This window comes from Ostrea edulis, chromosome 8 (genome assembly GCF_947568905.1).
Source record: "Ostrea edulis chromosome 8, xbOstEdul1.1, whole genome shotgun sequence".
NCBI lineage: Eukaryota > Metazoa > Mollusca > Bivalvia > Ostreida > Ostreidae > Ostrea > Ostrea edulis.
Genome location: NC_079171.1, coordinates 6,688,589 through 6,831,579, shown reverse-complemented (window position 1 = coordinate 6,831,579; position 142,991 = coordinate 6,688,589). Strand labels below are relative to the sequence as shown.

The window sequence follows — 142,991 nt, the reverse complement described above, 5'->3', positions numbered from 1 at the left end:
TATTCAGTGTTTGTTATTTTCATTTCTTCTATATATATGTAATGATATTGATATAATTCAATTTGTTATATATTGAATATATATATTCAATTTGGCATAATTCGAAAATACCTTTTTATCAGGAGGTATTGAAATTTGAATTATACTCCTTCTTTCATGTAAATGGTATTTGGTGCACATGTAAACTGACAAATGAATGAATACTTAATGATTTTTTAAATCTCATTAGCTGACAAAGTAGTTGAATATATGCATATCTGTTTCATTACTTTTAAACTACTATAAATTTCAAATTGAACACAAATAATGTACGTTGACGATCACTAAAACCAAATGTTTGATGTAACTCCTTATTCGTTGACTACATACATCGTTCAAAACATAACTGGACTGAAATGTAAAACAAGGTGATATGCATGTTTAGGGTCAGTGTTGACAGGATAAGCGTTCATATGAAGATATTCTATTGTCCATGGTACCTAGGTTAATTGCATAAATGTTTCTTCAATAAAACGGGAACATATTCGGCGATTGATATCAAGCCATCTTATGAGTGAAGATATAGCTGATATCTAATCTCTATAATCTCTAATTAATTCAGCGAGGGACATTTTCAAAAACTGCCACTCATATCTAACATAAGAACTGTCAAAAAAACTAAATGGCGATGCAAATTCGTGAATGCCATTTATACAGTGTATTAAAACCATTTGTTTTTGATCAATAAAAACATCTGAAAGGTATCCTTATAAGAAAACAATTTTACATCGAGGTGGATGGGTTTTGAGGTTCGATAAAGGCAGGTGATGGTTCGTAAAATCCGATATGTCATAGAAACAGCCTCTAATAGGGCGTCAGTTGGATGTCTTACGTAATAACAGTTAAACACTTAATTAATATATGTATTGTGTGTAGTTTCAGGTCCGAGTCAGGATATGTCATTCATACCGAGGATCACTGGGTGTGCGTACTTTCCCGCCTGTACCCATGTTACAGACGTGTGTAAACTGTAATGCTTGAAATTTGATTCTCTCCCACAGTGTCGTTGAAATCACGACATTTTGACGAGATTTGGTTGTGTTCTGATTTGAATGTTTCTATACAACTGTCATAATCTGTCATAATATATCTCATTCTAGATCTTGATGGGATGAGGGAAATATCCTTGGGACCTATATCTGCCTTAATACATTGCATTATATTCAATATTTTTGAATATAAATATTTCTCGTGTACGAGATTAATATGTTGTAGAAAACTGTGTGTGTTTTCAAAGATGAAAACCTTCAAGAACATTCAATTTGTCAACGTGTACAATATTGAATGTAAGACTCGAAATCCACAGTCGTTCTGATTATAAACTTACTAGTATATTTCAATGCCACGAGCTAAAAATAACCCTTTTGTTAGACTGTAACAAAATTGAAAATTAATGTATCTTTCTATAAGTAAAATGGATATAATTTATAGTAAGGATGTAATTCATGCCCATGCTTTCGGAACACCAAAAACAGTGGGGGGAAATGTGTGTGGAGTTATATATTTCAACATTTGAACACCAAAGGAAATTAGATTGTCCCTGACGATTTAGGAAGTTAATGTATCTACTACAATCAAACAAAACAAAGCATGAATAGATAAACCCATGCATCCCCATCTTTTTCTTTTTATATATATATATGTTTTTTCTTATATCAACTGCTCTTTAAAAAAATATTAATTTTCATATGTGTCTCAGATGTCGGAAACTAATATCATATGCATAAAATCGCAGAGCGCGTCAAAAAGTTCCTGATTGGAAATACTTCATATGGTGAAAAGAACACAATTTACTTATAGAATTGAATCATCTTAACTGTATTCTTATTCATTAATAAGCTGCATATATTTTACAATTTTATAATGTAACTGTGGTAAGCAATGCATTATGTTCCGATTATCATGTTTGTACATTTGCGTATTTCTTTATGATATGGTTGAAATTATTACGATTCAATGATTCATGATGCAGGCGTATTTTGATATTGGGAGGTCTTCAAAGGTAAGAAACAACAATAAAATAGTGTAAGCTGATAATTATGGACATGGGGAAACGACTCTGACATAGGACTCGGATCAAGACAATGCCAAGTTAGAAATTTTACTTCACACCGTCAGAACAGGAATATATTCGTCAGAATTATAACTTCGTTTACCTGATGAAGATACAGGGTTCAAGGCTGATGTGAGGGACCAAACGATGAACCCTCTGGAGTATCCGCGGTTCCGTATCTGCCCTTATCTGCATTTTGTGTTTATGAGATTTATCACTGTTCATTGTCTTCACTTTTTCATGCAATTTATGCTTAATGTTTGACTAATAAAAGTGCACACACACATACTAATTTCTTCAGAGTTGTCAGATATGTTTCTTTTCAGTTGAACATGACAACTGTTTGAACCGATTATACATCTTAGATGAACTGTAGAAGTGTGTACTTTTACATTTTCATTTTAATGAATATTGGAAAACATACAAAATCAATTATTATACCTATTCAAGTTAATAGTCAATAGAAAATGAAGACATTCAATCCCCCAAAATGCTATTTGATTTTCGAACAAAAAACGAAAAACAGAAATTTGTCACCAAAACAAGCAATAATAGGAAATGCAGACAAACGCTCTCTAGATTTGCAATATTTTTTACCCTGTAGAGTGTAAAATCTTTCTTAGTGTGTCGTAATTCAAGGTGTTTAAACACAACGGTCTATTCATTATCGCTCGGGATGAAAATGTAATTCTGTCCATTTAAATTCTCAACGATTACACAACAGCAATGGATTGATTAACAGATAAGACACACGATGAGAAGGCATTCTGACATTGATGGGCATGAAATATGTAATAATGGCAAATTATCTCCTTGATTATCTCCTTAAGTTTTCAACACAAAATACTCCGTTTATATTTACAAACTAAATACTCCCCATGCCTTCATTACATCTATTTAAATGATTTTATGTACATCCCTAATTCTAATATATTGATCTCAACGAGACAGCCTTGTGCATTCAATTTGAAATTGGAGATAAAAGGGGAGTAACCAGTCAATTTTGCTTGTACATGTTCGAGATGTTTGAAGTGTCACTTGATAATTCTTCTCTTATGGGGATACGTCACTAAATTTAATGAATTATCAAAACTATTTACTTTGTCTGCTTGTGTATTTCATAGCAGTGATATACGGTAGCTGTGGAAACACGTGTTTTACCATGTAAAAATTAAATAAAAATGACATCCTTTCGATCAACTAAAAACGATCGCCCATTTTGCGTATCTTATTTAGTAAGAATATGATTGGGGGCCGGTGGGGATTTGTTGCATGTTAATTTATGAAATATACACAGCGAAATGTGAATTATTGAGGCGGCTCTGTAAAATAGAAACAGAGAAATTGATATTTTTTCTCTTGTAAAACATCCTGAGAGTAAACAATTCATCGGACAAAATGGTTGGAGTGGGGAGTATGACTGCACTCTATTACACATACTTGATGTTTAAAAACATTCCCATCTATATAGGGACATATCTTAAGCAACATGTCTGGAATTGTCTTTAGTTAATGTCTACGAATATTAAAGGGGAATAGATGCGATACAAAATTTGTTCCTGTCAGTATGTACACACGATGAGGGCTGCAAAGTTTAGGCCTATGCCCCGCGCCTATGATATTTGAGCAGGGAAGGATTTTCATCTTGGGACACTTACTATGACACGGGGCCTCAGTATCTGTCGTCTCATCCAAAGGATCATCCCATTTAGTCACCTCATATGATAACCATGGGATACTGACGACTTATTCCAACCAAGACTCCCACTTGATTTGATATATTGAGACAGGGTTTCTCATCTCTGGTCGGCGCGGGTTCCCGCTCGTCCTGGTAAGCCGAAAAGTTTCCCATTTTACTTGCGGGGGTCGGTGGTCTCTTCCAAGATACATTATATCTCGGTTTTCTCTTCCACAAATAAAAAACAATCATTCAATCAATATATTGAGGCGGATTTGTGAGAGAGAAAAAGCCCATAGAGAAGTTGATATGTTGAGGCGGATTCGTGAAATACAAGCACATAAAAGTCTATATATTTAGAAAGGTTTGTGAGATATTCAAACAGATATCATTATATATAGGGGCAGATCAGTGAAATAAATACATAGAGGAGTTGATATCTTTGGGGTGGATCTGTGAAAGAGTCAGTCAGATATGTTAATATACTGGGGCGGATCTGTGGGGTAATCACGCGAAAAAGTTGATATATTGCGCCAGATCTATGAAAAAATCATATATTTTAATATATTGTGAGGGATTTTTGAAACAGAAAATTTGATATATTGGGAAGAATATATGAAATAATATCAGTGTTGATGTGTGGCGGACTTGAGATATATTCATATAGTTCAGCTGTACCCGCCATATTCACTACCACTGTGAAATACAGGAATCAATCCCCGGGTAATGTACACTTATCTAAACCCGCATCCCCGCAATTACGCATTTTATTGCATATATCTGTTCTATTGCAAATACTGACTCGCAATCACACACGTTAACGTAGTTTCAATACACATCTGTTTTTACCACGCTATTTTCTTGCTACAACAAAAATGGTGAATTCATTATTTTCTTTTATTGTAACACAAACATGAACAGTAGTAAAGATAAATCCATTAAAGATATGCGTCAAGTGCGTTTGCACTACGGAAAACATCTAACACAGTTTTCATGTTGCTCTGTATTCACTTATTATTAATGTATCTATTAAGATGATTGCTTGACTTTTAGTTTAAATTAGCATTTGGAATGGGATAAAATATTCATCACGAATTACATCATGGATTTCGTCGTATAGACAGGGAATGTTCACTCCTCCTAGGCACATGATCCCACCGCTGATATATCCAGGGAAACTTGTAAGCCCTAAGAGCTATTTTAGGGAAAAACAGAATGCCAAAAAAGCGGAGTCAAATTCGTCAAAGGATAAGAGCTATGTATGAGGGAGAAATTCCTTAATTTTGAAATGAATTTCTAAATGTTATCACGTCGATTTAATATACGTCCGTATTTTCAAGCTAGTAACAAAGTACTTAACTACCGGGCTGTAGATATCATCGGGGACTAAGAGTCCACCTTACTCTTTCTTTCAACATTTTCTTCCTTAAACGTTTTTCTGTAACCTTAGATTTAATATATTGGAGTGCTTGTTTTTTAGAAGAAGTATAAACCTAGTAAATTTAACTCATCCTTTTTCAAAGTATCAAAAACCTGAACGGTTGGCGGCTCACGAACATTTGAGACTGAAAACATTTGTTTCTGCTAACTTTATTATAAAATCCAATCAATCATGTATTAAAGCTAAATGCAGATTTTGATTAATGTGACAATTTTTTTTTTATCCTGGACAACCTACCAATTCTCATATGGATCAATGAAAGATGGAGATAACGCACAGTGATCAATCGCATAACTCTTATAAGCAATACAAACTAGAGATATGAGCAAACACAGACTCCTAGATATACCAAAGGTGGGGTCAGGTGTCTAGGGTAAGTAACTATCCCCGCCGTGGGTCCTATATCTTGATCAGGTAAACTTAGCTATCGTGAAAAAAAACACAACAATAATGCACTAGAGATATAATGTACGAAGTTACCAATAGTCAAACTCATTGTGCCAAGTCCGGCCTAACAATCAGTATGGTATTCGTCAGACCAAATGATGAACAGATAGAATAAAAAAGGTGAATAAAACATAATTTCCATCTGATGTATAGATGCACTGGCTCTGACAAGATCTAGACCTACGAATACACTGTCTCAATGATAACAAATGCACCTGTCTGCATTAAGCTGTGAAATAAAAACCAGGTTCATCAACTATTGCATATCATAAATACAGTGTGTTTGACAATTTCCTCAGAAACTATATACAAAGTAAACGTAATAGTGATTTGCACTTTCAATAAGTTTGTGAGTCAAATGTCAAAACTTTATTGAAGGAATGTCCTATAACAGTTATATATTTAAAACTTATCCCTGATATATACATAAGTTTATCTTTAGACATCGGTGCCTGTAGTGTACTATGATTTTATTTTATATTCATTAAAAATGGCGCAGTGTTATCATCACAGTACCCCCATAAGTTACAAAACACCTCACTATAATTTACAAATAAAGGTTCGGAACGGGGTTAGTTTCAATACATAGGTTGGACATATTTCATAGGTGATTTTTGTTCAACCCCCTTCCCATGATACAAATCTTAGCATTTTGTGTCTGTAGTAGTGTTAAGAATTTGTTCATGTCACTAAAATTCGATGAAATATTAAACTTCAGAATTAGTATACCTCAGGTATACTGGATTTGGAGGCAGTCGACATGTTGGGTCAAATCCTAAATAATGTCCCGGTAGAGGTTGCTAATCAATCGTGTACCCATTCCACCCAAAACAGGATTGAAAACACCAATGACGTATAATGTTTATTAACGTTCAACCGAAGGATTTTGCTGTCCCATCACCTCTACTAGATTCGCTACCGGTTTTAAAATGTTAGTGTATGCCCTTATCATTGATATCGGCATGTTGCAAAATGAAAGGTGGAAATAGCAAACGGTGATCGGCATGTTGTTGAAGGTTAGAAATTGGAATATAACTTCTTAGAATTGAACCTTGTCTGACTTAGACGAAACTTTAATCATCATCCTTATTCATAAATCCATATCAGTTTTCGGATTTGAAAATACAAGAATTCACCACCGACTAGTTCAAAGAGGAACAACTCTTCGTCGGTGAAGGGTTTTGTTTACACTGATAAACATCAACCCGGAAGTATGTCTCGTATAGCATGTAAACACTTCTCCTTGTTGACCTAATGGGACCTTAGCATTTTGTACAACACTTTATTATAATTTGATAATGTTTGTATAATTCTACAATCTACAATGTATTAAAGAGGAGTGTTTACATCTTTCCTATGTACAAGGGTATGTTCACTTTCCTACTGGTACTTCAGCATAACAGTCGTTGCTTCTTTTTAGCATTAATGTTCATGATAACGAACACTGATCAATCTCATAATTCCTACAAGGAATACAAAATACAGAGTTGTGGAAACATTTAGAACAATGAAATTGGTCCTTTAGATGTTCAATCTTCACCATATTTTTTTCTTCATGAACAACGTGCAGGTTGTAACGTCTGCATCCATATTCATGTTTTTTCCTCCATATCCTGCATTGTGACAATGTACATGGGGAAACATTACACACTTTATTGTTCTTCAATTTGTGTTGAATTTGACACAAAATCAACCCACTTTTAAAAATAAATTAAAATGCATTGTGTTTGTGTTTCAGAATAAAAACATTGAAACTTTAGTTTATATAGGAATTTAAATAGCACACTTTGCTAAAGTATAATTAACCCAAAAATGTTATATCACAGACAGAAGACCAAAAGTAGTCATTACCAAATAGTAAAACTCCTGTCTATGTAAGCGACGTGGCCACTGGATATTCAGTTTAATGAAAAACAGTAAATAATTTGTAGAAGACGTGTGGTGGTCGGTGAAAAAGCTATCATTGGTTTATGTTAAATTAAATCGATGTTATGATTTTTTATTTTATATATATCGAAGTAGGAAAAAACACTTGTTACACTAACAAAGCATTCTATTTCTACTGATTACGTACTTCATGCTTTGTCAAGGGAAAGGAATGTTGCACAATTTTTCAAGATACAGCAATGGAATGCGTTCAAAACAGGCCATGGACTCCATGATTAGGTTGTTCTTTTCTACCCCATTTGAGAATTTTCCAATCTTATAGAGGCAGCACAGCTTAAGAAAAAGGTATGTTATCAGTGACTGAACTTCAAATACCGAATCTGATTAATTGAAAAAAAAATAGAATGCAAGTACGAACTTAGCGCCATGAAATTGCATTACTGCGTTTTAAAAATTCAAGCAGAAAAAAACAATCAGTTTGGAAATTTTGTGAAATCAAATATGACATACACATTATAAGTTAGTAGCAAACCGTATTATAAGGATATAAAGTGTATTAAACAAACGCACACTACCTCAAATTATTTTTTATCCCCACAACATAGTTTGCCATTAACGTGATGATATGGGTAACCATTGTGGTTTACGTGTCTGTTGTAATGTAAGTACTACAGGTTCAGGATAAATGATAATACAGTTTACCTTATCATCAATATGATAGTTTGCTTTTCATTCAGGAATTTGGTTGAATGAGTAACTTAATTTAACACAGAGAACATATAGACCGCCCCGATCAAAATGAGTATATCTGAGCGTATATAACTCGCGGATAATCCTTCACATTAATGTACATATGTAAACAAACATCTTAGACATTGTCAAAATTGTAATAACTTTGTGAGATGTCCCACATTTTGTCACCTGATAGAAAATATTCAAATGAAGAAGATGATTTCCCTAATGACATCCTGTACTTTAAACCCACTCGGTTATTTCGTGTTACTGCGCACGTCTTTGTGTACAGTTATGTGCCTTTTGATAAAAACATGTCACTACATTAATAATAGGACCCTATTTAGGAGGATATTAATATCTTATCACTACAGATTTGACTTTTTGAAAGAGGAAATTAGAACGTTGTAATGCTATACATAGTTCCTGTTTGTGACAAAAAATGATTAAAATCTAGAACCGCTTTGATTACCCATTTCTTGCAGATTTGTTTAATTAGTACTGTATATAAAATATAAATGGCTAAATAGAATTCGCATACTTTGGAATTACCCTGTAGTGTGTATTGAAAAGTACAAGCGATTTTCTGTGTATCTTAGTTGTAAGAAACCTGAACTTTAATATAATGCTACTTTCAGCATGTCGTAAATAGATGTACATTCAAATTTGCTGTATACTCTCTCTCTCTCTCTCTCTCTCTCTCTCTCTCTCTCTCTCTGCCTCCCCCCTCTCTCTCTATCTCTCTCTCCCTCTCTCTCTCTCTCTCTCTCTCTCTCTCTCTCTCTCTCTCTCTCTCTCTCTCTTGGTTGAAAGTAGAATAAAATTATGTCCTTTTATTTGTCCACGTATTTGTTGAAAAATAGCATATCTTTCAACATTGTCTTCCTTAATCGATTTTCTGTAATATTAGATTTCATATATTGGAGTATTTTTTTTTTTATAGAAGAAGTCTACATCTCGTATAATTATCTCATCTTTTTTCAAAGTATAAAAAACCTGAAAGGTTGGCGACTCACGGACATTCGAGACTGAAAACATTTGTTTCTGCTAACTTTATTATAAAATTCAATCAATCATGTATTAAATGCTAAATGCAGATTTTGATAAATGCGACAATTCTTTATCCTGGACGGCCTACCAATTCTCTTATGGGCCAATGAAAGATGGAGATAATGCACATTGATCAATCTGATAACTCCTATAAGCAATACAAACTAGATATATGAGCAAACACAGACTCCTATATATACCAAAGGCGGGGTCAGGTGTCTAGGGTAAGTAACCATCCCCTGTTCACCGGTTATACCCGCCATTAGCCGTATATCTTGATCAGGTAAACTTAGTTATTTGTAGTCAAACTCATTCTGCCAAGAACGGCCTAACAATCGGTGTGATATTTGTCAGACAGCATTTGACCCAATGATGAACAGATATAATAACAATAGTGAATAAAACATATAATTCCCATCTGATGTATCGATGAACTGGCTCTGACAAGATATAAACCTAGGACTACGCTGTCTGAATGATAACAAATGTACCAGTCTGCATTCAGCTGGAAAAAAAAACCCAAGGTTATCAAATATTGCATATGATAAATACAGTGTTTGACAATTTCCTCAGAAACTATATATAAATATGCATAATAGTGTTTGCGCTAATCAGTCTGTGAGTCAAATGTCAAGAATAATTGTAGGAATGTCCTATAACAGCTCTATATTTAAAACTTATCCCTGATATATACATACGTTTATCTTTAGACATCGGTGCCTGTAGTGTACTATGATTTTATTTTATATTCATTAAAAATGACGCGGTGTTATCATCACAGTACCCCTATAAGTTACACAGCACCTCACTATAATTTACAAATAAAGGTTCGGAACAGGGCTAATTTCAATGCATAGGTGGGTTACATTTCGTAGGGTTTTTTTCTTCTTCAACCTCATCCCCCTGATACAAACCTTAGCATTCTGTGTCTGTAAGAATTTGTTAATGTCACTAAAATTCGATGAAATCTTAAACTTCAGAACTAGTACACATCTGGTCTGATTTGGATGTAGTCGACAAAATATAGTTGGGTCAAATCCTCAATGATGTTCCGGTATAGGTTGCTAATCAATCGTGTACCCATTCCACCCAAAAAAGGATTGAAAACACCAATGACGTATAATGTTTATTAACGTTCAACCGAAGGATTTTGCTGCCCCATCACCTCTACTAGATCCGCCACCGGTTTTAAAATGTTAGTCTATGCCCGTATCATTCATATCGGCATGTTTCAAAAGGAAAAGTGAAGATAGCAAACAGTGATCAGCATGTTGTTGAAGGTTAGAAATTGGAATATAACTTCTTAGAACTGAACCTTGTCTGACTTAGACGAAACTTTAATCATCATCCTTATTCATAAATCCATAATAGTTTTCGGATTTGAAAATACAAGAATTCACCACCGACTAGTTCAAAGAGGAACAACTCTTCGTCTGTGCAGGGTTTTGTTTACACTGATGAACATCAACCCGGAAGTATGTCTCGTATAGCATGTTAACACTTCTCCTCGTTGACCTAATGGAACCTTAACATTTTGTACAACACTTTATTATAATTTGATAATGTTTGTATAATTCTACAATCTACAGTGTATTAAAGAGGAGTGTTTACATCTTTTTTATGTACAAGGGCATGTTCACTTTCCTACTGGTACTTCAGCATAACAGTCATTACTTCTTTTTAGCATTAATGTTCATGATAACGAACACTGATCAATTTCATAATTCCTACAAGGAATACAAAATACAGAGTTGTGGAAACATTTAGAACAATGAAATTAGTCCTTTTGATGTTTAATCTCTTCACCATATTTTTTTCTTCATGAACAACGTGCAGGTTGTAACGTCTGCATCCATACTCATGCTTTTTCCTCCATACCCTGCATTGTGACAATGTACATGGGGAAATATTACACACTTTATTGTTCTTCAATTTGTGTTGAATTTGACACAAAATCAACCCACTTTTAAAAATGAATCAAAATGCATTGTGTTTGTGTTTCGGAATACAAAAATTGAAACTTTAGTTTATATAGAAATTTAAATAGCACACTTTGCAAAAGTATAATTAACCCAAAATTGTTATATCACAGACAGAAGACCAAGAGTAGTCATTATCAAATAGTAAAACTACTGTCTATGTAAGCGATGTGGCCACTGGATATTCAGTTTAATGAAAAACAGTAAATAATTTGTAGAAGACGTGTGGTGGTCAGTGAAAAAGCTATAATTGGTTTATGTTAAATTGAATCGATGTTAGGATTTTATTTTATATATCGAGGTAGGAAAAACACTTGTTACACTAAAAAAGCATTGTATTTCTACTGATTACGTATTTCATACTTTGTCAAGGGAAAGGAATGTTGCACAATTTTTCAAGATACAGCAATGGAATGTGTTCAAAACAGGCCGTGGACTCCATGTTTAGGTTGTTCTTTTCTACCCCATTTGAGAATTTTCCAATCGTATAGAGGCAGCACAGCTTAAGAAAAAGGTATGTTATCAGTGACTGAACTTCAAATACCGAATCTGATTAATTGAAAAAAAAAAAAATAGAATGCAAGTACGAACTTAGCGCCTTGAAATTGCATGACTGCGTTTTAAAAATTCAAGCAGAAAAAACAATTAGTGTGGAAATTTGGTGAAATCAAAATATGACATAGAAATTATAAGTTAGTAGCAAACCGTATTATAAGTATATAAAGGGTATTAAACAAACGCACACTACCTCAAATTATTTTTTATCCCCACAACATAGTTTGCCATTAACGTGATGATATGGGTAACCATTGTGGTTTACCTGTCTGTTGTAATGTATTGACGACAGGTTCAGGATAAATGATAATACAGTTTACCTTATCGTCAATATGATAGTTTGTTTCTCATACAGGATTTGTGGTTGAATGAGTAACTGAATTTAACACAGAGAACATATAGACCGTCTCGATCAAAATGAGTATATCTTAGCGTAAATAACTCGCAGAAAATCCTTCACATCAATGTAAACAAACATCTTACATGTAATGACTTTTGTCAGATGACCTTCACCTGATAGAAGCTCTTTAAATGAAGAAGATAATTTTCTTAATGCCACCTTGTACTTTAAATCCACTCGGCTATTTCGTGTCACTTTGCACGCCTCTGTGTACGGTTGTGTGCCTTTTAATAAACACCTGCCACTACATAAATAATAGGACCCTAATTAGGAGGATATTAATGTCTTAGCACTGTAGCGTTGACTTTTTGAAAGAGGAAATAAGAATGTTGTGATGTTATACGCATTTCCTATTTTTGACCAAAAAAAAAAAAAACTGATTAAAGTTTATAATCACTTTGATTCCTATTTCTTGCAGATTTGTTTAATTAGTACTGTATATAAAATATCTAAATGGCTAGATAAAATTCGCATACTTTGGAATTATATTGTAGTGTGTGTTGAAAAATGGAAACGATTTTCTGTTAACCTTAGGTGTAAGAAACCTGAACTTTAATATAATGCTACTTTTCAGTATCAACATGTAAAACTTATACGGTACCAATTTTGATGCACCAGATGCGCATTTCGACAAATAATGTCTTTTCACTGATGCTCAACCGAAATGTTTGAAATCCGAAATAACAATGACGTTTTAGAGCTATTATAGCCAAAAACAGCCTGCCAAAACAGTGGAGTCGAATTCGTCTAAGGTTAAGAGCTATGCATGAGCGAGATAATCCTTAATTTTGAAATGAATTTCTAAATTTTATACAGCAATTAAATATACATCCGTATTTTCAAGCTAGTAACGAAGTACTTAACTACTGGGCTGTAGATACCCTCGGAGATTAACAGTCGTAAATAGATACACATTCAAATTTGCTACATACTCTCTCTCTCTCTCTCTCTCTCTCTCTCTCTCTCTCTCTCTCTCTCTCTCTCTCTCTCTGTAGTACAGGGAACACTATATGTATATTTATGTAGTACAGTGAACTCTATATGTATAGTGATGTAGTGCAGGGAACCCTATATGTATAGTGATGTAGTGCAGGGAACCCTATATGTATAGTGATGTAGTACAGTGAACTCTATATGTATAGTGATGTAGTGCAGGGAACCCTATATGTATAGTGATGTAGTGCAGGGAACCCTATATGTATAGTGATGTAGTGCAGGGTACACTATATGTATAGTGGTGTACTACAGGAAACCCCATATGTATAGTGATGCAGTGCAGGAGACATTATATGCATATTTAATTTATGTAGTACAGGGAACATTATATGTATATTGATGCAGTAAAGGGAACACTATATGTATATATATATAGTGATGTAGTACAGGGAACACGATATATGTATAGTGATGTAGTACAGGGAACACTATATATATATAGTGATGTAGTACAGGGAACATTATATGTATAGTGATGCAAAACAGGGAACACCATATATGTATAGTGATGTTGTACAGGTAACCCTATTTCGAAATAGTAATGCCATAATAACATAGGAAAGGGTCCTGACTACAGGACGGCGCAAAATTGGGTATTTGTATATATATATTATAACGGTGTAAATTATTTAAAATATATTCTTAAATGTAATTGATACTAAAGCGACAGTAACTATAAGATTAGTAAAAATAGGTAGTACTTTCACCAAATTGTAAATGTCAGGATTCCAAGGGATTATGATTTGGTTACAGAGTGAGGCCCTAATCATTAAACAATCGTTCGTAAGCCATGCAAAAATTAATCCAAACTCAGCTAAGAATTAAGATAGAAAAACTGATTATTTGAGCCAAAATACGAAATTACCCAGCTCAACAACAGCCCATAAGCGTTTACCACCTCCCCCAACCATGCCTACTCTAGGGAATTTCTGAGCATACATTGTTCCACATCACTTACGTTGTTGGAATCATCTGTAAACTACATCAATTAAAAAAAGGGAAGCAAATTGCGTAGGGACTGTTGATAAGTACTATGAAGTCAATAACTCTGCATAAATTGACACTTTTGAGGTCGTTGGTACCTATAAGTGTAATCATGATGTATTAAAAACCCGTGAACGGTTGTGGCCGTGATTATCATATCATTGCCTACCCTGAAACTCTTGGGTCCAATACTGTTTAGCAAATAAACCTTTCGAGATAACGTAGTTGTTGGCGACATTGCAAATTGAACCTCGTGGTCGGTTAAGGTCCGAACCCCTGGTCTATGCTGTGTCGATATTTTGGGTACAATCAGGTAGACCTGAACGTTATCCTGATACGCATGTGTATGATATGTATGGTTGGATGAATACAAAGGAACGTGACATAGTAGACTGATCTACAGAATTGGACGAATGAAGGGTAAACAAGCATTGGAATCGTTAGCATGATCTAACTATCTGGTACTCTTTGCTTCACCGACTCGGTAACCATGCCTATTTAAAGGTCAAGAAACCTATGATAAATATGTCCAGTGAATCACGAATGGCATTTTGGCAAAATAAATACAATCAAAAATATGTCATATATTTTGTCCTTGAGATATATACTGATAAAGCAAGGACAATGCTAAATATAGTATGCAGTTTAGGACATGACCATGACATGAATTTACAAATGGTGGATACCAAAATATGTATACAGAATTTGAGTATTGATATCGCCTGTGTTGTGCAAATGCTTTATGAAGGTGCAGCTCCCTATGGGCTTTGAATCTAACTCTTTTTGTCACCAGTTCAGCCGGACCGATGGGGTATGATCGAGCACCGGTAATGTTAAGTATATTATATAGTTTAGGACAGGACCAGAATATGTAAACAATGACTCGGTGCAAGTGTAAGATGGTGATCGTTTGTTCATATATATTATAGTAGAGTGAAACTAGAACTGGACACACATTTCTCCGAATCTTGCTTGAGAAACGTAGGAACTATTAAGGTGCTTTTATAATCGATCCTTGTTTGCGAACCCCTACCCCCTTATGAGGACAATCGTTACTTTTGGTCGAATAGCAACGTCCATACTAGGAATATTACATTTTCGCAACCATTTTCATGTAAATATAAGTACGCTTTATCTCTCCAACAAGTTCGTATTCCAAATCATCTTTACTAACTTTACGAAACACTGGTGCGGAAATGGTAACTACTGTAAAACAAATGACACACGTCGGAATGTTTGCGAGAAGCAGACGTGCTGAAAAGAAAAGAAAAGAAAAAAAGGTGCAGAGTCACAACATGCGCGACACATAAATACCTTGAAAAATAGCATGGAGACGACCGAGTCAAGATACATTAGCTACCATGGCCGCAGAAGTACTGTTGATCTTGTAAAGGAAATAGAAGCTCATAGCAACGTTAATTAGATCTAACCCGTGGTTTAAAATAAGGCGTATAGAGCTAGACTGAACGTTTTGTTCGAAGCCATGTTTAATATATACACGCATATTTAAAAAAATATGTTTTCATTAATTCAATTGTTGTTCCATGGTCATGAGAATTCTAAATAGTTCAAACAAATATAGTTTCTAACAATGTATTGCAAAACACGCACGAAGAATTAGGTTGACCCTCACCCCCCTCTTTGACAATGAACATTTTTTTCATTTTGTAGCGGAAATAAATTGAGACTGCCCCCTCCCCCATTTTTTTAACATTAGTTGTACATGAAAATAATATAAGCTTGAAATTTATTAATAACACATATTTTGCGAAGCCTACCTACCTCAAAATTTAGATTAGCTTCACCCCTTCATATTTCTACAGGAAGTTAGGTATATGAATAGCTTTTAATTGCAGTGTTTACAACAAAAAAAAACATTGACAGGTTTTTGAGCAGTGCTTCATTTAGTATCTAGACTACCCTGTATTTGAGTACTAATCCTCCCCCCCCAAAAAAAATCCTTAATTTTTCCGAATTTCTTATTACATCGTTATGTTTAAGCATGTTATTATTATATATTTTACATATATTCTAAAGATTATTGTAAAAGATATTGATAAAAAATGCATTGAATTAATTTTTTAATTGAAAATCGGAATGATCTTGCAAAATTCAGAATTTTCGAAAAGGGGGTAATTCAAAGCATATTGTCCCCCTTGGTATACATGGAACTTGCTTTGAAAATTATACACATTGTGCAGGACATCCTGATGGTGCTTCATGGAAAAAGAAACACATATTCATTGACTAGTTATTTTTGGCCACATCGTCCCGTATGTCCTTAAACCTAACCTTTTTTATAAATATAATATAATCATTAACTTTGCATGTACGTATTTTCAACTGATTAAGATGTCGTTTGCTCTTACCTTACTTCTTTATGTCCCTTAAATTCATGTCACCATGGAAATAGTTTTGGTTACATTGTTTACATTGTCTGCTGTTAACCTCGGATGAATTGAAAAACATGAACCGGTACGTATTTGGCGCTTGAAACAACACATTTTTCTTAAACTTTCACTCTGGTCGCACAAAAACAACGCAAATATATTCTAAGAAAACATTTTTAATACAATTCGTCTGTTTAATTTTCATACAGATGTTTTGATGCGTCAACTTGTAACTTTCATTAAATATGTGATGATGTAGCAAGGGAATTGTGAAAATAAGTCAGAATCAAAGAGGAATAACTCTTTAAAACAATCAGAATGGGGTATACTGATACTATGCATAATTCATTTTTTTCAATGATTGTTTTATGAAACATAAGGGGAATGAACTTAAAATATGTTTTGGAATTTGAAAAAAAATTATGATTGAGCATATAAAACTGCCATATACCCCTTGTTTTGTTTAATTATAGCAAATAATTTTCAGTGTGATGCGATATAAAAGTCATTATATACAAATATCACGATGGATTTACACTGTTTGCCAACATAAAGACAGGGATTATCTGTGGAGCTCGACCAGGTCAACGGGCTGTGTGGGTCATACTTTAAACGAGTTAACATGAATTAATGAAAATTAATGCTTTAAAAAAGAGAAATGTATAATTCTTATAATAAGGAAAAATAACTTGCTGATGAAAAAAAATAATTCTAGAGAAAACTTAACATAAAAAGTATGAGAAAATCACACTTGGTATATGATATAACACTCAATTGCACATGGAAAGTGAAAACAACGACCAGTGAAAATATCGTTATTATCTTACTGGATACATAATATGACAAACATGGACCCTGGACACCCGAGGGCTAAGGTAAGGTTCCTGGGAGGAGTAAGGATTCGCTGTTTATAGGTTACACCCGGTGTGAATCTTTTGACTGGTCGCACCCACCGAGGGTATTGATCAGATAATGAAAATCAATCTTTAGTTAAAATTCATATATTATGAGACACATCACTGTTCGCTATAATGATATTTTCATGTAAAGAATAACTTAATAATTCGTATAAAACACATCAGTTAACATTGTTACACAGACAACGACATCAAACCAAACAAAAACTCTTCAATTCTTTTAACTTATGAAATTAGTATGTCTGCCCTTGTTCTTATAGTCCCGAGGGGGTTTCTATGTCTAGCTCTTCTATCTTAAAATACGTCCACCGTAAGTGTTTCCCTCGGACATCCTAATGGATAGTTTAGAAATAAAGTTTCTCCATACGATTACGAACAAACAACTCTAGATAAATAATTGTAGTAAATAGCTGCACAATGTCAATGAAGAGTACACAGACCTAAGTCGTTAAAACAGGTAGTGACAGTTCCATCGCCAAACTCTCAGCATCAGAGGTGAATGTCACGAGTCCTCGGAGATGACTTTGAAACAGATACCCCATGTCATAGTAAGTGTGGCACGCTAAAGAACCATCACTGATCAATCACCGGTCTTGGTGAGGTCTCCATATGAGTGAAAAATTTTCTCTCTCGAGAAGATACAACCAATCAATCTTAATTAAAATTGATGCGATATATGATCAAAACGAAGCTCAGGACGAGTAGATTGGGGAACCAACGACTCAACCATTCGTTCGCCAAACGTTCCACACATACGGTGAAACATTCAATGTATGTGTGTTATATAATTCCACATATCTGCGAAAGAAGGTCAGGCCGTAATTTATCGGGAATTCGATTTCAAAAGTCTGAGGTTTTACTCCAATATTTACTGCTCAAACAAAAGAAAATTAGAACATAAGTTTGGGATGCTTCTCATTGAGAAATGTAAGCATTATCACCAATGTCTGAACAGTTCCCAACACATCGAATCGGTCGGCTATTTCAGTACATGCACTCTGTAGTTGATTTACCTTTTACGTTCATTTAGAAAGGGAGAAATTTCGGGCCAGAGTGGCAGGAATGGCCGATGTCTATCGTTCCTTTTTTTTTTTTTTTTTGTGCACATACCGGTATATCAGATATACAATGGTATTATATCAAGAGAAGAAAAAAAAAGAAACAAACAAAGCATATGAGCTGAAGGTGTGTGGGATTTGAGAAAGAAAGAAGAAGAGGAAGAGAGAGAAGTTAAGAAAACAGAAGGTCCCATCGATTCCATTGGGCATCAAACTTTTCCTTTTTACCATTTTTATACGAAATAAATTTTTGAGTTTCATAAAAAAAACTTTCAGTTGTGAAATTGCAGCACGCACACTCAATGACTTATCAATGTATCTTACTGTGTACACATATTATTTAAGCCATAAGACAATAGTGTTTTGTATCATACTATTATTTTCAATAAAACCAAGAATAAAAGATTCTTTTTGTAAACGGTATCTGTAAATCAAATTCTGCTAGGAATAATTGTAAACAATCACATTCCCACAGAATATGTTTTATCATTTCCTCTTCAGAATGACAATGATTGCAGTATTTTGAGTCTTTTTTTTAATAAAAATGAGTCTGTTGATAATATTCGGTTTATAGTTCTGTATGGAAAACATTGTATTTTGCTGTCTTTTGTCACTCTGAAGGGTATTTTATGAATCATTTTCAATTCTTTAGTATCAGCTTCCAATATTTCACTCCATTTTGTTTTGCCTGATGTGATTGAGGTATTTTGATTTATAATTTCATAAAAAGTTTTGATTTGTTGCATTTCAATACCGTATATATATATATTTGACATAATCAGTGGATTTGTGAGCTTTTTGATAGTTTTGTCACATCCACAATTTTCCACCGAAGCCTCAACAGCATGAATAATGCTATTATATTCTAAAAAATAATCTTTGTATTTCGATAAGTATTGTAAAACCAAGAAATGAACCATCTTCATTGATTATATCATTAAGTTGTCTGATGCCGCTGTCAAACATTTGTTTATCATAAAATGGTTTTCCACCAATATGAATATTTGGGTTATAAAATAGAGGTGCATTGGCAGCAACATCAGACTCTTTACTAAGGTTATGCAATGTAAGCCATGATTTAAATACATCTATCCAAAATTTATTTTTCAATGTTGTCAAGAATATTGTAATGTATTCAATTCCACAGTTCACTAATTTGCTTAAGCCCAACTTTGGAATCAAATATTTCATCCTTCTATTTCAAAACTATTTTAAGTATCTTAGCCAAAACATTTTCATAGATGTTATTAATGCCATTAGGTTTACCATTCTTAAACCGCCATCTTCATATTTTTAACAATGACCTCTTTTTTGACCCTATATATTTTATTATTCCATATAAACAAGAAAAATATCTTTTCTAATCCCTTACGGTAGAGTTCAGAAGGATTTGGGATTGACATTAAAATATGGTTTAATAATGACAAAACCAATGTCTTAATAACCGTTCCTTATTAATTTGCATCCAATTTAGGTTACATTTCTCTGATTCACATTGCAAGTTATCACACCTATTTCCAGAACATCATCTTCCGGTTTGAAAACGATGCATTGAAGATAAATTCGAAATTTTGATTAATTTAAACGACATGCTTCTGTCATTTCTTGTGGATATCGATGCCATATACGGTGCATTGTTTCAGTGGCCATAATAATAGCTTATGGCAATGGTGAGCGTTGTTGTTCCGTATATAGGATCAATTCGCTTAATCTTTATCAAAAAATACTTTACAGAGGCGAAAGCAATATAACCGTATTTATACGTTCAATGACATCATTATGAGAGTATACTATATTAACTACACACCAGAATGTCTATGAACGATTAAATGATAAGCATAGATATGAATAGGAGTTATGAGATTGATCACTGTTCGTTATCTTCGCCTTTCACTATTTAGAAATACTTAACGAGAAATCCTAGCGTATTTTTTTTGTAATTAATCTTCAAAGTACTTTTACGTAGAACCAGAGGGATATTTAATAAAGTAAGTTTGGATCATGCAACACAACATTATTCATTCTTTTTAAAGAAGCAGCTGAACATGATGTCAAACAGTTTAATTTCAACATCGTACGTTTTCAGAAAAAAAATGTGCAAACTAAAAGTTTTGAATTGTTTAGAATGTACACCACTCCTGTCATGTGTTATGCCACAATACTATTAAAGTATATCCTTCACTTAATTTAATATTTTAGAGAGGGATAAAGATATGGGATTGGTGGAATATTAACCGGATCTTCGGTTTTTAAGTTTTTTTTCGATATGTATTTTCTTCGGGGTGTCTTTCGACTTAACAATACATAAAACCCGAGTATAAAAACTCGCCTTGTAGAAAATGAATATGTTTGACGCTTCTAAATTTCAATTAATTCAAACTAAACTTCTCTGTACCTTTCATAAAAGTGCAATGGGATGCTCCCGGGTATCTACGATACGATCTCATTGTTTTACAGTCACACCACCACTGGAGTGCCTCTCTAACTCGGACCCCACAGGAAAATCATACTTCGGAACGCAGAATGTCGCCAACACTGGGGATGTGTGTCAGAGATGGCATATATATACTGGAATCGGTGACCAAGGTGATTACTGACGAAACCCGGATGACGGAAGCACCCCTTGGTGTTACACCGTGAACCCGAAAGTTTGTTGGTCCCAGTGTGATATCCCCCAGTGCTGATGTGAAGACTTCAAATATCCAGTTAACGTGAAGGACTTAAAAGATCTTTTGATTTTTGGTTTGAAAATTTCTTATATTTTCTTCTAGTTCTGTTGCATTGATTATGCTAACTTTTTTTTCTGAATCCGTGTGTTGTTTATCTCATTGAATTTTGAAGCATAATGTGTTGATATATCTACTTGGAAGTAGAACTGATTGCTGAATTGTATCAAAGTATTACATCCATCAAATTAAAGCTTTAGTGTTATTGCTGTTCCCTGAGTGACTACGTATGAGATTAATTGCGCTAGGCGTTGGCTAAATTATTCAACTGGTTAACTAATAAAGCATTGGGTCGTTTTTCGAATTCTAATGAGTGAAACGCGCAAAGTAGTCACCAATTCCAGGAGTCCCATATAAAAGATGGCGGATATCTCGCAAAGTCTCAGTGTGTGAGCTCACGAGAAAAAAAGGTGGTGCGTTAGGAAAGCCATTCACTACATATAAAGACATTTCTATTATTCCCGTCACCTTATAACAATAAAAATGAACATATTTAATGTTAAATTTTGAAGAAAAATGTTTCGAATAAAAATCAAGAATTTGTTTCAATCGCTATCTGTTGAGCGGCTTGCAGTCAATATTACGCATGTGTGACGTGTTGTCTGTTATCAAACTGATGACTGTTTGTACCATTTTCATTAGCTACTCATATCACGTGCTTTCCAATCCACATCTGCAAAGTCAGACTTTTCCTGATCAATGACTTTTACGTACTGTGATACCATGCTTTACGAAGAGTGTCAATTCACAACATCCTAACATTTCATAGTTTTATTCAAAAGTAGAACGGGTAATATAGTGATATAAGCATATATTTTTCAAACATATATTTCAGCATGAAGAAAAGTCAGTTGAACAACAAATCGTTTGTATACTAAGTCCTAAGATAATAACTGTTTATTTGACCCTGGAACAGATTTGATATGGGTCAACCTAAACAACCGTTAGTTGTATTAAGATATTCCTATACCGGTGTAATATTTCTTTATTATTTGACTTCATGTAAAACGTCTGTATGAATCGGGGAAAAGATGAACATTTCTTACACATGAAGACATGTCGGGGCTTCCTTTATGAAAATAACAGCCACATCGCTCACCAATTTATCATCATCCAGCTTGTTGTTCTTTAGCTATTGTATTTTTTACAATATATTTTCTGATCAATGGAATTGGACTCCAGATTGTGGCCCCAACCTAGCCATTATACAATGTATCAAGAAAGAAATTATGCTATAGAAGATGTTTCCCTATGTATACAACTTTGATTCCATATCGTGGTCCCACCTTACCTCCCGATGCACTACCTGGGGATGCTTGCATATTAATATCAGTATTCATGACCCTGCTGTTATTTAGAGGTGTTCCAATAGATTGCGATGTAAAACTTGATCCCCTTAGATTCCCTCACCTTACTCACTGGGACCATAATTCAAACATATTAGAATCTACGCTACCTTGGGATGTTTGTATATTGATATAAGTAGTCGACGCCCTCTTGTTCTTGAGGAGAATGTCTTATGTATCCCTTTTAAAACATTGATCCCCTATTGTGGTCCCACTCCACTCCGGGCTCATGGTTTGAACAAACTTCAGATTGCAATACCTGAGGACGATTGCCTTATCAATATGAGTATCCATAGTCCTGCTGTAAGATTTCTAAAGACATGTCCTATATATATTGGAAAATATGACCTCGCCCTACTCCCAGGGACCACAAATTCAACAATTTGGAATATGCACTACCTAGGAATGTTTGCATATCAAAATGACTAACCATAGCATCGGTTGTTATTGAGAGAAAAATACAATAACTCATCTTATTTTTCACCCTGGGCAATCTTGATCCCCTCTTGTTGTCCCATGAAGTATGATTTGAAGCTTGAATCCTCACTATTTCAAGATAATTCATATAAATTCAAACTTGTTCTGGCTGAATGACTCTTAAGGAGATTTTTGAATGACCCCTGTATGTTCGCCATTTCTTGATTATCTCCCCCTGGAGAGACCATATCCTTTCATTTCAACAAAATTAAATTTCCCGGACCTAAGAATGGTTTCTGTCAAATTTGATTAAAATTGGTCGATTAGTTCTGGATAAGAATATTTTCAAAAGATACCACATTATACTAGTTCTTGATTATCTCTATTTAAAAAAAGGGGTTGGCACTTCAATTGAACAAACATGAATCACCCTTACCCAAACATGGTTTGTGGCAAGTTTTGTTGAAATTAGCCCTGTTGTTTTGGATAAGAACTCAAAGTTCAAGCTTAAAGTTTACGGACATTAGGACAGACGCCGGACAAAATGTGATTAGAATATTCAGTTGGACTTTCAGATCAGGTAAGCTGATAAACGTGATGATAATAACATTGATAACAAAAAGATAGTAAAGAATACAACATAAACGACTGCACAGTTACTATTCAAATTAACACACACATAATTCATTTGTGACTCGGTATGTGTCATGAAAAATGAACCAAAATAATAAACAGATCTTATAGAAATTGAAATGAAAAATAAAAGCATCTCAAAACACAAAAAAATCATCTGAAAAGTAAGTAAATTAACATAGCAAACCATCATCTACAAATATACACAATTGTTATTGTTATTGAACATGGCTTATATTAAGGAGAAACAACACATTGTCATAATGACCGACTTCCTTTTGAAACTTGAATGGGAATATAAATATTTCTTTTAAATTGTTATCGTGTTGACTGTTGACAAAGAGAAGCATAAACTTGTCACACGTTGGAGATTTTTGTACCGCATGGAGATCACTGCCTCGGTGTGTATTGCAATCTCCCTGTGAATTTGGTGCATTCGGATTTCGCATTTCTGTGTAGCAGGTGTAGAAGAAAAAGCTCTGGATCAAATGATGCTTTTAATCTGTAACGAAATACGGTATAACTATAGATGAAAGGCGAATATAACTCCCTTAAGGGATACAGAATAATGAATTTAGTAAACATGGACCCCTGCATATAACAGAGGTGGAATCAGAGGTGGGCCAAGGAGCAGTAAGCATCTCCTGTAGAATATTTTATTATCGTTGGGTTAGGTTTATACGAACCGCCAGGTTATATTTGGTTTCCTTGTTAACTGTCTGTTATTCTGTTATTTTGGGTTTCATTTCCTCGTGGAATTCTTTCACTTTCTTATTAGGTATAGACGTATGTTTATAAATCGATCAGTTCATTGCTTAGGCTTGCGTTGGCGGCAATGAAATGCATAAATTGAGGCTCATCAAAGCGCAGTTATGTTATTTACCATCCCTCAATGGGAGAAACATAAAATAACAGAACACTATATATCGTGGATGTGGGTTATATTTCTTCGTTTGGCCGTTCTAATGACACTGCTTCACAGTGAATACAAAGACGATTTAAACATAATTGATACCAAAAACCATCTTCATCATAGATAACGTTTGACTAGTCACCACCCGTTATAACCGTGAACAGGAAACTACTTCGACCCAACATTGTCCAACTATTGAAGAAAGAAGAGACCTGTGTCTGATTACACGAGACGTGTGGTACCCTGGGGACTTCAATAGAAGTAATTGATGGAGAACATTTTAGAATTTTGTCAAAAGTTTGAAATGAAATTCCCTATTTTTAATTATCATGACGCTCAGGGTCATAGTGGTCAGGTTTCAATAGATATCGTGTCAGAATTCACTGTGACCCCCCCTATCTGACATCATTTCAGAATGACCAGTGACTTTACTTTCTAATACCAGATACTTAGAAAGAGAACATTCACAGCGTCTAAATTTTGTTTCCTCGTCCACTACGGTTTCGATAACAAAATATACTGAATTCAAATGCAGAGTGTCAGCCCTTTAAACTCCCATTTACGGAAGCTCTCACTGTGAGATAGGTTTCCTTATCATAAACAGCTTTGTTCACACAATGCATTATAATGCTGTGGTCTTATTAGCGAAGAGAAAACAATGTTAAATCCAATTTTGGTGTCACATAAATGCCTTTGTAATTGGGTACAGTATTCACTCTACATTTCTTAACAAACTTTGAACCGTTAAAAAGACACCACAGAGAAAATGGTGGAAATATATAAATTTTAATAGTGCCTCTTTAAACCCCAAAGGGCTCTAACACTTTGTAAAGCAGTATGACACATGTGTCTACATTAGAGGTTTCAGTTTCCTATTTTAATTACTGTTTGAGGAGATTTGTACACAGAATGGTATTTAAAATCAGAAAATCGTCATTTTCCTGAACCAAAAGTTATCCAAATTCCAAAAAGAAATAAAGTTTATTCTTATTTTTTATTGCTTATAAGAGTGATGAGATTTATCACTGTTCGTTATCTTCACCTTTCATACTATGTTTAATGATACCTGAATGTTTTATGAAAATCGAATGAATAATTTTTGTGACGGAATTTGTAAAGAAAAGAAAAAGAATAGAGGGAAAAGAATCATTTGAAGAACAGAAATGAGCTGAAGATGGAATGCCTTGATAATAACAATTATAGATATCATTGTAAATAATAATAACAACTATTATTATGATGCGGATCATAATCAAATGAAACTGAGTAAATAAAGTGTCCCAAACTTAAGTCTAGGGGAATCGAACCATACAACAGACGGGTTTTACACTAGAGGTTAACACTGTAAGTGATACACACATCATCAGCCACTCGTGTAATCCTTTAAAAGGGAAGACCATTAGAGATTAAAACTGTACGTGATACACACATCATCAGCCAATCGTGTAATCCTTTAGAAAGGGAAACCATTAGAGGTTAACATTGTAAGTGATACACACGCCATCAGTCACTCGTGTAATCCTTTAGAAAGGGAAAACATTAGTAGGAGCATTCCTAAACCTTAACACAATCAGGATTACATTTGCTTTGCGACTCGTAATAATAATACAGTAAAACATGATTACAAAGAACACGGTTATAATTAACACGCTTATAATGAATTTACGCTTATAGTAAAACATGGTTACATAGAACACGCTTATAATGAATTCACGGTTATAATTAACACCCTTATAATGAATTCACGCTCACAGTAAACACGGTTATAATTAACACATTGATAATGGATACACGTTTACATTAAAACATGGTTATAATGAATTCAAGCTGACAGTAAAACATGGTTACAGAGAACACGCTTACAATGAATTCACGCTTACATTAAAACACGGTTACAGTGAACACACTTATAATGAATTCACACTTACATTAAAACACGGTTACAGTGAACACACTTATAATGAATCCACACTTACATTAAAACACGGTTACAGAGAACACACTTATAATGAATACACGCTTACAATAATACACGGTTACAAAGAACATGCCTATAATATATTCATACTTTGAGTGACTTTCATTCTCTGCAGATCTAAAACATATGGAATTATTGGATATAGCAAACTACGTAATAAAGAATAAATAGTGTTTGTCCCTCAGTACTTTGCTATGCAGGTGTCATACATTCACGAAATTGAGCATTAATTTATTATTTAGTGTAATTTGCTTGCACACTGTCCGATATGTTTTTAGCGCTTCTGATTTTCATGCACATAGACACAACAACATTGATAAAGTGGCATTTTTTTTATCTATTAAGTTCTTCATATTCATACCTGTATCAATCTTGTCCTCTGGCGCTGTGTCAGGTGATACTAAAGAATAATAATTCAAACAAAAAAATTAATGTCAGTGGTCGATTTGCAAGATACCTACATAGCTGACAATTCTTTGTTATGTAAACAGGACTCGTGTAATGTATTTGTTGATATAGGTTGAATATACTAGTAAAAGTTTCATTTAAAGCAGATTTTTTTTTTCAATTTACAAGTTACGCAGCTGAGTTAAGGCGTTCCCCATAAATACCAGTGCTGTACATACATGTACGTTACCGCACTGGTACATTACACGACGTCACAGTGAAAATGTCAAAATATTTTTTTCGGTATTTACCAACTCTGTCAAACGATAAACAGCAATCGTGTAAAAGTCTCTGTCAAAACTGGTTACATTAATATCGTTGATATTGAAATAGTTTCAATTTCTTCCTTATATAACACACATGCTAAAGCAATATCCATATCATTTTGTGATCTTGATATCGCCCCTAATATGCACGTATAGTGACTTTCGCAATGGACTCATTTGCATAAATAGGGTTTCCGTACATAAAAAAATCATCATCGGCAGGGAACTCCGAGGTTTTTGAGTGAAATATGCTTGATTTATGTGATGTGAACTTCGGTGCAAAATAAAAGTTAGGATAGCAAGTTGTGTCTTCAACAGAAAACATGTTTTTCAGGCTAGATTCAACTTCGTATATACAAAATTCGCTGCACATTACATATTCAAATCAAAAAATTAGACATGTTACAAGTCTCAATAAACTTCCCACCATCACTTTTCAAATTAAGAAATTAATATGCTTCGAAGTTATATTAACTTCAAATTGCATTGATACATTGTGTCTGGGTATTGTGCAGATGGAATGATTGATATAAGAGTACCACAAACGGTACATAATACGCCCGTGAAATGCTTACATAGGGTGTTTTTCTTGTGCTATAAGTTGTATAACTTTGCTTCAGGTAGTATCAGCCATCATGAGGCTGTGATAAATTTTCATATGAACAAAGAGTCTTAGCTAAAAAAAAATCGAGATTTCTCAAAATGGACCAAGTTCAACAACCTGTATTTTTTTTCAAAAATGGAAGAAAATCAAAATCCTTCCCCAGATGCACATCTTCAAAACCCATACAAACACTCCACAAAATAAGATGACCCTCACTTGAAAACTGTGGGAGGAGTTGGACGGACAAATTATGTACCCTCCATAGCATATTAATTTCCAAATAGACTAAGTTCAACAACCTGTAATTTTCTTTAAAAAAATGTAGAATATCACAATCTATCCTACGTGCACCTCTTCAGTACCTATACAAACACTCCACAGATTATGAAGGTTCTCACTTGAAAACTGTGGAAGGGGTAGGGCGGACAACTTATGTACCCTCAATAGAATATTCATTTCCAAATAGACTAAGTTCAACAACCTGTAATTATCTCAAAATTGTAGAAAATCAAAATCCATCCCATATGCACATCTTCAATACCCATGCAAACACTCCACAAAATAAGAAGGTCCTCATTTGAAAACTGTGGGAGGAGTAGGGCGGACAACTTATGTACCCTCAATAGAATATTTATTTCCAAATAGACTAAGTTCAACAACCTGTAATTTTCTCAAAAAACTGTAGAAAACCAAAATCCATCCCACATGCACATCTTCAATACCCATACAAACACTCCACAAAATAAGAAGGATCTCACTTGAAAACTGTGGGTGGGAGGAGGGAAAACAATTTATCTACCCTCCATATAATAATAATTTCCAAATAAAGGGGCAAAACTCCTGGGAAAAAGGTTGAAATGAATCAAACTTACAGTATGATCTAGAGTGGCACACAAAGAAGCTACACTGCAAGTTTCAGCATGATATGTGACAGGGAAATGAAATTATAAAGAGAAAACCCCGAACGGACGGACGGGCGGATGTACTGACATCGCTGTACCATAATACGTCCCGTCTAAAGACGGGCGTATAAAAGACGGTATGATTTTATCTTGATATTTGATCACGTGATACACAGCTGATGTAGAGACTGTCGGTCTGATGGATGTATGGGAGGTCAATATTGTTTTTGTATAAAAGGGTTGTGTTTACAGAATTTGTCGAGATCAGTTTATTAATGTGTTTTTTTCCCTGACATATTTCTATGACTCTACTTAACACAACTGCGTAAATCTGAATGCAATGAAACAGTTTCTAGTGTTTGTCACATTTCATTTTGTTTTATACATATTTTCTTCAAAGCAATTTATAATGTAGACAAACACATGGAACGAGCCATGTTTACATGATAGACATTTGTGCCTGCTGCATCTCACCTGTAATTCATCAACTGACATTCAAATATTTGCTGATCATTGAAATCGCTTTAGTTAAATATTGTAAATTTTAAAAATATGGGGGTTGGAAGATTTTCATTTCATACCGTGTTCATGCCCCTTTAAAGTTTGCTGTGAATCCAACATTTTAAGAGATGGTAATCAATTTCATTAATGTCATAATAAACTCACCAGCTTTATACAAATTCTTTATGTCGCGTTTCATCTGTTTCATCTCTTGAAGAACCTGTAAATGTACGAGTTTTAGCATAAAAACATACGTCATTGTCAGGGATACAACAATTGTCAACTGTTTATTTAAGTTTGTCATTTCGTGATTTGAGTCGAAACTATCACTATATATGTTGAACACCTTGGATTTGTAGCGTTGTTAGAAAGGGGAATTCATTCCAGAATTTCCTCGTAACAAGGCGAACCACATTACCACTATTTTACTGAGACCAAATTAGTGCTTAACATCTCATATCTATTATAAAAAGTACATTTTTTTCGGTTGGTTGATATGTTCATCCTTTGTTCTGAATGCAGACTCGTTAATTGAACTATTTATGGTTGCCCATCTTTCTATTTTGTATTACTTACTTACTCTCTCACGCATAACTCTTATGTTTCAACGAATTTGACTCCACTTTTTTTGGCACACTGTTTTTGCCTATAATAGCTCTAAAACTTCATTGTTATTTCGGATTTCAAACATTTCGGTTGAGCATTACTGGAGAGACACAATTTGTCGAAATGCGTATCTGGTTCATCAAAATTGTTACCGTATAAGTTTTACATTATGACCCCTGTCTCGAGGCCTCTGCTGGTGGACTGTAAGTCCCCGAGGGTCTCTACAGCCCAGTAACTAATTACTTCATTACTAGCTTGAAAATACGGATGTATATTAAATTACTGTTATAAAATTTAGAAATTCATTTCAAAATTAAGGATTATCTCACTCACGCATAGCTCTTATCCTTGGACGAATTTGACTCCATTCTTGGCACACTGTTTTTGCTTATAATAGCTCTAAAACTTCATTGTTATTTCGGATTTCAAACATTTCGGTTGAGGATCACTGAAGAGACATAACTTGTCGAAATGCGCATCTGGTGCATCAAAATTGGTACCGTATAAATTTTACATTATATGAGTTATGAGAATGATCATTGTTGGTTATCTTCACCTTTTATCTATCTAAAACATCGGACGCGTTGCACACGTCCATGGAGTCATCCAACTTTTCTATAATTGTCAGCAGAGTAGTTTGCAATGAGAACAAAGATATCCCGAACGTTTGAGAACTGACCTTCGAGGTTTTTCCGTCAATGTTGACCGTGATCCTCTTTTGGTTCTTTATCTTCCGTTGGATGACCTGTTTACGAAAAGACTAATTATAGTACCAGCATTTAACACGTCAGTTTTATTTTCTACCACTCTTTATGTATTGGCTTTTTGTTTGTTTGCAGAAACCGGATTTTATCCGGAGTAATTCAAGGTTCCTGTGACACGGACACGATTTGAAAATTGTAGTTATGTTTTTTTTTAATAAATAGGGTATTTCTAATTGTCAGGGAAACTTCGAATTTCAGTTGCTGTGTTGCAAGTGAGATACAACACTCACGATTTTCTTATATGTAAAGAAGTATCGTGCCATTTTTCTTTACAAATAGAGATTGTTTAATAAAAAAAACATCATATCTGAACAAAATGAGATTTGAGAAATACTAGAAACTGCTTCATTGTGTTCAGAATTAACTTGTGATTTCAAAACATATCTGCTTAAAACGAATCCTCTACTAGTATATTTAAGCTATATAAGCATGACACGACCCTTACGTAAGTATAGGTGCATGGTCGTACTATCTTTCTACACTCATATTCCGACAATACTCACCGTTAGTTTGTCTTCGTCTGTTGTTTCCAGATCACTAAAAATAAAATGTATACAAACTATTCAGCATGTATGACGATGTATCACATTGTTAAGCAAGGTGATCATGTGTGAAATCGCTCACCTGAGTAAACTTAGCTATTATTTAAAGATGTTCACTATATACTTGTATGTAAAGCTTTGATCCCCTATTGTGGCCCATACTACCCCCAGGGATTATGATTTTGACAAACCTGAATCTGCGCTGTGTCAGGACGTTTTCATGTAGATTTGTACTTTCCTGGCCCAGTGATTATTGAGAAGAAAATTTTCAAATATGTTATCGATATACATGTATTAGTATGTAAAACTTTGATCCTTTATTCTAACCCCAACATAAGAATGTGGGCCATGGTTTTAACAAACATGAACCTGCACTATGTTACATAGCTTTCATGTGAATGTAAAGTTTTTTTGCGAAGTGATTCTTAAAAAGAAGATTTTTGTATATCTTCCCTATGTGTTTGATCCCCCATTGTGGCCCCAACCTACCCTTTGGTTCATTATTTTAACACACATGAATCTGCACTATGTCAGAGAACTTTTATGAAAATGTAAACTCTTTTCTGGACCTGTGGTTCTGGAACAAAAAAAAAACAGATTTTCAATTATTTCCCTTTGATCCCCTATAGTGACCCATCTCACCCCCGAGAGACATTTTAACAATGTTCAATATTTCATGTAAATTAAAGCTATTCTGGCCCAGTGATTCTTGAGAGGAAGATTTTCAAAGTCGTCAATATATTTTCACTATTTTGCCATTATCTCTGTTGAAAAAGACATGGCCATCAATGGACTTCATTTTCAAACAATGATTGATGTCAGCTTGCGCAAAACTGAAATTTACCCGATGTTATATTTATACAGACATTTCTGAAAATTACCCCGACGCCTTGAGGGCAGCCTGTCCCTCTGCTTCTCGTGTTGCCTTCAAATTCAAGTCATAGTTTGTGTCGTACAGGAAGACTGAAAAAGTAAAATTGTAAAATGCATGTGATGACTGTTCGTCATGTTCACCTCTCATGTGACTACCAATGTTTCGTTAAAAGACATCGCAGTGGTATTGATGTCGACAACATCACATGGATGGTAAATATAACGCACAATATACAAGTAATACAAAATTAATAGTGGAACAAACACGGACCCTAGGATATTGCAAAGGTGGGATCATGTGCCTAGAAAAGTAAACATTCGCTGTCGACCGGTTGAACATACCGTATTAAAGGTTTAAATGAATATCGATTTCCTCAGTAGCATTTATTAGTTAATTATTTTCGCACGACATACTTTGTGTACATGCATTTTAAAACATATAATCAACCTCTACTGCTATAGATTTACCTTATAAATCATATCTGATTAGTATGTATTTCTGTTATGATGGTGGTCTAACGTTAATGTTAGTTCAAATTCGGGTTAGAATAGGTCCTCAGTATCCCTTGCTTGTTGTAAGAGGCGACTAAGTGGGGCGGTCCTTCGGATGAGGCCGTGAAAACCGAGGTCCCGTGTCACGGCAAGTGTGGCACGATAAAGATCTCTCCCTGCTCAATGGCTCTAAACGCCGAGCATATGCCTAAATATGCAGCCCTTCACCGGCAGTGGTGACGTCGCCATATGAGTGAAATATTATCGAGAGGGACTTTAAACACTATTAAATCAATCAATCAAATTCATATGACCATGTGTTATACAGGGATACCAGATAATTCAATATATGTGGCTATTAAGTAAGTGTACCCTAGATATATATTATTAGGTGTCTATTAACTGTTTACCTCAAATATACCTAGTCTAATATATGTATACAATAGGCAACCACACTTCATTTTGCAAAAAACTCTATTTACATGTACAGTTGTGATACTTTATGTTAACGAGCTCAACGCGCAATGTTGATATACTGACCGACCTAATGTTAACATGTTGACCGATCTAATGTTAACATGATGGTAGATCTAAGATTAATGTGCTGACCGGACCAATGTTAACATGTTGACCGATCTAATGTTAATATGATGACCGATCTAAGATTGATGTGCTGACCAGACCAACTTTAATATATTGACCGGACTAAAGTTAATGTGGTGATCGATCTAATGGTAATGTGCTGACCGGACCAACCTAATTCATATATGATTATTCCTTCCTATCAATAGAATTATCTACGGCCATTCAGCTAATATTATTGACATCGTGAATTCAACGGTGATATAAAGCACTTTGGTTTGATTGCACTGACCTCTGACAAACATCGGACAATTGTTGAGATGATCGTCGTCGTCGTTATCGTATTCATCGAAATCTAAGTCACGGTAGGCATCTCGTTCATATTTCGATTTACAATCACATTCTTTAAATCCAGAACGTAAGAAGCAAACTGGGATCCAGAGGAGAAAGTGGACCAGACACACGGGCAACACTAACAGCTGGAAATGGATTGGGAAGATGCTCTTCACGCTGTACTCTTCCAAGAAGTCCGTTTGAAGAAGCGCCCAGTAGAACTTACTTTTCTCGTGAACTTCTTCAAAGGTGTGACTGAAAAACACGTTAATCGATATTAGTTTGAATTCTCCAAAAATATTTGATCTCAAACCACACGTAATATATTTAGGGTGTTCGAGTAAAACAGTGGTGATGTATTGATTTCTCTTCTCTGACCTACGATCCTCAATGCATAGATTGTATGCAAAACGGATGCTCAGATTTCCTTCCACTTCCAACTAAAACCAACATATTGACCTTATTAGAAACCCTAATATCTACTGTAAGGGAAGCATATTTACGCATATTTTATAAAATTCATTTATATCACCCTTTCCCCCTTTATCCTACTTGAATTATATCATCAAATCGTATCCTTTATTTATGTCATATGCACTTCTACGGCGAATTGTGACTGGTTAGCATGCAAGGGTTGAGTTTACATACTCCGGCTGGAGTTAGGCAAAAAAATACGACGTCACAATGTAGGACATTTCGACACGCTAGCATAAATAAAGTAAATGTAAACAACATGCTGCTCACAATTGTATCGCTATCACAAAATAAATATAAATGACCTCAGGGGCCTCATGGGCCTCAATAGTCGACCCGTCCATGATTTCCAACAAAATAGGTGATGTGGTATATAGAGCACCGTCTTATAACGTTTAATGTTGTCAGAATTTTAAGTGTATGGGTAATCAAAATGTACATGCATAAGTATTATTTTATTGAAAGTAGATATTAACGGCAAATTAACAACTCAACTTTATAACTTTATGACACACGGGATGATTTCAGCTTTTTTTTTTTGGTCAGTTTTTAAATCGAAGCAGACTACTTACAAACACGTTGATGGTGCAGGGTTTCCAACAATCTCGCATAATGTCAACATTTCGTAGATTATATGCTCGTTATAACATTATATTCACCATTGTGTTTATCTAGATATCTACAGAATTCAACGCCACAAACTAAAAACACAATACATCGGCTTGAGGAATGTTGCCTTAAACGATTCAAAAGTTGTGTGAGCATTCAAGATCAAAGGTCACTATTCATGGTTCTCAGCCATAGGCGCCTGGGTCAAGGATATTGTTCTATAACCTATATGTAAACAATGGAGGAAATTCGAACCACGAATAAATATTTCTCCCTCATCTATGGTGTCTCTTTATACATTGTTTCATGCTCCTGGTAGCTTAAATACACGTGTCATTATCACAGAACACTAATTTATCCACGTTTTAAAAAATGTCTTATCCCACTGAGAAAATCCTCTAATAACAGCTGTCTATCCGTTGTATATTTTTAATATTTTTTTTTCTGTCCAAAGTCAACTCATTCAAATCTCTAATCACGGAAGTGCGTAAACAGTACAAAACTCGAAACGGAATAAGGGATATCCGAATTAATCTCGAGTTCCGAAAGATGGCTATGGTTATGTAAACCCCAGAGGATTTCGAGAGTATTGGCGCTGTATTTGTTATATTGTAATGCAAATCATATTGGGTGACGTGAGTCCCCCCCCCCTTTTCAACAGTAGTAGTGAGTAGTGAATTTAATGAAAGGGATGTATGCTTTAATATCCTGAAATAGCAGTAAAATCTTCACACACGGATTACGAAAGTGAATATTAAAGAACTTATTTTATATATTGGGTGGGGGGGGGGGTGGCAACTTTCCCACTTTTTCTCCAACTACCTCCTCAGCTTTGACAATTGTGGTATGTGCCAGACAAATTACAAATTATGTTCTCACTTCCATTAAACATTAATTATCTTTCAGTAATGTATCCCCTATTTTCAAGAGGGGGAGGCAAGCAAGAAGAGTGTTGGTTTTTCTGTTTTACTTCCCGTCGAGAATGTTATACTCACATTGAGGCATCACCAGTTGTAGGTGAGTTAAACTGAAAAACCCGTGATTCTCACTTCTAAATGCCGAGTGTTTGGCAAAAGAATCGGAGCTCGAACTCACGACCTCCCGGTTACAAAGCGAAAGCTCAACCATTGAACTCTCACGACCGGTAGCAGCAGAAAGAATAAAAATCTTGACAAGCAAAGACAATAACAAGAGAGAAAGAAAGAAAGAAAGAAAAAAATACATCAAGAAAATTAATGGGGAATAATGCCTCAAATAAAAAAGAAGTTCGCAGTTTTTAATTTCTTATACTCCGTGAGGAGGGGGTGGGGAGGGGGGTGAGTAGAGGGTTTTACAACTATTTTAGAACTTGATTCTTATTCCACTGCTGCTGTGAAAAATAGGGGGGGGGGTCACACAATATATTTAATTGTATTATATACAAACCATAAATAATGGTCATTATAAAAAAAAAGGTGGAGGCAACCCCACCCCCCCTCGATTCTACGTGCCTGGTTTCTTTTAATCATCTCACCTAAACAACAATTGAGGGGAGGGAACGTATAAGACAGGTAGTGAAACTAATCTAAACTGAAAGAAAAAGATCCTAGTTGGGGGGGGGGGGTGGTAGGAACTGGCCCTTTACCCCCTCGTTCACTTCTGGGTACCTATTTTATTTTGTTGTCATTTCTTTTTATGTCGCATTGCTTTGGAATTCATAAAACCTGGATAGTTTAGGCTGTTGTTAGATAGAGCTCCAATACTCTCGACATCCTTTGGGGTTTACATAGCCTTTCGGAACTCGAGATTAATTCGGATATCCCTTATTCCGTTTCGAGTTTTGTACTATTTACGCACTTCCGTGATTAGAGATTTGAATGAGATGACTTTGGACAGAAAAAAAATATTAAAAATATACAATGGAGAGACAGCTGTTATTAGAGGATTTTAATTATTAAAGAAGAATCACTGGGAGTGAATGGGGCCCTGCAACTAGCTGGTAAGCAGTGTAAATAACTTTTAATCGACAAATATCTATCATGGGGTACGGAAAGGGGTAGATTGAGTTGCAAGCCTTGTTATATATTATGAATCAGTGGGATAAGACATTTTTAAAACGTGGATAAATTAGTGTTATGTGATAATGACACGTGTATTTAAGCTTCCAGGAACATGAAAAAATTTATAAAGAGACAATATAGATCAGGGAGAAATATTTATTCGTGGTTTGAATTTCCTCCATTGTTTACATATAGGTTATAGAACGGTATCCTTGACCCAGGCGCCTATGTTCTCAGCATATCAGCATGGTATATCACCGATTGGTACATCTCAAATATCAAAAGTCGACAACAAATGACAACGAGAGGCTAAGGGCCACATCGCTCACCTGAGTCATCGTGGCCCATATCTGAAGACTTTCCATATATATTCGCATGTAAGATCTTAGTCCATATTGTGGCTCCAACCTACCCCATAAGGCCATGATTTTCATAAACTTGAATCTGCACTATGTCAGGAAGATTTCATGTGAATGTCAACTTTTTTGGTCCATAGGTTCTTGAGAAAAAAGATGTTCGCTATAAATGTATGTAAAACTATCAGCCAGTATTGTGACCCCAACGTAACCCATACTTTGAACAAAATTGAATATGCACTATGTCAGGCAGCTTTGATGCAAATCTCAGCTCTTCTAGCTCATTGGTTCTTGAGAAGATTTTTAAAGATTGTTCCCTTATATGTCTATGTATGTAAAACTTTGATCCCCTAGTGTGGCCCCTATATAACCCCGGGGGACATGATTTGAGAAAACTAGTATCACCACTGTATCAGAAAGCTTTCATGCAAGTATTAGCTCTTCTAGCGCATTGGTTCTTCAGAATACGATTTTTAAAGATTGTTCCTATATATTTTTATGTAAAACTTTGATCCCTTATTGAGGCCCCAACCTAACCCTAGGAGACATGATTTCAGAAAACATGCATCAACACTATCAGAAAGCTTTCATGAAAATATCATCTCTTCTGGATCATTGGTTATTATATTTGTATGTAAAACTTTGATCCCCTTTGTGGCCCCATCCTTCCCACGAGGGCCTTAAATTGAACAAACTTGAATCTGCATTATGTCAAAACACTTTCATCTGAATATCCGTTTTTCTGGCTTAGTGTATGCAAATTTTGATTATCCCCTTGTGGCCGCATCCTACCCCCGGGGGCCATGCTTTCAACAAACTTAAATCTACAATATGTAAGGAAGATTGCATGTAAATAACAGGTTTTATGGCTCAGTAGTTCTTGAGAAAATTTATAAAGATGTTCCCTACATATTTGTATGCAAAATTTTGATTCCCCCTGTGGCCCCATCCTATCCCCCGGGGCCATGATTTGAACAAACTTGAATCTGCTCTTTGTCAGAAATCTTTAAAGTAAATATCAGCTTTTTAGATTTTTAAAGATTTTTCCTATATATTTGTACATAAAATGTTGATTCCCTATTGTGGCCCAATCCAACTCCCGGTGACCATGATTTAAAAACACAAAGTTGAATCTGCACTATATCAGGAAGCTGTCATATAAATCTCAGTTCTTCTTGCTCAATGGTTCTTGAAAAGAAGATTTTTAAAGTTTGTTTCCTATATATTGATATGCAAAACTTGGGGCATGCTTTGAACAAACCTAAATCTGCATTATACCAGGAAGCTTTCATGTAATTTTCAGCTCGTCTGGACCAGTAGTTCTTGAGAAGAAGATTTTAAATGACCCCACCCTATTTGTGCATGTTGGTGATTATTTCCCCTTTGAAAGGGAGATGACCCTGAACGCTCTTTACCGAAAGATGCTTTTGGCCAAGTTAGGCTGAAAATGGCCCAGTGGTTCTGGAGAAGTCAAAAATGTCAAAAGTGTACAGACAGACGGGCAGACGGACAAACAAACATACAGACAGACGGACATACGACGGACAACAGCCGATGAGAAAAGCTCACTTGAGTTTTCAGCTCGAATGAGCTAAAACAGTATTAACCCGGACAGAATTTCTAGCAGGTGTCGATACAGATTATTCTCTTGAAGTCGTCAAATCTGTCTCCGTTCTGTTGATAAATATGAAATATTTCCGCCAAAAATTCATCGCGTGTGTACATACATGATGCTAACTCGTTCCTTGTTTACTTATTTAAACAAAGCAAATGTAGCTTGGCACACACCTGTACATAGCAATACGAAATACGTATATTGTATATATCTCTACGTTGTAATGTGGTACATTCTTGTACGTAGCAATATGAAGTATATGAACTACTTCTTTAAATTGTTCTTTTGGAACATACCTGTACATATCAATAAGAAGTATATGATATAGCTCACTAAATTGTACTTTGGTACATGCATACCTGTATATGGTAATAAGAAGACTAAGAGAATAATTATGTAGTTTGACACAAACCTGTACATAGCGATAAGAAGATTTAAGAGGAGAATGATGGCGAACAAAGCGTACACAGCCTTTAGGTAGTGACCCAGAGCCAGTCCCAATTCTGACGGGCAGCGTTCCACCTTTCCACTACTGTACAGTGTTCTGTTGAACGTACACTCTGGTTCCTTCACTAAAAACATTGTAATCAGTTTTACTTTGGAAATACATCATACTGTACATGTTGAATTTCATGACATATACAGTTTCAAAGTATCACTGTAGAAAACCAATTCCTTTCAAGGTGTTTAATAATAATCATATGTATTAAAGGGACTGGATCAAGTTTTTTCGAATAGAAAAATACATTGTTCATTAAACATATAACACATTAGTAGAAAGTCAAACTTTTGACAATCTAAATACAAAGATAAGAGTAATATTTTAGTAACTATGTATTTTGTAAACAAAGTGTCCAGTATTTTCATGTTTACAAACAACAATTGAAGTGTTGATTGTGTAACTCAAATTATACGACACATTTTACCCAAAGAATACTTGTAAAGTGATAGCCATGATTAAGGTAGATCGATATATATACCTTTCGGACATTTCATGAAAATAAAATACCGTAATCTTTCTTTACAAAACAAATATTGAAGTATCTAAAATGAGCTTTTGTGATGACTCATCACTTTATTTTCTTGTGAAACTTTTAAACACATTTGACAAAAGTAGATTATGATAATTTAAAATGGCAAGCAAAACAGAGGGGTCGTGAATCAGTCCCTTTAGATACATCGGATGTTAGTGCACGAATTTAGTACATAGGCCTTGCTCCAGTGCTAACTCCCCAAATAAGATCCAAAATCCATTGCCAAACACTCTCTCCATCTCAGCGAAACTAAGTTCCGAGTCCTCGGAGTAGAGAATGGCGTAATATGACACACTGTAGCACACCGTAATCACTGTTGTTATCGCAAGGAATGCAAAAGTATCCACAAACTGAAAGATAAAAAAACAAACCATGTTGTCAGCATACTTATGAAGTAATAGCACCTCAGATAAGACTCACATTGGTTGGCTGTGTATTTTTAACGTCCCGCTCGAGATTGTTTTCCTCTCATATGTAGACGTCACCATTGTCAATGAAGAGCTGGGAAATGTAGGTATTTGTTTGGTGTTTATGGCCTTTGAGCAAGAATGAATCTTTATCGTGCCATATCTGTTGGTTTTTGATGATATCACAGAAATCAAGCTCCCGTGCCACAGCAAGTGTGGCACAATACAGATCCCTTTCAGCTCAAAGGCTGTAAGTATCGATCATTGGCCTAGGTTTGCAGCACTTCATCGACAATGGTGACGTCTCAATATGGATGAAACATCCACGAACGGGACGTTAAATAATATAAAAACAACAAAACAAACGAAAGTATACAAAGTATAATTGCTCACGATACATGAGAAAATGGCATCCTCAGTATGTATCATGCTATGTGTCTTCTTACATGAGTGATGCATTCATGAATGGAACGTAAAACAAGAAGGTTTTACAGAATATCCAGGAGAAGGTAGAATCAGGCGTTCTGGAAGTGTTATACTTTACCATTCGTTTGATCATCACAAGTTTCGCCCCGATAATCTCTGATATCATCAGTAAATTGAGGAACCTCGCACTCATCAGGATAAACGTCAAAACAAGGAGAGTCTTGCACGCGTTGTGGTTAGTACCACCTAATTTAGTCAGCATCCCGCAACAGTACACGATCAGTGTCAGCCAGTCTAATCGATTCCACCAGTCCCTGAGGTAAGATCCGATCTTTCCTCTCCTTATTGAAATGATAACCTGGAAGTATTAAACATATGCACTTAAACATCGTTTTTTATCCGAGAGGAATTGCAGAGATCACGTGAACCACATGTACGTAATTACTGATTTGTCTGCAAAGTTAGCTCGTCGTATCTAGTTAATCTTGAAATGTGTAACTTGCACACTGTACACGTTTTTATAAGTTTTCTATTTTGATGATGGTACAATTCCGCACAAGATGTCAAATGCATGTGAAATTGAAAACGCAAAACAGAACTTGCTACAATGTAGGGATCAGTTACCCTCAGATTTCTAAATCTAGAGAATAACAGGTTTACGGTTTATCCAAAATAAATGAAACACATGGATAATCCTAGGGATATATACTGTAGTAAAATATAAGCATGTGGGGGATGTTCATATTTTTGTCATTAATATGTTAAAATTCAACTTCCTTCACCTGCTTTGTTTCGTCGAGGAACAAACTTGCCATCCAGGCAATTATAAAACAATCCGTTCGACTTATTTCGTCGGTAAAATCAAAGAGCAACATGTAGGCTAGTGCATTCAAGATCACCAACCAACCAAACTGTAATAGCAAAACAGAAAAATTTAAAGCTGAAGTATACGTTTTGTGAATGATGTTTTTCGATATCAGGGGAAGTTCTCATATGTGCTATGTTTGCTATTGCTATATTGCTACTCAATATGAATTCAAACACAACCGACAAACCAAACTGTAGTAGCAAACTTGATATAAGATTTAAAAGTAAGTATACACTCCCCGAATGATGCCTTTCAACATCAAGTTTTCACATCTCATACGGTTTGCATTGCTATTTTGCTACTCACTGTGATTTTGGGTAAAAGGGGAGAGACGCCTTAAAATGTTCAAGTCCTTCACAGTGTATATTGTAAATTGTAATTGATAAAAAGTGGAATGTCACACAAATAATTTGGGCATATCCACATATAAATTTGTCATGGATATGAAAATTGTTCAATACTTCGCATGATTATTACGTTAGGTCATTGTATAATCGCTCTAAATGAATGAATAAATGAAATGTGAGATTAAATCATTAAAATCTTACTTATTACTTCTCGGTTACATTAATGAAAACCGTTCTCTTTTCTATTTCTTTTTCTTTTCATCTCTCTCTTCTCTGTTTTATCTGTCTTCTCTCTCTCTTTCTCTCTGCCAGTCTCTGTCTTTTTTCTATCTCCCCATTCTCTCTATTCCCCCTCTCTATGTTAAATATATTCTACCTCTATATGTCTTCTCTTTCTCCCCTTCTCTATGTATGTCTGTTTTTTCTATTTCCTCATTTTTGATCTCCCTTCTCTCTATTTTATTTCTTCTACCTCTGTCTGTCTCATCTCTCTCCTTCTCTCTGTTTGTCTCTTTGTTTCTCTTCTCATTCCTTCTCTCCCCTTTATATATTTTGTCTCCATTCCACTTCCCTTTGTCTTCTCTCTCTCCTGCCTGTCTCTTCCTTTCACTCCTTATTCTCTCTCTCCCCTCTATTTTGTCTATATTCCACATCTCTCTCTCTCTCTCTCTCTCTCTCTCTCTCTCTCTCTCTCTCTCTCTGTGGCATCTATCCCTCTTTATCTCTCTGTCTTTTTGTTTCTCTCCTCATTCTCTCTCTACCCTCTATCTATTTTGTCTATATTCTACCTCTCTGTCTTCTTTCTTGCCTTCTCTCTGTCTGTCTCTTTGTTTCTCTCTTAACTATCTCTCTCCCCTCTCTCCATGTTTTCTTTGTTACACCTTTCTCTGTCTTTTATCTCTCCTTTTCACTATCCGTATCTGTCTTTTCTCTCTCCTTCTCTCTGTCTGTCTCCGTCTTTTTCTATCACCTCATTCTTTCTCTCTCCCCTTCTCTATGTTATCTCTTTTCCACCTCTCTCTGCCTTCTCTCTCTCCTTATGTATGTCTCTTTCTTTCTCTCCTTATTATCTGTCTGCTCTTGCGATGCCTCCTGTCCCTCCCAATGCAGACTTCATTCACAGTTCCGTTCGTCATCTACAATCAATTTCCAAGTGAGATTCCATACATACCCCATTTAGAAGAACTTTCATGGCAGGAATCTGATACTGCTTGTAGAACCTACAAACATGAAATACACTGTACAACTGTTAAATATACCAGCCTTTAAATATAAGATATACCTATCACATATTCTACAAACACAATGTACACTGTACAACTGTTAGAAATACCAGCCTTTAAACATAAGATATGCCTGATACATACTCTACAAACATAATGTACACTTTACAAATGTTAAAAATACCATCCTTTAAACATAATATAGATCTGGTACATATTCTATCAACATAACGAACACGGTGGAACTGTTTATCATACCTATAAACTCGAGTTATACCTTTAAAATGATCAGTCTATAAACGTGAGATATACCTGTTAGATACTCAGTCTATATATTTATGAAAGATACCTGTTAAATATTTAGCTTATAAACGTAAGGTGTATTTGTTACATAAAGTATACTTATCAAACACTCCGCCTATAAATATGAAATATGCTTTTTGAACACTTTGCCTATAAACATAGAGTATACTTATCAAACACCCCGCATATAAACATAACATATACTTATTGAATACCCCGTCTCTGAAAATAAAATATACTTATTGAATACCCCATCTCTGAAAATAAAATATACTTATTGAATACCCCGTCTCTGAAAATAAAATATACTTATTGAATACTCCGTCTATACACATAAAATATATTTATCAAATAATCTGCACATTATAATTGTTTACCGCATTTCATTTTTTATATGTTGCTTTTTGTCACAAACGTAACGTTGTGTACAACAATAGCATGTTATCGCGCACCTGCTACCTCCAGGGGGTCATTTGAAATACCCTACTCATGGACGGCGAAGATAACGAACAATGGTCAGTCCCATCAATCCCACAAGGAATACAAAGTACAGAGTTGGGCAAACACGGATCCTGGAAATACCAGAGGCGTGATGAGAGTAAACATCCCCTGTCATAATATTTACCTACGGACCTGTTTGAGTAAATCATTTCTCGTTCTTATATGGTCGATAACCTACTTTATCTTTAGGTGTCTTCTTACGCAAGTTTAGATTTATATACACTTTGAAACATATAAGAACTTCATGGAAACAGAGATCAACGACCTAAAATATAATCGCCACTTCGCAAATTAAATGGTAGTACTAACTTTCTAATTTGCAAACAATATTTGTCATTAAGTTGGATTGTTTCATAGTAATGGTCAGGCCGTTCTTTATTATTATTATTGAATGATATATAGGGCTCCACGCGAGTGTGACTGGTTAACAGGGGATGCGTAATCCTCTTAGATAGACATCCGATCCCACACCTGGCGTGCTTGCCCTACTTTTAATTTTCTATTCTTTATAAATATAATAAGATTGATCACTGTTTATCATCTTCACGTTTTTGTAAAAATGACTGTAATTTACCATTGTACACTGCTCTAGTTGTACAATCTTAACGCGTGTAATGAAAATGAAAACATTTCATCCTTAAATGACAAAAACAAAATTATTATCGTTTCTGTAGTAACTGTATCAATGTTGACTCATTTTTACAGTTAATTTTTTTTTCTTAAAACACCGTCATTCAAGTGACTTCATTAACCACTTAAATTACACATGCCAATGTTAAATTGTTACCACTTAAATGGTCTATTCTCCATGGTGAACATCAATGGAGGCAACAAGAAGAAGTGGAACAATGCCAAGATGACGAACATCATGCCCTAAAATAGAAAGGAGTTTCAGAAATAGAGGTTGGAATAATTCGCCATTACCACATTATTAATGTAGGATTGTAGCTCTGTGAGGAAAATTGACATTTGTTTTACATGTACATAGGATTGAAGAGTTTTGCATCGCCATGTCACAATGGTGATATAAAAAGTGTTAGACATATTTTCCCACTAACATGTACAATCGTATTTTAAATATAGTGTAAACCCCAATACGAACTGAACATGCAGGTGGGTTTTTTTTGGCGTAGCCATATTAGGTAGCTAGTCAATACCTCGTTCATACTTAATGGTTTGGATATTGTTTAACGTCCCTATCGAGAGTCTTTCGTTCACATGGATACGTCATCATTGCCGAATTCAGGCCTTAGCTCGGCAGTTCTATGTTCTGTGCTTACGGCTTTTGAGTAGGGATGAATCTGTATCGTGCCACACATTCTGTGACACGGAGCATCTTGTTTTGCGGTGTTATCCGAAGGACCACCCCGTTCAGTCGCATCCCTTTAAATCTTTGGACACTGAGCATCTATTCTAACCCGGATCCTCGCGGGAATCCTTAAGAATTATACCTATTTATAATTTCAATATAATATGTACCGTATTATGTAGCTATCTCCTCATAAACACAAACTATCTATTTAAAACGTAATTCATATATATGTAGAATAACCCCTTGGGCGTTAATAATTAACCCTTGTACCTTACGAGAGTCTAATTTCCCCCGCCCAAATACTCCGTTTTTCTCTCCCACTTTAGCGGTGGACTATAACGGAGAGCTGTAAATTAAATGTATTACTCTAAACTTGTATTGATCGATCTGAACTGATTTCATTGAGCACATTTGTGGAGAAATGTTGATATTGAGAGCAAGTATCAAAACATAATCACCTTGCAAATAAACAGTGTTCGAAAATAATTTCCTAATCTTTGGGTTTTAAGATTGCATGAAGACAAAATTATAATAGAGAAATATGTCATGATTTTGTGTACATTAAAATATTAAGGGCAGTTGACTAACTGTATACATTTTACTTCGTGAAAACTCGTTTTCATTGTAAACTTTAAAATAGATCGGGTTCGAATAGATCCTCATTATCCCTTACTTGCTGAAATAGGCGACAACATGGGCGGTCCTTCGGATGAAACCGCAAAAATCGAGTCCCTGTGTCAAAACAAGAGTGGCATGAACAAGATCCAGCATGCTAAAAGGCCATTAGCGCTGACTTTAGGTCTAAGTTTCGAACCCCTTCACCGGCAATGGTGACGTTTTCATATGAACGAAAGATTCACGCGTGGGATATCAAACAATATACAACCAATCAACCAACCAACGAATTGGATACTCGCTCCCTATTGTGTGTACGTAGTGTATTTCAATGAAATATATCGTGGTAGTAAATGTCATCCCTTAAGTGATGCACTAATGTTAATGGGTTTTTTTTTTCCAGCTTATATCCAAAATGTGTGCCTTCTACATTTACTGTACACTTGAATAAAAACTTACCTTTTTAAAAGAGAGACTATCATGCTTGTACCACATCTGACTGATGACTTTTTTGACGATTTCGTCGTTTAGATAAGTGCTGTTTTCTGTCTTTATTGCGCTTGAAAGGTACCCATGATTCAACAGAAGTGTTCCCGCGTGATCAATCCGTCGTCCTGATATCTTCCCCTCTCTAGTTTTTCTCCTGTCGTCTGCGTCAGCCTCGTGAAGACAACTCGTTATTCGTAAGGCCTGTTGAGTGCACAATCTGTTGAAGAAATAAAAAATGGGTGCACAATCTGTTGAAGAAATAAAAAATAAGCCATACTTCTTGCCATATACTCAATATTTTCAAATTATTTACCTATTTCTACGTAGTTTGAATAAAATGCATAATATACATGTAGTGGTAAAAAGGTGAATATGATGAACAGTGATCACTCTCACAACTCCTATAATGAAAGGTGACGATAACGAACAGTGACCAATCCCATAACCCCTATCAACAATGCAAAATAGAGAGTTGGGCAAACATGGAGCACTGGGTATACCAGAGGTGGGATCAGGTGCGGAGGATGCGTAATCATCCCGTGTCAATAACGGCCTAACAATCGGTATGAAACATGTCAGATAGTATTTGACCTATATCATAGGTTGTGTTGGCAAACTGGATGATTTTAACGACCATGTCAAGTAAAGCGAATTAATGAGGACAATTGTAAGTAAAATAAAAGTAATATGAAATAAATTCGCAACTTCTGTTCTATTTTGCTCGTCCCGATCAGACACGTCCTCTAACCGTGCGACCCAGTAACAGGTGTCTGTTGGTGTCTCCCACATTCCAAATTCCACACCACATTGGTGATGTGGGCACAGTAGCTTATAACTCGCGGGTCCACTTTGCATTCACTGTACCACGATGATATAAAATAGTTTCAATACCTTTACGATATACATATACTACATTTGATTTGACTAATAAGTTTGTACATTGGACGAGGATTACATTACGGTACGTACATATTTGATAAAATAATTCTAATCGAATGCGTATCACCGTTTTTCAAAGTGAAGGGGTCAGTCGGAAAAAGGGTCCTAAGTTTCTAAAAAAAAAATTAAATCTTGACAAGGATAAAAGACCATCAACTGTGTTTGATGTAAACTCTCTCATTAAAATCTTAAGGAGGATTTGAGGGGCTTGTGACTTTTACTATAACAACATATCATTTTATCTCAGAACTAAAGTGTCTTAAATCGCTGTCTTGCAATGGAAAGCACCATAAAGGGTGACATTCAATGCTAACTTCAAGGTGCATACCCCCCCAAAGATCAACAAACCCAAAACGAACAGTTTATATACTCAATGATACCAGTTCACGGATAAATTTTCAAATCAATAGATGCAGTGATAGCAGCTTAATGCTTTTGCTTAGTCCCAAATCACATATTTGCATATGAGGACATATATATAAAACACTTACGCTTTCATCTGCAAGACCTTTTCCTTTTGCAGTTGACTCGTATTCCAGTCATCGGCCGCCTCTTGTAGAATGACACAGCCAATCAACAGGTGGGGAATTCTAACCTATTTAGATATGAAATTATATTCAGCACCCATTTCGAGTACGCAACTGTGTTCTACAATGCAAGTGTTTTTGAGCGATTGGAACTTCACTCATAATACTTTATGAAATAGTCCAAGCGCATGCATCGCGTTGATGGTTTGGCATATCGGTAAATTTGGACATAATTTGGTTGATTCTAGCAAGCATTAAGGCAACTAACGGCCTCACATGCAATTCATTATCTTTATTGATTTTTAGAAATACCTGCAGATAATTGGACTACGTTGTAATCTAAAGTCAATTCCAAGTCTTAATGCCCCCCTTTTATTTCAACCAGTGTCTAATAAGTATCATGTTGAATTCTTCCTCTTTTGTAAGGTTAACTACAGATAGATAAGTGAACAGCTATGTTGTTTTCTTACGCTATCAAATATCAAAGATTGTACCTTAAAATTAGGATTTAAATTCCACTCTGGAGAATTATTGTACCTGGCAGTAATCACTTAATGTGATGTTTCTACATGTGTATGATATTGTGATTTTTTGAGATCAAATTACCCTAAACGGATATGAAAACAAACTTTATACGTTCATTGTCGTTCATGTAAAAATTGTCAATGACATACAAAATGAAGTGAAAGGACATTGACGCATAACAACATGTTGACCGGTCACATCAACCATCAGCCTTATGTCTTGATCAGGTAAACAAAGCAATCCGTAGTAAAATTTAGCATTTAACGAACGTCCTAATAATTGGTATGAAACACGTTAGACACCATTAGACACATTGATAATTCGCACTTACATTTAAGATAAATTCCAATATTTAACAGCAGTATAAAACAATATGTGTTCTTGAAACACACAATGTCACACACTGTGCTCATACTGATGAACAATTAAAAAAACATAGATACATTAAATGACTGACGACACAGGACCTTGGGGTTGCGAAATTGACAATGTCTCTACATCCTTCTTTACTTTTCCTAAAGATGCATTTAGTTTAAATATGGTATCAGCAAAATTAAAGAAACTGTCTTTAAAATGATGAAGATATTCAATCCCCATGTGCATTTTGACTGTATCCTGTTACCAAAACCCCTACCCCTAGGATCAAGAATATTTAAGATAGGTCCAACAGCTCCTTCTAAATATCCATTCAGTTTCAACTTAGTATCACTAATATTATATATGATGTTACTAAAGGGTTAAACACACATTCTATACTAAATTTGGTCCCACCCTAGTGTCAGAAGCTCTCTCCCGGGGATCACGAAATTGTCACTTTTGGTAGAACCCGTCCTGTCCTACAAGACTATGCATTAAGATTTTCTTACATATATACAATGGTAGAGAAGAATGATCAACTGTTGACAGTTTTTACCTAGTCCCTAAGACCCCTCAAACGCAGAAGTTCTGGAAATTAAGATATGCATTTGCCTTGTCACAACAATGTTTCATGCAAAAGAATAGGATAGTTATTTGCGTGTATGAAGATGAAACTTAAACTGTTCAACGACACAAGACGAAAGACGCAGATAAATAGAAATAAACCATCGAAATGACCTAACAGGTTACTAGTTAAAGTAAACTCCAAAACCAATCTGAAGTGGAACATGAAATAAAGTTATGCTTACGCAGCCAGTTTCTATCAGCTGTTTAGCGCCATCATAATATCCCTTTCTCAGAAGTGCGAAGAAAATTAAACCGTAAAGGCCTGAAACTTTCACATCTAATCTTCCCTCTGGAAGAAAACATAGACTTTAAAGAAATTGTATGAAAGTATGAGGATTATGACAAAGTATCGTACACCGTTAGGGCTAACTCGGAATATCCTCATCTAACATATTACAATGTCAATTATGTCTGCAAGAAATGTCATCGAATTACGGAATAACGTATTATATAATAAAAATATTCAAAATTTGTTAACATTCTCGAATAGAAAAATAAAGAAACCTGAATTCAAATCCCACTCCGTGACATCCCCCTCATCATAATCTACAAGAAATATTGATTTTGTAATAATAATAAAAGCATAAAAGTGATAAAAACAACCAAAAATGTTCTTTCGCATTGATTCAGTTGTGATACATAAACACCATGTATAGGTAGGTACATAATATGGGCAATTGGCAACGGAGTCATACCGTTTCCCATAAAATTCCGTTATTAGTTCGCCATTAATATTCACGATCACGCTCGGGAACCTTTTATTCCTATCGAGTCGTCAACATGGCCGGTGAAGGGCTCAAAAATTGTGGCCTATGTTCTGCGGCAGGGTAGGGATCTTTATCGTATCACACCTGCTGTGACACAGGATCTCGGTTTTCTCTGGCCACATCCGACATACCACCCCTATAGAGTTAAGTAAGGGGTTCTGAGGATAAATTCTAATCCGGACCCCTGTAGTTATTTAAATATAAAAGAAATAAACATATATTTTGTTGTCAAAAGGTCAATGTTGCGAAAGTCTTTCAGCCTGTTTCACTATGACACAATATCTCGAACTGTTTTTAATACACGGAAATGTATTTGTTTAGCAAGGGGTGTTAGAGTATGACTGTCTATCTGTGCTAGAGTATATCTGTCTGTCTTCCTGTCTGTATGTGATAGAGTATAACCGTCTGTCTGTTTGTTGTAGAGTATAACTGTTTGTCTTTCTGCATGTCGGTGGTGGAGTCTGACTGTCGGTCTGTCTGTAGTAGAGTATGCCTGTTTGTATCCCTGTCTGTCTGTGGTAGAATATGTCTGTCGGTCTGTCTGTCTGTGGTAGATTATAACTGTTTGTCTTTATATCTGTCTATGGTAGAGTATGGTTGTCTTTCTGTATGTTTGCGGTAAAGTATGATTGTATGTCTGTCTATCAGGGACAAAGTATGACTATCCGTCTGTCTATCTTGCTGTCTGTGGTAGAGTGTGGATGTGTATCTGTGGTAGAGTATGGCTGTCTGTATATATGTCTCTCTGTGATAATATGGTTGTCTGTATATATATCTGGCTGCGGTAACATGACTGTCTGTGTATCTATCTGTCTGATGTAGTTTGGCTGTCTGTATATATGTCCGTTTGTGGTAGCGTGGCTGTCTGTATATCTGTCTGTCTGTGGTAGTGTGGTTATGTGTATATCTGTCTGTCTGTGGAAGTGTGGCTGTCTGTATATTTGTCTGTGATAGTGTTGCTGTCTGTATATCTGACAGTCTGTGGTAGTGTGGCTATCTGTATATATGTCTGTATGTGGTAGTGTGGCTGTCTGTATATCTGTATGTCTGTGGTAGTTTGGCTGTCTGTATATCTGTCTGACTGTGGTAGTGTGGATGTCTGTATATGTGTCTGTCTTTGGTAGTGTGGCTGTCTGTATATCTGTCAGTCTGTGGAAGTGTGGCTATCTGTATATATGTCTATCTGTGGTAGTGTGGGATCTGTAGATAAGCTTGTCTGTGGTAGTGTGACTGTCTGCTGCTTATCTGTGTGTCTGAGGTAGTGTGCCTGTCTGTATATCTGTCTGTCTGTGGTAGTGTGGCTGTCTGTATATCTGTCTGTCTGTGGTAGTGTGGCTGTCTGTATATCTGTCTGTCTGTGGTAGTGTGGCTATCTGTATATGTGCCTATCTGTGGTAGTGTGGCTGTCTGTATATATGTATGTCTGAGATAGTGTAGCTGTCTGTATATCTGTCTGTTTGTGGTAGTGTGGCTGTCTGTATATATGTCTGTCTGTGGTAGTGTGGCTGTCTGTATATATGTCTGTCTGTGGTAGTGTGGATGTCTGTATATATTTCTGTCTGTGGTAGTGTGGCTGTCTGTATATGTGTCTGTCTTTGGTAGCGTGGCTGTCTGTATGTATGTCTGTATGTGGTAGTGTGGATGTCTGTATATATTTCTGTCTGTGGTAGTGTGGCTGTCTGTATATGTGTCTGTCTTTGGTAGCGTGGCTGTCTGTATGTATGTCTGTATGTGGTAGTGTGGATGTCTGTATATATTTCTGTCTGTGGTAGTGTGGCTGTCTGTATATGTGTCTGTCTTTGGTAGTGTGGCTGTCTGTATATGTGTCTGTCTGTGGTAGTATGGCTGTCTGTATATATATATCTGTCTAAGGTAGAGTGGCTGTCTGTATATCTATCTGTCTGTGGCATTGTGGCTGTCTGTATAACTGTTTGTCTGTGGTAGTGTGGCTGTATGTATATGTGTCTGTCTATGGTAGTATGGCCTTCTGTATATCTGTCTATCTGATGTAGTGTGGCTGTCTGTATATTTGTCTGTCTGTGGTAGTGTGGTTGTCTGTATATATGTATGTATGTGGTAGTGTGGTTGTGTGTATATATGTCTGTCTGTGGAAGTGTGGCTGTCTGTATATTTGTCTGTGATAGTGTTGCTGTCTGTATATCTGACAGTCTGTGGTAGTGTGGCTATCTGTATATATGTCTGTATGTGGTAGTGTGGCTGTCTGTATATCTGTATGTCTGTGATAGTGTGGCTGTCTGTATATCCGTCTGACTGTGGTAGTGTGGCTGTCTGTATATGTGTCTGTATGTGGTAGTGTGGCTGTCTGTATATCTGTATGTCGGTGATAGTGTGGCTGTCTGTATATCCGTCTGACTGTGGTAGTGTGGATGTCTGTATATGTGTCTGTCTTTGGTAGTGTGGTTGTCTGTATATCTGTCAGTCTGTGGTAGTGTGGCTATCTCTATACATGTCTGTATGTGGTAGTGTGACTGTCTGTATATATTTATATCTGTGGTAGTGTGGGTATCTGTACATGCACTTGTCTGTGGTAGTGTGACTGTCTGCTGCTTATCTGTCTGTCTGAGGTAGTGTGGCTGTCTGTATATCTGTCTGTCTGAGGTAGTGTGGCTGTCTGTATATCTGTCTGTCTGTGGTAGTGTGTCTGTCTGTATATCTGACTGTCTGTGGTAGTGTGGCTATCTGTATATGTGCCTATCTGTGGTAGTGTGGCTGTCTGTATATATGTATGTCTGAGATAGTGTAGCTGTCTGTATATCTGTCTGTTTGTGGTAGTGTGGTTGTCTGTATATTTGTCTGTCTGTGGTAGTGTGGCTGTCTGTATATATGTCTGTCTGTGGTAGTGTGGCTGTCTGTATATGTGTCTGTCTTTGGTAGTGTAGCTGTCTGTATATGTGTCTGTCTGTGGTAGTGTGGATGTCTGTATATATATCTGTCTAAGGTAGAGTGGTTGTATGTATATCTATCTGTCTGTGGCATTGTGACTGTCTGTATAACTGTTTGTCTGTGGTAGTGTGGGTGTCTGTATATGTGTCTGTCTGTGGTAGTGTGGCTGTCTGTATATCTGTCGGTATGTGGTAGTGTGGCTGTCAGTATATTTGTATGTCTGTGGTAGTGTGGTTGTCTGTATATCTGTATGTCTGTGGTAGTGTGGTTGTCTGTATATGTGTATGTCTGTGGTACTGTGGCTGTCTGTATATGTGTCTGTCTGTGGTAGTGTAGCTGTATGTGTATGTCTGTTTAAGATAGTGTGGCTGTCTGTATATATGTCTTTCTGTGGTAGTGTGGCTGCCTGTATATCTTACAGTCTGTGGCATTGTGGCTGTCTATATAACTATCTGTCTATGGTAGTGTGACTGTCTCTATATGTGTCTGTCTGTTGTAGTGTGGTTGTTTGTATATATGTCTGTCTGTGGTAGTGTGGCTATCTGCATATATGTCTGTCTGTGGTAGTGTGACTGTCTGTATGTGTGTCTGTCTTTGGTAGTGTAGCTTTTTGTATATATGTATGTCTGCGGTAATGTGGTTGTATGTATATATGTCCATCTGTGATAGTGTGGTTGTCTGTATATCTGTCTGTCTGTGGTAGTATGGCTGTCTGTACATATATATGTATGTGGTAGTGTGGCTGTCTGTATGTGTGGCTGTCTTTGGTAGTGTGGTTGTCTGTATATCTATCGGTCTGTGGTAGTGTGGTTGTCTGTATATGTGCGTCTGTGGTAGTGTGGCTGTATGTATATCTGTGTATATCTGGTAGTGTGGCTGTCTGTATATATGTCTGTATGTGGTAGTGTGGCTGTCTGTATATATGTGTATATGTGGTAGTGTGGCTGTCTGTATATATGTCTGTCTGTGGTAGTGTGGCTGTCTGTATATCTGTCTGTCTGTGGTAGTGTGGCTGTCTGTATATCTGTATGTCTGTGGCAGTGTGGCTGTATGTATATCTGTATGTCTGTGGTAGTGTGGCTGTCTGTATATCTGTATGTCTGTGGTAGTGTGGCTGTCTGTATATCTGTATGTCTGTGGTAGTGTGGTTGCCTTTATAGCTGTCTGTCTGTGGTAGTGTGGCTGTCTGCATATGTGTCTGTCTGTGGTAGAGTACGGATATCTTCCGTTCTGCCTGGATATGGTAAATTATGGGTGTCTCTCTTTCTGTCTGCATGTTTTCCGTCTGAACTTTGATTTTGAATGTGCGTGTTCCTTTATGGCTATTTTTGTGGTGTAATATGACATACCCCCCCCCCCTATTATGAAAATATATTCCGTTGCCAAAAGGTCAATGTGCGAAAGGCTTTCAGTCCGTTAAATTTTGTCACAATATTTTTACCTGTACATATATATACTTGTTAAGCAAGGGTGGTAGAGTATGGCTGTCTGTCTTTCTGTCTCTTGTGGTAGAGTATGTATGTTTGACTTTCTGTTTGTTTGTGGTACAGTATGACTGTCTGTCTTCCTATCTCTCTGTGGTAGAGTATGTGTGTTTGTCTTTCAGTGGTAGAGTATGTATGTTTGACTTTCTGTTTGTTAGTGGTACAGTATGGCTGTCTGTCTTCCTATCTCTCTGTGGTAGAGTATGTGTGTTTGACTTTCTGCCTGTCGGTGGTACAGTATGATTGTCTGTCTTTCTATCTCTCTGTGGTAGAGTATGTGTGTTTGACTTTCTGCCTGTCGGTGGTACAATAAGACTGTCTGTCTTTCTATCTCTCCTGTGTAGATTATGTGTGTTTATCTTTATGTCTGTCTGTGGTACAGTATGGTTGTCCGTCTTTCTATCTCTTTGTGGTAGAGTATGTGTGTTTGTCTTTCTGTGGTAGAGTATGTGTGTTTGACTTTCTGTCTGCTTTTTTGTCCGTCAGTACTATGAGTATGACTGATATCCTGAACAGTTAAAAATTCTGACGTGTATCGAATAGTTTGCCCCAAAAATGTCACACTGGTATCGATATAATTGCCATCTATATTTGATAAACGCCAATTCTTTGTGCATCAATTTCGATAAAGGATTATACTAATATAAATTGAATTGTAATGAATAACTGAAGATAACGAATACTGATCAATGTCGTAAAAGATATCAAATGAAGAGCCCGATAAACGCGGGTCCCTTGACAACCAGAGGTGGGATCAGGTGCATATGATGAGTTAGCATCCCTTGTTGACAGGTTACAACCACCGTAAGCCTCAATTTACTTTGAAAACTTTGTTTTCTATACAACCCAAACAATTTGCAAATTTGTATTCCCTATCTATTCATAAATGATTGTACATGTAATTTTTTTAAGTTCTGCTATATATCTAAAACGGAAACTTGGAACATGTGTTCATTTTTTTAAGTAAGTAGTCAACAGAGTCATTCTATATATAATGTTAATGCATTAGGGTTGCTATTGTGTGGTATGAAAACAAAGAAAGGAGTAATTTCTAAGTTGGATACCTATTCCTTTCTTCTTCCATTTTGGTACGACATAAGCCGATTTAGTCTTTGATGCCAAATCTCTCCAAAGACCATTCTGGAACTCTTCAGTCATTTTCTAAGATAAGAAATAATTATGATCAAGCCCTAAATGACTTCCAATGAAATATTCAGTGATATTAGTATAGCTTTTATGCTTTTATGAAATGGAATAATTGTATGAAGAAAAAAAAACATTTTATACAAACTTGTTCACAGATAAATTCAATCGATCGATGGTTAAAAGAGCCTTTGATGAAATTTTTTGGTATTTTCCATTGCCCAGTTTTCATTAAATACATCGACAATGCGTTTGGGTAAATATGACTGTTGTCCCCCTGTACAGCAAAGGAAAGAAAAATGAGAAATCAATTAGGCGATAGTGTATAATGTAAACAAAATACACAATCGTAAACAAAATATACAGTTGTAAACAAAACAATGAACTGTAAACAAAATAATGATCTGTTAACAAAACATACAGCTGCAATTAAAACATGAGTTGTAAACAATGAGCTATAGACAACAAAATGAAATGTAAACAAAACATGTAGTTGTAAACGAAACAATGAGGTGTAAACAAAACATACGAATGTGAAAAACAACAGGTCCATCAGCCACTTCGCTCACCTGAGCAGCAGCTTGAGCAAACCTATCACTATACACGCAGCTTGGTTAAAACAAATCTTTTTCAATAATTGTCAAACTTAATTATCAAACTTGACTACAAATCCATCAACTACCAGATGCCCCTGGAGATAGATATGCTTTTTTATATCAACAATTTTCATCTAAGGATCCTCTGTGTCAACATTTGTTCCCCATACATTCGTATGTAAAACTTTGATTCCCTATTGTGGCTCCTTACTCATCTCAGGGGTTATACTTTTTACAAGCTTGAATCTGTACTTTGCTAGGAAACTTTGATGTAAATTTCAGTTCTTCTGACCCAGTGGTTCTTGAAAAGATACCTAAATACCCCACACTATATTTACATTTTGTGATAATCTACGCTTTTACGGAGACATGGTCTTTCATTTGGACAAATGTAAATTCCCTTTTTACAAAGACTATGTGTGCGAAGTTTAGTTGAAATTGATCACTTGATTCTAGAGAATAAGATGAAAATGTGAAAAGTCAACGGAGACGCCAACAGAAACGGATACGTTTTGATCAGAAAAGTTCCATTGTGGCTTCGGTTCAGGTGAGATAACCAGTTAACCGCAAACAAAATGAACAGCTGCAAAACAAAAACAAAACATTGTACACTTACGAAAATATCATGGCTTGTGTCGAAGGAACACGCATACATGTATACTGGAAGTAAAACAGAAACAGCAATGTTTCATGGTAAAACAGCAATGCATCATGGTATTATCATGTAGACATACTGCGATGTCCGTGAACATTCATCACAGAATCGATAATAATTCACCTCCAATCAACAAAGAGGAAATCAACGCAGCCACGTTTTCTAAATCGGCAGGTATATCCTCTAGTTGAGTGATTTCAGCATCGTCTTCCTCTTCGCGGTCTCTCCCTACGTCATAATCCTTCATGATCACATTGGTCACCTTCCATGGAGTTTTCAAATCAATTTTATGTTCCATCGTTTTCACACAATACACATCGTCTTCCATTGTCAATACATACACTTTCTTGGATTCTTTCTAAACATGAAATAAACGAATAATCACATATGAAATACCGTTACATCAGACTTTGGTCACAGACAACAAAAACGAAACACCGTTATATCAGAATTTGTTTTGTTTTAAGTAGGTCACAATTGATGTCCATACACCGGTGACAAATGCCACGAAGAGGACGAAAACAACATTCAAAGAAACATAACTTTCCAATCGTCATGATATCTCAATCAACCCTAAGTAAACACACATAAGTTCTGAATCAACCCTCAGTGAACAAACACGTAGAAGTTATCAACCAACACTCAGTAAACAAACACACATATGTTCTCAATCAACACCAAGTAAACAAACAAACAAAGGTTACCAATCAACACTCAGAAAACAAACACACAGGAGTTCTCAATCAACATTCAGTAATTAAACACACATACGATATCATTCAACACCCAGTAAACAAACATGCAGAAGTTCAGAATCAACACTCAGTAAACAAAGACACATACGTTATCAATAAACACTCAGTAAACAAACACGCAGAAGTTCACAATCAACACCAGGAAAAAAAAACCACAGAAGTTACCAATCAACACTCAATAAACAAACACACATAAGTTTTGAATCAATCTTCAGTAAACAAACATAAGTTTTCGATCAACACTTAGTTATAACCTTAAAGCAGATAACTGGAATTTTGTTCCCCGAGGCTCTGAAAAGGGCGTCGGTGTGAGTTACTCCGTTACGTAGTGATACAAAGGCGGGCAAGGGAATTTTTCCACTTAAATCTGCAAAACAAAGAAGTATTACTAACATTTGACGATATATATATATATATATATATATATATATATATATATATATATATATATATATATACAATATTGCTTAATGAAAAGTTACGATAACAAAGAGTGATCTATCTAATAACCCACATAAGCAATAAAAAAGAGTTGGGCAAACACGGACATCTGGACACAGCAGAGATGGAATCGGGTACATAGGAAAGGTACCGGGTAAGTAAGCACCCTTTGTCGACCGATCACACCCGCCGTGAGCCTTATATCCTGATCAGGTAAACCGTGTTATCCGTAATGAAAATCAGTGTGCCAAGAACGGCCTAACAATCAAAACCCATTTTAAACCGAAAGTTATTTCTTCAGTCAGTCTGTATTACTTATCCACACTTTCCTAAAACCTGTCTTCCTGTTATAAAATCCCAGTGTTTGGTTTTAATAATTGTACCCGGATGCATTGGCAGGGAATAATGGAGATTAAATGTCACGTGTTCCTCGTGTAACCTCTCTAATTCTATTATCACTTCTGGTAAACTAAACACGGAAGGATGGGTGGAACGATATTTCGTTTTGAAGTGTATGATGGAGAGTTTTATGCTTTATACACGTATAGGAAATTCTGTATACAGTTTCATGCATATATAATACTTACAGTTACACAGAGAACCATGTACATATATATACATCCGAACACTATACTTTATCAATTTACATTTGCTTATAGGAGTCAAGAGATCGATTACTGTTCCTTATCTTCACCGTTCGTGCATGCATAGATCACATTTTGTATATTCACACACCAACATGTGTAGGAAATACTATAAAACTTCATCTGCTTACAGATATAGATGTATTTAAGGCGAATACAACGAATAGAGATCAATATAATAACTCCTATAAGCAATAGAAACATATATGTGGGCAAACACGGACCCCTGGACACACCAGAGGTGGGGTAATATGCCGATGATGAGTAAGTATCCCCTGTTGACCAGTCAAACCCGCCAGAATACCTATATCTTGTTTACATATATGAAATAATGTAACCACACAAACATGCATGTGTAGAGTACTGTATACAGTAACACACATTGTAGAAACACTTTCTACAGTTAGAGACGGGTGTACACATAACACTATATACTTACACACAGACATGTATGTGTAGAATAACATATACAGTAGCATACATTGTAGAGATACTTTCTACAGTTAGAGACGGGTGTACATAGTACACTATACACTTACACACTGACATTCGTAGAAAATATAGCTGTTCATCTTCGTCCTCCCGCGTATCCCCGCGGACCAATTTCCTGACGCCCATATCTATCAAATTCTGGAGAAAGAAAAGCCATTTCAAAATATAATAGCGTCTTACACTGTTACAGACACACGTGTATAGACTTAGCTCCTTACACTATTACAGACACACGTGTATAGAGATAGCTCCTTACACTGTTACAGACACACGTGTATAGAGTTAGCTCCTTACACTGTTACAGACACACGTGTATAAAGTTAGCTGCTTACACTGTTACAGACACATGTGTGTAGAGTTAGCTACTTACACTGTTACAGACACACGTGTATAGAGTTAGCTGTTTACACTGTTACATATATACGTGTATAGAGTGTATAAAGTTTGCTGCTTACACTGTTACAGACACACGTGTATAGAGGTAGCTCCTTACACTGTTACAGATACACGTGTGTAGAGTTAGCTGCTCACACTGTTACATACCCACGTGTATAAAGTTAGCTGCTTACACTGTTACAGACACACATGTATAGGGTTAGCTGCTTACACTGTTACAGATACACGGTATAGAGTTAGGATAATGGCGTGGATTTGGTAGAATTAAGAAAACAATGAAAACACGGGGAAATTGTTTACTACTCTTAATTTCGTATCTTTATCTCATTTATGATATTGGTTGCTGTTCGTTATCTTTGCTGTTCGGTGATTATTCCGAAAAATTGTCAATACTTCCATTGATTTTTTAAGATATTAATATATATAGGACCCTAAACTCCATGTACAGATCTATACGTAATATATTCATCATCAACGAATAATCTTTAAACGTGTTATTTTCGTTGACATGGATATTTTTGTTTTAGATTTTCTAAGGCAGCTTGAATATTGACATTGCGTGTGATGTACGCTAATGAATGAAGTTATGAAAAGGTGAAGATAACGGAAGTTATCAATCTCCCACAGATTAATAAATTGTAAACAGTAGTATGTTTAACAACCTTTAATGGAAATGAACAAAATTGTGGCGTTTGCTGCTTCTTGATGTAATTTTAAAAAACACACAACTTTCCGAATGGAAAGTTGAAAATAAATGTAATGTTTAATATATCTGTTAGGTTTAATATACCTATGATGTGTAATATACCTATATACCTCTAATGTTTAATTTGAGTGTATTGTGCAATATACCTGTAATGTGTAATGAACTTGTAAAGCTCAATTTACCTGTAAAATTTAATATATATCTAATGTTTAATATATCTGTAACATCTAATCTACAGGTAGTGCTTAATGAAAGGTAAAGATAACGAACAGCGATCAATCTCATAACTCCTATAAGCAATACAAATAGATAGTTAGACAAACACGGGCCCCTGGATATACCAAAGGTGGGATCAGTTAACTAGGAGGAGTAAGCTTTCTCTGTCGACCGGTCACATCCGCCGTGAGTCCTATATCCTGATCAGGTAAACGGAGTTACTCGTAGTCAAAATCTGTGTGCCAAGAACGGCCTAACAATCGGTATGAAACACGTCAGACAAACATCTGACCCAATAATAGGTCGTATTGACGAGCTACATCGTTATGACGACCATATAGTTTGCGAAATGCTGACATCAATCGAGACTGTTGAAATCCCTGTGCCATCTACTTGTATGTCAGTAGCTTACCTAGATTTTGCATATCGAATCAGTTGAGATATATAAACACCATATGCAGGTGATAATGGAATATTGCTACATGAATACGGGAACTTCACAATGGAGAAGTGAAATCATCCCGTTTGTCATACAGTTGAGTTATCAGTTTGCCGTTAATGTCTACTTTCAATAAAATATCCAAGTATGAAACAGAAGTGAATGACTCTGTGGTGTCTTTTACTTCGAGCTGACATGGATATATCGAATTAACATATGAATGAAATATTTCATTGTTAATAGACAAAAGGTCGTCGATATATCTAAATGTCGAATTGAAGGCCACAGGAAGAGTTTAATTGACCTATCTTTTTAACTTACCTGTATTGTGCAAGTAGTGGTGTCTTTGTGGATGACGACCGCTTCGTCAACAAAAAGTACCTTCTCAACTGCAAGCTGACACGGCAAACGAGATTTACCTGTTATATAACCGAGATAAAAACCCATACATAAACTCGTCACCAATCGTCAAGGTATACACAGTTCCTCCTAACCAACAATATGGAGAATAATGTAATTCCACCGAAATCGCTATTTATGCATCTTTAACACGTATCCCAGTAAATCATCTAGCCCCTACATGATAAGGACTATTAAGGACCTATTGTTCCCTCTTATCGTGCATGTTCAGTAATTATACAATGCTACAGTTGTGATATTCAACCTGAATTCCCTACCTCCAATATACAAATTGGTCTCCATTGATGCATTAGATGTATCATCAAAGGATAACGTCATTACCATAGTGTATAAAGATAAAAAAGAAGGCACAGTCAATTCAAAAGCATGTATTTATGGACAATGTGGACAACTCTTCAATCCATGGGTTAAATATATGTATATACAAGTTTTGGTTTTTTTTAAATTTCAATTCTGTAGAAAGTAAATTCCCTATCATTACTTCTTGCATTACAAGTTATGCGATCTAACCACTGAGCTTACTGAGCTTACTGGGTCGCTATATGAAATATAGCAATAGTCCTACAATATAAAATTTCGGAATGCATACGAGAATTCTTCTTATAAAGAAGGAAAAGAAATACGTTTAGGATAAAAGGGTATTTATATCTTCATATATGTGCACACAATAAGTAAATTCCCCCAAATCAATTTTATTAATACGAACGTGCGAATTTCCTCACGTCCGCTAAAGGGTGAAACCTGTTCACAGTATTCTTGAATGATGCCGTGGTAACTTCTTCTGGTTTGTGTGCAACAATCAGATAAAGACTGTGCTGAACTTCTGGCGAGCACTTGGGGACATCTCTTTCATACCACAGTTCAACATCAATTTTTGCCTGTACAATTTTAAAAAGAGTGCAATTTCTACCATTATGATTTTAGTCTTAGAGGTAAAATTCTGAACAAATAGGCATGTAGCAACCCTATGGGAATATATATATATATATATATATATATATTTATTTATATATATACTGGTCAAATTTTTTCTCCCTTTTTCCATACGACTGTTAGGCCGTTCTCGTCACACTGATGTTGACTACGGATAACTCCGTTTACCCGATCAAAATATAGGGCTCACGGCGGGTGTAACCCGTCGACCAGGGATACTTTTTCATCCTTGGCATCTGTTCCACCTGTCATACATCCAGGGGTCCGTGTTTGCCCAATTCTTTGTTTTGCATTGTTCATCGGAGCTATGAGATTTATCACTGTTCGTTATCTTCACCATTTATATACATACACCATCGATCATGTTACATGTATTGACAGATCATAATACCAGAAGATGAAAATCGCCGAATGGACGTAAAAACACAAATAAACATATAGAGAATACAGACTAACATGACTGGTCTTGTCTTTCACTTCGACATATCCCTGGATATCTGAAAAAAGCATATGAAGAGTATCACATTATATCAAGCATTACATATAGTTGTATATTTATTCTACAAGTATAGACCCTAGAAAGTCTTAGCTACAATCATGTTTTGGACCTTCTTAATGAACGGATGATTACACTATATGTATGTCTACTCATCAAATGAAAAAAATCTCTACAATGAGCTTCTGAAATATATTTTGATACTTAAATGTGAAAACAAAATTTAGCTTTAAATCTTGAATCAATCTCTTCAAACCCCCAGGGATACTAAAGTGATATTTACAATTAATGTCCCATCATCCCAAAGAACTGTAATCCCGTGGGAATCCGGGTTAGAATAGGTCCTCACTCCCCACCCCCTCCTTGTCGTAAGAGGCGAGTACATGGGGTGGTCCTTCGGATGAGAATGCAAAAATCGAGGTCCCGTGTCACAGCCGGTGTGGCACGACAAATACCTTTTCCTGTTCAATGGCCATAAGCGCCGAGCATAGACCTACTTTTTGCACTCTTTTTACCGGCAATGGTGACGTTTCCATATGAGTGAAGTGTTATTGATGGAACGTGAAAAAATATCCAATCAATCAACCAAGTATACTTGTGCACCAGTTTTGAAAACGAATTGATAGTTACGAAGAAGCTAAAATAATTCAATTGCTAACGTATGACGCACGACGGTCGCTGGCCAATAGCAAATAAATCAATTATAGAAATAAATTCAACATTTAAAATACAAGAGGGCATGAAACCTGACACTTCACGCAAACATACGTTAGGGCATGAAACCCGACACTCCACGCAAGCATGATTACGTACGTAAGTGCTTCATGACAACTATTACAGCGTTATCAAAAATAAAATTGATTTCCTTAATGTATGTGCCATACCTTTTCCCAAGTCGGGCAGATGAGATGGATAATAAAAGAAGCGCTCATTGTTTTGGTCATTTTGAAAATCGGTAAATTTTCCCATGACTTGTTCATCCTGTAATTGACATGATTTTCATTTAATGAAATTCAGCACTTCTTGATAGAGGTAAATTGTCTAGCAATTTTCGTATAGATTATAACGTTGCTATAAATGTGAAAATATTTGGAATGTGACGTAGAACAGACAACCCAAAATTGAATTCATTGCGTGATACTTACCACGTCACCATCTCTGTTAACAACGACGATACACCTTGCCTCGTTTTTTCTGTAATGGCATATTTCTGTTATGGTGCCCTTCTTTCCTAAATGGATATTAATGTTAATTGCATGTTTCATACTTTATGCCGATACCTAATTGATCAATAGCATTCTGTGTCTACATTGAAATGTTCATCCAGTTCAACATTTACTTTATGCATCATACATGTTCTCTATACCTAGAATATTGTTAAATGAAAAGGTGATGGTAAAGAATAGTGGTCACTCTCATAAAATAAGAGTGGGGTAAAAACGGATCCCTGGACACACCAGGAGTAGTAAATACCCCCTGTTAATATATGAAGCTAGATATGACGCCGTACTGGTGGAGTAAAGACAGTGGATCCCAGGACATGCCAGAGGTGGAATCAAGAGGAGTAAACATCACCTGTCGATCTATCAATCTAGACATAGTAGATGTAACAGTTGACTAGGTATGCTAAAACCCCATATATCACACTGATTTACTCTTGAGTACCTGATCAAGATATAGGGCTCAGAATGGGTATGACGGGTTGACAGGGAATGATTGCTTTTTCCTAGGCATCTGATGTCATCTCTAGCATGTCCATTGGTTCGTGTTCGCCCTAGACTTAATTTCGTATCATTTAAGTGATTTGTGAGATTGATCACTGCTCGTTATGTTCATTTCTTCAGTTAGTCAATTATAACACCTAACCCTTTATCATATCTTGTTAGGTGTCATATTATGTCTGCTGTCATTTCCTATTTGTTGTAACTTCTTGTATATCCCCATACCTTGTCTATTGGTGTGTATCCCATGCTCGTTATCATAAGCAGTGTGTCATACGTCATTATTTCTACCATGTGTGTTGACGTACATATTGTGTAGTACGTCATTGTGTCTATCACGTTTGTAAACATACTTAGTGTGTAGTACGTCATTATATATCCTGTTTGTTGATATACGTAGTGTGTAGTACGTCATAATCTGTACTATGTTGACATATGTATTGTGTAATACGTCAGTATGTCCACTACGTTTGTTAAAGTACGTTATTAGTTCTAATATCTTTGTTGGCATGTGTCTTATTGTATATTCCAAAATGTACGCGAAAATATACATTGTGTGCTCAAGGTGGGTGTGACTGGTTGACAGGGGATCTCCTCCTAGGCACCTGGTTCCACCTCTGGTAAATCCAGGGGTCCGTGTTTACCCACCTCTTTATTTTGTCTTACTGATGCATGTAGGAGTGGTGAGATTTATCACTGTTCGTTATCTTCACCTTTCGTGTAGGATGTCGTTATAAGTTACCGTGTGCTTTATCTGTATTGCCTTCCAGTTCCTGGACCTTGGCGCCTGTGAACATTCCTAGAGCCGTTCTCACTTGTACTCCTGGGGTTGTGCGAGTGGTCTTTAGCTGTTCCCTAGTAAATGTATCGTTGAATTAGAATTATATACAACCATGACAACACACTCTGAGTGTGTGATTTACATAGAATACAGAGACGGCCATCTTTAGCTTCCGCATTAATGACCAGTATGTATTTATCCGCTTTGAAATGGTGCTATAGTTCGGAATACAATTCCTGGTCTGTGAACCTTTAAAAATATGCATGTGATCATCACTGTAATGAATTCATGAAAAGTAGTATGAAATTTAAACGAAATTCATAAATTGGCTTCCGTTAATGTTTTAAGTATAATTAAAAAAGAAATAGACAAATGCATTAATCATCTTTAAATGCATGTTGTTTACATTTATATCAGTACTTTTAACTTATCTATTTGCAAATTTGCCTCGTGCGTTAGTTACAATTGACTTGTAATAGATAGATTGCGTCATCGTTACATAATATCCTAGTAATACCTTTCTGCAGGCTCAGTGATTCGCTGGAATTTATGGTCGAGATGTTCATCTTTCGCAGACATGTAGCATGATGTACAGAGGTCATAGTTAGAACATTCGGTACACCTCCACCTCATTCCTTTGATCCTGTGGCCGCTTCCACATCCAGCGCACAAAACATCATGATACATCCCTGGAGAAATTTGTCTATGTCCATTAGTTGTTGATTGAAATGAATTATTGAATTATTGATCCGTCTTTACCCCACTCTCATTATATGTTTGAAGTGTTTTATTTCGTTAGCATGATATTTTACTTCTTCTTACTTTAAGAACATATAATATACTGTGGAATCAGGGGTCGACAGGGGATGCTTACTCCTCCTAGGCATCTGATCCCACCCCTGGTGTGTCGGGGGTCCGTGTTTGACCAGCTGTCTATTTAGTTTTGCTTGTAGGAGTTATGAGATTGATCATTGTTCGTTATATTCGCCTTTCATAGGGGGGGGGGGGGGTGTGCAATGTTCATAGATTGTATAGATTTGACAAATTTGTTGGAATGTACCCCCATGAATATGGCTTTTGCACTGTGCAAATTCACATATATTGTGTATTCCATTATATTTTCACGGGACAGGTGCATCCGCAGAGATTGAGCAGACACATCCCACCCACCACCCCCATCAGATTATTCTAAAGTGTATAATCTAAAAATGAAATGAGCACTAAATGAAAACTAAAGACACCCCGCGACATACACTTTAAGGTTCAATATTTACTATTAAGAAAGAGGAACACATGTATATTTCCCTACGATTCAATGAACAAATATGTAATAAGTAAGAATTCACGGTTTGTATTCATTTCCCGGCCATAATGAAGGCTGATATTATACTCCTGTTGGTGAGATTATACTAATATATAAATATTGCATGTAGTTGAAGGTAACATAGATAATTTTCACCCCCAAGAAAACCATTGTCAAACTCGCCTATGCCTCGGTTGACAATGGTTTCTCGACGGTAGAAAATGTCAGCTTCTTCATCGTCAACTTCCCTTATCTATGTAGCAATATTCCATTATCACCTGCATATGGTGTTTATATCTCTCAATTGATTCGATACACAAGATCTTGTTTTCTCTCTCTCTGATATTATATATTATTTACCTATCTGACTGTTGTCAAACAATAATATTTCTTTCGTATCTATTTCAACAATTTGCCCATTATCCAACTGCACGGTGACTAAACAATGCTGATTCTCAACCGCCTTTTCTTTAGCTCGGACTTTCTTTCTTTGGTGCGGGTTGAGATATCCTCGGTCTTTGGAGATTGTGCGTCTTTGTCCTCGTTTCGAGTCTCTTTTCATTATATCAATTTCCTATTTCAATGATATCAAAGAAAGGAATCAGTTAATATGTATTTATTAACTCCATTTACCTGATCAGGTTATAGGACTCACGGCGGGTGTGGTCGGTCGACAGGGATGCTCACTCCTCCTAAACACTCGATTCCGCCCCTGGTGTGTCCAGGGGTCCATGTTTGCCCAACTATCTATCTTGTAATGTTTGTAGGAGTTATGAGATTGATCACTGTTCGTTATCTTCGCCTTACATTATGAAAAACATGATGACTCTCCATATCTATATCGCAATATACATCATTATCAGATGCATATCATAGTTTTAACACTTCCCAACTTAATTGAAATGCGAGTTTATATCTTGCTGAGGGTGAAAAAAGGTGAAGATAATTGATAGTAATCAGCCTCGTACTCTTACTAGAATTACAAAATTGAGAGTAGAGCAAGCACACCCCCTGGGCATACAAGTGGTAAAATCAAGTGCCTAAGAGGAGTAAGCACCCCCCTGACGACCGATCACACCTACCATGAGCCCTCTATCTAGATGAGGTCAAACGAGTAATAAGTAGTCAGAATTAGGTCGTAAAATCGACCCAACAATTCATAAATTCATAAACCGAAGCAAGCTACTTGAAAGTGAAGAAAAAGAACGACAAATTAGTTGTATTACAATGGCTCCAGAATACTCCTTTAAAATCAGCATTCGCAAATAGTTGTTGTAATGATCTCCTTTCAACATAGCTTGTGGTTAGTTAAAATGTTGTCGTGTTCCACACCTATTTGATGATTCCGGGTAATCATGCTTGCCCTGTTCTAGATTTTGTATTTTATAGGATTTTGAAATTGATCGCTGTCATCAACTCCACCTTTTTTTATATAATTTAGTGTCATTTAATTGTTTCGATCACAATGATATATATAATCTTACATACCGGTGCATGGGTGATTGTTCCAACGGTCACGTCGTCATTGTCGGATTTTTTCACGACTCGTATTCCTTCAGCTACATTGCCTGTAATGATTGATTGAATATTGTTTAACGCCCCCTCGAGATTATTTCACTCATATGGATAAGTAACCACTGCCGGTGAAGGTTTTCAAAATCTAGTTCTATTCTCGGCGCTTATGGCCATGGAGCAGGGGGGATCTTTATCGTGCAACACCTGCAGTGACACGGGACCTCGGTTTTTGCGGTCTCATCCCAAGGACCGCCTCATTTAGTCGCCTTCTACGACAAGCAAAGGGGTAATGAGGACCTATTCTAACCCGGATCCCCACGAGATGACTGTAATGAGGATACCAGCAAGAATTATATATTTTGACGACGGATAACCTTCTTTACCTGATTAAGATATATGACTCACGGATGGTGGGACAGGTCGACAGGGGATCCTTACTCCTCCTAGGTACCTGACACCACCTCTGGTGTGTCTGGGGTCCGTGCCTGCTTAACAATCTATTTTGTATTGCTTGCGGGGGTTATGAGATTGATCACTGTTCGTTATCTTCGTCATCCATTCAAGTCACGGTGATGTGCTTTAGTTGTCTGCGTAGGTGGACTAATTTATAAATATTCTTTGATATTTGCACAACATTAGTTAGTGTATCTTAAATGAGTACCAAAAATGTGTCTTTAAACCGTAAGCGATTCTTAATATCAACGATAGAAATTTCAAATGACGTAAAAGGTAGTCTCACATTCCTATTAAGGGTATATATTGCTGATCAGTAAATTAGTGCAAACTTCCTTCATCCTTTGGAAAGTTAACGTCGTTATCGATTAAGCTATACGGGGACATGGGAAGATAACGATTAGTGATCAACCTCATAATAACTCCAATGAGAAATACAAAATAGTGAGTTGGGCAAACACGGAACCCTGGATATACGAGAGGTGGAATAAGGTACCTAGGCGGAGTAAGCATATCCTGCCAATCGGACATACCCGCCGTATAATATAGATAACTTGATAAGCGGGGTAATTAATCAATAAAGATATACAGGACTAAACTGTTTTCTGATGAATCTATGCAGGTCCCCCTTCATTATTTTTGACATCGTGCCCTAACAATCATAGTTATGTAGCAGTATTCCATTATCACCTGCATATAGTGTTTCTGTCTCTCAACTGATTCAATACACTAGAGGATGTTAAAGAGGTTTCAAAAATCTCGTTTAAAGACAGCATTTTTTAAATTATATAGCCATTATAAGGATATACACTGAGTGGCTAAAAGTATTGCAACAAAGATGGCTGACGTCATCGTAATTTTACTCGCTTAAAATTTTATCTTCATTGCTGACGCGCAACGAAGTAAACTAAGGTCGTAATGTCAGATATGCGAATTAAATAGGGTACGAATTATATGAGTAACTGTTTTCACTTCAAAGTAGCAGATGATTTCCGGTAAGGTATCGAATGAAAACAATTTCGAAGAATAAGTTGTCAAAGGACCTAAAGAAACGGATTGTAATTCTACATTCAAAAGGATTTAATGACAACAAAATTAGAGAGTCAATGAGATTCAATTGCTGCACAGTAGGACGAGTTTGGGGGACACAATATTCTGAAAACGATTACAAAGTCAACAGACAAAGCCGACTTTTTTTGTGCCGAGGGGAATATTTTGAAGACCTGAACAGTGGCAGAAAGTTATTTTTTTCAGACGAAACACAGGCAGTCATTGGACAAATAAGTGTGTGGAGAAAAACGACCAAGAAGTGGAAGCCTTACTGTCTGAACCAATACAAAACGCCCGCGGGAGTAAGTTGTATGTTTTGGTGGTGATGGTATTGGTGTTCTTGTACCTGTTGATGGAAATATATACTCAGCAAAGTATATTGAGTTGTTGGATAATCACGTATAGCCTGTTATTGTGCGAGTTTTTGGAAATCAACAATTTATTTTCCAAGGCAATAACGCCACCCCCACTCCCGTAGACAGACCAAGTCTTCGAAACAAGAAAGCAGTGTTCGAAAATGCAACTGGCCTGCACAGTTTCCATACCTTAATGTTATTGAAAATGTCTGGCGTAGTATCACAATCAAACTGTTCCGTGAGATTTATGATCTAGTGGATACAGTGAGAAGAATTTAAAATGGTCTCTCTCAAACATACATTCGGAGCTTATATGCTTCAATTCCTTTGAGACTATGTCAGGTTAATATCCAGAAAGGCTTTGCAACAAAATAATAAAGAAACATTGCAAGTAGATGTTGTTTATTTCATTTAAAGCTGGTTTCCCGTTGCAGCTGATATAACATTGTGATGACGTCAGCCATTTATGTTGCAATACTTTTGGCCGCTCAGTGTAGTTTGCTAGTAAAACATCTCGTTGAATCAAATACTGTCTGACATATTTCATACTAATTGTTAAACCGCTCTTTGGACACTGGTTTTGACTACGGATTACACCGTTTATCTGATGAAGACATTGGGTGCATGCCAGGTGTGACCGGTCGACAAGACAAGTTTATTCATCTTAGGCACCTGACCCCACCTCTTCTGTGCCCAGGGGCCTGTGTTTATCCAACTCTTAATTTTATATTCCTTATAAGACCTGTGAAATTGATCAATGTTTATCGTCATCTTTTCATTCTAACATGGATGGGATTCTGTCAGATTTTTTTTTCTACCTTGAACTGTTCGTCCTACTTTTAATCTTTGTTCAACCTTAATTGGAATCATGAGACAGATATCTGTTGCTTCCCTATTTTAACATAGATATTCCAAACTCAACAACCTTTGAGGTAGCATTTCCGTACAATCTAACTATGACTTTCTTTGTGTGGCGTTGAGCATTCACACATTCACCTCATATTACATAGATACCTTCAGTTGACAACTCAAACACAGTTAATGCGTTTAACAGGAAATTATCTAAACCATAATTTTGCATGATTTTTCCAAACTCATTTTTTAATATAGAAATAGCCCATACGTTGTGTACCACGTGTCCGGTGATCATGTGATCACCGTACCGCGTGACAGTGTCGGGTACATACAAAATGCTATCGCAAGGGACATGCGGTGTAAAATATGATTCTGAAGTGTGACCAGCATATCGCATGGTAGTGTCGGGTACATACAAAATGCTATCGCAAGGGACATGCGGTGTAAAATATGATTCTGAAATGTTGATAGTTTCAATATATTATCCTCCTTGTGGTAGATACTGTTTTATCTACATTACTCAGTTCAAAACAGTGTGTTCATTGTAACATACTTTCCGATAAAAAGTCATTCCAAGCGCTTTGTTATTTATTTCAATATATAGAGAATATTGGTGAAAAAGATTAATATTTCTGTAAGTTCCGTATCGTCGGGTGATATATTTGTTTAACAATCTCGATCTTCATTACACAATGTCCCTATATTTGCGTGCCGATTGTTGGGCCGTTCTTGGCACGCTGAATTTAACTACGAATGTCTCCGTTTACCTGTTCAGGATATAGGGCTGATAGCGTGTGTGACCGGTCGACAGAGGTTGTTTGCTCCTCCTAGGCACCAGATCCCACCTCTGGTTGTCCAGAGGTCCGTGTTTGTCCAACTCTCTATTTTGTATTGCTTATAGGAGTTATGAGGTTAATCACTGTTCATTATCTTCACCTTTCATAGCAACACATTTATAAAGGAAAATTAAAATATTTAGAAAAGAGGATTTATGGATGGAAGTTAAATTTCTTAGAAAACAGAAACATTGTTTGCAAAGTAAATTCAAATTTATTTGGCAATTTTTGATACAAGTTTTCTAACAGGAAATTCAAATTTTATGTGGAAGTTTTATTGCAGGAAATGTATCACAATCTGATGCCCCCGTATGACACCAAAGTAGATTTAACCTCTAAAATCAATAAGGTCTTCTCACAAGGAATACGCCTGCGAAATATAAAACCCAAATCTCGAAGCATTAAAAGATCATGGTCAAGTTCTTTTTCAAAAAGTGGGTCAAACTCCAGGGTCATGAGGTTAGAATACTCCCTTTAAATGTCACACAGGTCATGTGAAAACCCTAGCGCTGATGTTCAAAAGGTATGACAAAAACAGACTGGTTGACAAACCAGATATTATGTACTCCAAATTTCTTATCACTAGGGACATAGAAGTTAACATAGATCTAAATTTTCACAAGCAGTGTATTTTCCTATATATTTTAAGCCAAAGGTGATCCTTAAGTTTGTTAAAACTTTTTGGAGAACATGTCCATTACTCGTGGATTTCACCTGATTCAGATTCCTATAAGCAATACAAAATATATAGTTGGGCACACACGGACCCCTGCATACACCAAAAGTGGGATCAGGTGGGTAGGAGGAGTAATCATCCCTGTCGACCGGTCACACCCGTCGTGAGCCGTGACCTCATTCAGATGATATGTCAAATTAAAAGGAGTACCTTTAGTGATCCTCTGCAGATGGTCCTGGAAATACTTCACTCTCGCAGGCTCTGTAAACATGATGTCCACTTTCCCTTCTCTTCCAACCCGGTATCTTTTGGTGAATCCTTCCTCTTCCCACGTGACCTTTGCGTCACAGTTATATGTAATGGCGATATTGTCATCAACAGTCTCAACGGTACCTGCAGTATTGTGAACATAACGAACAGTGATCGATCTCATAAATCCCATAGTGGATACAACAATGTCAAACACGATTCCCAGAACACACCATAAGTGAGACCATGTGCCCAGAAGGAGTAAAGATCCCCCACGTGGCCGCCACTGTGACGTCATGTTCAACAGCATATGAAATGAACTGTCATTACACTTCTTTGAATTAGATTCTTTTGCATAAGGTAAATGAAATTTCATTTCACCTGCATTAAAAGTAACCATTGCAATTCCGCGTAACATGGAGAGTTTGTGTTCATTGGTGATTTTTTGAAATCTGGAGCTTGATACATATTTTGTTTTTAAATAGCTTTCGAATACGATACAATTTAACCAAAACCTTGTGAAATATTCAATAAAGTTGACGAGTTCCAAGTTCAAGTATAAATGTACATTTATATAAAGATTAGCTATCAATTCAACATCTGTGACGTAATTTTGACTGTATTTTATAAACCACGATATTGCTAGGCACTGGTTTATAGAAATTCCCTTAAATCTTTCATTTATACTACCCAACAGTGTCAGCTAATTTTAAAGAAAAATCATTAGACCATGACTCGCCTTATGTACTCTAGTTGCGTAGGAGATAAATTTGAGATCACTGTATATGTAGAAATGTGTACTCTGGTACAGCGTTACGTATAAAGGGTATGATATCACTATACATGGAAATACTACCTGTCAGGTGTGTGTCTTTCCTGGATTTTACATCCGATGAAGGAAATATTCCCTTAGCTTCCACGTACTGTAAATGTGCCCTCATCCCCACATTAACACTGTCAAATATGCACAATAATGATATGTAAATATCTACTCATTCCTACACTAACACTGTCAAATGTACATACTAATGATATGTAAATATGTATTCATTCCTACATTAAAACTCTCAAATATACATACTAATTTTATCATATAATGCATACTGACGATAGTCATTTAAAAATGAATAACTTTGGAAATTAAAACTTATTTTCCAATGGAATTGCTTTGAAAGTACTGTCAAATCTGAAATATCAATCCCTCCTCTTCCTCCTCCTCAATGTTGAACCATCACAGGTACATGTGTACATTGGAACGCTCGTCTTTTGTTTGGTAGGTCGATAATTCAAGCCCTTACTGAGACAAACTTTAGTCACATGAATCGGGCACGGAAGTCGGGTGGTTAGAACGATCCCATGACAACCAGGCTTAATTCTCGATCCCGATGCCGAGTCAAATATTAGATATCTATATATATATATATATATATATATATATATATATATATATATATATCATTTAGCCTCTATTCCTTACCCAAGAGCACTATATTGAAAGATAAATTCAAGAGTCTTTCGAATATGAACTTAACTATTGTTGAAGCCTTGAGCGGTATGCCTAGGCGAAACTGTGTGGTATTTCACCTACAGGTAGTGACATTTGTATGCGAGTGAAAATTACCGGTGTAGGACTTGATGCAGTAATATATAATCTCTATTTTATGTGTTGCCTGCTTATTTTAAGTCCCGTCAAAATTTGTCCACCCATTTTGAAACGTGACCAGTTGTAATTGAAACGCCACAAAAATACACCCATGCTTAGCGCTCGGGGCTGTAGCAGTAATCATACCCATGTTTAGCGCCCAGGACCGTAGCAGTGACTATACCCATACAGTGAATATTCTTTAGCCTACCTACGCCTACCGTGGAATCATGGAATCTACGTTTTAGAGTCATATTCGAACAACCTGTCATCGATACTTCTAAACGCCGAGTGTTTGGCGAAAGATCAATCACTGCCCATGTTGACCTCCTAGATTTGACGCAGCGATGAGACGAGCGGGGCCCGTTCTCACGACACCCCGGTTACAAAGCGAATGGTCTACCACTGAGTTGCCGCGACCGGTAACACGACAGGATGTACATGTATTGACAGCTGCATCGTTAGGAAACATACCTGATCGTTTTCATTCCTTGGTGTCGTTCAAACACGTGACCTTTTTCATGAGTGTCACACATGTAACATTCCGTACATAGATTGTAATCCTCGCAGTACAAACACCGCCACCTCATTCCTCGGATTGGGACCTCACCACAACTGTCACAGTCGCAGAACTTGTGGTACACCCCTATAATTAATAGTATACACCATCTCACATCAATCATTTACATGTTTCCATATTCATACTATCGCCGTTTTCTTCGTACGCATCCGGGTTAGATTAGTTCCTCAGTGCCCCTTGCTTGTCATAAGAAAAGAATAAATGGGGGCGGTCCTTCGGATGAGACCGCAAAAACCGAGGTCCCGTGTCACAGCGGGTGTGATAAGATAAAGATCCCTCCCTGCTCAAAGGCAATAAGCACCGATCATAGGCCTACATTTTGCAACCTTTCACCGGCAGTTGTGACGTCTTCAGAGGGAGTTAAACAATATTCAATGAATTAATCAATCGCACGCATTATCTACAAATCCCAACTTAAAAAAAAAAATCACAACATTGTGTATGGAAGCTTATTCCTGCGAATTGACGAAATAAGGATAATTAGAATAATATTTTAGAGCATGTACCATAAAAAGGTATTTAATGCAACATCCGAATTCAAATTACAACACTATGATCAATTCCCGCGATATCAGCTAATAAAAATAATATGCAGATAGTGATAAAATTGACGAAGGCATGAATTTTACTTTTGTCAGCCGATAGTACATATTGGATAGGCCATAACAAGATGGAGATGTTCAATTTTTAAAGATAACTTCATTAAGTTAAGATGCGTTTAAATATTAAATGTCTATTCGTTGAGTATCTTAATATATTTCAAATCAGTGATTTACTTACCTGTCTGAGCGTTGTCAAATAGTCGCAGGTCATATTTCCTGTCCATCCCTGTTCTATAAACACATATGTCCTGGTTTTCCTGAGCGTTCAGAGTGTCCTGGGAATCCCACTGGACGCGCACCTGTTGAGAGTTGTTGAAGATTTCCACCACAGTCCCCACGTTTCCTTCTCCTCCATCCTCGTCTTCTCTGTCCCAATCAACTCCACGGACAACCCGCTGTCCTACTTTAATTTTATCTACAAATGTAAGTTAAACTTCTCAATGAAAATAAGTATGAAACGTCTGTAAATCTCTATAATTGAAATCGGGTTATTTTGTAAGGAATTTAGAATATGCACGTAACTAAAGGAAAGTGTGCCACAGAGGACGCCCTCTCATAGTGTTGATGTATTTTCAGATGGAAAATTGGGGTTCACGAATCATATCAATCACTTTGAATATTTAGACTCATCACGTGTAACTAGTGACACCCCCCCCCCAACAAAAAATGTCAAATGAATATATTATATTCATAATGAATCGAAGACACGTGAATTAATGCATTGTAAAGTGCGAAAAGGTGAAGATAACGAACAGTGATCAATATCACAACTCATGTCAGGATGATGGGGGCAAACACGAACCTCTGGACATACAATTTACTCTGATTACAGGTATGTTAATTTATTCTGATTACATGTAGATTAATTATTTCTGATTACAGGTATATTAATTATATTAATTTGTTCTTATTGTAATCAGAATAAATTAATATACCTGTAATAAGAATGAATTGATATACTTATAATATATATGCAATAAGAACAAATTAATATACCTGCAATCAAAGCAATTCAATATACATGTAATCAGAAGAAATTAATATACCTGTAATATAATTGTAATCAGAACAAATTAATATACCTGTAATCAGAATAATTCAAATACCCGTAATCAAAACACATTAATTTACCGGAAAGTACTAGTAATGCACCTGTAAGAAGAAGAAGTTAATATACCTGTAATCAGAACAAATCACTATACCAGTGAGTGTTCCCGATACATACCTCTGTCAAAGAAATCAACGATTTTCATCCCAGCGAAGGTACGACATTGTGGCACCACATCACGTACGGCGAAGTGATCCTGGACGTCCTAAAACACAGACAGGTGACATGCCATCATTAGAACTCTCATCACATCAGCATTAAAACATGGATAAAGTGGGTGTGTTTGTTATTTATCTATTTGTTTATTTTTGCCTGTGGAATCTTTACAAATTGCAATGATAGCCATTTCCTCATGAATGTATTGTAGTCTATGCGCGTATCAATCTTGATACATACGGTGCGTTCATTTTAACGGCTGGCGATTCCGAAAGAAAAGAGAGCAGGTTATACTCATTAGAAATAAACATTATTTAAACAACTTGCTTCCTGTAACACTCATTACATCATTGTGATGCTCGCCATACCAGATTATACCACTATAACCTATACCATGCATTAAATCATACCCTACCCCGGCAGTTTTCTCAGCCGTATCGTTGTCGCTCTCATCAGAAGACCCTGGTGCGCTGTGATCTAAAATGGTTCCCTGCAGTAAAACACAAAAAGATTATGAGCATCATGAGCATCGTCAAACCTGAGTAGAGTCGATCGAGGAGACTTTGCAAAATTTTGGCTTAGGGTCGCCGCTTATGTCTTTTGAGCCGAGTGGGAATTTTATCATGACACGCCCGCTGTGACACAGGAACTCGGTTTTTGCTGTCTCATCTGAAGGACCGCCTCTTTTAGTCACCCCCTACGAAAAGCAGGGGGTACTGGACGTGTTATAACCTGGATCGCATCGAGAGTATAATACATGTACCTACTATCAGTCGAGTCAGCTGATGATGGTATCCCAGATGTACGGTGAGACATCTATAACATCGTCCTGAACTCATCAATGTGTTTCTTCATCAAAAGCTAAACATCGTATTTCTATTATATTTCCTGTATACAATGTTCATCACAATGAGTGTTTTCTTGTTTAATTAATTTGGAATTGGTTGTAATTATCGAGACGAAGAATGGTGTCGGCTGTGTTTAATGTGCAAGATGTGAAGGGGGGGGGGTACCCAAGCCTGCCCTGTTATGAAACCACTCTGATTCATGAAGGGATGTGTATTCTTACTCTATAATGAATGACCACAAAATGAAACAGCTTCAAAGGATTCTTGAAAATGTTTGACGTTTCAATGTGAATTAAAGTGTGTATACCTGTGAAATAAAGTGTTTATAACTGCCCCATGTTAATTAAAGTATGTATACTTGTTAATTAAACTATGTATATGTGTTAATTAAAGTTTATATACTTGTTAATTAAAGTATGTATACGTGTTAAGTAAAGTCTGTCTGCATGTTCCTTGTTAACCAAAGTCTGTATAACTGTTAATTAAATGCTTTATACCTCTTGATTACATGTAAATTCTTTTTACCTCTTCCTTGTTAATTAAAGTCGTTATACTTGTTCCTTGTTAATTAATTTTTGTATACCTGCTCGTTCTTGAGCCGATCCATTTCAATCGCAGTTTCATTGGAGGTCATCTCCTGTAAACAATAATGATATTTGTAACAGTGATATAAGGAATTGTATCCCTTTACTTAAACTTTAAACCTTCACGGTTGTTAATTTAACACTGTGAAAATAACAAAAGAACTTGAATTACATAAGATACTTTCAGTAATATTCTTCCACGATACATAAGAACATACATGTATAATATAAACCTAAACCACGACAGTATGAACCTAAACCACGACAGTATGAACCTAAAACACGACAATGTAAACCTAAAACACGACAGTATAAACCTAAACCACGACAGTATGAACCTAAAACACGACAGTGTAAACCTAAAACACGACAGTATGAACCTAAACCACGACAGTATGAACCTAAAACACGACAGTATAAACCTAAAACACGACAATGTAAACCTAAACCACGACAGTATGAACCTAAAACACGACAGTATAAACCTAAACTACGACAATATAAAACACGACAATATAAACCTAAACCACGACAGTATGAACCTAAAACACGACAGTATGAACCTAAAACACGACAATGTAAACCTAAACCATGACAATATAAACCTAAAACATGACAGTATAAACCTAAAACACGACAGTATAAACCTAAAACACGACAATGTAAACCTAAAACACGACAGTATGAACCTAAAACACGACAGTATGAACCTAAAACACGACAATGTAAACCTAAACCATGACAATATAAACCTAAAACACGACAATATAAACCTAAAACACGACAGTATGAACCTAAAACACGACAATGTAAACCTAAACCATGACAGTATAAACCTAAACCACGACAGTATAAACCTAAATCACGACAATGTAAACCTAAAACACGACAATGTAAACCTAAAACTCTTGCTGTTTTTGGTTTAAATACCCAACATGAAATTGATTTAAAGTTGTTTTATTGTCCAAATGTATTGATTTAAAAAAAAATTCGACATCCCCGAAGGTACTATATTTTCTGTTTCATAATCGATACAGCGACTATTAAAAGTAATTAAGGTAGAAACTACAAAAAAATGTAATAAACAGAAACTTCGATGTGTTTGTTGTTAGATATATAATTTACTTCACTCATGAGACAAGCTTTCCTATTATAGCATTGCACTCGTGAACGTACATGTATCGAAAAAGGAAAGAAAAGAAAAAGAACGGAAGAAAATTAAGAGCGATAAATCGTTTTCTCAATGGGGAAATTAATTACACATCCTATGACAAAACATTTGAGTTTTGTTAGTAAATATCAAAGTCTTACAAATTTAAGTGTCAAAATCTGTAAAGTTTGCTGTTCGATGACTAACTTTATCTTATTTAACGTCCCTCTCGAGAATTTTTCACTCATATGGAGACATCACCAACATCGGTAAAGTGCTTCAAATTTCGGCCTTTATTCGTCGCGTACGGGCTTTGATCAGTGAGGGTACTTTAACGTGTCACACCTGCAGTCCTTCTGTGATATGGGGCATACGTGTTTAAGGTCATCTCTGAGGTCCCGTGACATTCACATCTGATGCAGATTGTTTGACGATGGAACTGTCACTACCAGTTTTAACGAGTTAGGTTTGTCGTGGCCGATATTCGAACCCCGACCTTCCGCATCCGCGGCAAACGCTCTACCTCTACATCACCACGGCTCTACCTCTACATCACCACGGCTCTACCTCTACATCACCACGGCGGTTTAGAAAAGTTTGCTTTGTTACAGTTTGCTTTGTTACAAGTCTGTTGATATATAGAGCTGGGAAGGCAATGTTAAAACAGCTGTGATGAATCATGAACAACACAATGTAGTGTACATTTATGAAGATGCAGTTGTTGTTCATTATTTGTCTTTGCTTGTCAATGTTTACTACTTAGAATAGAGCCGTTGCGTTTGTTTCTTTAACACCCCCCCTTTCTTCTTTTCCTCACAAACAACTTTTACATTATATGGCTATGCAAGTATGTCATTTACTTCTGTAACATGAATGAAAATTATTATGATATGTAATCCACATATGTATCAAGTTTACTCTGTATTCAAGTAAAACCAAGGACAAAATCAGGCTAGATATATCCTTCGGTGGTTGATCCAGGGGAAGGGGTGGAGGTCCGAGCCACATATTCCCTCTTTTCGTTATATAAATCGTGCTAAAAGTGGTAGAAATAACGCATTTTAGGGTGGATTTCCCCCTCCTTTGAAAACCGAACTCATAAAAAAAATTGCAGGATCCGCCCCTTTTATTAAAAAAAATATAAGATTTTATAACAAAACTGATGCGGTGTTGTATGTGGCCTCCAACAGGACGTACATCCTGTCTCCTAGTAACACATCCCCACACGTCATTACATTCTCTAACTGCGTTCTCACAGCGCCCTCTATCCCTATACAGGTCAGGATTTACAGTGCCCCTATCCCTGCACATGATTCACAGTGCCCCTATCCCTATACAGGTCAATATTCACAGTGTCCCCTATCATTACACAGGTCAGGATTTGCATAGATTTAATTTCGCAAAATTGACACTTTTTTAAATTCTTAAATCTTGTAAATTAGTTTTATCATTAAATGAGGACATAGCTTATCATTTTTTTTGTTTTGGCGAATTTCATAGACCCGCAAAATTGGTAAACAATTATCTACAACAAAATTAACTAGATGTGCGGTATTTGTTGAACAAAGTATCCCGAAAAACTGTATATCAAAACACAATACAATGGGATATGGTAAAATTGATATAAAACTTGGGATTTACTATGAAATATTTCTATATTTCTGTGTATTTCTGTACATAAGCTTCTTCTCTCACAGCTGTAATCAATAGAACACATTTTTTTAGAATCCCCCCAGTCATTATCATACTTACGCCAATACAACTTGTGACTTTATATTATTGCAGGTCATAGGTTAAGATCACTGTTAAAATTTTGTTGTGGTCATAGTTTTGTGACGGAGAAAAAAAAAACCATACCAGGAAATAATTATCAAAATGTATCATACTTAACAGCGTCCTTGGGGTTTTTTTTCCGCGCCGTTTCCCTGACTGTGATTCATGTCGAGCTCCTGTACGTAACCGGAAGTTTAATGGTTAGATCGGCGGCTCTACTTTGTATGTCAGACTTGTTAATTATTAAAACGCAAAACCAGTAATAAGTCATCTCTCATAAAACTTCACATACAATCTCAAAGGTACACAACACTTTTAACAAGGTTGTATATATCACATTGTAAGCGCCGAGCATAGGCCTAAATTGTTCAGCCCTTCACCGGTAATGATAACGTCTCCATATGGATAAAAAAAAATCACGAAAGGGACATCAAACAATATCAAATCAATCAATCAATCATTCTGCATGGTAATATATTTAGACACACCGGAGGCAATCGGTGGCGGATTGAGGAGGCGGGGAGCCCCACCCCCTGCCTCATAAAGCCCCCCCCCCTCGTAACCGAATTCCTGGATTCGCCCCTGGCAATGGTGAATACAACTCACAATTATAATACACCCGCCCATCATCACTCCATCCCTTTTCATTTTATCTCCGTTCCACTCTTACTTCGGACCGGATTTTGTCTAAGGTCATCTTCTTGTTACGGAGAAATAAAAACAGAGAAAATGGTTATCAAAGTAGATCATACAGATATAATGTACTTCCTCTTTTCCGTCCGATTCATTGACTGTGATTCACGGTAGTTTAATGATTACATCGGTGGGTCAACTGTGTATGTAAGTTTATTAAATCTCCATACCAGAAATAAGTGATTTTCACACCCACTTGACTTATACAATAATGTGAAGAATGCGGACGTCTATTACTGCATGAAAAAAAAATATGACTCTGTTGAAGAAGACACGACCAATCGGTCACTTTCGTAGAATATGTTCTTTGACAATTGCAGAATAATCCACACCCTATTTTGTAAGAAGAGCCTTTCTCTGAAGTTTGAACCCTGACAAATCCCTGGAAACCCCGGCTGTTGTAAAACATTCGACTTTAAAATGAATCAGAATTATTTTCCATAACAAAAGTATAAACGCATATAAAATCAATGAGCTTTGTGATTTATAAGGCAAACTGTGACTACCAGTGGTTAAATTGAGACTGTGAATACGTAAGGTATTTTCATGCCACCGAGTTCAAAAATCAGGGTAGGGGGCATTGTTTTTGTCCTGTCTGTCATTTTTTTTAATTCGGTGTGAAACTTTAACCTTGCTAATACCTTTTGAACAGTAAATGCTAGAGCTTTGATATCCACATGAGTATTCCTTGTGACAAGACCTTTCCATGGGTACCAAACCTTGTTGACCCTGTGACCTTGACATTGGAGTTTGACGGATTTTTTTAAAAAAATGATATTGGTCACAACTTGTAAACGATCAATACTAGAGCTTTCATATTGCACATGAACATATCTTGAGACAAGATCTTTCTACTGGTACCAATATATTTGTCCTTGTGGCCTTGGTCATCTTTGGAATTGGCCATAATTGGGGACATTTGTGTTTCACAAACACATCTTGTTTCCTTCTTAGAACGATGGTCCGTTAATGAGACAGACCAGTTCAGACCAGAGCTGTATACGTCTAAAAGAGTTAGCACTCTTGTAAATGGCAAATTCAAGGGACTGTACAATATCTATGCAATTTGAGAGGTAATCAAATTCATAATCGCCAAAACACACTCTTCCCCAACACGAACCCCTTGTGGAAATTCGGCATGTTATAGAATCAATGTAACATATGAACACGTCACTTTACCTGTTGAATTATATATTTCATGTTTCGTTCTATAATAAACACAAGGGTAACGCGACTCTTTATTTTCTTTTCTAATCATGGAATTATCGTGCGATAATCATACTAAAAGTCACACATGGAAATTCCTTCATGTAAAAATCATATAATTTTCATATCATGTGTCATTTTCATATGTTTCATCTGACGCATCATTACATTTGGTCATTTTTTTAATTGGATAATCGCGCAGTATTCGCATGAATATACAAAAGCAATATAGGAGTTATGAAATTGATCACTGATCGTTATCTTCACCTTGCATTCAAGCTATACGGAATTATGAATAAACGAAGGAATGACAAAGCCTACATCAAACATAATTTTGTATATCTCCATGTTCAAATACAGACAAATCTAGCATTACCAAACATCAGTTTCCGTTAACTTTTCTCGTTATCCCAAGCGTGCGCCAAATCAAACTTTATATCTTCAACAGTTAAATCAATGTAAATATAGTGTCTCACGTGACTTCCCTACAAAACAGTCTACGGGAATACTAATCGAGTTAACACGCGTCTTAATCCTCGTTTTCTTCTCGCGTGAAATATATGTCAATTTTATATATTTACATTCACTGAATCATTTTTCTTATCTTTCTATTGAAATTGATATTGTTTTTATCCAGGACAATGAATGAATATTTCTACAAACTGTTTCAACCCGGTTTTTAGTACCACCTGTCTATGTAATCACCGTCATATATGCAGTGTCAACATGGTCAAAGGATGCATTGGCTGTTCCGTTTAAGGTAACGAATAGGTCAGCCATATGCTATTTTAGTACTTGAATTTAGTTTATAAAAATATAAATATAAAGAATAACATGTCTGTATGTGTTGTTTCATCGGATGATGGGGGTAGCAATCATTGCAGATTTTTTTTTACATAACCCGCTTGTAAACGCGGGTTATGCATTTTTTCTACAACACTAGCTACCTTCATCAATCGATGAAAAAACAAAGAAAGCATTTCATTGTTTAATTGAGAACACTCGGGTCCCATTCCACTTTGAATTTGTACATGCAACAACCTAGAGTTAATTATTGACATCATTCTATTATACTAAAACAAAGTTACTCATGATTTATAAATGCTTACTCTGTCTAACTTTTCAATCGAATATATTATATTCGGATTGTTTTCTGATAAAAAATAAATAAATAAATAAATAAAAAAAAAACCAAAAAAACAACGACAACAAAATTAAACACCTCAGAACTTTGGATTCTGCTTCAATTAAAAAAATAAATCCGGAGGGGAGATTGCAACAATTACTCACTACGTAACGCTCCTTAAGACTTCCTAGATCCACCTCTAAGTAAGGAATCCGCAAAATCTGTTATTAAAAAACGCTGGTTTTACAAACAAATGGCAGAAAATCACCCTTTTTCCTCCGCTGATTGTGTACTGACTCGATACGAGGAAGGAAATTAACACGCACTTAGTCTCTCCGTTCAATATATAGTTATGGTATCGTACATCACTTACTACCACCCCCACCTCACATCTGAAAACACCAAATTAAAAAAAAATTAATGCAGCCGGAGTGCACCTCAGGAAGTAGCCTCAGCTACCAACAGCAAATAGTTCCTTTGTATACACTTGGTTATTTCTACAAATTACACAAAATTTGCTAATCGGGTACAGAAATTGAGAGAAAAGAAGAAGGGGAAATGAGAAAAATCGCGCAAGGAAAAAAATATTTCTTTAGATATATGGAACTGCAATTGACTAAGTTCATTTTGATTGGATAACCACCGGTGTGCTACCTTAAGCATAAGTAATAATGATAGACGATGGAAACAGTCAGCTATAACCAGGCACAGGGTAAAGTGGAAATATGTTAAATATACAAATGAAATGCAATACAAATGAAAATCCCTTATGTTTTAATTATCTTTTTTTTTAGTCATTAGGCCTTAAGTCCCCATGATACATGCCCCTCCCCTGTTAATTTCCAGTCTTGCAGCACGTACATTTAATTCACAAACCACTAAGCCTATTAAAATCATAATATATAATGCTATGAATTTCATAACATGTATATTGTATTAGTGCACATAAATCTAAAATGCTACTATGTAACGTGGATGCTAAGAGAAATCAAGAAGTGTGTATTCTGAAAAGCAGCACTTGCTGTTAATATCTTGTTCTCCATTAGTTCAGTTATTTCTTATAATATAAAAAGTAAGAAAGTTTTGTTGTTTGATAATCGCTTGGTTTGAAAGGAGAGAAAAAAATAAAGTCGTTGCAGGTATCGACGTCACAATGCACAGTTTACATCGGATGGGTTATATTTCCCGCATTTTTAACATACGCTTACAGAGCATGAATATACAAGTAATTTCAAATAGAAAGTAATAAAAACATCTCCAAGCAACAGTACTATCATTATATGTAGAATAAATTCAATAATAAACATCAAAACATTTTCATAGTTTTACTATGAGTTGAAATAAATACATGTAAGATGCATATCTATTGTAATTCTCACCTGCAGCATTTATCTAAGGAGGGGGAGGGGTAACTATATTGATCATAGCGCCATAGTAAAACCAATGTTGATACTTTCAGGAAAAAAACCTCCTAACATATGTTTAAACATATTTAAAAAAAAGTAATTGGTCATTTATTCCTCAGGAGGTGAAAATATATCTGCTTTGGTGAATAATTGCCTTCTAAAAATTGCGAAATTGCTCATAAGCAGCCCTACTTCTACTTCATATGAAAATAAATGGACATATTAATACACATTATATATCATTGAAGGCTTTAACTTACATTTGTTATAAAATTTGTATCCCTTACCCCTTTTGTATCATTTTTAAACATCACCTCAAATACCTGTACCATTTATTACGGAAAACAGACAAGAGGGGTTACTATGGCAACCGTAGCGTCCCAATTTCCGTAAAAATTATATATGATACTTTCATTATAAGTTACAGATACTGTCAACTACAAAATATGTAAAAAAAAAAAATAATAATAAAAAAAAAAGATAGATTCACTGATTTTCAATGACCCATGCAATCACTACCTTAAAGCAAGTATTTGTATTTGAAATCCGTTAATCTATGACCTTTGTTAATATTTTCCAAACGTTATATGTCATATAGGTCTTCAGTGTATGATATTATTCATTATGTCAAATCACCGTATCTCATTTCCTTCCCCAAATACCACGTGACGTGTAAATGCGTAGTCACAATTCGTCATCGAAACCGCGTGTTAAAAACAATGATATAATGGTCCATGACTCCCTGAATTCTATATTATATCACATTTAGTTCCTAACTCACCGCATAGGGAGTGAATAAACTTTTATTAAACTCTCTCTCTCTCTCTCTCTCTCTCTCTCTCTCTCTCTCTCTCTCTCTCTCTCTCTCTCTCTCTCTCTCTCTCTCTCTCTATTTATCACCAGGGGACTAAAACAAAATAGCCAGCCTTAGCCAGAGAAATTGTTGTATCTCACAAGAAATATTAAATCACTTGAGTTTTGTTCATAGAACAAAAGGGGGAAACAAGGATTTATTCAATAAGAACACCCCAACGCCACACACCTGTAAACACATTTATTAATCAATACCACATTCATATGCCTACTGAATTTCAAAGCGACGTATATACACTGAAACCACTGAATAAAGTGAAAGGTACAACAAAGGCAAAACAAGTAAACTCTGGCTATTACTGAGTTATAGGATTAGCTGAGGGGATGCTTACTCCTACACCGTGTGGTCGGTCAACAAGGGATGCTTCCTCCTCCTAGGCACCTGATCTCACCTCTGGTGATCCCAGGGGTTTGTCTTTGTACAACTCTTAATTTTGTTTTCTTTATAGGATTTATAAAATTTTCAATTTACGTTATCTTCACTGTGTATCGTGAACAATTTTCCTGTTCATTCCCGATGTTTATTTTGGCGGTTTAGTTAACATATTCAAATGTTTTTCATGAATTGTGATACACAAACCTCCATTTTCTGGAGGAGTTATAGTTCCTTTATAAGTTTGCAATATGGAAACACAATGTCATAACGTAACAATCTCTTGTTGCACATCACACGTTCATGCAACATTCTTTTAATTGTTGCACACCACGCTCTAGTGCAGCATTATCCCTCTGCACATCACAGAGGGATAATTGATTGAATGATTGACTAATTGATCGTTTAATTGTTTTCCACTTCACTCAACAATTTTTCAGTTATATGGTGGCGCCCAGTTATTATTGATGGAAGAGAGAGCCCAGATACAATGTACCTGGGAAGAGACCACTGGCCTTTCGAAAATAAACTGGGAAACTTTCTCATTTACCGGTGCGAGCGGGATTCGAACCCACCTCCGACCAGAGGTAAGAGTCCGTGTGATTTTGAGCGCGATGCTCTAACCACTTACCCACGGAAGTCCCTTAATACACATAACAAGAAAATAAAGAAAATAGAGTCCGAGAGTTATAGTCGGTGATCAAAACGGAAGCTAAAACCCTCTCTAACTTGGATTGAAGTTTCTGATCTGTAAAACCGTATTACTCATTATTACGGAATATTTATTCCAATAACAGTTGCTACTAAATACTATGGAATCATTAGTGGTGGCTCAGTTTTCGTGGAATTCATGGGTACTTCTCACCCACGAATTTACATCCTCAAAGAATAAGGACAACTAATATACAAGAATCTTACAAATATATAAATCTACGAACTTACGTCCCCATGAACCCGTAAAAATTCAGCAATCCACGAAAATTGGCCCCCACGAATTTAAATAATTCTACAGTAACTGAAGATTGTATAAAAATGATCCACACAACACCATGTCATTAAAAGAACGACTTTGAATGTTCTTTAATATCTTCGATACACAGATCTCCATCTCCGCGATCCTTTCTTTTCACAAACAAACTCTAACTGCCCGTCACATGACGTGTCGCTCCATGTCCCATTCTTTGGCATCAACCTGATGTGTTTACTCCACGCTCCTTCCGCCGGTTCAAACATCCCGCAGCTTTCCAGTTGTCCGCCGTCAGGCTGCCCAGATTTCCAACTGGTGTAGTAAACTCTGCTTGCAGTAGAGGCAGAAAGAAACACTCCGTCTATGAGGAAGTCCGTTATACCAAGCCAGACCCCTTTATACCCTGTCAGAAAAAAAATATTTAAATAGTAACTGCCTTTAAGGAGGTACTCTACATCGTTATAATGGCTGACTTCCTTTTAAAACATGGACTAAAATATAGATACCAACAAGATGCATCTATTCATTTAAAACATGGATGAATATATACATTTCAGCCATATTTGTCTATGCATCTGAAAGACGCCATCGCCTAGTTGAGTAACTCAGTAGTTTAGCGCTTTGACTGCTGAACTGTAGACTGCGGGTTTGAGTCCAGCGGAGGCTTATTTTTTTTATTTGTAAGTTTACGATTTCATAATATCGTTGTACATATCTTCCACTTTTCATCCATATCAAATTTCGCTGATGTAGCATGCCTCCTTAACGTATTATTAGTTGCTATTTGTAACTAAGATGCTTTTATAGGTGACTGGAATATTTTTCCTAGATATAATTCCACAACACTCATAAGCAATCATACAAAAATACAGTGTTGCTGAAACATACACACCCCCCTCTTCACTTATTTTAATATTGAAAACAATCAACGTTTCATTTAAAAGAATTAAGAGTTATTGATGTGGCTCACTACACCTAGAAATAGCTGGCACCCCTTTAATCCGCCACTAGCTGAATACTCCTAAAATAGTTTCTCAAATCAGTATGACTTGATTTAATTATAAAATATATAGTGATAGATAATAAGTATAAATATCAAACAGACAGAACATATTCATATTTGGATAAACGGGCAGAAAATATGTGAATTTGGAGAAAAACATGATTTTCAAAAGAACATTTCAACACATATGTGCAAAAGACTCTGGCGGATTTGATCTCGAGGTATGCGGTTCAACAGCCAAATGCCCTAATCACTGAACTACGATGATAGACAAGCAAACCGATCGATACAAATAATTTCGCAAATACATTTATACTATAGGACTAGTCTTGGGCCGCTCTACAATCAGAACCCCGGGATTGCAAAGTTTACAATTTGCTAGACCTCTTTCTGCTTTACTTAAATATGCATTTAGTTTTTATACAGTATCAGCAAAATTAAAAATGTATTTCAATGATAAAGACATTTAATCGCGTTGATCGCTTTGGCCTCACCCTGATACCAAAACCCCAAGCCTAGGTTGATGACAAATTTTGGTAAATGGCTATACATGTACGTGTGTTCCTTCTCAATACATGTTCTGTTTTAATTTCGTATCAATAACGTAAAAGATAGTATTAACACTGTATGAAAGTTTGGCCCTACCCTGGATAGTCATGACTCTCTTCTCTGGGGATAATAAAACATTACAATTTTGGCAGATACTTTTATTTTTCCTTACAAATGTGCGACTGTAGTGAAGAATAGTTTTGAAAATGGTTAAATATGCTTTATAGAAATTTGAAAAATAATTGGAACGACAGTTATCAAGAAGTTAGGAATGTTCAACTGTTAACGCAGGACATACACTACACGAGGAACGTCGATGGTTGTAGACCAGTAGCACTAGGTCACCTGAGTGACATAGATGGATTATATGTAAGAGTGAGCACGCTCGTTTCTGGATCCGAACTGTGATAGGCGACATTCACTGCATAAAGAAGTAAACATGTGATAATATAGCATAATGCGCTTCCCTATAATTATATGATTTACTTTTTTAAACATGCGACTTATTCCCGATTCTAAGATCGTTCAAATTTGACAGAAAATGATTTACCTTTCAACAAACTCCGCATATGTATCCATCTTTCTTCCGAGGATCCCCCGATCTCTAGAAGTGTGGAGGTCTTGTTGTTGCAGTGAATCTTATAAATAAGGGAGGGATTACTCAAGTCATGTTACAATACGTCATCATACTAGCAGCTTAACCTTCAGTATGAGTTTTATACACAACAGAGAAATCGGTGGATTAGGGTACTGACTACTGTTTTTTCCTATAAATCTGACTAGTTCATAACAGAAAAAGAGAACATATCACGATAGAATTAAAATATTGTGCAATAAAAATTTAATTCCACTTAAAGTGGAAATGATATTACTCACCTGCGCGTCTTTAAAGGTGGGACTCTCCTCCGAGAACCAATAGCAGTTGACTCCAAATGCAACCCAACCTTTGTCACAGACTAGTAATAACAAAATATCTTATTAATGTAATCCAACCCTTGTCACAGACTAGTACTAAACAAATACTTTATTAATGAAACCCAACCCTTGTCTCAGGGTAATAATAACAAAATAGCTTATTAATGGAACCCAACCTTTGTCACAGACTAGTTATAACAACATATCTTATTAATGCAACCCAACCTTTGTCACAGACTAGTTATGACAAAATATCTTATTAATGTAATCCAACCCTTGTCACAGACTAGTTATAACAATATATTATATTAATGAAACCCAACTCTTGTCACAGACTAGTTATAACAAAATATCTTATTAATGAACCAAACCCTTGTTATAAAGTAATTATCATGAAATATCTTATTAATGGAACGCAGCCCTTGTCACAGACTAGTTATAACAGAATATATCATTGATGGAACCCGACAATTGCCACAGACTAGTTGTAACAAAATATCTTATCAATGAAATCCGACCTTTGTCACGAACTTGTAATAACAAAATATCTTGTTAATAGAATCAACACGTGTCACAAACTATTAATGACAAATTACCCTGTTAATAGAATCGAAACTTGTCACAAACTAGTTATAACAAAATTATCTTAACAACGTGACCCAATCACTGTCACATACTGGATATAACTAGCTAGTCCCCGAGGATCTCTACAGCCCAGTAGCTAAGTACTTCGTTACTAGCTTGAAAATACGGATGTATATTTAATTGCTGTTATAAAATTTAGAAATTCATTTCAAAATTAAGGATTATCTCCCTCATGTATAGTTCTTATCCTTAGACGAATTTGACTCCATTTTGTAGCACGCTGGTTTTGGCTATAATAGCTCTAAAACTTCATTGTTATTTCGGATTTCAAACATTTCAGCTGAGCATCACTGAAGAGGCATTATATGTCGAAATGCGCATCTGGTGCATGAAAATTGGTACCGTATAAGTTTTACATTATGACCCCTGGGTCGAGGCCTCTGCTGGTGGACGGTTAGTCCCCGAGGGTCTTTACAGCCCAGTAGCTAAGTACTTCGTTATTAGCTTGAAAATACGGATGTATATTTAATTACTGTTATAAAATTTAGAAATTCACTTCAAAATTAAGGATTATCTCCCTCATGTATAGCTCTTATCCTTAGACGAATTTAACTCCACTTTTTTGGCACACTAGTTTTGGCTATACTAGCTCTAAAACTTCATTGGTATTTCCGATTTTAAACATTTCGGTTGAGCATCACTGAAGATACATTATTTGTCGAAATGCGCATCTGGTGCATCAAAATTGGTACCGTATAAGTTTTACATCAATCAATAATGTACCGTAATCTGTTTTATCTATGTTTTGAAAATAATTCAGTGAAAGCTGAAGATAAAGAACAGTGATCGATCTCATAACTCCTATAAGCAATGCAAAAGAGTGAGTTTTACAAACATGGACCCCTGGACACATCAGAGGTGGTATCAGGAACCTATGAATAGTAAGCATCCCCTGTCGACCGGTAACACCCACCTTGAGCCCTATATCTTGATCAGGTAAACATAGTTATCCGTAGTCAAAACCAGTGTGCCAAGAACGGTTTAACAAGTGGTAAGAAACGCGGTAGACAGTATTGGACCCAATGGAAGGTTGTATTGGTAAACTAGATCGTTATAACAGCCATAGAATTTGCGAAATGCTGACTTTAAACGAGGTTGTTTATCGTTTAAGTTGCTATATTGATTAATTGATTACTGTTTTAGCAATAGTTCAACCATCTTACGGCGGTAAAAAATTTTATAATGTGAGAATAGTCATAAATAAAGAAAGTACTATTTTGGCACTTCTGGGGGAAAGATAAAAGGCCTACTGTATAAACACAGGGAGCTCGATATTGTATTCTATTTAGCGCATTTGACAGATGGTACACTACTATAAATTACGCGTACATTGCTAGATATGCTTTAATATTTCAGGTGTAGCTTTTAATATCAGACACACGTTTAATTCGCGGTAAACATTTTTTGCAGCTTAAAATTCGCATCTGCTGAATAAATATGTTGACAGTATTCCCATGTATAATCATTATCACTTAGGAACATGGTACATGTTAAGCTGAAGTCACATCATATTCCTTTCATCATATTGCGATGAAATGATTCATAAATCCATCATTATTAGATAAAATTGTTTTTCAGTATTTTTTCACCAACGTTTATTAAAGGAAAAGACAACCCAAGATATCTTTACATGATAAATGATATGATTAATCATATGATAAAGATGTGTCATACTATTCTGTTGGTATACGACCTAGATAAACTTCAGTACTAATTTGAAAACGTTAAAAAATGACTTCCTGCGATCTATAGAGGATGCAATGATGTGCAACTCTTTTGTATTCAATACCACAACAATCAATACTTTTGACATCACACCGTCTGTCCAGTTTTGATGAGATTCAAAGATCATCAAAGATGTGCATGTGGTAGATCTTACGAATAAATGTGTTGATGCCTTCCCGCCAAGTAGTTAAATACACTAATGTGAAGAGGAAATGTGAGATTTTTGTTTTTGGAATTTCCCCACCCAACCAAGTCATTTGAAAAGAAAAGACTACGTAAACTGTGGATTCATCATTACCGTAATGACATGTTGAGGTTCGAGACATGTGTATGAAGAAACGTTTACCGTCTACCTGGTCTGCGTCTCGACTGAACGTCTTCTTTTCTTCTTACGAAAGTCTATACGGTTTCAAACTTAAATGTTCGTGACTTGTCATGTTTACAGTGCTACTGATGAAAGAAACCGGAACAGACGGTTTGGCGTCATAAATTAAACATTAATGACCGCTCTCTTAGGAGCAGGTAATTTAAAATATATATTATATATTAATATTGATTTAATTGTTAAGCAATGTTTTTGTTCTTAACGACTGTTATTAACGATATTGATACGTGATACTTTATTCATAAAAGCAGTAATGTGGTTAGGGTTATCTCTCCCTTTAAGAGGTAATGAACATCTTACAGGTGATTGGAATGTTGACTTAAGTCTGAGTGTGTTCGTTTATCTCGGACCAAGGCCTCCAATCATTACAAATTCCAAGTTCTCTTCTCATGGATAGTACTAAGCAACGTTACATAGCATGTGAGAATAATGTAAGTCCTAAAAATAATTCCACATTATCTGACCCAAATCTGAATTATATGATCGAATAATTACAATAACCAGTTACCCCCTACGTATAAATATTGACACGGAATACTACCCGAAAACACTGACTCAAACAACTCTCTGCAATCCAAGACATATCAGCTCATCGTGAAACATGAAAGGTTAAGATAACGAACAGTGATCAATATCATGATTCCTACAAGCAAATCAAAACAGAGAGTTGGGCAAACACGGATTCCTGGACACACCAAAATCAAACGTTCCTTTTATCAACTTTTGAATTTCTTCCAGAAATATTTTTGAATCATTCAATGAAAATTTTCTTTTAATCACTTACCTGTATACCAATGACTATGCCTTCTCCAGATATGGGTTAGGGGGATGTTTTGATACGGGGGGAGGGAGTTCTGATACCTGGGGAGGCTCTGATAAGGGGGACATTTCTGATACGGGGTGATGTTCTGATACTGGGGGGACTTGTGGTTGTCGTTTGGACTCGACTCTTTCTGTGCTGGATGGACGTATGGTTTACTACAGTAAGAGCAAGGCTTGCAAGAATCAAAACAGTCGCTAAACAAATCTAAAAAGAAAAACGAAATACTCTTCACTTAGAAGCCTTGGTATTCCAATATCACTATAGGCCCTTTAAACATATATGAATTGATAAATCATTCATTTTGTCTGTCCCCTTGAGAATTGTTTATTCGTATTCTGATATGTGTTTGCTGTTCCTGATCGTTAGAGCTGTTTTTTTATCATCGGGTTAATGCCTGTCGCGACATCAGACCTCAATGTAACTATTATGGCGGTAACGCATGTTGCGACACGGAATGTCCGTGTATTCATTATTGCACTAACGCCTGTCGCGACATGGGACCTCAGTGTTTCTATTATCGCAGTAACGTCTGTCGCAACATAGGACCTCGGTGTTTTTATATTTGCGGACCAACACCTATCGCGATACCGGACCTCAGTGTCCAAAATTATATACGGAAACCCCCCGAATTTCACATGCCGAACATTTTTGCAAATAAGCAGTCCCAGTGTGCATTTTGAAGTTTATGATTTTAATTCAGAATCGCCCCATATGGTAACAACCACTGAGCCAACGAAACCGGTTAAACATACGTATATTTTCCATCGCATGTTTTTATTGTTATATAAATATAAAATTCTTAAGTTCAAACGATGTAGACGAAATATCAGTTGAAGTATTCAGAAATATTGTAAAACTTTATCACGAATAGCCTGTTGACTTACAGTTAGTAGCTGGATGTTGATGTCATCAGTGATCCAGGAAAACTGAACATCAGCAGGTCGTCTTGGTCTTATTTATCTATAGTGACTGACGCTGATTGGTGGAAGAAGTTTTCGCATGTCTCATTCATAATTCTTACCTAAAGTTGGAGAAGAAAATCAATAACTATTGAAATGGATCTCACTACCCCCTCTTATAACGGTAGAGTCTAGGGATTCATGACATTGGACACTTGGCTTATTGTCAGCGGCCTTTTTTTGAGCCAGAAAAAGCGGGTGTGTCGGTCAACAGAAGATACTTTCTCCTCCAAATCATCTTATCTCACTCGGTCTGTCCAGGGACCCGTGTTTACTCTGTGTTCGATTTTGAGAGCTCAATGCGATTGTTAACCGTTCGATATATTCTCCCCCCTAAAACTGTAAACAAGCATTTAATGTTAAACAACTCACTTGACTTATAAAATGTATACAAGCTACCGCCGTACTAAAAAAAAAACACCGAATGTCTTATGGATTTCGTCTACTTGATATGATCCTGCGTTCTAAAGCGCTTGTCACTCGCTTCTAACAGACTTGGCTCAAAAACTTGTTTTATCAAGGGTGGGGCGGAAGTGAATGCCCATAAATATTGAATTTCTCTAAGCTTTATACATAAATGAATACATGGATACATAGATTCACACAAACCGCTGAACAACAAGTCACACATTGTACATCATGGGCATTACATTAGATCATCACTTACCGAAATAATCACATTTATCCAAATTTCATCTTAATTAGATGACTCAATCACTTCTGTCTAAATGTTTGTTGATCATAGTAAGTAGTATTTATTCTCTCTCTCTCTCTCTCTCTCTCTCTCTCTCTCTCTCTCTCTCTCTCTCTCTCTCTCTCTCTCTCTCTCTCTCTCAATTTGTTAGATACCAAATAACAGCTGGTCATCCCAGTAAACAAACTGACGTTATATTACTCTGTTTTTCGGTTTCATTTTTTTTTTCACTTCATTTGAACTCTGGTTTTCTCTCTTTTGTTGTACATCCCAGTATTGCATTCTGGGTATCTAATTTGGACATTTTTAACGTTTTAAAGCATGACAAGGGCCGAGGTGTAATGTACCTAATATATTTAAAACGAAAGTTATTTTGACATCTCCATGTTCAGGACACTCGATAAAGCAGTACGTGCTACTTTTGTTTAGAATTATCAGGCTGTTGTCTAAATACGTTTGAAAATAAACTTAAATTTGCAAGTGAAAAAAGGAAAGAGTTTGCAGCGATGTGCGCATGGTTTATCTTAAGGAGGAACACGTCATTCACTGATGTGTTGACAATCAGCCTCGCCGGTAGACATTAATACCGAAAGGCGACATGTGCTCATATCAAAAAGCTTAAAACGTATTACATCCCATCTCCTTTATTGCTTTAAGAAAATCCACTGTCGATTTCTATTTTGATAAAGAAAACCGTTCATCCCTCAGACATATCCTTCCTATTGTGATGATTTTATGTGTATACATGTTTATTGGTATGTGGTCTTATGTGTAACATTAAACGACACTTGCTGCACACACACATTTTTCCAAACTCGATGAAAATGAAAACTTTTATATTTTCAAACTATAATGGCTATTCATTCCATGAAATATAAATCATTGCCATGGTTTCTCAATGAGGTTTAAAACAGTTGGCAAACTGTATAAATTTATATATACTTTAAATTTTGAAAATGATAGAAAATTTACAAGTCATCTATCTATCTATATTACCCCATGAATCCATTTGTTTGTTATGAAGTGTCTTAAAGTAAATTTTCCCCCATTACCGGTACGTTTTGAAATCAAACTATACAAAACATTCGCTTATAATTAAATCATAGCCAGTGCCGAATATTGGTTATGAAATACTATTAGGCTAAGCATATTGATGATAGGGCAGAACACGAAACAAGAGGCTTGTTGGACGCCCGGGTAATTGCTGTAGTTTACAAAATCTAGAACGAAATGACCAAATCCACGAAGTTCATGAAGTTGCCAGCAAAGGGAAGAAACCGATTAGGTAATTCCGTTTTCCTAGGTTTAGTATCCACTCTATAATCGAAATTTCACAAATCAGTAGAAAAAAAAAACAACAGAACATTGTTGGTGAAATCATAAGATCGTTATCAGCAATTGAGTATTTTTCCTATGCAACCTTTGACCAGGATCAACTAATGTTATTACGATTCACTGATTGTATCTTCTCTAAAGACCCTCTCCAGAATATTTCACTCATATGGAGATATCACCAAGACCAGTGACGGGGCTTCAAATGTAGACCTATACTCGGTGCTTACCGCCATTGAGTAGCGAGGGTTCTATCTCGTGCTACACCTACTTTGACACGGAACATCCGGTGTTTTTTTTTAAAGATAATCTCCAAGGACCAGTGACATTCACACCTGGTTACCAATTGTTTGGCGATGAAACTGTCACTACTTGTTTTAACGACTTAGATCTGTAGCGGCCGGAATTCGAACCCTTACCTTCAGAATTCAGGGTGAACGCTCTACCTCTAGACCACTGCGGTGGTCTATTATTACAAAATCTAGAACAAAATGACTACGTATATGAAGTTTAAAAAACGCCTACAAAATGAAGAAAAAATGTCCAGTCATGACGAAGATGCTGATATTTTATGGTGGATAAAATTTTTGTAAAGGATGATATGAAACAGCTAATAGCAGCCCCTTTTCGTGATCATTAAAAGCATAAAGTTAACATATTGTACATAGACGCCACAGACGATGATATCTGAATAGTTTAAATAATTTCCTTTGTTTTTTCTGGCATTTAAAATGTCAAAATATCAATTGATTTTTACACTCTATAATATGCAGTTCTCGTCATGGTACTCCTCCGTGAATAGTAATAAGCAAAGCGGGTGGGTCTTAAAGATAAAAGATAACATTTACTTGAGGAATATGAATATATCTCGTGCTTTCCGAGTTTACAGATGACGTGGCATTATCTAATTGTGTTAGAATAATATGTTCTATAGTAAATGGAAGATTGTATGGTTTTCACTAAATACATATATGCTACAGGTGTTCGATGTTTTAATGCATGTGATGCTCCTAACACGTGTACCTAATCACATTTAAAACATTGAATTATCACAAGCACATTCGGTCGAAGATACCACTGTTTTAAAAAGAATGACATTTGAAATCAAAACAAATAGTTTTGTTATTCAAATACATTGTATTTATTTTCACCCAAATGCAGAATGTATATGTAGAACTGCTAATCGTCAACATATGTTTCATTCAAACCCTATATTTTGTTGTGATGTACTAATCATATGTCGCAAGTGCTCATAAAAAGCAAAGATGTTCCCCTTTCCTTCTCTCAGATACTTGATCGAACTTGCCTTGAAGCAAAATATTATAAATATCTGGGCTCGTATATTCATTTCATGACAATACCTTGACTATTTATTTCTATATCTAAAACGCGCGTGTTGTGTCGGGTATACGTGGAAGTCTTGTTTTTATTTTGATTAATTGTGTTACAGGTAAAATATTGAAGCATTAGATAAACGTGCAATGTATAAAATTTTGATAAAGAAAGCAAAACCAAACTTGTGCATTCCACTTCACATATTCTGTATACAACGGAAAAATATAATTCATGGTAATTATTCAGAAAATTATATCCCGAAACGTCAACTTCTCTTTGATAATGATAACTACATGTGTATTTAACTAAATACAATTTATCAAAATTTAGTGTATTGGTAAAACATTTTTTTTTACATTCAGACCGTATGTATCAAATGGTATCTGTAAAATGCAAAACGAAATCTGCCGAAACGAAACTTACCAAAACGAAAAAGATTGTAGAATCGAGCTGTTTAATTATGATTATAAGAAATGGCATATCTCAGGCCCCTGCGAAAAAGTTACCACATATAAATGTGATTTCCTTCCCTGTTGATGTGGTCTCTCGGGTTGACTGATACATTTTAAGCGGTTAATCGGTGAGCATCAAACAGTCTTTGAAGAAACTGGTGCCTGAGAAAGTTGAAAGAAGTAAAAGTTAAACCTCTTAGTTTATATCTAACTACTGAAGTGTGAGTACTTTCAATAGTAGCAAAAACAAAAAAAACAAAAACAAATAGTAGCCTTCACCGATTCATTTAGCATTTCCTCATATTTTACGTTGGCTCAACCTCTCTGAAAAATAGTATTGCGTGCACCTGATTTAGTAGATGGCAGAAGTCGTAAACTCAGGTGTGTAAGAATTGTTCTCAGGACGGAAATATGCATTCAATTTATGCATTTGATGGTTACTAATATGTCCCCAACTATCTGCAAATTCGTGGGGATTCTGTTAGAACCGATTTCCCTTAGCTCTTTCTTGTCGTCAGGGGCGACTAAATGAGACGGTCCCTCGGATGGAACCGCAAAAATTGAAAGCCAGTGTCTTTGTTTAATGTCCCTCTCGAGAAGTGTTCCCTTATATAGAAAAGCCACCACTGCCGATGAAAGGCTGCGGACCTTGGGCTTAGGCTTTTGCAACATTTGATCAGGGGGCCTTTATCGTACCACATATCTTGTGGCAAGGAGTATTGTTTTTGCGGTATTATCCAAAGGACGGTCCCATTATGTGGGGTCTTACACACAAGGTATTATAACGATTTATTCTCAAAGTAATGAAAGTTTTCACACCTTTCATTCCTTGTAGACTATTGAGTGAATTAGGAGATATTCTCTTTTTCTATCAAATGTCGATTCTTGGAATATTCTTCCTCAAGTATCTTACAAGTTTAATGATACCGTAAAAACATTGCGGATTTATATCCACCTCTCACCCAGTTTTCTTCTTCGTAACATATCATTGGGTCAAATGCTGTATGACGTGCTTCATGCCAATTGTTAGGCCGTTCTTAGCACATTGATTTTGACTACGGATAACTCTTTTTACCTCATTAAGACATAGGGGTCATGACGGTAGACGGGGGATGCTTACTCCTTGTAGACACCTGATCCCACCTCCGGTGTGGCCAGGGGTCCGTTTTTGTCCAGCTGTTTGGTATCGTTTAGAGAAGATATGACATTGATCACTGTTCGTAATATTCACCTATCCTTTATAGTACGTCATCAATTTAAAGAGTTCGAACCGGACATTTGGAGGAACGTCATTTTGGGGGGAAATGTATTCTTGATGTCTACGTTGAAGGATAATTAGGAAATTAAAAAGATAAAAATGTACTTGGGCTACGGTGTCCTACGCATAACTTTTTTGCACTAAAATATTATTCTAATTTGTCGTTTGCCTGTTGGTTTTAACACAACATAAACAACACAATTCAATAATTTCATCAAATGGATAGATAATCACTACTGATTAAAAGTAAATATAAATAATGACCTTTTTGCACTTGAGATACATAAACAATTCTCAGTATCAAATTTGAGAGTTTAAATGGACAAATTAGGAGTAATGTCAATTTCTAAAACTTCACATTATTTTCAAGATGTTGTCCAAAACTTTAAAATGAAACTTAAAAAGTGGGGGTTAGAGACCAAATTTTCAAATCATGTGTGAAAATATTGAATATTTGTACAAAATTTGGAGTAAATTAATTAAAATTTTTTTTTCAATAATCGGTGTTCTGTTAGGAAACAAATATTAACCAAATTGATCAATTACAAAACTTTTGAACTAGTTCCGAGTCTCAACTACTTGTATCATAAATAATACAACTGAAATAATACAGTTTCTTTTCATTGTACTTCTTAGCTTACCCCAGCGGCACAATGCAATGAAATAATATTTATATGAAAACATATATAGTGTATGTTAATTTCAATAACAAGAATATGACAATGGAAAATTTGTGATCATCCATATTTTAGGGAAGATCATAGTGCTTTATTGTTGTTGTTCTTTTTTTTCTTTTTTTTTTGGTTTTGTGTCTTCTTTTTTCATTTGCCAATACTATGAATTAGTTGGACTAGGCTTGTTTGAGACAAATATCTTTAGAAACACCCCATCCAATTGATATCATACTTATATAATATATTACACGCTGTTATTCCATGATTTACTGATTACCTCCATTCATTTAGTCTGTTGCAGCCCCTTACATACAGATGGTGTAGAAATACAATGATCAGAGCGTGGCTATGGTCTGGTATTGGTTACCGTAATGTTGACCAGTCACGTGATGGAAATGAATGCTGGACAACTCCCTCCCCCAAAGACAACTCGCCCTCAAGACAACTCACCCCCTCTTAGGACAACTCGCCCTCTCTCAGGACAAGTCGCCCCTTCTCTTGAGACAACTCGCCCCCAATATTATATATAAATATATCATCACATTTTCTTTTTATTTCATACTTTAACACGAATGGTAAATTCTAATAGAATTATACACAGATTTGACTGTTGCATTTCAGAAAAAGTTATATTTTTCATAAACCAATTGACAAGGGAATTTATATTTACTGATCTTCAGGTAATTGATTAAATATGTCCAATACTGAGAAAAATTTGGGGTTTGGGTGTGTGTGTGTTTTTGTTTTTTGTTTTTTTGATGCTCTTTTTTTTATCGATATAGTATACAATGTACATAAGTGTAAACGTGAAGCATGAATATTCTGATACATGTAAATATCTTTTAATGTATATCTAATTCCCGTTGAAAAATAATAAAATTCCCATTTGTATAACGGCTTTGCTTTACTTATTCTTTTTACGTGGGCGATTCTTTTTTAGCGGCGATTTCAAAATATAAAGAATTCTGATGATGAGTACCTCATAACGTTTTAAGTAAATTTATAACACCTTGGTGGAAATCAAACAATTAGATTTGACAATAGACGCAGATTATTGATTATTAAACTGCGTCAGCTGTAGACCAAGCTAATACTCTCCCTATACCAAACGCTAACTTGTTTCCGCTGAAATTATGTATTTTACATATACATAAACGTGATGATGAATTTACTGAACCCAAATATTCAGTCTGGATTTTCACTAAAATCGTTCGTCTTGCATAAAAAGACAAGAAGTTCGGTGTTTATGTGAACACATCTTATTGTCTGTGATGTATATACTATCTATAAGAAATTCATTAATTTTTGCTAAAACACATTTTGGATTTAGACCAAAAATAACAATTGTAAACATGTATTATATGTATGATATGAGGGAGCGAGATATATCAAGAGACGGGGCGAGTTGTCCTGAAGACGGGACGAGTTGTCTTGAGGGCGAGTTATCTTAGGGGCGAGTTGTCACGATGATGGGTCGTTTTGTCTTGAGGGCGATTTGTCTTGGGGGCGAGTTGTCATGATACTATGGGAAAATGGCAGCCGTCCTACATAAGATCAGATAACTCATATATGATTACCATCAAGCGAAAACCACCCTTAAGTGCATTGTGACGTTTATCGAGAAATCAAGCGGTAAAGTCGACGTCACGTTTTTACGATATGACGGCATGATTTTCTGTAACGTTGTTTTTTTTCAATCACATGTTAGGTGCTTCCTTGAGAAATCATGGAACTGTCAGTAAGCATTTTAAAAATCACATGTTTCATTTATCTGTTATATATACAATTATTATATATTATATCGGTTTAAGTGTTTAGTATTGATGTTAATTAGTGCTATGTATATACTGGATTTTCGTCGAAAATAAATTTATGTTTACAGGTATTTCCCTTTCTTATATGAGGGGATGTAGAGTTTATCATACTGAAAATGCATTGTATTCCTCATTTTACAACCGACTACTACTGGCTTAAACTACTATGTTGCAATATTTTGGAAAATGAATTTTCTCGAATTCATCATATTGTTGAAACAGAGTTTGTTTTAGAAATCCATTGATTTTTATGAAAAAAGCAACAACAACCCTTACGTAGACCTATACTGTGAAGTTCATAAAACGTAAAAGGAAGCTTAGAAAAAGTTTGCACATGTAATAAAACCGTAGTAATATGTTATAGATGTAATAAAATCATTAAATATACCATGTGTCATACATCATTTTATACAAATAGCAAGTAATGTTTGGATCGATCGCTTCACAAACGACTGATTTCCCTCACGTTGAGCATTGTGTGTTTCTTTATTACCAGACAGAATGTGAAAAGTTAATTTCTAGTTTGTTGAACCTCCCCATACCTTAATTATGCAGTGAGAGGATTTTGGGTTAGAAGAGAATTATTTTTTTTTTTAGAAATACAATGAGGGACTGCTTGATCAAAGCTGAACTAGCTCTAGTATTTGGAAGAGTTTACACATAGTATTATTCGTTGACGTCATAATGACGGAAACGTGAGAAAATGAATTAGTAACTTAAGTGTACACTTTCTGAGGGTGCTATTATATGGATTAAAGGTTCGATCATTAATAAGATATATCCAGTCTATCTGTATAAAGGTTTAACTGTGTTTATTAAAATTCTATGTTTAAACGGAAAGTTGAATTCCAGTCTGACCGTTTAGCCGCAAAACATTAGCCTTGTTCATATCGTTTAAAAGGTTGGTGATTATTCATAAATTCCCAAATTGTTAGCCTTTGGTATTGTCTATTCCTGGAAACAATGAATGAAAATAAACAATGAATTAGAACGACGAAAATGGATGGTGTACTGATATTTTTTTCGGCAATACTGTTCCCTTACTTTGGTATCCCAATACAAATCGAAACATTACTATTTCATTGAATATGTACGTTGTTTTCACAATATCTTCTTTTGTGTTTTGTTTACCCATCAGTGGAGCGGAAATCACCATCTCATTCCTCTATAATTCTAAATATTTAAGACTGCAAGTTGATGAATAAACGTTGCACGTTACATAATTACATCATTTCAACCAATCACAGCTCGTCAAGTTCAGCTAGAGAATATAAATAAGAGGAAGACACTGAGCTGTTGTCCAGTGTTCTGGTGGTCAACACACCATGCTCTGGTTAAAGGTAAGTGAACTTGTATTGAAGAACTCTAAATATTGGTGAGTGAACGAGTACGTCACTGATACAACATTTCATTTCTGCTGTGGGTTTACATCATGGTCCTTCATTCATTCAGTTTATTATAAATACCATGTCCTATCCCACATCGATCTTTTGGGAATTTGCTGTACGACTTCGTCCTGTATATACGTGTTTCTTGTGACATTTTCTTTACGTTGCAATCGATGATTACCATATAATATATGAAGTTTGTAATATAATGTCACGCCTGTTGCTTTCATATTCTAAAAACTTCTAGTTCCCTGCATTTACTTCAGAAGAAGCTAATAACCACTATAGTTGTGACCTCAGACAATACAACTGGTGAAGTACTCCCTTATTTTTGTCAATCATTTACTTTTGTTCATCATCTTACATCATTGCACACATTATATGCACATTAATATTCATTAATTCTATAGAATCATTTAAATACATGGGGTCAATTTTATGGATTGCTGAATTTTTACGGATTCGCGGCGACGTAATTTCGTTGTTTTAGATATTTGTATGAAATATAACTCTAAAAAATAATAATAGGTGTCTTTATTCGTTAAGGATGTAAATTCGTGTGTAAGTGTAGCACGGATTCTTCGAAAATTGAGTCACCACGAATTCTAATGATTCCACAGTTATATGAATATCAACATTTTCGTTTTGTTAGATTTGCATTCTGAGTGTTGCGGTTTTCGTCAGTGCTGCGGCTGAAGACAGCTGGCCTTGCTCGGGTAAGGTTGTCTATACATTATGTGTTTGACTATGGATCACTCCATTTACCTGATCAAGATAGATAACTCTAATGTTTTGTGCTTCCTTGTTTGTCCTTCTCGGAATCTCGTCTTATCTATAGGATTAATGAAAACTTCAAAATCAATCGTCCATATTAAGATCAAGAAAGGTAATATTTTGCTAACTTCCAGTCTGTCGATTTTCAGCTGTAAGCTTCAATTCGTTTCACGTGATATTAAGTTGTCATTTTTCGAGGAAATCCTTGTCTCTATTGATTTTTTGAAAGTTGGAAAAAACAATAGTAATTTAAATATATCCAAACATAGTAAATTTCAGGATTATGTAATGACTCGGAGTCAGAGTCGAGATGCAAACACGGACATCCCGGTTTGAAAACGAACACCCGACTAGTAGGTAACCGCGATGTGAAATATGAAACCACCTCATTTTTTTAAAATTTAAACCTCTGAAACAAAGTTCGTACTCTCCAAAATAACAGTCGAAAATTATAAAATTCAGATTGATACAGATGTTTCAAAAGACCAACATACAGTCCCTGCTATTGCAGTACTGACACACTACGTCTTCTCTATTGAAATTACCAATGAAGCAACACTCCATTCTGCCGAAACATAGGCTATTCAATTTGCCTTTGGATATTTAAAATGACTCACAATTTCTTTGTAGTCGATAAGCTACATGAATGTTGATCATCCATACGTTTTAGATCTTTCAAAGCAACACTATCGTTTTACTACATTAAGTAAACTTCTGTTAGATTCCAACTCATATATATATTCTATTCAATACAAAGTAAGTATACCATGCAACTCCGTTCTTAAACGCCTGGAGTAAGTGGTCATTCTTACTTCACATAGCACTTTAGCCAAAATGCGTATCTGGTGACTGGCTGTCCATTAACTAACATCACATTCTTATAGAATGTGCAAGTTATTATCCCACACGAAATATACTTTACAAAAGGTGTATTTATTGCAAGAACTATTTTGTACAAATATTAAAAATCAAATTACTATACAATTTTTAGGATAATGCGATTTTTATCAAACAGGATTTGAATACAACCCTCTTGGCATGCTGAGGATCGTTTTTCTGTTTTTCGAAAAAGAGTATGCTTGTTGGAAGGCGTCATGGAAAGTCAAACACTTTTCAAAACCAATCATATTTCATTTAGTTACCCATCGTAAAACGGCTGAAATATTGCGTCAACGACGTTAACAGCTAATCAATCAATCAATCAATCTGTTAGACGTATAAATTAACTGCATTATCAGAAGAGTTATGAAATACAATGCAATTGAAAGGTTAACTTCCTTTAACAAAAATGTTGTCTTAACAGCGGAATATATAAACACTCTTTGTGAAAACGGTGGTACCTGTTATGAAACCAAATTTGCTCGGAAATGCATCTGCCCATCATGCTGGACTGGAAGACGTTGTCAAAGTAAGTTTCTATTTAATACACACACTGTATATCTTGTTATCAAAGAAGATAAGTAGATTCAGTTGTCTTTGGTGATCAGATCTTTCAACATTGTTGGAATTCCCATGAACACAGATTGGACTCCTTCAATACCCGACTTTTTTACAATATTGCAAGGCAGGATAAAAACAGTATATGTGTTGTGACCTTTACTTCGACATTTAGATGTATTGAGCACGTTTTATTTATTAACAATACCTATCATAATTCACAAGTGTCGATTCAACACATCCATGATAACTCGAAATAAAAGACACCAATGAGTCTTCCACACCTGCTTCATACTTTAATATTTTATTGGAAGTAGACATTAACGGCAAACTGACAACTCAACTTCATGACAAACGGGATGATTTCAGCTTCTATTGTCAACTTTTCAAATTTATGTGGCGATAATCCATTATCACCTGAATATGTTTCTTTGTCTTTCAACTCATTTGATATTCATTAGCACCATGTACTAGCATGCGTATAGTGAATTTCGGAATCAAGACAACCTAATGACAAATAAGTTTATGTTACAGGAGTATCAATAGTCTCGTTTAAAGTCAGCATTTCGCAAACGGTATCGCCATTAGAACGTTTTAGTGTACAAATGCAAGCCGAGCGCTGTCCGACGTATTTCATATCAATTGTAAGGTTGTTCTGTACATATTGATTTTGACTACGAATTACTCCGTTTACCTGATCAAAATAAAGACTTCATTGCGGATGTGACCGGTCAACAGGGGATGATTACTCAACTGATCAATGTATATCAGGTAATTTTGTGGTTATGCTACTCTTACTTTATAGGATTGTCAGATTTATCAGGGTTCCCTAACTTCACTTTTTCATGTATTATGACGAATTTAAAAAAAACAAGATATGTTTGTTTGGTACCAAAGTAATTATTGTACCACAAAAAAGGTCTTGTCACAATGACGTGAATTCTTACCATTTATATGACGATTATGCACGTTACTAGGTTTGGAATAACAATTTCCGTGCGTGTCCGGAATAGAATAGGTCTACAGTAATCCTTGCTTGTCGTAAGAGTGAAACAGTCTCAAATGAAACATGAAGCAAACAAAGAAATAAACAAACAAACAAACAACTATCAGCATTTAGCGGTGGCCTGTTTATGACCCTGTATTCTTTGAGAGTTGTCCTTCATTACTTGCATACAGCGTAACGTTCGAACTTCATCATACTGGGATTTCTCACTGTGATTACTTCATTATCAACATACAACTGTTTGTAAACACTCACTAGTTGATTGTTATAGACGCCGGTCCATGTTGTTGTATTTTTCTGGCTGCCAAATATTCTGCATATAACGGTATACACATCAAATCACGTCTTTTGGTAAACTCACATCATTTGGTCATGCTGCAGAAATTAGATAGTTAAGTTTATTTCTGCAAAACAATATTTTGGAAAGTACAATATATTTTTTTCAGAGAAAATCCCCGACATAATCTGCGAAAATGGCGGGACGAAGATCACCTCTCGGACGTGTGTTTGTCCGGACGGGTGGACTGGGGAAACTTGCAATGGTATTATTATTATAATGGTTTCTTTACCCACTTAGTGGGATTACATTTAACAATGTAATTCTTTTTTAGAATTTTGTTTTTAGAAATTTTAATTCAGAGACGAAATGCAACATCACAGCAATTATACACCGAACAAGTCTTAAAACACAAAAATCTTTCCAGTTAAGAATCCTTACATTTCATTCTTGAAAATATTATTTACGCGTAATTTTGAGAAACAAGCCAATGGCGAAAATGTAGTCTTCTCTAATCAACTATTCTTAAACATAGAAAACTTAAGGAGGTATAACGCGTCAGAGAATCGGATGTGAATGGAACGTGGAATGTGTACAATTATATTTTGAAATTTCGTTCTCATCTTGTAATACGACAGTTTTGCTACCCGCGAATCCCGTCAGGCTTGCACCTTTGGACTGTGACAACATCACAATAGCCGGGGGTCGAGTAGAAATCCTCGTAAACAACACATGGGGAACCGTCTGTGACGAAGAATGGGATGAGAAAGACGCTCGGGTGGTTTGCAATATGCTTGGACATACAGGGTATATATTTTGATCATTCAATAGGTACGTGATGCACGTGTATTGTCATGTACGTAAAAACATTCGTATGTTGTCTGAATCAGTTAATTTGAAATGCAATCATTTGCCCCAATATATTTGCCTATTCCATAAAAAGTGAAAATAACGAACGGTGATCAATCTCATAATACAGAATACAAACTCAAAAGTAGGACAAACATGGATCACTGGACAATCATAGGTGGGATCAGATGCCTAGGAGGAGTAAGCATGGATAACCATAGGTGGGATCAAATGCCTAGGAGGACTAAGCATGCAGAACCATAGGTGGGATCAGATACCTAGTAGTAGTAAGCATGGACATTCATAAGTGGAATCAGATGCCTAGGAGGAGTAAGCATGTACAACCATAGGTGGGATCAGATGCCTAGGAGGAATAAGCATGTCCTATGGACTGGTTACACCTGCCATGAACCCTATATATTGTTGGTGTAATTAGTATGTAAAGAACAGTGTACCAATCGGTTTGAAACACGTCAGGGAGCATTCCCCCCAGTGTTAACTTGTATTTGAAAATTAAGCCATTGTAACCACCACAGAATCTACGAAATGCTAAATGTACTGGTACTTGTAATTATCAATGTTTAGTTTTACTGTTGTTTGTAATTATCACTTTTTAGTTTTACTGTTGTTTGTAATTATCAATGTTTAGTTTTACTGTTGTATATCATTATCACTGTTTAATTGTATTGTTGCTTGTAATTATCACTGTTTAGTTTTACTGTTGTTTGTAATTATCAATGATTAGTTTTACTGTTGTTTGTAATTGTCACTGTTTAGTTTTACTGTTGTATGCAATTATCAATGTTTAGTTTTACTGTTGTTTGTAATTATCAATGTTTAGTTTTACTGTTGTTTGTAAATATCATTGTTTAGTGCTACCGCTGTGGCTGTTTCCGAGGGCGTTCTAGGATTTGGCAGAGGTTTGATCTTGTTAGATGCGGTAGAGTGCGTGGGTAACGAGACGGAACTCGGAAAATGTGTACATAAGCCATTTGGAGATCATAACTGTGATCACATTGAAGACGCTGGCGTGCTATGTCTTTCTGGGAGTAAGTCGTGTACTGTCATTTGTTAACTTCGCCCCACATCCTCTCATTAAAATAGAGATGAGAGAATAATGCCCTCATGTATATTTAGTTTTAAAAATGAAATTGACCGTTTCGTTATTATCACCTTTGTATTGATAGGTAGGGTATATCGATATGATTGGGGAACATTATTTTCCAGAACCGAACGTAAAGGTCAGACTAAGAGGAGGGTTATATGAGACAAAGGGACGTGTAGAAATCCAAGCGTTTGGTATATGGGGTACCATTTGTATGAACGGGTTTGGTGTGGAAGAAGTGAAAGTGATTTGTCGTCAACTAGGATATCCAGGGTATGTACGAAAGCCTTTTGCGTCATGCTTGAGTCAGAATTTGTGTTAAATTTCAAACGTGAATACAAGGTCCAGTACAAGAATTATATAAAGCCCTAAAATGATCGATACAAATAATATTCCATTGTCAAATAATCAAAATACAGTTATATACTGAAATACAATGTATTTATAATACGACTTTTAAAATTAGGTCTGGCACATTTGAAAAACATGGTTACGGAAGTGGTCCAATATGGATGGCTGACTTGGCGTGTGTTGGAAATGAGACAACGATTGAAGAATGTCCGCGGAAGCCCTGGGGTGTGAACAACTGTAACCACTTTCACGATATCGGTGTCACCTGTTCCACGCAGGAGTCCTGATTCTTTATGAAATAAATACTGGAAAGAAATTGATGTTTTATGACTTTATATATTCTCCCACCGAACTACACGATGCAGTCCAACACGCTGTAACACCAATCTCATTTCCGGCACTGATGTGGAGAGGGCCCGATATTGTTACAGTAGAGATGTAACAGATATCTCATTTCCGGTACTGAATGTGGAGAGGATCTGATATCGTTACAGTAGAAATGTAACAAACATCTCATTTCTGTTACTGATGTGGAGAGGGCCCGATATTGTTACAGTTGAAATGGTTCGTTTTAAGGACCAAAATTCATTGTCTGACCAAAAACCAAATTTACATAGTTTTCACTCATATCCTTAACCTTTAAAACTAAATGTGATGACTGCTGAAACTAATCGATTAATAAAGAGAAACAAGCATGTGTATAAATAACACTATACAAACCTCGTTTTCCTTTAAAGTTTCTTACAGGACAGAATCTCACGGGTTTTATGTTTGCCCCTCCCCTCCCCCTAACTATTCATCAAAAATCAATAAAACGCAATCAAGGTGGATTTTTTGGTGTCGCAGTCAGTTATCAAGCTTCACACCTATTTTCTTAAAAGTATCTGAATTTTGAAAACTATTCATGATTTTTTTTTTTCCTTTATGAGACCAAACTTATTTCATTTGAAATATAACTTAATTTCGACTTGAGCATCACTGAAGAGACATTATTTGTCGAAATGCGCATCTGCTGCATCAAAATAGGTACTGTATAAGTTTTGCATTAATTACCATAGACGTTTCGTGCAAAATTATTTTGACAAAAAAATTCTTGTATGGTAGTTGAATTTACGATAACATAGAAAGTTGTATAATCTGAAGTTTCATGACTTCAGTGGACAGTTTGCTTATTGTATGACAGTTTCTGAATATAGTAATTCATTTAATGGTATAGGGCTGCGGACTGTACTCTGTACACGTTATTACAATTATGCCCCTGGTATTCTATTGTTCATCACTTTTCTACAAAACTGTTTGTAATATTACTTTTCCAAGTCCTGAAGAATAATAAAAAAAAGAAAATATATTATATTTATCAATTAATGCTTTAAAACCCTTTCGTACTGAAAATAAGGCTGCATACTTCACAAGAAGTGAACATTTTTGCACACTAAGGTCCAATTATTTGAAACAATGGAGCAAGCTTTTGTTGGACTTAACTTGTTAATAGCTGACATACATGAACTATATTTGTAGATTTGATACTATACACACAACCATATAAAATATATAATGCAAAGTATACCTATAATCGTGAAAAGTTGAAAATATCACACTTAAGTGCTGATACAGATTCTTCTGTTATTTTTCAACAAAATTTGAAGTTGTAAACTTTGAAATAAAGTGTATAAAATGCTTTTGTACTACTATTAAAGATAAAAATTTAGAGACTTTTTTCTTGGATTTCATCAATCAAATGAGTTGTACAAATACATGCAATCAAATTTGACACAAAATGCACACACAAAATCATATACATTTTCAATCTAACCCGTTTTTCTTGGTTACCAAATAACCCAACGTACTTAATGCTATACTGTTTAGGAAAGGTGATATTGTCTACGTTACCGTGATGTTAGTGTTGAAACCATCTATTAAAGGAAGAAAAGATATCTGCTTCCACATTAGGTTAGTAGTAATGTTCACCTTAATGGTGCTTTAGACGATCCAATAACGACGTTTCCATGTGATATATTTTTTTTTCGCAGGACGTATTAATTGATTGAATGAATATTGTTTAACGTCCATCTCGAGAATATTTCACTCATATAGAGACTTCACCATTGCCGGTGAGGGGCTGCCAAATTTAGCCACGGGACGTAAAACAAATAAGTAATATAGTTACAACTCCCTACAATCTCATTTTACATGTGTGTTGTTTACATAGTCGATAATGGTATATTTCGAAGTCGTGTATTTTAAATTTACCGGGTGGCAGTGAATAATGAAACTATATAAAAATACCACATGAAACTAATATATCTCATCGCCTCATATTGAGACAGCACCAGCTGCAAGTGAAATACCACGGGTTTATACTTACAGTGCGGGTTCTTTAACGTGTCAACGCCTGTCGGAGCACGGTAGTCCCCATCCTTTATATAGTCATACCCGAAAAATCCGCAATTCTCACTTTTTAATGCCAAGCGTTTGACAAAGGGGGGTAAACACTACCTATGTTTACATCTTCTGTTTGACGTGGCCATGGCATGAAAGACGTTGTAAGAAAAGGTGAAACTTTTAGTTTATTGTTGGTGTGGATGCTGTGAAACTTTTAGTTTATTGTTAGTGTGGATGTTGTGAAACTTTTAGTTTATTGTTGGTGTGGATGTTGTGAAACTTTTAGTTTATTGTTGGTGTGGATGTTGTGAAACTTTTAGTTTATTGTTGGTGTGGATGTTGTGAAACTTTTAGTTTATTGTTGGTGTGGATGTTGTGAAACTTTTAGTTTATTGTTGGTGTGGATGTTGTGAAGCTTTTAGTTTATTGTTGGTGTGGATGTTGTGAAACTTTTAGTTGATTGTTGGTGTGGATGTTGTGAAACTTTTAGATTATTGGTGGTGTGGATGTTGTGAAACTTTTAGTTGATTGTTGGTGTGGATGTTGTGAAACTTTTAGTTTATTGTTGGTGTGGATGTTGTGAAACTTTTAGTTTATTGTTGGTGTGGATGTTGTGAAACGTTTAGTTTATTGTTGGTGTGGATGTTGTGAAACTTTTAGTTTATTGTTGGTGTGGATGTTGTGAAACTTTTAATTTATTGTTGGTGTGGATGTTGTGAAACTTTTAGTTTATTGTTGGTGTGGATGTTGTGAAAGTATCAAGCATCAGTATAATACACTGTATGTCTAATTTTACATTTGATTTGTCATCTCAAAGGTGATATGTTGTTGAAAACTTCATATATGAATGTTTGATATTGATGCGTAAATGTGCATTAAGTTCGGGTTTTTTTTTTCATTTCTGGTGAGTTCTTACACATGTGTTACATGTATTTTTCTTCTTTTCAACATTTAAAACCTGTAAATACCTGTAATAGTACATACAGTTTGCGTAAAACCCACCCATTTAGTTAACAACATCGATAGAATAAATAAATAAATGTTTATCTGGTGTATACATACATACACACATACGTACATAAATGCCAAGGATAACCCATGAAAGCGCAGAAGCTTATTCCCAATGGGTTTCTTTTGATGCACGGATGTTTGCGCTAGGGGTAATTTTTGTAGGAGGAAACCGGAGTACCCGGATGAAATCCACGTGTCCGAGCGGGCGACCGTCATACCCTCTCACATACAACCACTGCCGATCATGGGGATTGAACTCGGGTCGCAGCGGTGGGAAGCGAGAGCGCTACCTCTGCGATACCCGGACACCCGGTCGTCCGTTACACATGTTACGGACGACAATATACATTACCACATATCGGAGAGTGTGATGCTATTCAATTAGAAAAATAGTTCTCTAATAGGCAAATAGAAGTTGCGAAATGCTGACTTTAATGGAGACTATCATCAACTTATTTGTCAATAGTGCCTCGATTTAAAAACTGGCCATACGCAGAACAAGTTCGTGCGTATCGAATCAGTTGAGAAATATAAATACCATATGCAGGTAATGATGTAATATTGCTATATAAATATCAGAAGTTGACGATGGAGAAGCTGAAATCATCCCGTTTGTCATACAGTTGAGTTGTAAGTTTGCCGTTAATGTCTACTTTCAATAAAGTATGAAGCAGAAGTGAACGACGCTGTGGTGTCTTTTAATTCGTGCTCACATGGATATATTGAATCGACATATGGATGAAAGTCAGTATTGTTAATAGACAAAACGTCGTCGATATATCTAAATGTCGAATTGAAGGCCACAGCAAGCGATTTTATCGTCTCACGTAAAAGTTTTCGAATGAATTCTGCTTCATATGAATATAGAAACAGTATGACAGCTTCACATTTTGTCTTACGCCCCGCCAATTTCACAACATTTAGGAGAAGGCCTGTAAAACTCAATATTCTATATATTTTGAAAACTAAAAAAAATGTTAAACATTATAGCATAAAAGTTGTAGATAATGACAAGTCCTTATCAGCCCTATGCCGTTGGAAGGACTAGTCCCTTCAAAAGAGGACCAAGAAACATACAACGTATTTTGTAAATATATCATAAATGAAACACAATTTGTTAAGCGGTATTTAAGCAAAGCTGTTTGTTGTGAAGTTCAGTAGGTGCTGATGTCAACAAAATATTCATTTATTTTGTATTAAGGAATTTCTAAGGGAATAATATTCGAAATTTTATACTGTCTATCTCTTAAACGGATAATATTTTGTAAGCATTATCAAAACACATTTGTCAAAATTTAACTCTAAGCAATATATCATTTTCAAATTTTTTCTTACGTTTTTTTAAGGAATTATGGCGATGGTCTTTAAATCTGAATATTTTATGTTTCTTGAAAATAAAATCATTATGTTAAACGTGATAGAACAAAAGTTGTAGACAGTGAGGATACCTATTAGACCATATCAAGTGTTAGGGATCAATGTCTTAAATAAGGAGCGGAGAAGTATCAAACATATTCTAAATATCCCAGAAACTAAAATGATGTCCAGAACATGATCATTCATTACGTGATGCGAGATAGACATTGAAATTATGTAACAAACTTCAATACTCTCTAACTCTTAAACCAGAACTATCTTGTGTAACAGTATAGCACATAAATAGGTCAGAATATGGCCCTAACAACATAGCATCATTCAATACTGTCTTACATTCCCATCTTAGGAAATCAGGGACCGTCTCATCAATACATGTCGCAAACCGAAAACGTGTTAAACGTTGTAAAACAAAAGCTGTTGGTTATGAGGAAATGTATTCAACAATATAAAGTGTATAGCGTCAATCCCTTAGATAGGGTTCTACGAAGGTATAAAAGGTGTGTTTCCTTAATATGAAAAAATGCAGTGGAAGTAATTTGTTAAGAATCATTCACATACAATTGTCCATGTAAATAATGATTTATAAGGGATAACGTAAGAAAAAAATTGAACAGATCATTTCGAAATTTTAAAGGACGACCTTTTCGTTGCTCACAACGAAATCGTGTCTACTTATTATTTTTATTGTTATCATTATTATTTACTGAGTTTTCGATGTGTTGTTTGGAAAAGCAACAGGACGCATGCAGTAAATAATCTTTTTCCGATGTGCGATTAAATAGAGTCGCGTGGAGAAATGTAGTGCTTTTCAGGTGATTTTTTTTTTCAATATTAAACTTTTCATCCAATTAAACTTCAGATGCACATAACAACACCCCGAGAGTTACTGATATTGTTTATATTTCTTGTTATCATTGCTGCAACATAGTATAGTGTTTGCTCAACTATCTGATAAAAAGAAAAGAACGAAACAAGAGCAAAATATACACTATTAGTATGAACAATGTTCATACACGAAACATTTTGAACATGAAAATACTTTATTTGTATTACATGTAAGTACCACCGTGTATCCTAATACAAAACAGTCAGAAATACATATATATATATATATATATATATATATATGTGTGTGTGTGTGTGTGTGTGTGTGTGTGTGTGTGTGTGTGTGTGTGTGTGTGTTTGTGTGTGTGTGTGTGTGTGTGTGTGTGTGTGTGTGTGTGTGTGTGTGTGTGTGTGTGTGTGTGTGTGTGTGTGCATAACCACACTGCATGTAATAATAGTAAAGGTAGTATAAGTACACATGATTGATACTCCACTGTAATAAAAAAAAAAACCACGAACCAAAAATATTGTCACAAAATTTTTTTTTTATTCCATTTTACGAATAATGTGTTTGTTAGATCTCATGTATCATTTTGAGAGAGAGAGAGAGAGAGAGAGAGAGAGAGAGAGAGAGAGAGAGAGAGAGAGAGAGAGAGAGAGAGAGAGAGAGAGAGAGAGAGAGAGAGAGAGAGGAGATTCATACTAAACTATACAAAATAAGTAATTGAAGATTTTTTTTATCTAAAAAAAGTAATAAATTTAAATAAAGGATGTTTATGATAATGATATCATTAATTAGGCATATGATATACTTTATCAGTAGAAAATAAAATTCAACTGTTCTTAGATGTTTACATCAGCTTTCACCAGTGGTGTCTAAAACCAGGTCCGATATATCATGACATATATTTCTTTCATTCTGTCTTCACATATGTTTATGAGTTAGGTAATCGGATTGGTTTATAATAACCATTTCATATCATGTCTATATTTATGCTGTCGATTTGGACAACCGCGTTAGGGACGTATTATTCAAATCGTATGTGACTGCACGTAGCGTTGATTAGCTTACTCTTGAAATGTAAACTGGTCTTCAGTTAGGAGAACCAGATGACGGAAAACCATAATGTTCTGACACTTTGGTCAATTTGGAACTTGTGATAAAACGGTAGTAGGCGTACTTTATTGACCACTAATATAGTTATGTGTGTCATATTTAGTTTTAGCAGCATTAACTTGAAACTTTCATTAGATGTGCATTATTGACAACGGGGCTGCATATGACGACGACTGGGGAAAGCTAGTCGTGAGTAATAGTCTAGTACAACTACAGTGCAGTGTATGCATGCCTAACAGGGTATTATAAACAGATATACTTAATTGTTATTTTATGGCTATTGTAAGTTTGTCATTTTAAGCCCTAACAGTTCAATATTGGCATGATAAGAATTTGAAATATCAACTTTTCATGTTATTCATGAAATCTGATGTCATGTTTGACAGGTTGGGAAAACTTCCCCTTATAGCGAGATATTCTCGCTAAAACGCGATTATCAGGGTTGTCACTAGAAATTCTTGAAGACAAGTACCGGACTCGTGGTTTATAAGCATATTGAGTCCCACGAAAATTTGATGAGTCCCATGAATATCTAATGAGTCTTTTTTATATAAGACAATTAAAATGGAAGCAGTACTAAACATATCAATTTTAAAGATTTATTTTAAATCATTCGCAACTTGGCCTCGGACATCTAATTGTCCACGCCAACAGAATTATTTCCCCGAATTTCCTATCATCACAACAACCCTATTCAGCGGGTTGGGAACACTTCCCCTATAGCAAGATATTCTAAAAAAACGCGATTATCCCTCTCTAGCGAGATTAAATATATCCCGTACAACTGAGAAAAACGCCTGTGGAGTACATCCCTTCGTGTTTCACGTGAAAAGAAGAAAAAGTGCTAACATGTTGGATACTTCTGCAAATATATTAATCAAAACAAAGACACTATGTGTATTGGATTTCAGACTGCCTCCCTCTTACGTAGCAACTTTTATATGCAATTTTTTTTACTATGTTTTCAATTTCATAGAAACAATTCGCATCATGTTGAGTTTGTGTCACATTTATTCAGCGTTGCAAGGGATTTGCCATTATTTTCAATAAAGACGCCAAAATACCTGTTTATGGTAATGTTTACTTTCTCGCTAAAGAGGGATACTCGCGTTTTAGCGAGAATATCTCGCTATAGGGGATGTGTTCCAAAACTGTTTAATATTCAACAACATTTTAATCAAATTATTATTGTGATGAAATAGATGCGTACTACTTTTGCTTCGCCCCTTGGGCCCCCACCAGGGATTTGCCCTTGACCCACTGGTGACCTCAAGGCGGCCTCCAGACCTCCTACCTCATAAAGTGGTGCCCCCTGTAACCGCAATTCTTGGATCGTCCCTGTCTTGAACCAGACAATAGTGATGTTGAGATATTACAACAAGGACAAATGGTCTTTGACATTTCAGGATTTTAAAACCAAATCAAGAACAATACTTTAGATGCAATGTAACACGTAAACTAACATTTATAATTACTTAAAACAATTACGGATATTTTTTAAATTAAATGACTTTCACAACTCAAACATGTCTGGTTATTAACTATAATGTTAGTCAATTATGCATGAAACTGAGATACATTGATATTTATTTGAACCAATTTCTTTGATTTATGAAAATGTTGAAGGAAGACTGGAAGTTGATAAGGAAAGATATGTTAAATTCATTCGAAATTGTAAAAGATTTTGTGATAGTAGCGTAGCGGACATTTTGAAAATATTGGAAAATTTCCCTTCGTAGAAAGTCAAACCAATGGAAATTCTTTACAAATACACATTTCCTTCAGGGTTCCAACTTCGACTATGACTACCTTGGGGGCCAAGTGGGCCCCTGAATAAGAAATCATTTTAGCCCACATGAAATTTTAGTAGCCCCTGCATAAATAATTGAATAACTTGTTGTTTATTTTACAAGAAAATAAATATCAGGTTACATTGTGTTTTATTTGAAAAATTGAAATATCAATATTCAAATTCTGTTTCCATTTCCTTATTGTTTCAAATCTCTCTCTCTCTCTCTCTCTCTCTCTCTCTCTCTCTCTCTCTCTCTCTCTCTCTCTCTCTCTCTCTCTCTCTCTCTCATGGCATCTGACTGCAAAACATGCTTCATCAGACTTTTTATGCAATTTCTCAGCTTTACAATGCTGTCAAGTTTATAACTCGGGCAAGCTGTCATAATGATTGGACCTTTCGTGTCATGTTTTGTACACACAGCACATGCCATCCCCTTTTCGTCGTTGTTGAGCTATATTCTCCCCTTCTTTCCACTTTGGCAAAAACACACACTTTCTTTTTGTTTGAAGTAACCCTTGCATTGTTCAACTTCTGGTTTAATTACGTTTTGTAATTTGATACCTCGGGAATGTTTTACAAAGTGGCAACTGGAAATTAAACATTATTTATACAGTAAACTATCTCTATCTCGAAGTCCGAGGGACCTCGAACAAATTTCGAGATATCCGGGGGTTCGAGATATCCAAAATCAATCTTGGATATTTTTTTGAAGGAGGATATTTGATGCATAGTATGGGATTTGCATTATAAACAGCAACTCCGTTGCTGTTTCATATAGTTTAATACAAGTTGATAATTTAATATTGTGGAATTTCAAAGACAAACATTTCGGGTTTTTTAATATAAATAAACACCCAATTGAATTCACAATGTGTTTCAAAATTACGATGATCGTGCCTGTATGCTAATTTAGGTTCACTGATGTCCAGGGTCGACTGGGATGTAGTTATTGCGTTGTAATGAAAGAACCTATCACGTAAGAAACAAAAAAGGAGGGATTAAAAAAAAAGCTTTTAAATGTTTATTAAATAATTTTTTGTGTTTTCTCAGTACTAGTTTTAATGATGAAGCGTGTGTTATCAAATGCATTATCATTATTAAGAGCATTACCTTCAAGCGTACTTCGATGATTTTGTGCGTTTATCTAACCCACATGTTAATGATAGAGCGTGTGTCATTCAAAACACCATCCCCGGAATCGGGTGTGTTAGTTCCTAATTGGTGGCGAACTTTAGCCGTAATGTTGGAAGCTTCACTAATCACCCAAGCTGTTGAACCATTTATTGCGACCTGGGTCTACCCGGAAAAGGCGAGTGTGGATTAGCGGTCATTAATTATAATTGATGTAGCCGCCGGTGTGAATATGTGACTTTATGACGCCAGGTATGTTAAGCAGGGCGGAAAATCGACTTCGAGATAAACCAGGTGAATTTAGGGTATGGGACCCTGAAAATACTTCAACATATAAAGTGGGGTATTCGAGATTACTGTGTTCGAAAAATCTTTTTTTTAATCATTTATATAGGGAAAACGGCCGGGACCGGCGGTCGACTTCGACTCTGAAGCGGGGTATTCGAGATAAACCATATTCGAGATACAGATGTTTTACTGTATTAGGACTTGGATCGGTGGGAAAGAAAAATGTTGATCAGACAATTACGGTCACCACAGAAATCTGGGGTGCCCACAAGCAAAGTATAGTCGCCAATGCGAGTGGGTGAGCAGTAATTTGAAACCCTAGCTGTTCCATGATTTTTTTTCTTTTTCCAAGGAAAATTCACAAATGGTAAAACTTGCAAGAACAAAGGGAAAAAGTCCAACAGGTAACAAACATGGATGAGTGATGAACATATTAGGAATTGTTTCCAGATCTAAATTATAAATAGAAAACATTCTCTGCATTTTTTCTATTGAAACAGGGGTGTTGATCATGATCAGAACATTCTCCTGGGGAATCCAAAGTTGATCAGAATGTAAGTTAAAAACTTTTAAATAACGAAAATTAAAATCATAATAGAAATAAAGGAATAAAAAGAAATTTTGATAATAAAGTTAAAACGTATGGTTTGCATTTTTAAAATTAACAATATTATGAATTATTATGATTATAAACTGATGATGTGTGTTTTTTGATTTGTTAAACTTGTTGGTTATGTACATTTTGATTTAATTATTGGAGTTCAACCTCAACTTAATTGTCAAGTGCGAAAATCAAGTTAAAAAAAGACTTGATCTCTCATATTTTCTAGTTAGTTTTGTATCCTGGTACTTAAAAATTGATTTGAATGTGATAAATGTCTCAACACTGTTAGAAAATAGTACATTTAGATCCAAGAAACAAACATTATTATGAACATTCCAGCAACATAAATGTATGAAAATTATGATGAATATAATGACCAGAACAGCCTAGATTCAATTCTACTTCCATATATTAAATACATGTATTAAGAAATTCATATTTCTAGAGACTATTCAATACATACAGGAATTTATTGATTGAGGTTCTTTTACTACCAATAAAGGGTACCTTTCCCCCTTTGACAACAAATGAATATTTCCCCATCCAGGATCTAAGCATAATTCCTTCGATTGTAAAAACTACACAAATTGTATTGGAATTTTAACAAAAATCAGTAAAATTGTATTCTACATAATTTCTTTAATTATCAAAGTTTCACAATATAGATAATAATCAGTAATCAATCAATTCATATGCCATTTTTTTTGGAGATATTATAGACTGAGGATGCCCCCATCCTACCCTCCCCTGAAAGTTGATAATTGCATTGACCATCCATAATAACATTGATATAGACCGGGACATCGAATGGACACACTTAGCGAGAAAACCTGTAAATAAGTGTACCAAGGATGCTTGTGCATAATATGATGTAAGAGTGATCGCCAAAAACTCAAAAGACCATATTACCAAAATTTCTAGATCTATACTTTTTTTTTATTCAGTTGAGGTGGGCAGATGTATGAAACGTATTCATGTTAGAAATGGGTTATGCATTTTTTTTTCTACAACACTAGCTACCTTCATCAACCGATGAAAAAAAACAAAGAAAGCATTTCATTGTTTAATTGAGAACATTCGGGTCACGTTCCACTTTGTATTTGTACATGCAACAACCCAGAGTTAATTTTTGACATCATTCTATTATACTAAAACAAAGTTACTCATGATTTATAAATGCTTACTTTGTCTAACTTTTCAATCGAATATATTATATTCGGATTGTTTTCTGATAAAAAATAAATAAAAAAAAAAAAAAAAAAAAACAACGACAATAAAATTAAACACCTCAGAACTTTGGATTCTGCTTCAATTAAAAAAAAAAATCCGGAGGGGAGATTGCAACAATTACTCACTACATAACGCTCCTTAAGTCCTAGATCCACCTCTAGGTAAGGAATCCGTAATTTGTTATAAGAAACGCTGGCTTTACAAACAAATGGCAGAAAATCACCTTTTTCCTCCGCTGATTCTGTACTGACTCGATACGAGGAAGGAAATTAACACGCACTCAATCTTCCCGCTCAATATATAATTATCGTATCGTGCATCACTTACCCCCCCCCCCATATGAAAACACCAAATTAAAAAAAATATCATATAGAAATCAAACATTATCATATGTACAGTTAAGTCATTGAATCAAAGGAAGATTTCAGCGCGGAGATACTTTATTACAACACTGTGTTGGGTGTGTTAAGGGCTTGCACCCTACTACCCCCCCCCCCCCCGGCGATTTTCCTTTATCACAAGACAGTATAGTTGCTCCTAAAATTCCCCTGGGGATTCGGATTAGAAAACGTTCTCAGTTCCCTTTGCTTGTAAGAAGTGACTAAATTGAGCGATCCTTCGGAGGACACCGCACAAACCGAGATCCCTTTTCACATCAGGTGTTGTACGATAAAGATTCCATCCTACTCAAAGGCTGTGAGCACCGAACGTAGAACATAGGCCTAAATTAGAAGTCCTTCATCGGGAATGGTGACGTCTCAATCTGAGTGGAAATTTCTCAAGAGGGACGTTAAACACTATACAGTGGTTCTTACCCCTAAACAATCCCACCAGGCAATTTTCCTTTATTACAACACTATTATTTCAATTATAGAGTGTATAGATAGGGTGGTAAATGTAGTACATATACAGTTATATGCTCAATAATCATCACTTAAAGCAAGTATTTGTATTTGAAATTCATTATTCTATGACCATTGCTAATTATTTCAAACGTCATATGTCATGTAGGCCTACAGTGCATGATCTTCATTACGTCAAGTAACCGTATCTCATTCCCTTCCCCAAATACCATGTGACATGTAAAAGCGTAGCCACAATTCGTCATCGAAACCACGTGTTAAAACAATGATAGAGTGGTTCATGACTCCCTGAATTCTATATTATATCACATTTAGTTCTTAACTCACCGCATAGGATGTGAATAAACTTTTATTAAACATTCTCTCTCTCTCTCTCTCTCTCTCTCTCTCTCTCTCTCTCTCTCTCTCTCTCTATCTCTCTCTCTCTCTCTCTCTCTCTATATATATATATATATATATATATATATATATTTATATATTTATCACCAGGGGACTAAAACAAAATGGCCAAGACATCATAAAACCACTTGAGTTTTGTTCATAGAACAAAAGGGGGAAACACGGATTTATTCAATAAGAACACCCCAACGCCACACACCTGTATACACATGTATTAATCAATATCACTTTCATGTGTCTACTGAATTTTAAAGCGACGTATATACACTTAAACCAATGAATAAAGTGAAGGGTATGACAAAGGCAAAATAAGTAAACTCTGATTATTACAGAGTTATAGGGTGTGACAGTCTATAGGGGATGCTTACTCCTACATCGTGTGGTCGATCAACAGGGGATGCTTACCCCTCCTAAGTACCTGATCCCACCACTTGTGATCCAATGGGTTTGTCTTTGTCCAACTCTTAAGTTTGTTTTCTTTATATGATTTATAAGATACATCACTGTTCGTTATCCTCCATTTGTGTATTGTGAACAATTTTCCTGTTTAGTCTGGCAGTTTAGTTAACATATTCAAATGTTCTTCATGAATTGCGCTACACAAACTTCCATTTTCTGGAGGGGTTATGGTTCCTTTATAAGTTTGCAATATGGAAACACAATGTCATAACGTAACACTCTCTTGTTGCACATCACACTTTCATGCAACATCCTTTTAATTGTTGCACACCACGCTCTAGTGCAGCATTATCCCTTTGCACATCACAGAGGGATAATTGATTGAATGGTTGACTAATTGATCGTTTAAATGTTTTCCACCACACTCAACAATTTTTCAGTTATCTGGTGGCGCCCAGTTATTATTGATGGAAGAGAGAGCCCAGATACAATGTACCTGGGAAGAGACCACCGACCTTACGAGAGTAAACTGGGAAACTTTCTCATTTACCGGTGCGAGCGGGATTCGAACCCACTCCGACCAGAGGTGAGAGTCCGTGTGATTTTGAGCGCGATGCTCTAACCACTTACCCACGGAAGTCCCTTAAAACACATAACAAGAAAATAAAGAAAATGGAGTCCGAGAGTTATAATCGGTGATCAAAACGGAAACTAATACCCTCTCTAACTTGGATTGAAGTTTCTGATCTGTAAAACCGTATTACTCATTATTACGGAATATGTATTCCAATAACAGTTGCTACTAAATACTATGAAATCATTAGTGGTGGCTCAGTTTTCGTGGAATTCATGGGTACTTCTCACCCACGAATTTACATCCTCAAAGAATAAGGACAACTAATATACAAGAATCTTACAAATATATAAATCTACGAACTTACGTCCCCATGAACCCGTAAGAATTCAGCAATCCACGAAAATTGGCCCCCACGAATTTAAATAATTCTACAGTAACTGAAGATTGTATAAAAATGATCCACACAACACCATGTTATTAAAAGAACGACTTTGAATGTTCTTTAATATCTTCGATACACAGATCTCCATCTCCGCCATCCTTTCTTTTCACAAACAAACTCTAACTGCCCGTCACATGACGTGTCGCTCCATGTCCCATTCTTTGGCATCAACCTGATGTGTTTACTCCACGCTCCTTCCGCCGGTTCAAACATCCCGCAGCTTTCCAGTTGTCCGCCGTCAGGCTGCCCAGATTTCCAACTGGTGTAGTAAACTCTGCTTGCAGTAGAGGCAGAAAGAAACACTCCGTCTATGAGGAAGTCCGTTATACCAAGCCAGACTCCTTTATACCCTGTCAGATAAAAATATTTAAATAGTAACTGCCTTTAAGGAGGTACTCTACATCGTTATAATGGCTGACTTCCTTTTAAAACATGGACTAAAATATAGATACCAACACGATTCATCTATTCATTTAAAACAACATTGCCTAGCTGACTGATTTCCATTGAAAACATGGATGAATATATACATTTCAGCCATATTTGTCTATGCATCTGAAAGACGCCATCGCCTAGTTGAGTAACTCAGTAGTTTAGCGCTTTGACTGCTGAACTGTAGACTGCGGGTTTGAGTCTAGCGGAGGCTTATTTTTTTTATTTGTAAGTTTACGATTTCATAATATCGTTGTACATATCTTCCACTTTTCATCCATATCAAATTTCGCTGACGTAGTATGCATCCTTAACGTATTATTAGTTGCTATTTGTAACTAAGATGCTTTTATAGGTGACTGGAATATTTTTCCTAGATATAATTCCACAACACTCATAAGCAATCATACAAAAATACAGTGTTGCTGAAACATACACACACCCCTCTTCACTTATTTTGATATTGAAAACAATCAACGTTTCATTTATAAGAATTAAGAATTATTGATGTGGCTCACTACACCTAGAAATAGCTGGACCCCCTTTAATCCGCCACTATCTGGATACTCCTAAAAATAGTTTCTCAAATCAGTATGACTTGATTCAATTATAAAATATATAGTGATATATAATAGGTATAAATATCAAACAGACAGAACATATTCATATTTGGATAAACGGGCAGAAAATATGCAAATTTGGAGAAAAACATGATTTTCAAAAACCATTTCAACATTTATGTGCAAAAGACTTTGGCGGATTTGAACTCGAGGTCTGCGGTTCAACAGCCAAATGCTTTAATCACTGAACTACGATGATAGACAAGCAAACCGATCGATACAAATAATTTCGCAAATACATGTATACTATAGGACTAGTCTGGGGCCGCTCTACAATCAGAACCCCGGGATTGCAATTTAAGTTTACAATTTGCTAGACCTCTTTCTGCTTTACTTAAATATGCATTTAGTTTTGATACAGTAAAGACATTTAATCGCGATGATCACTTTGGCCTCACCCTGATACCAAAACCCCAAGCCTAGGTTGATGACAAATTTTGGTAAATGGCTATACATGTACGTGTGTTCCTTCTCAATACATGTTCTGTTTTAATTTCGTATCAATAACGTAAAACATAGTATTAACACTGTATGACAAGTTTGGCCCTACCCTGGATAGTCACGACTAGACCAGTAGCACTAGGTCACCTTCGTGACGTAGATGGACTATATGTAAGAGTGAGCACGCTCGTTTCTGGATCCGAACTGTGATAGGCAATATTCACTGCATAAAGGAGTAAACATGTGATAATATAGCATAATGCGCTTCCCTATAATTATATGATTTACCTTTTTTAAACATGCGACTTATTCCCGATTCTACGATCGTTCAAATTTGACAGAAAATGATTTACCTTTCAACAGACTCCGCATATGTATCCATCTTTCTTCCCAGGGTCCCCCGATCTCTAGGAGTGTGGAGGTTTTGTTGTTGCAGTTAATCTTATAAATAAGGGAGGAATTACTCAAGTCATGTTACAATAAGTCATCATACTAACAGCTTAACCTTCAGTATGAGTTGTGTACACAACAGGGAAATCGGTGGATTAGGATACTGACTACTGTTTTTTCCCATAAATCTGACTAGTTCATAACAGAAAAAGAGAACATATCACGATAGAATTAAAATATTGTGCAATAAAAATTTAATTCTACTTAAAGTGGAAATGACATTACTCACCTGGGCGTCTTTAAAGGTGGAACTCTACTCCGAGAACCAATAGCAGTTGACTCCAAATGCAACCCAACCTTTGTCACAGACTAGTAATAACAAAATATCTTATTAATGTAATCCAACCCTTGTCACAGAGTAGTACTAAAACATATCTTATTAATAGAACGCAACCCTTGTCACAGACTAGTTATAAAAAATGTCTTATTAACGCAACCCAACCCTTGTCACAGGCTAGTTATAACAAAATCTTTTATTAATGTAATCCAACCCTTGTCACAGACAAGTTATAACAAAATATCTTATTAATAGAACCCAACCCTTGTCACAGACTAGTTATAACAAAATATCTTATTAATGGAACCCGACACTTGTCACAAACTAGCAATGACAAAATACCTTATTAAAAGAATCCAACCCTTATCAAAAACTAGTGATATCAAAATATCTTATTAATGGTACCCGACCCTTGTCACAGACTAGTTATAACAAAATATCTTATTAATGGAACCCTACCCTTGTCACAGACTAGTTATAACAAAACATCTTATTAATGAACCCAACCCTTGTGATAAACTAATTATCATGAAATATCTTATTAATGGAACGCAATTCTTGTCACAGACTAGTTATAACAAAACATCTTATTAATGGAATCCAACCCTTGTCACCGACTGGTAGTAACAAAATATCTTATTAATGGAACCCAACCCTTGTCACAGGCTAGTTATAACAAAATATCTTATTAATGGAATCCAACCCTTGTCACAGACTAGGTATAGTAAAATATCTTATTAATGGAATTAAACCCGTATCACAGACTAGTTATGACAAAATATCATAATAATGGAAACCAATCCTTGTCACAGACTAGTTATAACAGAATATCTTATTAATGGAACGCGACCCTTGTCACAGACTAGTTATAACAGAATATATCATTGATGGAACCCGACAATTACCACAGACTAGTTATAACAAAATCTCTTATCAATGAAATTCAACCTTTGTCACAAACTTGTAATAACAAAATATCTTGTTAATAGAATCAACACGTGTCACAAACTATTGATGACAAACTATCCTGTTAATAGAATCGAAACTTGTCACAAACTAGTTATAACAAAATAGCTTAACAACGTGACCCAATCACTGTCACATACTGGATATAACTAGCTAAGTACTTCGTCACTAGCTTGAAAATACAGATGTATATTTAATTGCTGTTATAAAATTTAGAAATTCATTTCAAAATTAAGGATTATTTCCCTCATGTATAGTTCTTATCCTTAGACGAATTTGACTCCATTTTTTAGCACGCTGGTTTTGGCTATAACAGCTCTAAAACTTCATTGTTATTTCGGATTTCAAACATTTCAGCTGAGCATCACTGAAGAGGCATTACATGTCGAAATGCGCATCTGGTGCATGAAAATTGGTACCGTATAAGTTTTACATTATGACCCCTGGGTCGAGGCCTCTGCTGGTGGACTGTTAGTCCCCGAGGGTCTTTACAGCCCAGTAGCTAAGTACTTCGTTATTAGCTTGAAAATACGGATGTATATTTAATTGCTGTTATAAAATTTAGAAATTCACTTCAAAATTAAGGATTATCTCCCTCATGTATAGCTCTTATCCTTAGACGAATTTAACTCCACTTTTTTGGCACGCTGGTTTTGGCTATACTAGCTCTAAAACTTCATTGGTATTTCGGATTTCAAACATTTCGGTTGAGCATCACTGAAGAGACATTATTTGTCGAAATGCGCATCTGGTGCATCAAAATTGGTACCGTATAAGTTTTACATCAATCAATAATGTACCGTAATCTGTTTTATCTATGTTTTGAAAATAATTCAGTGAAAGCTGAAGATAAAGAACAGTGATCGATCTCATAACTCCTATAAGCAATGCAAAACAGTGAGTTTTACAAACATGGACCTCTGGACACATCAGAGGTGGTATCAGGAACCTATGAATAGTAAGCATCCCCTGTCGACCGGTCACACCCACCTTGAGCCCTATATCTTGATCAGGTAAACATAGTTATCCGTAGTCAAAATCAGTGTGCCAAGAACGGTTTAACAATTGGTAAGAAACGCGGCAGACAGTATTGGGCCCAATGAAAGGTTGTATTGGCAAACTAGATCGTTATAACAGCCCTAGAATTTGCGAAATGCTGACTTTAAACGAGGCTGTTTATCGTTTAAGTTGCTATATTGATTAATTGATTACTATTTTACGGCGGTAAAATTTTTCATAATGTGAGAATAGTCATAAATAAAGAAAGTACTAGTTTGGCACTTCTGGGGGAAAGACAAAGGCCTACTGTATAAACACAGGGAGCTCGGTATTGTATTCTATTTAGCGCATTTGACAGATGGTACACTACTATAAATTACGCGTACATTGCTAGATATGTTTTAATATTTCAGGTGTAGCTTTTAATATCAGACACACGTTTAATTCCCGGTAAACATTTTTTGCAGCTTAAAATTCGCATCTGCCGAATAAATATGTTGACAGTATTCCCATGTATATTCATTATCACTTAGGAACATGGTACATTTTAAGCTGAAGTCACATCATATTGCTTTCATCATGTTGCGATGAAATGATTCATAAATCCATCATTATCAGATAAAATTGTTTTTCAGTATTTTTTCACCAACGTTTATTAAAGGAAAACACAACCCAAGATATCTTTACATGATAAATGATATGATTAATCATATGATAAAGATGTGTTATACTATTCTGTTGGTATACGACCTAGATAAACTTCAGTACTAATTTGAAAACGTTAAAAAATGACTTCCTGCGATCTATAGAGGATGCAATGATGTGTAACGCTTTGGTATTCAATACCACAACAATCAATACTTTTGACGTCACACCGTCTGTCCGGTTTTGATGAGATTCTAAGATCATCAAAGATGTGCATGTGGTAGATCTTACGAATAAATGTGTTGATGCCTTCCCGCCAAGTAGTTAAATACACTAATGTGAAGGGGAGATGTGAGATTTTTGTTTTTTGGAATTTCCCCACCCAACCAAGTCATTTGAAAAGAAAAGACTACGTAAACTGTGGATTCATCATTACCGTAATGACATGTTGAGGTTTGAGACATGTGTATGAAGGAACGTTTACCGTCTACCTGGTCTGCGTCTCGACTGAACGTCTTCTTTTCTTCTTACGAAAGTCTATACGGTTTCAAACTTAAATGTTCGTGACTTGTCATGTTTACAGTGCTACTGATGAAAGAAACCGGAACAGACGGTTTGGCGTCATAAATTAAACATCAATGGCCGCTCTCTTAGCGGCGGGTAATTTAAAATATATATTATATATTAATATTGATTTAATTGTTAAGCAATGCTTTTTGTTCTTAACGACTGTTATTAACGATATTGATACGTGATACTTTATTTATAAAAGCAGTAATGTGGTTAGGGTTATCTCTCCCTTTAAGAGGTAATGAACATCTTACAGGTGATTGGAATGTTAACGTAAGTCCGAGTCTGTTCGTTTATCTCGGACCAAGGCCTCCAATCATTACAAATTCCAGGTTCTCTTCTCATGGATAGTACTAAGCAACGTTACATAGCATGTGAAAATAATGTAAGTCCTAAAAATAATTCCACATTATCTGACCCAAATCTGAATTCTATGATCGTATAATTCCAATAACCAGTTACCCCCTATGTATATATATTGACCCGAAATACCCGAAAACACTGACTCAAACAACTCTCTGCAATCCAAGACACATCAGCTCATCGTGAAACATGAAAGGTGAAGATAACGAACAGTGATCAATATCATAATTCTTACAAGCAAATCAAAACAGAGAGTTTGGCAAACATGGATTCCTGGACACACCAAAATCAAACGTTCCTTTTATCAACTTTTGAATTTCTTCCAGAAATATTTTTGAATCATTCAATGAAAATTTTCTTTTAATCACTTACCTGTATACCAATGGCTATGTCTCCTCCAGATGTGGGTAAGGGGGGATGCTCTTATACTGGGGGAGGGAGTTCTGATACCTGGGGAGGCTCTGATAAGGGAAACAGTTCTGATACGGGGTGATGTTCTGATACTGGGGAGACTTGTGGTTGTGGTTTGGACTCGACTCTTCCTGTGCTGGATGGACGTATGGTTTACTACAGTAAGAGCAAGGCTTGGAAGAATCAAAACAGTCGCTAAACAAATCTGAAAAGAAAAACGAAATACTCTTCACTTAGAAGCCTTGGTATTCCAATATCACTATAGGCCCTTTAAACATATATGAATTGATAAATCATTCATTTTGTCTGTCCCCTTGAGAATTGTTTATTCGTATTGTGATATTTGTTTGCTGTTCCTGATCGTTAGAGCTGTGGTTTTTTTTGTTTTTTTTTTGATCATCGGGTTAATGCGTGTCGCGACATCAGACCTCAATGTATTTATTATGGCGGTAAAGCATGTCGCAACACGGGATGCCCGTGTATTCATTATCGCACTAACGCCTGTCGCTACATGGGACCTCGGTGTTTTTATTATCGCACTAACGTCTGTCGCGACATGGGGCATATCTGTATTTAGTATCGCAATAACTCCTTCGCAACATAGGACATCGATGTTTTTATATTTGCGGACAAACACCTATCGCGATACCGGACCTCACTTCCCAAAGTTATATACGGAAACAATCCGAATTCCACATGCCGAACGTTTTTGCAAATAAGCAGTCCCAGTGTGTATTTTGAAGTTTATGATTTTAATTTAGAATCACCCTATCTGGTAACAAGCACTGAGCCAGCGAAACCGGTTAAACATAGGTATATTTTTCGTTGCATGTTTTTATTGTTATATACATGTAAAATTCTTCACTTCAAACGATGTAGACGAAATATCAGTTGACGTATTCAGAAATATTGTAAAACTTTATCACGGATAGCTTGTTGACTTACGGTTAGTAGCTGCATGTTGATGTCGTCAGTGGTCCAGGAAAACTGAACATCAGCAGGTCGTCTTGGTCTTATTTATCTATAGTGACTGACGCTGATTGGTGGAAGAAGTTCTAGCATATCTGATTCATAATTCTTACTTAAAGTTGGAAAAGAAAACCAATAACTATTGAAATGGATCTTATTACCCCCTCTTATAGTGGTACAGTCTAGGGATTCATGGCATTGGACACTTGGCTTATGGTCAGCGGCCTTTTTTGAGCCAGACAAAGCGGGTGTGTCGGTCAAGAGAAGATACTTTCTCCTCCAAACCATCTTATCTCACTCGGTTTGTCCAGGGACCCGTGTTTACGCTGTGTTCGATTTTGAGAGCTCAATACGATTGTTAACCGTTCGATATCTTCACCCCCTTAAAACTGTAAACAAGCATTTAATGTAAAACAACTCATTTGACTTATAAAATATATACAAACTACTGCCGTACTTTAAAAAAACAAACAAACACTGAATATTTTATGGACTTCGTCTACTTGATATGATCACTCACTTCTAACAGACTTGGCTCAAAAGCTTGTTTTACAAAGGGTGGGGCGGAAGTGAATGCTCATAAAATTGTATTTCTCTAAGCTTTATACATAAATGAATACATGGATACATAGATTCACATAAACCACTGAACAACAAGTCACAAATTGTACATTATGGGCATTACATTAGATCATCAACTTACCTAAATAATCACATTTCTCCAAATTTCATCTCAATTAGATGACTCAATTACTTCTGTCGAAATGTTTGTTGATCATAGTAAGTAGTATTTATTCTCTCTCTCTCTCTCTCTCTCTCTCTCTCTCTCTCTCTCTCTCTCTCTCTCTCTCTCTCTCTAAATTTGTTAAATACCAAATAACAGCTGGTCATCCTAGTGAACAAACTGACCTTAAACCTCGTTACATCAATCTGTCTTTTGGTTTCAATACATTTCTTTTCATTTCATTTGAACTCTGGTTTTCTTTCTTTTGTTGTACATCCCAGTATTGCATCCTGGGTATCTAATTTAGACATTTTTAGCATGGCCATTTTTGGAAGGTTTTAGAATATGACAAGGACCGAGGTGTAATGTATCTTATATATCTAAAACGAAAGTTATTTTGACATCTCCGTGTTCAGGACACTCGATAAAACAGTGCGTGCTACTTTTGGTTAGAATTATGAGGCTGTTGTTTAAATACGTTTGAAAATAAACTTAAATTTGCAAATGAAAAGAGTAAAGAGTTTGCAGCGATGTGCGCATGGCTTATCTTAAGGAGGAACACGTCATTTACTGATGTGTTGACAGTCAGCCTCACCGGTAGACATTAATACCGAAAGGCGACATGTGCTTATCTCAAAACGCTTTACACGTATTATATCCCCTCCCTTTATTGCTTTAAGAAAATCCACTGTCGATTTCTATTTTGATAAAGAAAACCGTTCATCCCTCAGACATATCCTTCCTATTGTGATGATTTTATGTGTATACATGTTTATGGCTATGTAGTCTTGTGGGAAACATTAAACGACACTTGCTGCACACAAACCTTTTTCCAAACTCAATGAAAATGAAAACTTTTATATTTTCAAACTATAGTGGCTATTAATTGCATGGAATATAAATCATTGCCATGGTTTCTCAATGAGATTTAAAACAGTTGGCAAACTGTATAAATTTAGATACACTTCAAATTTTGAAAATGATAGAAAATTTACAAGTCATCTATCTATCTATATTACCCCATGAATCCATTTCTTTGTTATGAAGTGTCTTAAAGTCACTTTTCTCCCATTACCGGTACGTTTTGAAATCAAACTATACAAACATTTGTTTATAATTAAATCATAGCCAGTTCCGAATATTGGTTATGAAATACTAGTAGGCTAAGCATATCGATGGTAGGGCAGAATACGAAACAAGAGGCTTGTTGGATGCCCGGGTAATTGCTGTAGTTTACAAACTCTAGAACGAAATGACCAAATCCACGAAGTTCATAAAGTTGCCAGCAAAGGGAAAAAACCGATTAGGTCATTCCATTTTTTTTTAGGTTAAGTATCCACCCTAGAATCGAAATTTCACAAATCAGTAGGAAAAAAAACACAGAACATTGTTGGTGAAATCATAAAATCGTTATCAGCAATTGAGTATTTTTCCTATGCAACGTTTGATCAGGATCAACCAATGTACTTTTTTTTCCAACTCCGAGGGAATATGCTATTACGATTCATTGATTGTATCTTCTTTAAAGACCCTCTCGAGAATATTTTAGTCATATGGATATATCACCAAGACCAGTGACGGGGCTTCATATGTAGACCTATACTCGGTGCTTACCGCCATTGAGTAGCGAGGGTTCTATCTCGTGCCACACCTACAGTGACACGGGACATCCGTTTATAAGATCATCTCCGAGGACCCGTGACATTCACACCTGTTACATATCGTTTGACGATGAAACTGTCACTACTTGTTTTAACGACTTAGATCTGTAGCGACCAGAATTCGAACCCCTACCTTCCGCATGCGAGGCATCTGTTATTACGAAATCTAGAACAAAATGACTAAGTATATGAAGTTTAAAAAACGCCTGCAAAATGAAGAAAAAATGTCCAGTCATGACGAAGATGCTGATATTTTATGGTGAATAAAATGTTTGTAAAGAATGATGTGAAACAGCTAATAACGGCCCCTTTTCGTGATCATTAAAAGCATAAAGTTAAAATCTTGTACATAGACGCCGCATACAATGGTATCTGAATATTTTTAATAGTTCCCTTTGCTTTTTGGCATGGGAAATGTTGAAATATCAATTGATTTTTACACTCTATAATATGCAGTGTTCGTCATGGTACTCCTTCATGAATAATAATAAACAAAGCGAGCGGGTCTTAAAGATAAAAGATAGCATTTACTCAAGGAATATCAATATATCTCGTTCTTTCGCAGTTTACAGATCACGTGACGTTATTTAATTGTGTTAGAATAATATTTTCTATGGTAAATGTAAGAAGTGAATGGTTTTCACTGAATACATGTATGCTGCACGTGATCGATGTTTTACTGCAAGGTGAAGATAACGAACAGTGATCAATCTCATAACTCCCAAAAGCAATACAAAATAGATAGTTGGGCAAACACGGACCCCTGGTGGGATCAGGTGCCTAGGAGGAGTAAGCATCCCCTGTTGACCGGTCACAACTGCCGTGAGCCCCATATCCTGATCAGCTGAACGGAGTTATCCGCAGTCAAATCAGTGTGCCAAGAACGGCTTAACAATCAGTATGAAACACGTCAGACAGCATTTGACCCAATGCGAGGTTGCATTGACGAACTAGATCGCTATAACGACCATAGAATTTGCGAAATGCTGACTTCAATCGAGACTGTTGAAATCCCTGTACCATCAACTTGTTTGTCAGTAGCTTACCTCGATTTAAAAACTGACTATACCCAGAACAAGCTCTTGCATATCGATTCAGTTGAGATATATAAACACCATATGCAGGTGATAATGAAATATTGCTACATAAATGTGGGAAGTTGACGATGGAGAAGCTGAAATCATCCCGTTTGTCATACAGTTGAGATGTCAGTTTGCCGTTAATGTCTACTTTCAATAAAATATCTAAGTATGAAGCAGAAGTGGACGACTCTGTGGTGTCCTTTATTTCGAGCTCACAGGGATATATCTAATCGACATGTGAATGAAAGCTATCATTGTTAATAGACAAAACGTCATCAATATATCTAAAAGTATAATTGAAGGTCACAGCGAGAGATTTTTTCTTCTCACGTAGAATTTTTTGAATAAATTCTGCTTCATATGAATATAAAAACAGGTCAGCTAACAAAGGAGCACAATTCGTGCCCATTGGAATTCCAACAGACTGTTGGAAGACCTGATCACCAAAGACCACGAAGATATTGTTAACGAGGAATTCTAGCATATTTTTTATTTCAACTTCAGAGTACTTGTGCGTGGAATCAGAGTGGTGTTTAACAAAGTAAGTTTTTGAATGACTGATCACTAGATATGAATATTTCTGTTTTCCGTTTTTGTTGAAGAAGCAACTGTCTATGATGTCAAAAAGTCTAGTCTTTAATTTATCGTGAGGAATGGTCGTGTATAGTGTTGAAAAGTCATAGGTTTAATCCATGTTAGTTAATCGTTGTAATGCTCCTGACACATGTCCCTAAACACGTTTAAAACATTAAATTGAATTAAATTAAATTTGCTCCATTTTTCGTGGCACTCTAGTTTTCCGCCTTGGCTCTTCAAAATAAATCATTATTTCGAATTTCGAAAATGTCGGCTTGAGCATCACGGAAGAGTTATTATTTGTTGAAATGCGCATCCGGTGCATCAAAATTGGTACCGTATAAAACTTTGACATTATCTTTATTCATGTCATATCCTTTATAATATTTCGTCAATTTAAAGAGGTTCGCACCGGAGATTTGGAGCAACGTCATTTTTTGGGAAAAGTGTATTCTTGATTTTTACGTTGAAAGAGAATTAGGAAATTAAAAAAGATAAAATTTTATTGGGGTAGTGTCCTAAGCATGACCTTTTTGTACTTAAATTTTATTCCGTTAAACTTGGTTTATCTGTTGGTGTTAACACAACATAAGCAACGCAAATCAATCACTTCATCAAATGGATATATAATCATCCTTTCTAACACAAACATCCGTCCTGTTTGGGGAAACATATCAACCAAATTGATAAATTACAACTTTTGAACTAGTTCCGAGTCTCAACTAACTCTATCATAAATCTCAACCACTTATTATAAATAATACAACTGAAATACAAGTCTAGCAGTATAAGGATAGAAGATATATCGGATAAAGCAGAACAGTAATACCACGCAGATTTAGAACTTTTTGATTAATCAATCTTTTCGCCACAAAATATAGTCTCCACCAAACCCTCTCAAAATTTGAATTGACAAGACATTGACTAGACAGTATTCAACAATAGATATGTAATATGTTTGAACCAAGAGGATCAGTATTGAACCAGTGGGTATTTAGCTGTATCACACTGTGCAGTTGTGTTCAAAAGCTCAGGAGCTAACTTTCTTAACTAGACGCAACTGTGGAGTAACCATGTAATACATGTACAAAGGGCAAACGCAAGAAAAAAAAACAACAAACAAACCATATTTAAAAGATAATATAAGGATCGTTTTCTTTTCATTGTACTTACTTGCTTACCCCAGCGACACAATGCAATGAAGTACTATTTATATAAAACATATATATTGTATGTTAATTTCAATAACAAGAATACGACAATGGGAAATTTGTGATCATCCATATTTTAGGGAAGAACATAGTGTTTTATTGTTTTTGTTTGTTTGGTTTTTTGTTTTTTGTTCTGGTTTTGTTTTCTTCTTTTTTCATTTGCCAATATTATGGCTTAGTTAGACTAGGCTGGTTTGAGACAGATATCTTTGGAAACACACCCTCCAATTGATTTCATACTTATATAATATATTACACGCTGTTCTTCCATGATTTACTGATTACCTCCATTTATTTAGTCTGTTGCAGCTGCTTACATACAGATGGTGTAGAAATACAATGATCAGAGCGTGGTTATGGTCTGGTATTGGTTACCGTAATGTTGACAAATCAAGTGATGGAAATATGGCAGCCGTCCTACATAAGATCAGATAACTCATATATATGAAGGGATGAAGAGTTTACTATACTGAAAATACACCGTATTCCTGATTTTACAACCGATTATTACCAGCTTAAACTGCTACGCTGTAATATTTTGCAAAATGAATTTCCTCGAATTCATCATATTGTTAAAACGGAGTTTGCTTTTAGAAATCTATTATTTTTTTGTGAAAAAACAACAACAAACCTAATGTAGATATTAAGCCCTACAGTCAAGTTCATAAAACGCAAAAGGAAGCGTATAAAGATGGTGTATATATAATAAAACCGTAATAATATGTTAAAGATGTAATAAAAGTGTGTGTCATACATCATTTCATATAAACAGCAAGTAATGCTGGGATCGATTGATTCACAAACGGCTGGTTTTATTCACGTTAGGCATTGTTTGTTTCTTTATTACAAGACATAATGTGAAAAGTTAATTTCGCAATATGTTGAACCTCCCCATACCTTAATTATGCAGTGAGAGGATTTGGGGTTAGAAGAGAATATATTTTTTTAGAAATACAATTAGGGACTGCTTGATCAAAGCTGAACTAGCTCTAGTATTTGGAAGAGTTTACGCATAGTATCATTCGTTGACGTCATAATGACGGAAACATGAATAAGTAACTTAAATGTACACTTTCTGAGGGTGCTATTATATGGATTAAAGGTGCGATCATTAATAAGATATATCCAGTCTATCTGTATAAAGGTTTAACTCTGTTTGTTAAAATTCAATATTTAAACGGAAAGTTGAATTCCAGTCTGACCGTTTGTTCGCAAAACATTAGCCTTGTTCATATCGTTTAAAAGTTCGGTGCTTATTTATAAATTCCCAAATTCTTAGCCTTTTGCATTGTCTATTCCTGGAAGTAATGAATGAAAATAAACAATGAATTAGTACGACGAAAATGGATGGTTTACTGATATTTTTCGGCAATACTGTTCCCTTACTTTGGTATCCCAATACAAATCGAAACATTACTATTTCATTGAATATATATGTTGTTTTCACAACGTCCTCCTTTGTGTTTTGCTTACCCATCAGTGAAGCGGAAATCACCATCTCATTCCTCTATAATTCTAAATATTTAGGACTGCAAGTTGATCAATAAACGTTGCACGTTACATAATTACATCATTTCAACCAATCACAGCTCGTCAAGTTCAGCTAAAGAATATAAATAAGAGGGAGACACTGAGCTGTTGTCAAGTGTTCTGGTGGTCAACACACCATGCTCTGGTTAAAGGTAAGTGCACTTGTATTGAAGAACTCTAAATATTGGTGAGTGAACGAGTACGTCACTGATACATTTCATTTCTGCTGTGGGTTTACATCATGGTCCTTCATTCATTCAGTTTATTATAAATGCCATATCCTATCCCACATCAATCCTTTGGGAATTTACTGTACGACTTCGTCCTGTATATACGTGTTTCTTGTGACATTTTCTTTACGTTGCAATCTATGATTATCATGTAATATATGAAGTTTGTAATATAATGTCACATCTGTTGTATTTCATATTCTAAAAACTTCTAATTTCCCTGCATTTAGTTCAGAAGACGCTAATAACTGTTATAGTTGTGACCTCAGACAATACAACTGGTGAAGTACTCCCTTATTTTTTGTCAATCATTTACATTTATCCATCATCTTACATCATTGCACACATTATATGCACATTAATATTCATTAATTCTATAGAATCATTTAAATACGTGTGGCCAATTTTTGTGGATTGCTGAATTTTTACAGATTCGTGACGACGCAATTTCGTTGTTTTAGATATTTGTATGAAATATAATTCTAAAAAATAATAATAGGTGTCTTTATTCGTTGAAGATGTAAAATCGTAGGTAAGGGGTACCACGGATTCCACGAAAATTGAGCCACCACGAATTCTAATGATTCCACGATAATGGGAATATCAACATTTTCGTTTTCTTAGATTTGCATTCTGAGTGTTGCGGTTTTCGTCAGTGCTGCGGCTGAAGACAGCTGGCCTTGTTCGGGTAAGGTTGTCTATACATTATGTGTTTGACTATGGATCACTCCGTTTACCTGATCAAGCTAGATATCTCTTATGCTCCGTGCTTCCTTGTTTGTCCTTTCAATCTCGCCTTATCTATAGGATTAATGAAAACTTACTTCAAAATCAATCTTTCAAAAAGGTATTATTTTGCTAACTTCCTGTCTGTCGATCTTCAGCTGTAAGCTTCAATTTGTTTCACGTGATTCAACTGTAAGCTTCAATTTGTTTCACGCGATTCAGCTGTAAGCTTCAGTTTCTTTCACGTGATATTAAATTGTCATTTTTCGAGGAAATCCTTGTCTCTATTTATTTTTTGAAAGTTGGAAAAAGCAATTGTAATTTAAATCTGTCCAAAACATAGTAATTTTCAGGATTATGTAATGACTTGGAGTCAGAGTCGAGAAACAAACACGGTTTCAAAACGAACGTCCGACTAGTAGGTAACCGCGATGTAAAATATGAAACCACATCATTTTTTTTTAAAATTAATTCTCTGAAACAAAGTTCATCCTCTCCAAAATAACAGTCGAAAAATATGAAATTGAGATTGATACAGATGGTTCAAAAGACCAACATGCAGTCACTGATGTTGCAGTCCTGACAAATTACGTTTTCTCTATTCGACTTAGGAATGAAGCAACAATCCATTCTGCCGAAGCATACGCTATTCATTTTGCCTTTGGATATTTCCAATAACTCCCAAGTTCTTTGTAGTAAAAACGAGACATGAATGGTGATCATCCATACGTTTTAGATCTTTCAAATGAGTACTATCGTTTTACTACATTAGGTAAACTTCTGTTAGATTCAAACTCATATATATATATATATATATATATATATATATATATATATATATATATATATATATATATATAAAGCACTAGAATGACCAACGACATGAACAATTGGAATTGTCGAATTTTCGGGACAACCTGTCCCTTCGCCAGGACGTGATAGGATTACATTATGGAGAAAACACAAATATAATTAATAATAAGCACTGCAGCTACATTAAAAAAGTGTTTAGCTAGTTTTGTAGTGTAGCTTTAGTGCTTATTGTTAATTATATTTGTGTTTTCTCCATAATGTAATCCTTTCACGTCCTGACGAAGGGACAGGTTGTCCAGAAAATTCGACAATTCCAATTGTTCATCTCGTTGGTCATTCTAGTGCTTTATATAATAATATTCCCTGACCATTGCATCTATTTAATATAGATCCGACAGTTTTGGATACTGAATGCTGTTGGTTCTTCAGTGATTTATATATATATATATATATATATATATATATATATATATATATATATATATAATTCAAATTCAAAACAAAGTAAGTAGACCATGCAACTTCGTTCTCAAACGCTTGAACTGATCATTCTTACTTCACATAGAACTTTAGCCAGAATGCATATCTGGGGACTGAATTTCCATTAACTAGCATCGCATTCTTATAGAATGTACAAGTTATTCCCCCACACGAAATATACTTTACGAAAGGTGTATTTATTGCAAGAACTATTTTGTACAAATATTGAAAATCAAATTATTATACAAGTTTTAGAAGAATGCGATTTTTATCAAACAGGATTTGAATACAACCCTGAAGATCGTTTTTTTATTTTTCGAAAAAGAGTATCTATGCTTGTTGGGAGCCGTCATGGAAAGTTAAACACTTTTCAAAACCAATCATATTTCATTAAGTTATCCATCGTAAAACGGCTGAAATATTGCTTCAACGACTTTTACAGCTAATGAATCAATCAATCAGTCTTTTATACATATAATTTAACTGCATTATGAGAAGATTTATGAAATGCAATGTAATTGAAAGGTTAACTACGTTTAATAACAAATGTTGTCTTAACAGCGGAATATATAAACACTCTTTGTGAAAACGGCGGTACCTGTTATGAAACCAAATTTGCTCGGAAATGCATATGCCCAGCAGGCTGGACTGGAAGACGTTGCCAAAGTAAGTTTCTATTTAATACACCCTATATATATATTGTCATCAAATAAGATATGTAGCTTCAGTTGTCTTTGGTGATAAGATCATCCAACATTGTTGGAATTCTCATGGACAGAGATTGCACTTTTTCAATAGCCGACTTTTTTTCCCTCAATATTGCAAGGCAAACTATTAAAAGAAAACCCAGAATATTTGTTGTGACCTTCACCTCGACATTTACATGTATTGACCAAGTTTTATTTATTAACAATACATATTATCATTCACAAGTGTCGATTCAACATATGCATGAGAACTCGAAATAAAATACACCACAGAGTCGTCCACACATGCTTCATACTTGGATATTTTATTGAACATGGATGTTAACGGCAAACTAACAGATCAACTTTATGACAAACAGGATGATTTCATCTTCTATCGTCAACTTTTCATATTTATGTGGCAATAATCCATTATCATCTGAATAGGTTTGTTTGTCTCTCAACTGATTCGATATGCACTAACACTATGTAATAGCATGGTATGATCAGTTTCGGAATCAAGACAACCAACTGACAAATAAGTTTATGTTACAGGAGTATCAATAGTCTCGTTTAAAATCAGTATATCGCAAACTCTATTGTCATAAGAACGTTTAAGTATTCAAATGTAAGCCGAGTGTTGTCCAACGTATTTCATATCAATTGTTAGGTTGTTCTTTACATATTGATTTTGACTACGAATTACCCCGTTTACTTGATGAAAATAAAGAGTTCCTGGCGGGTGTGATCGGTCAACAGGGGGTGCTTACTCAACTGATCAATGTATATCAGGTAATTTTGTTACGCGCCTCTTAGTTGACAGGATTGTCAGGTTAATCAGTGTTCCGTAACTTCACCTTTTTCATGAAGTATGAAGAATTTAATAAATAAAAAACAAGATATGTTGTTTGTTTGCTACCAAAGTAAATGAAAGGTCTTTTCACAATGACGTGAATTCTTACCATTTATATAACGATTATATACGTTACTAGATTTGGAATAACCATTCCCGTGTTTATCTGGGATATAATATGTCTGTAGTAATCCTTGATTGTCTTAAGAGTGGGCGATCTTTCGGATGAGACCACGGCAAACTCCTTGTCATGGTATAGATACATGGCGACATCTCCATACGAGTGAAACAGTCTCAAATGGAACATGAAGCAAACAAAGAAATAAACAAACAAACAAACGAACACATATCAGTATTTAGCGGCGGTATGTTTATGATCCTGTATTTTTTTTTAGAGTTGTCCTTGATTACTTACATACAGCGTGAAGTTCGAACTTCATCATACTGGGATTGCTCGTTGTCTCCGTATTAACTGTTTATAAACACTCACTAGTGGATTATTATAGACGCCAGTTCATGTTGTTGTATTTTGCTGGCTACCAACTATTCTGCAATAACGGTATACACATCAAATCAATCTGTTATGGGGGGGACACAATAACAAATTATCGAAAAATCACATCATTTTGTCACGGTGCAGCAATTACATAGTTAAGTGTTCCTCTACAAAACAATATTTTGGAAAGTACAATATATATTTTTTCAGAGAAAATTCCGGACATAATCTGTGAAAATGGCGGGACGAACATCACATCTTGGACGTGTGTTTGTCCGGACGGGTGGACAGGGGAAACTTGCAATGGTATTATTATACCCCTGAACGAAGTTCAGGGGGATATATAGGAATCACTCTGTCTCTCTGTCGAACTGTCTGTCCGTCTGTCTGTCCATCTATCCTACCGTCCGTCTGTTTGTCCTGTGCAGATTCGTGTCTGTGCCAAAACTTCTTTGTTCTTTGACATAGGCATACCATATTTCGCACACAGGTGGATCACAATGAGTTTATGTTTCAAGTACCTTCATGACCTCTCTATGACCTTGGCCCTTAAACCTCAAGGTCAAAATTAAAGGTTTACAATGGATTCGTGTCCGGGTCATAACATCTTTATTCTTTGACATACACATACCATATTTGGCACACAGGTGGATCACCATGAGACGATCTGTCAAATACCATTATGACCTCCGTATGACATTGACCCTTGACCTCATGGTCAAAATTAAAGGTTTTTTACAATGGATTTTGTGTCCGGGCCACAACTTCTTTGTTCTTTGACATACGCATACCATATTTGATACTTGAGTGTATCACCATGATACATTTATGACCTCTATATTACATTGAACTTTGACCTCAAGGTGAAAATTGATTATATGGTTTTGACATAGTCATACCATTAGACATTGGAGTATCACCATGAGCCTATGTGCCATGTACATCCATGACCTCTTTATGACCTTGACCTTTGATCTCGAGGTCAAAATTATAGGTTGATATCATTGATTTGTGTTCGGACTATATTTTCCATTTTCTTCTACAAAGGCATTCCATATTTATACTCAGGAAAGAGGTAATTTATACCTATTAACAACACC

General features: G+C 35.7%; 3 protein-coding genes across 3 annotated transcripts in view; 2 read left to right on the top strand and 1 right to left on the bottom strand.

Moving 5' to 3' along the window:
- Positions 1-22,088: 22,088 nt before the first annotated feature.
- On the bottom strand, positions 22,089-84,724 carry LOC125662445 (uncharacterized). Its single transcript, XM_056148061.1, has 40 exons — positions 84,039-84,724; positions 77,926-77,979; positions 76,910-76,984; positions 76,456-76,543; positions 75,409-75,645; positions 74,523-74,694; positions 73,263-73,360; positions 72,368-72,550; positions 67,905-67,984; positions 66,777-66,990; positions 65,631-65,802; positions 65,075-65,187; positions 63,757-63,842; positions 63,496-63,592; positions 62,572-62,612; positions 61,889-62,060; positions 61,084-61,181; positions 59,053-59,143; positions 57,683-57,795; positions 56,797-57,031; positions 56,635-56,678; positions 55,571-55,699; positions 55,344-55,440; positions 49,629-49,670; positions 49,307-49,413; positions 47,580-47,683; positions 46,120-46,366; positions 44,521-44,606; positions 42,878-42,926; positions 41,274-41,402; positions 40,610-40,849; positions 39,831-40,008; positions 39,037-39,196; positions 33,491-33,786; positions 32,133-32,214; positions 31,213-31,246; positions 30,625-30,690; positions 29,505-29,559; positions 26,981-27,019; positions 22,089-24,230 (listed from the first exon to the last, which is right to left on the bottom strand). The coding sequence occupies exons 2-40, from the start codon at positions 77,974-77,976 to the stop codon at positions 24,226-24,228; spliced, it is 4,605 nt and encodes a 1,534-aa protein (XP_056004036.1). The 5' UTR covers positions 77,977-77,979; positions 84,039-84,724; the 3' UTR covers positions 22,089-24,225.
- Positions 84,725-107,599: 22,875 nt separating this feature from the next.
- LOC125662217 (scavenger receptor cysteine-rich type 1 protein M130-like) lies at positions 107,600-109,530 on the top strand. Its single transcript, XM_048894398.2, has 4 exons — positions 107,600-107,745; positions 108,661-108,836; positions 109,015-109,165; positions 109,359-109,530. The coding sequence occupies exons 1-4, from the start codon at positions 107,729-107,731 to the stop codon at positions 109,528-109,530; spliced, it is 516 nt and encodes a 171-aa protein (XP_048750355.2). The 5' UTR covers positions 107,600-107,728.
- Positions 109,531-137,744: 28,214 nt separating this feature from the next.
- LOC125662215 (neurotrypsin-like) overlaps positions 137,745-142,991 on the top strand; it is a 12,019-nt gene continuing 6,772 nt past the window's right edge. Inside the window, exons 1-4 of the mRNA XM_056146846.1 lie at positions 137,745-137,759; positions 138,462-138,525; positions 140,418-140,522; positions 142,102-142,197. Of these exons, the coding sequence (XP_056002821.1) occupies positions 137,745-137,759; positions 138,462-138,525; positions 140,418-140,522; positions 142,102-142,197 (280 nt within the window). The remainder of the gene's footprint in view (positions 137,760-138,461; positions 138,526-140,417; positions 140,523-142,101; positions 142,198-142,991) is intronic.

Coding starts and splice junctions, on each gene's coding strand:
- LOC125662445 (XM_056148061.1), bottom strand. CDS start 77,976: ATGACCTCCAATGAAACTGCGATTGAAATGGATCGGCTCAAGAACGAG. Junction 66,991..67,904: donor GAACAATCACCCATGCACCG/GTATGTAAGATT, acceptor TCATTGAAATAG/GAAATTGATATAATGAAAAG. Junction 55,700..56,634: donor ACACAAGCCATGATATTTTC/GTAAGTGTACAA, acceptor TTTGCTGTACAG/GGGGACAACAGTCATATTTA.
- LOC125662217 (XM_048894398.2), top strand. Junction 108,837..109,014: donor CGTGCTATGTCTTTCTGGGA/GTAAGTCGTGTA, acceptor ATTATTTTCCAG/AACCGAACGTAAAGGTCAGA. Junction 109,166..109,358: donor CGTCAACTAGGATATCCAGG/GTATGTACGAAA, acceptor TTTTAAAATTAG/GTCTGGCACATTTGAAAAAC.